The following is a 131,888-nucleotide window of genomic DNA, read 5'->3' as shown; positions in this document are numbered from 1 at the left end:
AGGAGCGTAGCCAGCCCTGCCCTGCACTGCACCTCAGCTGCCCCGTCTGCGAGATGGAGCGGAGGGGGCTGCCTCATGGGGCTGCTGGACAGGCTGAGTCCACCTGACTTGGGCAGCCTTGGCCCGGAGCCTGACCGTGTGGGCCAGGGGCTGCCGGGACCAGCCACCTAGAGCCCGTAGGCCCCCGCAGCTGCAGCACACCAATTCTACAGCAGGGGTCTCAGCTAGTGGGGACACAGGGGCCAGCGCCCATGTGGGAGGCACCCCTGGGCTCCCCCCATCTGGCGGAGGCCAGGGCCCCAGGCTGTGACGACCAGAGATGCCCCAGGTATGGCCTCCTGTCTCCAGAGCGGCACCGTGGGCCCGGTGGGATCGCGTTCTGGACACTTGGATGGCAACGTCCCAACCTTACGCTGCGTCCTGCCGGCCCAGGAGCAGGTGCGCGGCCTGTGCCAGCCGCCATAGGCCCCGCAGATGCAGGGGGAAGCCTGTGGCCGCTCCTCGGAGACAGTCAAGGCTACTTCTCCCGCGTCCCCCCTGCCTGGCACCCTGGGGGCCTGACCCTCAGGGCCCAGCTACTCTCCTCGGTGCATTCACAAATGAGGAAACTGAGGCACGTAGCTGCATGAGCTCGCCCAGGCCCGAAGGCTCCTTGGCCCTGGCGGTACAGTCCACCCAGCTCTTCGGCCATCACTGCCCACACGCGGTGGTCAGGGGTGACCCAGAGGCAATTCTACGGCCTCTCCAAAGCCAGGCAGGATCCTCGCAGGGGGCTTTCTGGAAGACCCCCTTCCTACCCGACCATCTGGAGACCCACGCAGTGAGCAGGCCAAGCTCCCCACGCCCCCTCCCCCCAACCCCTATCCCTGGCCCTCAGCGGTGTCATCTCGAGAAGCCAAGCAGCCCCACGCAGCCAGCATCCTCAGGGACTAGAGGCTGCCCGCCTGGCCCTCAGACCCGAGGCCAGGGAGGGGCCTTGCTTTCCTGCCGTGTCCCTGCACAGCACCCTGCAAGCAGCCAGCTCCCTGCTCTGCCGGAGCCCCCGGGGGCCTGCTACCGTGCAGGCCTGTGCTGCCAGGAGGCGCCCCCCTGCCTCACGCGGGGGCGGCCTGGCCCGAGCGCCCTGTGCGACCCCTCCACACCCAGGCCCTCGGAAGGTGACTGCGGGTCAGGCTGGGCCGGGGAAGCCGAGGGCTGGTCTCTAACATGTGTGGGGGGCTGGTGCTGCTGCCCGGGGCGACCCAGCACCCGCTAGCAGGGTGGGTGTGGTGCGAAGGCGGGGGCCAGGCCCGCGAAGTCTCCAGTCCTTGGGAGGGGCAGGCCGAGGGCTCCCTCTGAAAGACTCTGGGCCCTGGCTGGTCTGGGGCCCCCAGAAGTGGGCCTGGCCCACGGTCTGGGCCCGGGAAATGCTGGACCCCGGCAGGCTGAGGACCGAGGTACGGGACCCTCAGGTGGGCCCAGGGAGCTCGCCCCACATCAGGGCCTCCAGGCTGGCCAGGGAGGGGCCCCGCGCTGCCTCAGCTCCTCTCCGGGGTCGTGGAGTCCGTCTTTTCTATGAAGAAAACTGGGGGAGCTTGGGAGACCTCGGGGGCGGGGAGGGGCGACCCACAGAGCATCTCTGGGAGGACAGCTCTCAGCAGGGGGCCAGCGAAGGAGGCCCGGGGTGTGATGGGGACAGGAGGACACCCCGATGGGGACAAGACAAAGGCTCAGGGTCCCTCTTGTGTTCTGTGGCTTCCGTGACTGGGGGAGAAATGGGGGGCGGGGTCCCCCGCCCCGTGGCTGGGGTGCACGGCCGGCCTTCCCATGGCTGTGACCCTGGCAAACACCAGAACCCGTGAGGCCGACCCTCTGGCCAGACCCCCAGCGTCCTGCCCGTTTCTCGCGTGGCGCTGGCACCTCTGAGCCCAGGAGCCCAGCCGCTCGCGGGGTGGCACCGCCCCTCCGCCGCTCCAGCCTGCGGATCCCGCCCGGGTTTTGCTGCCGCCGCGCCCTCCCCTCCCTCCGCCTCCCTCTCGTGGTTGGATCCCTCTTCTGGCATTTCCTGCAGCCGCGGCGCCGCCAGCTGAGCCCCCAGCTCCCGCACGGTAGGAGTGAGGAGCGGGCAGGGAGGGGGCCGGCGGGCGGGGAGGGGTGTGGAGGGGCCCGGGAGGGGGCTAGAGGGCCTGCGACCAGGCCCCCCAGCGTCCTGCCATCCACTGGCGGCCGGCTGCGGGGGTGGGGGAGCCCGGCACCGCAGCCGACCCAGAGGAGGGGCACAGCCGCAGCCCGACGTGCCGGTGCTGGGGGCCCCCAGGTGGCGGGGACAGTCCAGGGCCTGGAAGGTCAGGGCCGGTGGGGCGGGGTGCAGGGAGCGGCCCCCACAGCCAGTCTCCCCACCCGTGGGGCTGGAAGAGCAGGGCCGGAGGCCGCATCCCCGCGCCCCTGCCCGCCGGCCGCCCAGTCCCCCCGGGGTCTGCGGGGCGGGCAGGCCGGCGCTGCTGCCTCTGGATTTAGATTCTGAGTCTGTCCCACCGGGGCTGGGTTCTGAGGCCACCCTGTCTGGGTGCAAAAGTGAGGAGCTGCCTGGGCCAGGGAGGGACCCGCCCTCACCCACCACCCACGGCCTCGTCCCCAGGCCGCTGCCCCCAACGAGCTGAGTCTCAGGAACTGCCCTTGGACAGGAGCCCGCAGCGGGGTCCCGGGCCCTGGGAGGTCCCAGGCTTGCGGGCGGGGAGAAGGCGTGAGGGGCCCCCACCCGCCTGAGCTCCCAGGCCTCGGCTGGACTGTCTGCTGTCAGAGCCGCCGGGGTCCGAGGCCGGGGCGTGGGGGTGGGCTGGGCCGCAGGGTCGCGCTGCTCCCCCATCCGGCTGGGCCGGGCCTGGCGTCGCCAGCACTGATTGGGCCTCTGCTCTTTGCTGTCCTGGGGTTTTACCGGCTCCGGGTCTGCCTCCCAGGACATCCTTCCCGCGTGTGTCTGTCGGCCGAGCCCGCCGGGTGCCTCGGTCCAGCCACGGTGCCCCTGGGGACAGCCCCTGGGCAGGGCGGCAGCGAGGCCCCCAGGACGGATGTGGCGGCCTCTCCGGGCGGGACGTGCGGCTGGGGTGGGCCTGCCCTCCGAGCTTGGGCCTGTGGCGGGGGCTGCCTCCTCCTTGAACTTGACAGGCTGCGCAGGCGGACTTTGGGGCATCTGGCCGCTCCCCCGGGGCTGCGAGGCCCAGACCCTATTGTCTGCAGCACGTGCGGGGGCAGGCGGTGCAGGAGGCCCGCTCGCTGTCTGGTCTGGGCGCCAGGCTGTGTTTAGTGGAGGTGACAAAGCAGAGGGGCTGGGCAGGGCCTGCACCGCAGTCCCAGGCTGTGGGGAGGCTGCAGTGCCACGGCGGGCCCTGGGCAGGGCGCCGGACGCCAGCGGGAGGCTCCTCCTTCCTGGGCCGGGCAGCCCTGCTGAGCACAGCTGGCTCAGTCGCCAAAGGCCTGCCCTGGAGCGCCAAGTCCCACACACAGCCCCTGTGCTGCGTGGCTGTGCGGGAAGGTCCAGACAGTTTGGCTCCTGGAGTCTCATCCTAGAAGCGGGGAGAAGGATCCCAGGGGCAGCCAGTGGGGGGCTGGGTGTGTCTTGGGCAGCTGAGTTTGAGGCACTTGTGCTTCCTGCTGGTTCTGTGATCGTGCCACATGCACACACGCACGCACACAGTTGTGCAGGTGGAGTGCCACCCAGGTGAGGTGCATGCCCACCCCCTGTGCCGAGGGCCAGGCAGGCGTGTGCAGCCGCTGAGGAGCATGCACCCGCTCGGGTCTAGGGAGCCGGTGCCCAGGCTGGGGTGCTGCCCAGAGGCGGCAGCTCGGCGTACAGTGTGGGCCAGAGGCTCCCGGTGCTTGACGAGGGGTCTGCGGTCGGAGGGTGAAGGCACCCGCTGCCTATGGGAGCCAGGGCCCAGGTCACGTGCTGCAGCCAGGCGCTGGGGTACAGGACGTGACTGGACAGTGACGGCCCTGCAGTCACCAGGCGTGCCGCCCTGGGAGGGGGCGGGGACAGAGGACAGAGGGCTGCCGTTGGTGCCAGATCCGCCCTTGCCCCACGCACCTGTGGGTCCAGGATGCAGCTCTGAGGCTGGAGGCTGAGCTCCCGGGGGGCAGCGGCTCCCGTGCCCTTGGCCTGCTGGTGGCTCTGAGGGCCCTGTCTCTGGGGTTGGTGGCATCTTGTCCTGGACCTAGGCTGGTGCTGTTCTCCACGCCTTGGCACTGCCCAGCCTGGGCCAGGCGGCAGCAGTGTGAGGCGGCACATCCTGGGTCCGCCCAGGGAAATGGGCGCCCGCTGTGTTCTGGACAGCGTGACAGAAAGCCAGGGGTGGCCTGGGGGCACCAGGACACAATGACTCGGGCTCAGGTCCAGCAAGGGAGCTGGGGGAAAAGCCCTCCAAGGTCAGAAGTTGCAGGACCAACTGCCACTTCTACGGGCCCCCTGGAAGTGCTTCAGGGGTCCCCACGGGGGGATCCCCACGACAGGGTCACAGAGCCGGCTGTGGGATGTGGGGGGTGGGGCGCTCCCTGACGGTGGGGAAGGGCCTTGGGACCCAACCAGGGCCGTCAGAGAACTACCAAGCCCTCCAGGTGCTGGGGCTGGCGAGAGGCAGCCCCGGAGGTCAGGCCGGCGCCGGGCAGGCCAGCTCCCGGACCTGGGCACCCTCGGGGTCTCCGCCGGGAAGGTCAGAACAGCTGGGCGGAAGCAGAGGCTTTGCTCAGCCCCCAGGCCTGCCCCACCCCACGCCGCTCCCCTAGCTCTGGCCCCGAGGGCCACAGACACCCAACTCTGCAAGGAGACTCCCCTTTTCTCCCCACCACCCCCCCCCAGCCCCAGGCATCTGGACCGTAGCATCCTGGCAACTCACCCGCCCTCGGAACAGGCCCAGGCCCCTTCCTGTGCCCACGAGGCCCGACGCCCAGTCCCCGCCGCCTCCGCCAGCCCCCCGACACCCGGCTCCCGCTGCCAGGGCCCCGAGCCGGCTCCCTCGCCGGGTCCCCGCGTGCCCTCCCAGAGCCGCCTCAGCGCAGTCTCGTCAGAGACGCCCTCTGCTCCGACCTGGCCTTGGAGGCCCAGCGCGAGCAGCTGTGTCCCGCAGCACCGCTGTCTGGGGTGTTCCGTGCTGGCCGCCAGGCCGGAAGAGCTCCTGGATGTGGAGAGGCCTCGCCAGCACCGGGCTCTGGGGGTCAGGCTCTGAGGCCGCTTCTGCTGGGCATCCGCTCCCGGGTCAGCACCTGGCAGGCGGGGAATTGTCCCAGCCCGGGGAGGTGAGTGGCTGAGGCCCGCTGCCGTCACCCCCTGGGCCTCCCGCAGTGTCGCCCCGCATGGGAGCCCACCCCGCTCCAGGACACCAGGCCCAGCCCGCCGCCCTTGCCCGCGCCCTGCTGGTCCTAAATTAGAAACGGGGTGTGCGGCGTGCCTTCCCCGGGCGCAAGGCCTGGCCCGCCGTCTGGAGAGTGGGGTGGCCCGTACTGCCTCGTGTCCTCCGAGCCGGCTGCGCTGCGGAGCCGGGGAAGTTGTCCTGCCTGGCAGTGCAAGCGTTCATGAGGCCTGGCGGGCCATGGAGAGAAGAGTTTGGGGTCCCCTCCCAGCAGCTGCAGGCCAGGCTGCCCCTGATGACCAGCCAGGAGGCACTTTCTCTTTGAGCAAGGCCAGGGGACTTTGGACACCAGGCGGGGCTCTGCCAGAGGCAGGCATGGGCCCAGGACGGGGGGAGATGGCCCTGCAGGACAGAGAGGCCCCATCCAGTGGGTCGTGGCTGTGCCTTTGACCCTCCCTGGCTGGCTGAGCCACCAGCCGCTGCCCAAGCAACAGGCCGCTCTCCCCGGAGGAGGAGCTGCGGGCATGGTGCCCTGCCCATTAGGGTGACGAGGGCAGGCGGTGTGGTGGGAGAGAGGGGAGGGGCTGGTGGGGCGATGGGGGATCCTCCTCGGCGCCATGTCCCATTTACTGGGCACCTCTTGGGAGAATCCAACAAGGACACAACTCACAGCCCGCGGCTGGGCCTGCCCGTCAGGTGGCAGGGCCCCTCCCATGCTGGGGGGTGCGTGCAGCAGGGAACTTACAGGCCGGCCGCATGAGCGGGCCCATGAGGCTGCAGGTGGCTGCGGCCCCACCTCCCCTCACTGAGGCCCAGGAGCTCCCCGGGAGGCTGGCACGAGAGGCCACGGGGTGGCCAGTGGACACCCTAGCCGAACAGGGCACCGAAAGGCCTGAGCCCAACAGACAGGGGAGCCCTTGACCCCGCCCAGGCCCTGGGGGAGCCGGCGGCAAGCCAGAAGTTATGGGGGGCTGCAGGTGGACGGCGTGGGGAGCGGTGGACAGGATGACGGTGAGGGCTGCAGGCTGAGGGCGCATTTAGCAGGAGCCAACCCAATCCACGGGGGAGAGGCCGGGCAGGGCCTCGTCCGTATCTGTGGACGTGTCCACGGGGTGGGCAGTTTTGTGCGTTTGCTGCATTCAGAGAAGTGAGGGGAGCCGGCGGGGCTCACAGGGGGGTCCCGGCTCTTGGCTCTTCTCATTTGCCACCAGTTCTGTCACCCTCGGGTGGGGAGTCCTCGGGATGCCCAGGACGCTGGGACCCCGGCCAGCTGGTCCTCGCACGGGTCACCCTCTTGGCCCTGGGAGACGCACAGGCAGAGCCCACACCCCCCGCTTGGAACCTACAGGCCGGCGTGGCCCCCAGGTGCCGAGCACGAGAACTGTGGGCAGAGGCTGGGCCGAGCCTGGTGGAGCAAGCTGTCAGGTCAGCTGGGCTGGCCCAGGCATTGGACAGGCCTCCTGCAGGGTCCTGTCGCGGGTGGCCCCACCAGCCCCTGCTCGGTGGCCAGAGCTGGGCTATGCTGGGACGGGGAGGCACCAGCCTGAGCTGGCTCCCGGGGGCACCCGCACCCACAGGGGAGAGGCTGGGCCATGCACGGGGGTAGAGGCGGGGATCCTGGTGGCTTTGGGGTATGGCAGAGGAAGACGGCTCAGGGCTCAACCCCGGGGCAGAGCCAGCAGGGTTCTTTGCCCGCATCTCCCCGTCTAAATCTGAGCCCAGCACCGAGGCAGGGCAGCCGGCTGCTTGGGGTGAGGGCCGCACCCTTGGTTAGCCCAAGGCCAGGGCACGCAGGCGGAAGGAGGTGCTGGGCGGGGAAGGGAGCTGAGCTTAGCAGTAAAGACCGGGTGCCTGGGGTGCAGTGAGGACTCCGAGACCGAGCTCCACCCCGGGAGGTATCCTGGGTGAAAGCTGAGCCCGCAAAGGCGCCGAGCCCACCTTCTCTGATTCAGAGCGGGAGCAAACGCTCACCTGAGCCCTGCCCCAGGCGCCCCGCTACATGGACTGAGGGTGGTCAGCCCGAGGGGCTCACTGGCCATTCGGCTCCCCCTGGAGAGAGGAGGGACACGACCCCCCAAGAATGACCAGATCCTTGGGCTGGCCCTCCCTGGCCCTCGGTGTCCCTCTCCCTCAGCCTCCCTCACCCCAACACGTGTGTTCCGCATTCCCGCCTCGCAGCTGGTGGGCTCGGGCACCGGGGGCAGTGCGTGGAGGGTAATGAAGCCCAGAGCCCCCCTGTTGCCAGAGGTGGGGTCCCAGAGGCCCGGCCCTCCTGCCCTTCCAGGCGCTTGGAAGCGTCCCGGGGAGGAGCTCCTGCTGAGTCAGACGTGGTGGGTGCAGGAGACCGAGGGACCACGTCTCTCTCCCCCGTGCCCCTCCCAGGCACTGTGCAGCGTGTTTGCACACACACCCCCGAGCGTCGCTGCTCACCCCATCTGCTCGCCTGCGTCCTTATGGTGGGGCGGCCCCTCCCCCAGAGCAGGGCCGCTCCGCCTGCCCCGCCCCTTGTGGGCCTGGAGCAAAGTAGGAAGGGGCTTTCCAGAACCCCACGGCAGACGCCTGCCCACGTGGCCTGCCCACGTGGCCGCGTGAACTCTGCAGCTCCTGGCGCCCTCCGACCCCTCCTCCCCTCCCCAGCCCCTCGGAGGGGCCGGCCCTGCTCCCAGCCTCTATTCTGCCCCAGAACTGCGGCAGCCAGTTTTGGGTGTGGGCCCCAAAGACAGGCCCCCAGGGCAGGCCAGGGTGGGAGGAAGGGGCCCCACGGGCTGGGGGGTGGGGGGGGTGGCAGGAAAACGGCTCCTTGACCCAGAAGCCCAAGAAGAACCCAGCCCCAGCGTGTGGTCCACCCTGGCTGGTCCATCCGAGCGGCCACTCTGGGCTACCCGCCAGCGAGCTCTTGGAGGCTTCCAGGGAGGGGGCACAGAGGTGTGCCCCAAGGGCTGCCTCCACAAGCAAGCTGGTGCTGAGGCAGCCCGAGCCTCGCCCGAGCCCCTCCCGCACACCTGGCCAGCTCCCTGGCCGTGTCAGCAGCACAGCCCACGCTGCGCTCCGCCCTTGCTCCTGGAAGAAGCTTCCAGCGTCCTCCCAGGAGCTGGACAGGCTGAGCTGGTTTTTCCCTCATGAGATGGGAAGGGAGTGAGTCCCCATCCTGGGCAGGCGGAAGCCCCGCCTCTGCTCTGCTGGCCCTGGGCACTGCACACTGCAGCCACTCCCCCTGCCTTAGCACACTCTGTTCCTGCCTGGAAAGCCCCGCCCCTCCCAGCCGCCTGCCACCAGGCTCAGGGGGGCAGCTTAGCAGGCCGCAGGCTTCCGGGGAGTCCCCCAACCCCGCCCAGCACCACCGTGCCTTCAGGGTGCCACGCGGGTCCCCCCAGCCCTGCCCTTCCTGTTCCGCTGCTCCTGGCCCCTTCGCGCTGCCTTCCTACGTGCTGGGAAGGCCCCTCGCTTTCCCCTGTGCCAGGGAGCTGCGCCTGTGTTTGCTTCGGGTGATCTGGCCACGCAGCCAGCGGACCCCTGGATCTTGTCGGGGGGGTGCCCTGCTGTGTTACACTGTCCTTGTGAAAGCTGCCCGTGTGCCCACGGGGATGCGCAGCAGGCTGGCGGGAGGGCCCAGGCTCAGGGGCCTGCACACCGGCAGCGTTCCCTTCTGCATACCTCATGGCTGCAGGGCCCTGCGGGGTCCCTGGCTCCAGGCCCCAGCACCAGCCTCGAGGCAAGAGGCCTGTCTGAGGCCAGACCTGGCCGGGGGTCGGCGCCAGGCCCACGGGGCTCTGCCTGGCTGGGGTCTGCGAGCGCCAGGGGTCTCGCCCGTCCACGCCAACTACAACTGACTGGTGGTTAGAGACGGTCAGAGCCTCAAGCCAGGGAAGAGCAGAGCGGGCCCTCTCTGCCCACCGGCCTCCTCTCAGCCCCAGCGCGCAGGCCCAGCTCTGCCCCCACCACGGCCCTGTGGTGTGGGGGCCTCTGGCTCTGGGCCCGGCAGCCGAGACCTGGGGCCCACGTGGCCCCGTCCCCTGCCCGGGCCCGAGGCGCAGGCCCCGGGCAGCTATGCTCTGACTGCGTGTGGCCAGACCCACCGGGGCGCCTCCCCCACGTTGCCCAGGACGGGGGGTCCTCGTGTACGGCGTGTCCAGGGACTCCAGGGGCAGCTGCTTCCCCGCGGCGCGGCAGCGCGGCCCTCCGCCATCTTCCTGCTTCCCATCAGTAAACCACGACTCGGTTTCCGTTCTCCTGTGGAGGGATGTTGGGCTGCGTCCGTGTGGCCCCTGGAGTGTCTCGGGGGGAGAGGTATAGCCTGGGGGCCGGGGTGTCCACCGGGGGCCCACTGGATGCGGCCAGACGGCTGCCCTCGGACCCCGGCACCGGGCGGGCGGCCCTCGTCCTCAGGAGACGGGAGAGGATGCCCAGGTGTCCCGAGGGGCCAGGCGTCTGCCAGGGCCCCGGGGTCTCTCATAAACTAAAAACAGCCATGACACGTGTCACACGCGTGCAGGGGGAGCCACACGCTGACACGTGTCCGCAGAGCGGGTCCCGCTTGGTGGGAGTGAGCCACGCGAGTGGACCCGAGCCCCGTGGCGCCAGCGCACGGCGCACAGTGGTGGGTGCTCAGCATGCCCGCTCGGCCCATCCGACCACCGTGTGGGCCTGCACGTCCCCGGGCCCGTGGGTTTCTCTGGTCTCCTCCAGCCCCAGAGGCGCCCGCGAGGTCTCAGTCGCCGCGGTGGGACCGAGTGTGGGTGGGGGACGGCCTGCAGGGCCCAGGTGACCTGCCCAGGGCAGTCCCGCCTGGACCCCAAGCTGCCGGAGGAGGGGGTCTCCCGCCACGCTCCCCCAAGTAAGGAGCCGCGAGACGAGTGCGCGGCCACAAGTGATGTCCAGTGCTGGGTCAAAGTTCAGTGCTGGTCTGTGAGCAGAACCTGCCCAGGGTTCCTTGTTTTGGTCAGCGGCCCTATGGTCAGGCAGTCAGCAGGCCTGTGGTAGGACGGTCAGCGGCTCTATGGTCCAGCAGTCAGCGGCCCTATTGTCCGGCGGTCAGGTCAGTGGCCTGTGGTCCAACTGGTTCTGGCCCACGTGTTTTCACGCAAAGTCGCAGACCCCAAGAACCTGTTGACAGTGCTGGTGAGACGTGCCTGAGGCCGGGACTGGGTGGAGCTGCCCACCCTGCCCAGTGGGGACTGGGGTGGCGGCTCCGGGCCCCCCAGCTCAGCGGCTCCACAGGGAGTCCGGGCTTGATGTGGGCCGAGCATTTGACCCCACGGAGGCTGGGCATGTTTCCAGATCTCACTGCCTGGGTCGGGACGGTTTGGGGCCTGCTGGAACCCAGGCTTAGCCCACATCTGACGCCCAGGCCTGGGCCGGAGCCCACAACCCACGTGGCACACACACCCAGAGCCACAGTCACCCCCAGGCCACCTTTAGGGGACCTGCCCCGTACCGCGTCCAGGCTGGCGGGTCTGCATCCAGCCTCGGTCTGGCTACAGCTTTGCGTCTCGTCCTGCTGCCCACCGACCTCCTCTCAGCCCCAGCACGCAGGCCCAGATCCACCCCGCACAGCCCTGTGGCCAGGCCACAAACACCCGCCAGCGCCGGGCCTGGCAGACCAGGCTGGCCTCTCCCGGCACTGGACGCTGCCCTGGGGCCTGCGTGCTCACAGACTGGCAGCCCCAGTGTGGTGGAGAGGGGGAGGCGCTTCTTCCACGTAGCCTGCTGGGCCTCTGCCCCCCACTCCCAGCATGGCCAGTGGGTCCCCTGGGAGCTTCCCCGCTCTGGCTCCACCGACCCTGGGGGTCAGGGGTGGCCGCACGGGCCCTCGCCGTCCTTGGAAGCCGCAGCCCAGGCGCATGGTCAGACTTTGGATTGCGGACCTGATGGAGGGGCTCACGGCGAATGGCTGCCGTCCGCCCCATCCATTATTTTTAAACCGTGTCTGCGTTGCAGTTTATTTTTAAATCTCGAAGGCAGAGGGAACTTGCTGTTTATGTCTCGTGCGCCTGCGCCCTCCCCCGACGTGGCCGCTGTCACCCCCACGGCCCAGCCTGGAGCACGTGCCCCGGCCAGCTCGGGCGGCACCCGCCTCGGGGTTACGGGCTGCCCGCACCGCTGTCTACCCCGCGGGCGCCAGACCTCCCCAGGCAGGACCGTGCTCGGAGAAAACCTTTCCAAAATGCACAATTCTTTGCAACCTCGAGGCATAAATGAGAAGGAATTTCTTCCTGTTCCTGGCGACGCGGGTCCCGAGGCGACGAGTTTTGACGCTGCTGTCACTTTATGAAGACTTCAATATCCCGCCCCCTTCAAATGCAGCCCTGCACCCCAAACTCTGTGCGGCAGATGGGGACACTGCGGCTCAGAGAGGTGAAGCCACATGGCCAGCTACACCCCTGACAAGTGGCAGGACCGGGAGGGGCCGGCCCGCCCAGTCCTACCCCCCGCTGGGGTGCTGGCCTGGCCCTGGATGGGGGCCTCAGTGTCCAGCCCCGGAGTCCTCTTCCTGCCCTTCTCGTGGCGGGTTGCCAGGTATTTCTATTCTCGTGTCTGCTTCTAGTCCCCTCCGGCCCGGAAAACAAATACAACGGGTAGAAACGTGTGCGAAGCAGGAGTGTGAGGGGCCGGGGCAGGCGGGGCGTCCGGGCTGACGAGCGGCCCCTGGTGTGTGCTCGCGTGTGTCGCCGCGCTGACCGGCGCCTGGAAGCTCCAGGTTCTTGTTCATGTTCAAGACCAGTCAGGGTCTTCCCTCGACCGACCCCTCGACCGGCCTGGCGTGAACAGGCCTCTGTTCGGCTCAGGACGACTCTGGACCCGTCGTGTGGTGTGGTCGGGGCTCGAGGCATCAGGCCCTGCCCGTGCGGCCGGCAGAGAGTCCCAGCCTGAGACCCGCGGCCGGCAGGGAAGGGCGCTGGATGGACGCGTGTGTGTGGCTTTGGGTCAGGATCCCAAACCGGCCTCCAGCCAGGGCCTGTGCTTCGAACAACTCCAGCCCTCCTCCGCCCAGCAGGGCCTGCTTCCCGGCGGGGCAGGCTGTGCCCACAGGAAGGCCAGCCACAGAGCACGAGGGAGCAGCCTGAAGGCAGGCACGTCCCCCGGACCCACAGACACGGTCTTGTCCCCTGGGCTGGCCTGAGTCTGTGTCCAGGCAGCTTGAGGTCAAGCCAGGCTGACCAGCCCCACGTGACCCTTTGGGGTACCTAGCATAAGGCACCTCCAGCCCTGAGTGCTGCCGCCAAGCACCCCCACCACTCCTGGCTCCTCCCAGGGTGCCTGAGCCCCAAGACTTCTATTTGGCCCCAGCCCCCTACCCGGCCACACTGGAGGGGCCTCGTTGCTGGGCTCACGGGCCCAGGCCCCCGGGAACCTCCGCACGCAAGGCCGGGCTGCCTGAGGCCCAGGAGCCAGGACAACACCTGCCCGGTGCCCTTGGGCGGTGAGTCTCAGCTGTCCAGCGTGCCGGGCGCCCCAAAGGCACCTTGCCGGAAGCACGTTCCCTGTTCCCTCCAGAGCCAGGAGGAGGAGCAGGGCCTCAAGTCCAGCTCCCGCTTTTGCCTCCAGGGAAACCGAAGCCTGGGAGTGGGGGGTGACTGAGCAGGACCCGCAGGGGCAGAGGGGGACCTGGCCCTCCCGGCCACACCTCAGCCCCCACAGGCTCCGCCCGGCGCCCACACCCCCTCCTCCAGAGGACGACGCCTGTGCCTTTGTCCTGGACCAGGCTCAGCCCCGAGACCCTCTGGCCTGCGCTGCCCGGGGCCGGACGGAGCCAGCTGGGTGTGGCAGGAGGAGGCTGAGGGCACAAGGGTAAATGGAGGCGCCCAGCCCAGCCTCTCTCAGTGCCGTGCTGCCCTGTGCCAGGCTCTGCTGTAGAACAAGGTCCCGGCAGCTAACAAAGTCCTCCCGCAGCCCTGGAGCTGCGCCAGGAGCGACCTTCCTGAAGAGAAAGCCCCCGCCCCATCACCACCTGCTCCCCAAGGCCCGGGCTTGTGGTCGGGCCACCCCCACCTTAGTGACTGCCGGAGCCGCAGAACTCAGAGTGTGGCGAAACCCAGGGCTGAGGGCGGCCGGACCCACGCAGACGTCCTGGGCCCTGCAGCCAGGCCGGGGTTCCCAGCAGCCTGTCACCCCACCCGGCCTCCCCCGCTCTCGGGGAGGATCCCCACTTGCACCCCCACTCCCAAGATCCTTAGAGGAACCCACTGAAAAGATCCTCCTCCACTCTCCTGGGAGACACCCCTGCTTGGCCTGCGCCCCGAGTCCCAGGTGACCTGGAGGGGTGTCCCTCCATGACGCTCACCGGGGCCTGGAGCACGGCCGCCTCGGGGACACCCCGTCCTAGGCAGCTCTGTCCCTGCCCCTTGCTACGGCAACTGGAACCCCCATGTCTTGGGGGAGCTCCTTGGTTCTCTTTCCAAAGCCTCAGGACCCAGAAGCCCCCAGAAGCCCCCAGCAGCCCGGCCGCCCTCGCCAGGCAGGAGGGAGGAGCGGGGCCTCTCCTGAGCTCGGGGTGGCCCGTCCAGCACCGCCTGCCAGGCCTCCCCAACCTCCAGCTGCCTTTGCTGGCACTGGGGGTGTCAAACCATCTGCCCCCTTGAAAGGGGGCAGCCCTGGGGTCTCAGGACGGGGCCTCTCCCCCATACCTGGTAATCCGGGCATCTGACCCCCACTTGGGCCGGCGCCTCTGGGAAGTTTCCCTGAGAGCCCCCCACGGTGCTGCAGCGGGCCCCCACAAAGGCGGTCCCGCCAGGGGAACAGCCCAGCCTCTGCTGCCGGCTCGCTCTGAGCGACACCCACGCCCACGCGGCCCACGGCGGCTTCACGCCTCGGAGCTGTCACTTCGCGGTGTGACCAGTTTGTCTGGGAACGACCCAAATTTAGGTCTCAGGAGGCTGAGGACAAGCCCCGCCCCTCCCCTCTCCGGGCGGCCCCCGGCCGCGGCCCGGCCTCCTCGTGTCCCTGCTGCCCGGGCGGCGCTGGGGCTGCGGGGCCTTCGGGGTCTGCACAGTGGGGTCCAGCGGGGTGGCCACCCTCCCGCCCGGAGGTCAGGCGGGCGTCGTGGGGCTGGGCGTCAGCCTGGGGGGCGGGGGGCTGCCGAGACCCCCGTGGGGGTGAGAAAGGAGCCACCCCGCGGGCTCTGCCTGCGCCTGCAGCTAGCGGCCCGGCTCCCCCGTGGCGGGGTGGGGCGGGGGGGCACCCCTGGGGCCGAGCACCTGTGACCCTGCTCTGGCGTGTGAACATCTGTGCGCGGGGCTGTGGGGACACGCTTTCACTTCCTTCTGGCGTCTCCCCCAAGGCCGGCCCCGCTCTCCACGCGCCCGGGAGCAGCAGGACCTGGTTGCCCACAGCAGGGACCGCCTTCTCCGCGCCCAAGGAGGGAGCCGGGCCAGCAGCGTCCCCCAGCTCCGTGGTGTCCTGTCCAGCCGGCTTCACCCTCCCCATGTGAGGAGTGGACAGGCATCAGGGCCTCCCAGGCTGTGGGTTGGGGGCTTGAGGGATCCGGGGAGATGGGGAGACCCTGATGCTCTCCAGCCCCACCGGACCCCTTGCCTGACCCTGGGGAGACCGAGGCAGGAGACAGGCCCTTGCCCTGGAGTTTGTCTCCCCAACACTTCCGTGAGCCTGCACCCCGATGCTGTGTGAGGAAGAGCGTTGTGGGAGCCCATCTTGGGGGGCAGGCAGGGCTGGCCCGCGTGCTGGGGCGTCCCGAGAGAAGGAGCGGGGCGCCGGCCAACGGGAAGCAGCAGGAAGCGGGGCGCCGGCCTCCTGCCTTTGGGTGGGAGACGCGTCCTCCACGCCAGGCGCGGGCCCTTAGGCCCCTTCTGGAGCCTTGTTCCCTGCAGAGGAGACCTCTGGGGCGGGTCAGGCCAGGGGGTGTCACACGATGCAAGGAGGAGGCGGGCGCCGTCCCAGAGTCGGCGGGCTGGAAGGGGCAGCCGGCGTCCCGGGGTGAGCGGCCGGCCCTGTGTCGCCACTGCTGGCCCTTGGCTGCGTCCTGCCCTGTGGCCAGGCCTGGGCTCGCTTCTCTCACAGGGGCCAGGCAGCTCGGCCGCGGGGCGGAGAGCTGGTCCACGGGACTGGGCCAGACGCTGGTTCTGGGACTCAACGTGGCTCATGAGAGCCCGGCGCCAGACAGTGGCGCCTCCCAGCACCCCCGCCCAGGCGTGGGCCAGGCCCACAGCGCACGGGCCAGACAGTTCTCGGTCTGCGGCCCTGAAGGGCGCACGGCCACTGCGGTCTTCCTGCCCATCCGGAGCCCACCTCGGCAGGGCGGCTCCCAGTGGTTGCTGCTGGAAAAGGGGGCGCCCGCTTTCCTCCTGGCCCACACACCTTCCCTCAGGGCCAGCGCTGTGGACAGTGAGGGCTCATGGCCCTGCTCACGGTGCCCCTGCGCTGCCGCACGCCCTTCCCGGCTCCGTCTCCAGGCCCCCAGCGCCCTGGGGGGCTCATTGCAGGCGGGCGGCGTCCTTCTGACCTGGCCGCTGGCCGGAGGGTGAGCTCCTCAGGGGGTGACACTCCTGCCCACCTGTGTTCGGGCCTCCCAGGCCCATCGTGGAGACCCCCCCCCAACGAGCCAGGGCAGCCGGGGTGGGCAGTGGAGACACTGAGACTGGGCGGTGCAGGACAGTGTGGCCCTGCTGGACCCTGGGGCCCCTCGTGAGCAGCAGTGACTGGTCACCCGCCTGCAGCCCTGCCTCCTGGAGTCGGGGCCCTGCTCTGCTGTGGGAGCTGCACAGACAAGAGTTCAGGCCACGGGGCTCCCCATTCCCTTTGGGGTTCCCTCCCACACTCGAGGCGCCACGCAGCCCTGTAATGAGGGTGAGTGAGCAGCCAGGGCTCCAGCTGCGCCCCAGGAGCAAGAGCCCAGGAGCCCCTATCTCTCACCCTGAGTCCACCACCAGGGTGGGCAGCGGCCTGAGGGCTGTCTCTAGGAATGCCAGGAGGAGAGCCGGGTGAGGGAGCCTGGGCAACATCAGCACCCCGGAAACGCCCCATGGGTGTGTCCAGGCTACGGGGCAGAGGTCAGCCCATGGCCCGGGTGAGCCTCTCTTAGAGGCGGCGTGAGGTCAGCTGGAGCCCCTCTAGGCAGGTGCTGGTCAGAGAGGGGGGCAGGGCCCCTGAGCCCCCGCCGGGCCCTGGGTTCCGATTCCCCCTCTCGGTCGTCCTGCCTGGCACTCGTGCTGGAGTACCCACCCCACACCCACACCCCTGCCAGGCTGCAGTCAGGTCCAAAAATCAAAGTGCCCCTCAGCTGGGTAGCAGGCAGGGGCGGAGGCAGGCCTGCAGCAGGGACCCCCGCAGCTGCGACTTCCGAGAACCATGGGTGGGGTGCTGCGGAGGAAGTGGCCCGGGGTGGTGCCCAGGCAGCTCTCTGTGGCACCAGGCAAGCAGCGGCCCGGTGGTCAGGAGCCCAGGTGCGCGTGTGCCGGGGCCGCCTGGCCACAGGCACAAGGCCTGGCTGAATCACACGAGCACTCGGGCGCCGACGCCTCCCTGAGCGCCAGTCACTGCCTGCTCCTGGCCCAGGGCTCCGCCTCCGGCTGTGTCAGGGATGTGCCTCTGGGGGAGACCTGGCTGCCCCGGGAACCTGCCCCCTGCCTTCCTGTCTGGCCCCGTCCCCAGCCCTCTCCAAAGTGCAGAGGGGACTGCGGGCTTGAAGCTGAGCCTCCGTGAAGGGACCAGGCGGGGTCTGAGCTTAGACCGGTCATCGCCCCTTTGCAAGGCTGTCTCTGCGATGTGCAGTGGGATGAGATCTGCTCTGCTCCCCCCGGAAGACCAGACGCCTCCTCTCGGCAGGGGCCTCGGGATCACTGCCCTTGAGACCTTAGCAAGTGTGTGGTGTCCACATGGTCGTTCTCTACCGGCTGCTGTCCTTTAACTGATGGCCTCTGTTCTTCCCTAGGTGTGTGGACGGAGGGTCAAGCTGGTGTCCTTAGGGTCCCTCAGCCCTGGGCTCATCTGTGATTTCAGAGCCCCCCTCCCCAACCCCTGCCCAGACCTCCCAGATTCCACCGGTTCAGGCAGAGGCGCGAGCGCAGGATGTGCTGGCCAGACTGCAGGCCCCTCCCGCTCCCGCCGACCGACAGCGCCCGAGGCCCGAGCCGCCTCTCGCCATCCAGGCCTCCTGTCCTCCAGCACAGCCGAGCTGGACATCACACTGCGGTCACCTCATACTTTGCTGTCTTGGTCTCTGGGGGCCCCTCTGGGCCCTTCTGGGCCTGGACCTCTGCCACCCTCGTTCAGTTCAAATCTCTGTTTACAAATAGGGGCTCAGAGACGCGCTGACTTGCTAGGCCACGGGGCCATGAGCATGTGGCTGGTCCCTTTCCAGGCTCAGGCACCCGAGGGGGATGGTGTGGTCAGGACCATCCCAGGGGGCATGTGAAGTGAGTTGGGCTTCAGCCACTCCGGTTCCACCAAGAGCCCAGGTTTGGCCAATTCTGTTCCCAGATAAGGCCCAAGCCCGCCCCGCAGCCCCGATAAGGGCCGGTGACCTTTTCTCACAATGACCCCATTATTCTACTGGGGCAACTTTGGAGGAGGGAGGCAGCTCCCCGAGGGGTGGGTGCAGCCCCCAGTGTCCGTGGCAGCCGCCTCCAGGGCCCACTCTCGGGGCTTCGCTGCTGGACAGCGGCCTGGGTGCAGGTCACAGAGCTGTCGCCCGCCAGGTGTCAGCGAGTGCTCCCACTCCGGGGCGTGGGCTGCCATGCAGGGCCCGTGCCCAGCTGTTCTGGGCCGGCCCCCAGCACTGATGTTGGGGCTTTCATGCCTGTTCGGCCCTGGGGTGAGGGGCCACGCCGTGTCACGACTTGCTTCCTGTGCTCTCCTCACTGTCCCCCTGGACCCCCGCGCGGCCCGTGAGCCTCAGACTCTCCAAACCCACCGCCCTCCACCTGCCTCTGCCCACACCCTGCTTTCCTAGCTGGCTGCTGACCCCAGGACACCCACAGGCCAGGCCACCCCACTGCCAACACCGCCTATTAGACACTCAGCTACAGGCCCCTCTCCTGGCACGTGACCACCCCCACACTGCTGGAAACCCAGCCCTCAGCGGGCTCCCAGCCCCTCTGGCCCGCGGCATCTCTGACCCCCGGCTGTCCCCACTCAGGCCAGGCCTGCAGCAGGCACCAGCCTCCTTGGAGCCCAGGCTCTGAGTTTCTCTGCCCAAAGGTCTGGTCTCCCTCCTGCCCGACAGGCCCTTGGGGTCCTCTGGTCCCAGAGGGCCAGCTGGGAAGGCAGCCACAGGCTGGGCCAGGGGCGATGGCCCACGCCAGGGGAAGGGTCACTAGGAGGAGGGACGGGGGAGGCCGGCCCTGCCTCTTCTGGAGCCTTCTGTGGCCAAGAAGAGGATGCAGCTGGCCGCCTGCCCTCGACTGGCTCTGACGCCCAACCCTACCCCCAGGGCAGCAGCAGGGGCTCTGGTTCTGGGGCACACGCCTCCCCCAGCAGACTGGCAGATGGTGATGGCTGCAAACCTGGGGCTCCTGCAACCCAGACGCCCGCCCACTGCCTGACACGGAGGGAAGGGAGCTCCTGAGCCCCCAGGAAGGAAGCCAGCCACACCCGGGCCCACGCCCAGCAGGCCCAGACCCTGAACCCTGTGGTCAGTTTGCAAAACACTGCTCTGTCCTCCCAAGCCCGGGAGGCTGGTTTGGCCTTGGGTTCCCAGAGGAACCTTGGGCCTTCTGGGCCCGCCCCGGACAGCTAGCCCCTCCTCAGAGGCCGGGCCTGGACAGAAAGGCCGAGGGGCACTGGGATGTCACAGCCACTCCCCAGCAGACAGGTGTGCCCGCCCAGGGTGGTCTCACCAGCTGGGGGCACCCTGGGCCTCTCCCCCCAGCATCTCCTTGGGCACGCGGACTTTGGGACAATAGGGCTGGGCCTATGAATGTGAAACAACCTCATTCCTGGCAGCAGGAGACGGAGCTGGACTGCTGCAGGCCAGGCTCCCCGGGGCCCCAGCCAAGGTCGCAGAGGCCAGTGGGGTGGCACGCTAGCCGCTGGTGGCTCAGGCCAGAGACCCAGGACCCAAAGGCCCCACAGAGCACAGCTGGACAGCTGCAGCCAGGCTCGGGGGCTGCTGGGGCTTCCAGGGGCCTCCAGCAGGCAGGGCAGGCTCAGGAGCTGCGGCCTCGCCCTGGGAGCCTGCTTTCCCGTCCACCCTGTCTGCTCTCCCTCCGCTCTCAGCCCGCCCTTCCTCTGCCACCTGGCCCTCTGTCCATCTGTCCTCCACCCGCCCACCTATCCGTCCAGCTGTCCACCCCGGGCCTGGGCGGGGGTGCACGGGCCTCTCGCCTTGTGCTGTTCTCACGGGGGCGGCTGGGGCGCCGGCAGGAGCAGGGCCGCACCTGGGGCAGGGAAGTCAACCCCCAACCCACCCTCCCTGACCAGACAGGAGGAGCGAGGCCAGGTTCCGTGCCGGGTCTGCCCACCCGGGGCCGGGGCAAGCTCGCGGGACGCTGCTGCCCGGGGAGGGGGTGCAGGCAGGGCCCCTCCCAGGCTCGCGCCCGGGGAGGCAGCCCGGAAGAAAAGGAGCCACGGAGGGCGCTGGGAGTGTCTCGTGTCACGCGGCGCGTTGGCCCTGGGCGGGCGGCAGCCTCGGGGCAGCGGCGTCGCCGCCCGCATGGACGGCGAGAGCGGCGGGCGCAGCTACGTGGGCGAGGACATTCCGCCGGGCGGGCCCTCCGGGGAACAGGCTGGGCGTTCTCCAGGCACATAAGGAGGCCGGTGTGTCTGGGACGGGGGTGAGCGTGGACACAGTGGCAGGGGGACAGGCGGGGAAGGGCCTGGGGGACAGACTGACCACAGCCGGAGACGGGACTCCATGTTGTAAATGTGGGGAGAGCACCGGGGCCCTGGCCAGAGCGCCCTGCCCTGCCTGCACCGGCAGCCGTGGCTGTGGGCATCGCGGGGGGATTCCAGAAAGCCGGGCAGTCTGGGGCTGTGGTCCGGGCCCTCCCCGCGGGCCACGTCTGAGGGTCGCCGTGGCCGCGCCTGATGGTTGGCGACGAGGAGGCGGCAAGGGAGGAGAGGAAGCCGGGCTGGTCGCCTGACCGCTTAGAAAGACCCGCGGAAGGCGGGAGGGAGAGAGGAAGAAAGGAGAGTCGAGCGGCCACATGACTGGGCGGGTGGGCGGCTGACGGGGTGTGGGGGGGCCGATCAGACGGACAGAGAGGAAAATGGGGGGTGAAGGCCAGGCGGGTCGTGAGGGAGGGACGGTGGGTGTAGAGGGACGGCGGGTGGCGGAGGGGTGGAAAGAAGGTGAGAGGATGGTGTGTCAAGCCCGGAAAGTGGGGCTCCTGGACGAACGGGCACCGCCGTGGTCAGCTCTGCTGGCAGAGGCCGAGAAGGTGACCCGTGGCCACCGTGCCAGCCGGCCTGGATGGGGCCTGGGCAGGGGGACGGATGGAGGAGCTGAGTCCTCTGGCCTCTGCCACACCCCCATGCCAGGGAAGGGCACGTCCACGCCCTTGGCAACAGCCTGGGTGCTGGGAGGACGCAGCAGGGTGAGCCAGCCCAGCCTCCGCAAGGGTGCCCGCTCCCGGGCAGCGAGGCACCTGGGCGGTGGTGCCCGCTGGACTCCGCAGGCTGGGCAGGCCGCTGCGGCTGGGCTGAGAGCCTGAGGCGTGGAAGCTGGAGGCAGCCTCTAGAGTCAGGCCGGCCTGGCGGGCACAGGCGTTGCCAGTCGTCAGCAGCGCAGCCTTGGACCGAAACCCCGGGCTCTCTGAAACCAGCTTCCGGTGCGTAGAGGGCAGAGGTGACGGCTTGGCCAGGTCCAGTCACTAAACAGTGACGGGAGGGCGGGGGCCGCTGCGGCCTCGGAGCCCCTCCCGCTGATGCCCGGGCAGGAGGACTGAGAAGGTTCTAGGGCTGCCGCCGAGCCCTGGGCCGGCGCCCACTGCCGATGCCACAGCCTCTGCTGCCCACCCAGTCCCGGCGGGAAAGGCTCCCATGTCTGGGCCCCACCCAGGAGGGCCAGAGCCCGGGGAAAGTGGGGCCTTTGTCCTGGGCTTGGCGGGAGGCCCTCCGCCCACCAGGGAGCCACAGGCGGGAGCAGGGACTGGTGCTGGGAGGCGGACACAGCGCAGGACCCCGCTCCGGCCACAGGCCCCGTCGCCACAGGCCACCATCTAACTGCAAGCGGGGCGGATCCGGGGAACCGCACCGCCCACGTGCGCCCCCCACGCCGCTCAGGTAGAGCTGTGCGGGCAGGAGCGTGGGCACGGAGTCCTGCCTTCCTGGGGGAGGCACGGCCCGGCCGTGCACGGTGGGTGAGCCCCGGGCAGCAGCCGGGGGTGGGAGCGCAGCCGGCTGTGGGTTCCCTGGCAGCACCTGGCATTTGGGGCAGAGTTGGGGTGCAGGAAGCACCCCGAGTTGAGTGTGAATTCGGGACACCTTGCTGTCAGCACTCCCAGGCTTCCTGTATGTGTTCAGGCACCCGGCTGAGGGCTGGGGCCAGGTCTGGGTGGCAGGAGCAGGGAGCGATGGTCCTGGACCCTGAGGTGGCGTGGACAGGCGGTCAGTTCCCAGGGCTGCCCGCGCGCCTCCCTCTGGGCAGCTCACAGCCGCCTGCCCCCCCCCCCAGGACCGTCTCCCTGCCGTGAGCTGCATCAGTGGGACTGAGAGTCTGGGCTGGGCCAGGGGCCACGGCCAGGGTCCTACAGAGCCCACTTAGCACTGGGCAGGGTACGGGGGTTCGGGGAGAAAGCTCGGCCACGCCTGTGAGGACGCGCCGGGGACGGGCTGGGCCAGGTCTGGCTGCTGGCACGTCTTCACAGCCTCCCCCTGGCCCCATCGCTGCCCCCACGGCTGCCCCCAGGCCCCTCAGCCTCCTCATCCCGGGCCAGGTGGCCGCTGAGTGGGGCCCGTGTAAGCCGGGGTGCTGCTGCCCGGGCCTCAGGGCTGCCCCCTCCACGCTAGGTGACCACATGTTCCCCTCCTTCCTTCCAGAAGCCCCCCAGTGCCCACACCATGAAGGAGGAGGCCTTCCTCGGGCGCCGCTTCTCCCTGTGTCCGCCTTCGTCCACCCCGCAGAAAGCCGACCCCCGGAAGCTGTCCCGGACCCTGCTGCTCGGCGGAGAGAACGACCTCTGCCCTCTCAGCCCAGGTCAGTGGGCGGCAGGTGCCCCGTCCCTCCGTGCCCCAGGATGGCCAGCGCGGGAACCGTCTCCTGGCCGGGGGAACTGCCCCAACGCGCCGCCTCTCTGGGCCTCAGTTTCCTCACGTGCACGTAGGGAGTGTTGCACTCCCAGCTGGAGGGCCCCAGGCTCGGGGGCCAAGCCCCTCGGCCTGCAGCTGTGGGCACAGCAGAAGGTCCCCCCAGAGCCTGGCCCTCTGCTCCCCCCACCTCCTCTCCTCGACCCCCCCAGGAGTCTGGGCTGTCCGCTCCACCCCCGCCACACCCCAGCTTCCCCAGACACCCAGCCCTGCCCTCCTAGAGCCCCTCCCTCCAGCCTGGCTCCTCCCACCTGCCCACACCTCCCACTACCGGCTTTGGGGTGAGGAGCCCCAGGCCTCCCCGGTCCCCGTGTCTATTCTGCCCTGGAGCAGACCTGGAGGGCGCCGGCCACACCGTCTCAGGCTTGAGGGCGCTGGCCGGCCTTCACACTGCAGTCCAGCAAGCAGCGTGGACCCCAGGCCCAGTGGGGAGGCCCTTGTCGGGGTCACACGTGGGGGAGGGCGGCTGCAGACACCGGGGAGTGGTCTGCTGTCATCCGCCGCCCTCGCCCGCCGGAGCGGGCAGGAAGGATGGCTGCAGCCAGTGCAGGGCCTGGGCGAGGGCCACGAGGGGTGGCATGGACGGGCTGCGAGGGACGCGCCCACCCCTCCCTGCCACCAACCGCCAGAGCCGCCCCCGCCCCCCTGGGCGCGGCCCCGTCCTCGAAGCCCCACAGGCTCATGGAGAGGCGCCTCCCGAGGGCCGCAGGCCCGGCCCCCGGACGGCCAGGCCCCGGGGCGAGCGAGCTCTCAGGGCAGGCAGCTGCCGTGTGCTACGTGGGTCCGAGGCCAGGGACGGGGAGCCGGTGCCCCAGGAGTGGCCGCTGCTCCGGATGCCCCTGGCCCTAGTGAGCTGCTTCCTCGGTCCCAGCCCAGCTCTGGACCCCACCCCTTCCCGAGCCTTGGGGGCTGGGCCTGCCGAGCCCAGGTGGGTCCTGAGGGGCCTGTCCCCCCCATAATGGTGCCATCCCCCAGATGTAACCACTTTCCTTCTCAGGAAATGGTGGGAGGGACCCCCCGAGGGGTGCTCGTCCTCCCTTGGGTCCACGGCCAGCCGAGCTTGGTCTCCCTCCCTCCTCTCCAGGCTGGAAAGGGAACGCCCACTGGGGGCGGGGTGCAGGGGCCAGGCCTAGTCCCCCACCCCACCCTCGGCTGCACACTGGGCACCCTGACCCACCGCAGGGCTGCGAGCCTGGGGCCACAGTCTCCCTCCGAAAGCTGGGGGCTGGGTCTTACTGAACCCCAAGGCGCTGGCCCCCCCAGAGCCCAGGTCTTACGGCCAGGGTCCTGGGATCTGCCCTCCCAGCTGTGCCCACGTATCAGTCCTCGGAAGGACCAGCCCTCTGCCCCGACTTCCCAGCCCACCGGTGCCCCCACACCTCACTCACTGGCCCCTCTTGCAGGGAAGGACGCGGAGCCCGTCAGTCCATCGCCCAGGGACGAAGCCCCCTCGACTCCCAGCTCTGCCACCAAGGTGCCGCCGGTAAGAGCCAGAGTGGGGCCTGCCAGGGCATCAGGAAGGGCTCTAGGAAGGGGACCCACCATCCCCAGCCCGGTACATGGGCACGGCCCCCAGTCGCAGCTGGGAGTCCCTGCAAGGAACGAGGGCTGGGGCGCAGACGAAGCCCCCCAATCCATCAGCGCCATTTCCTAGTACCAGGACAGCCAGACGGGGTGCAGAGGAAGGCTGCGGGGGGCTGGGTGCCCTTGTGGACGAGAAGTATTGATAAAGGAGGTGCAGGAGCCCCTCCCTCCTGGGAAACCCCTCAGAGTGAGCCATCCCTCCCCCGCGCTCCCCAGGCACAGAGAGCTGCCCAGTGGGAGGCCACGGGCACCCAAGGCGGGGACACTGACGGGGCTGATGGCCTGGGGTCCTGACACTGGGGCTGGTAGCGGTGCGGGTAGAGACTGGGTCTCCCCGCTCCCCCGGCACGTCACCCCATGTGACCTCGAGCCACGACAGCCTTGCTCCTCTGGGACCCCAGCTGCTCCCGTCAGACGCGGGGTGGGTGGGATCCCCGGCTTCTAGGTGTGCGCGTGCCAAATGGCCAGGCCCTCGGTGGGCCTGTTTCCCAGCCTCGGCCCCCAGGGCTGCAGGGGAGCGGCCAGGCCTCTGGTGTGGTGTATTTGTATGTCTGGAAGTTTTTAATTAAAAAAAATTTCATTGCAATAAAATACACATAACAGAAAATTCGCCATCGTCACCATTCCTAGGTGGGCAGTTAAAGGGCATCAAGCAATTCATGCCGCTGTGCCCACCCCCCCACCCCATCACCTCCAGAACCTTCTCATCCTGCAAAACTGAGCCGCTGTCCTGTGAGGACCTGTGCGGGCTTCCCGGCCCCCTGGGGAAGGGTCCGCACGGGCGCATGCGGTTTTGAATGGGGCGCTGCGGCCTCTGTTGTGGCTGGGGGGCGTCCTTGCTGCACCCTGGACACCGGCCTTGGACGCCGGCCCAGCAGTGCGGGAGGAGAGCGCTCACTCCCGCGGCCCAGCTTGCTCTCAGCACTTTTGAAAGTAAGCCCAAGGGGTCAGTGCTCGCCGCCGAGGGAGGCCCCGGGTGCCGCAGCCTCCACGTGCCCGGGGGCCGGTGGGCACAGCCTGCCGCACTGGGCAGGGTGCAATGACCGCACTGGGTCCTCAGGGGTCGCAGAGCAGAGCGGCTGGCACGGCTGCCCGTCCTCCACCCCGGCCCTGCCCAGCGCTCCGCTCAGCCTTTCGGACTCGCCCAGCCCCGCTCCCGGGCACCTGGTGGGGCCGGCCGCGGCCCACACGCCCGTTCCTAAGTTCCTGATGCTCGCAGAGCCCAGCTGCCGGCCGGGCGGCGCCCCCCAGAGCTCTGGCCCCACGGGGAAACGCTTGGCGGCTGCAGGCGCAACAAGGCTGGGGGCAGGAGCAGGTGCGAGCCCCGGGGTCCGCCGCCAGCAGGGCGGTCGGAGCCGACGTCCCCCTGGGGACACCTCGGTGGAGCCTGAGGAAGGCGCGGGGGCCAGGCGGTGGGGAGAGCCGCCCCCTACCTGCACAGAGCCCCGCGGCCAAGGGCAGCCGGGAGGGTCTGTCGCCCCTGGCCAGGTCCAGCGGCGTCGCTCAGGCCCGCTCCTCCTGGTCCCTCCCGCTTCAGGTCAAACGCAGCCGCCAGCGCAGCCCCCGTGCCCTGTCCTCTGGCCTGGAACGCGCCGCTGCCCAGGGGGAGCGGGCCGGGCAGCCCCAGCTGCGCATGCGCCGTGCGTGGCCGGGCCTCTGGGCCGAGCCTGTCTGCGGGCAGGACAAGAAGGAGCCGCCAGGGGCCCAAACACTGCCCACCCCAGCTCCGCCGGCCTCTTTCTAACCCGTGGAGCCACCTGGTTGGAAGGCAGACGGGCCCGGCAAAGCCGCGGCCCCCTGCCCAGAGGCTGGCCGCCCGGCGGTAGCTAAGATGGGCCGCCCTGGGCCCCACGGGAGACGCCCAGGGAAGGGGCAGCCCCACACCAGGTCTGCGTGGGCCCTGAAAGCTCCCTGCACTCGGCCACCCCGGCGCCCCCATCGCCCCTCCACCACCCCGCACCCCTGGAAGTGCGAGTAGACCCCCCGCGCGTGCCCTTCTCCGGCCGCTCAGGCCCCAGGCCTGCCACAGCCTTGCTGCCGGCACGACCCTTTGGTCCGCGAGCCCCTGGGGTGGCGAGCGGCGCGCTCAGGGACGTGTCCCGCTTCCACACCCACCACGTTCCGCGGCGACGGCCGGCCGCCCTCCTGGCCTCAGGGCCCCCCGCCCCACAGCCCCCGCCCACCACCCACGCCTCCCCACCCGCGTCTCTCCTGCAGGCCGAGTACAGGCTGTGCAACGGGTCCGACAAGGAATGCGTGTCCCCAACCGCCAAGGTCACCAAGAAGGAGACGCTCAAGGTGGGTGCGGGCCTGGGGGGGCCCTCACCCCGCAGCCGGCCCACACTTCCTCTCCCACCCCTGCCCATCCCCCAGCTCACGGGGGTCCTGGCGGGCGGGAAGAGTGGGGTGGCAGGCTGGCCTCCCGCTGACCCGCAGCTGGGCACCCCGCGGCAGGCGCAGAAGGAGAGCTACCGGCAGGAGAAGAAGCGCGCCACCAAGCAGCTGTTCAGCGCCCTGACCGACCCCAGCGTGGTCATCATGGCCGACAGCCTGAAGGTAGGCCCAGCGCAGGGGGGTGCTGGCCCCTGCAGGTGCACCCGTGTCCGGCCGGCCTGCCCAGTGACACCAGCTGAGCCGTTTAAAACATTGGAAACTCTTCTCTCCAGTGCCCGAGGCCACAGTCCCGAATCCAGGGGCCGCAGGCCACGGTCTCCGCGCGCTCAGGGGAGGGTCCCTGCTGCCTCCCCCGCCTCCGGGGCCCCGGCAGCCTTGGGCCGGGCTCCTGTGTCTCCGCGGCCCTCCCTTCTGGTCAGGGGCCGACTCTGGGGCCTGAGCGCGCCGCTTACCTGCAAAGGCTGTTTCCCACGAAGGCGGGGCTCGGCCTGCTGCTGAGCTCAGAGTCCCCTGAGACCCGTGCGGGCCGGGAGCTGCTCCCTGCACACCCTCCGCAGGACGGAGGAGGGGGCGCCAGGAGCCGGGGTCTGCAGAGCCCTGGGCCTCCGAGGGCGCCGTTTCTTCCTCACAAAACCATGCACAGAAAGTGAGGTTCAGGGTGAAAGTTCGCTTAGAACGAGACGAGAAACGAGTTTCAAACCTCACAGAGCCGACCTCTGCTGCTCCCCGGGGCCTTGGGAGGGTGCACCCTTGAACTTGAGCGGCTCACCCCTCACCCCTAAGTCTGCCCTGGCCGGGTGTATTTCTTGGGCTCCACGCCGGTGACCGGCTCCCTTCACATCTGAGAGAAGAGGACCCTGTCCTCACGGCCGCTCCCGAGCTCAGCCGCAGACCTGACCGGCCCCTCCCGCAGATCCGCGGCACCCTGAAGAGCTGGACCAAGCTGTGGTGCGTGCTGAAGCCGGGGGTGCTGCTCATCTACAAGACGCCGGCGGTGGGCCAGTGGGTGGGCACGGTGCTGCTGCACTGCTGCCAGCTCATCGAGCGGCCCTCCAAGAAGGACGGCTTCTGCTTCAAGCTCTTCCACCCGCTCGACCAGTCCGTCTGGGCCGTGAAGGTAGGGGCCTGCGGGGCCGGGGCCGGGGGCGGAGAGGGGCTGGGAAGGGGCAGGAGGCCAGCGTTCCAAGGGGCCCTTGCCGCCCCGCCGGGCCTGGTTCAGCCTGTCGGTGGCGGGGAACAGAGGCTCCGGCTGCTTGCTCAGGAGCCTCAGCAGCCCTGAGCCCTGTCCAGGGGCCAAGCAGGGCCATGGGAGCAGCTGCCCTGACCAGGGCTGCCAGCAGGACCAGAGGGCCCCCCGGGCCGGTGGCAGACAGAATATGAACCCCAAATTCGTTCGGCATCAGGGAGCTTCAAATCGCTGCTTAGGACACATGCCCCAAGGATATCCTTATTGCTTCAAACCTTTATTGTTGCTGAGATTCTCCTGGGGGGTGGGGTGTGATCGGGGAACAAAGGTGTCCTGGGTCCCTGCGTGTATCAGGGTGGACTTCCTGGAGGAGGAAGCCTGGAAACAGGCTCAGAGGATGAATAAATTCCGGGATGTCTAAGGGAGCATCCAGACGCTGACTCAGGCCACTCCCGATGGGGGAGCTCAGAGCTGGACGCCAGCCGAGGGGGGCAGAGAGCTCCAGCCCCCTCGGCTTGCACGTCTGCACACTGCGTGCCTGGCCCTGCCCGGGGGTCCCAGAAGAGCCTTGTGTGTCTGTGTGGGGGTCTGCCAGTTCACCCCGTGTTTGCACCCACCCGTCCCCCATGTCCCGCCAGTGACCCCCGTCTCTGCCTCTCCAGGGCCCCAAGGGGGAGAGTGTGGGATCCATCACGCAGCCCCTTCCCAGCAGCTACCTGATCTTCAGGGCCGCCTCCGAGTCAGACGGTGAGTTGTGCCTGTTCTGCTGCCCCCCGGGACCCCACCTGAACCCCCCCAGAAGCTGTAGACCAGGGGCCTGCTCTCTGGTTCAGACCCTCCGCCACCTCCACGGAGACCACCTGGCATCACGGGACAAGCCCAGGACCAGCAGGCCCCGCTCTGAGCCTCGGTGTCCCAGGGCAAATGCAAGTCTCTGCGTCACTTACGTCTCCCCGGTGACGCAATCCCATGGCCTTTTTATGTAGAGCAACTCATTAACAATTGCTGAGCACCAGGCACATTGGACCAATAGGCTGCACCGTTGCCATCCACACTTGACAGATGAGGAAACTGAGGCACAGACAAAGGCCAGCAAGCGCTGGGTGGGAATCTGGAGTCCCCCGGCGGCTGACACGCTGTTGGCGCTCCCTCCGGTGGCTGCTCGGAGTAAATGCAGCTGCTGCTGTCCGCATCAGGGAGGCGCCTGGGGACCCCTCGGGGAGCTGGGTGAGAGGCTCCTGCTCCCTCTGGTCCATGGTGGCACCTTAGGGCCCCGCCTAAGGCAGCCTGGCCTGACCGCGGGACTCCAGTCTCACCCTGCCCCGTCTCCTGATGGTGTTACGCCGTCCTCTGGTGCTCAGACCCAGCGTCCTCACTCCCTGGGGCTGTCCTGGGCCCAGTTCTGTCCACCTCCTTTGCCTGTCCCCGCTCCGTGCCAGGCCCCACGGGCAGTACCAGCTGTCTTGAGCTTCAGTCTTGGAGGGGGACAAGCAGTAAGCCATCACATGGCGCCAATTCGGCCGATGCATGAGCTAAATAAACCCCGATGGAGTTGGGGGGGGGTGTGATCGGGGAACAAAGATGTCCTGGGTCCCTGTGCGTATCAGGGTGGACTTCCTGGAGGAGGAAGCCTGGAAACAGGCTCAAAGGATGAATAAATTCCAGGATGTATAATGTGTTCAGGCCCTGGCCCCATTCCTAGAGTGGGTTTCCCAGATTTTGCCTGCTTGCTGCTCCCACACCCACCCCAGTTCTGCCCCCGTGAATGTCCAACTCCAGCCCAGCCTATAGTGACCCCCAACGGGAACCCAGGGGTCTCTATGAAAACCAGAGGTTGCCATCCCTGCAAACCCTCCAACTCCCCTGAGATTCCCACTTCATCCTCCTGATGCCAGGCCCGAGGGACACAGGACCCCAGGGCTTTCAAAGTTGGGGAAAGAACTCACAGAAGTGAAGTGAAGAGCCTTCAGCCCCCCAGACTCCCCAAACCTTTCTCTAAATATGCTAAATAATACATCGGTACAGATGCTCTTGTGAGTGTCAGTGACACATGCAGGCCCCAGGTCACCTGGGTGGACATGTCCCCACAGCTCTCAGCACCCCCGGGGCATGCAGGCAGTGCTGCTGTAGCCCACCGGGGTCCCCAGCTCGGGACAAGGGCTAGGGACCGGAAGTGGCTCTGCCCGTGGTCGACCTGCGCCCCCAGCCCATCTCACCCGCGCCGTCACCACCCCACAGCTGTTCTGACACCAGAAGCACCTCCGACCTTGGTCAGCCCTACCACAGGGCTCTCCTGGGGCTTGTCCCCGCGAGCCTGCCACCCACCCGCCTGCTCAGTCTTTGGGTGAGCGGGAGCCCCCCCAGGCCCACCACGACCCTGGCCAGCAGTTCCACCGGAAAGGCCGCCTCCCAGCTCCACGAGGAGAACACGCAGCTCTGGGTGGAGCGCAGGCCGAGTCCGCTAGCATGTGCCAAGGGTCACGGCCGTCCTGCTTGGCCCCGCCTAACAAGCCCCCCCTGTAACGTGCCCCGCCTGTAACACGCCCCGCCTATAACATACAGCCTGTCTGTAACACACACGCCCCACCTGTAACACGCCCCGCCTGTACCATACATGCCCCGCCTGTAACATACACGCTCCACCTGTAACATACACCACGCCCCACCTGTAACACGCCCGCCTATACCATACATGCCCCGCCTGTAACATACACGCTCCACCTGTAACATACACCATGCCCCACCTGTAACATGCCCCGCCTGTACCATACATGCCCCGCCTGTAACATGCCCCACCTGTAACATACGCAACGCCTGTAACACGCCCCACCTGTACCATACATGCCCGCCTGTAACATGCCCCACCTGTAACATATGCCACGCCTGTAACACGCCCGCCTGTACCATACATGCCCCACCTGTAACATACGCCACGCCTGTAACACGCCCCGCCTTAACATACACCACGGCCTACATGTAACATGCCCGCCTGTAACATACACGCCCCGCCGGTAACGCGCCCCAGCTGTGACACGTCCTGCCTGTGCTGTGCCGCGGGGGAACACACCGCGGCCGCGCCCCGAGCGCCCTGCACGCAGGCGGGCATCCCTGGGAAGCGGGGCTGTCGCGTGCACGCCTTGTCCTGAAGGTCCTGAAGGTCAGGACAAGGTGGAGCTTGCTGGCGCGGCAAGGGCGTCTCTAGGTGAGCACAGGCTGAGGGGAGAGGAGGAGAGGACCGCCAGGAGGAGGGAGTGGGGTGAAGCGGGGCCCCGGGACAGGGCAGGCCTCACCCCGGTGTCCCCCCAGGTCGCTGCTGGCTGGACGCTCTGGAGCTGGCCCTGCGCTGCTCCAGCCTCCTGCGCCTCAGCACCTGCAGGCAGGGCCGTGACGGGGAGCCAGGGTCCTCGCCCGACGCGTCGCCCTCCTCGCTGTGCGGGCTGCCCCCCTCGGCCACCCTCCACGCCGACCAGGACCTGTTCCCGTGAGTGGGGGCGCAGCAGGCATCGTCAGCCCCTCCGGGAAGCTGGGCTTCCCGCCAGGCGGCGGCCCCAGAGCTCAGCGCTGGCACGGGAGCCTCCCGTTGCGGGGGGCTTACACCGCCGGGGCCAGGAGCGGGCTGCCCCCCACCCGGGCCCGCACCTGTGTCATCTCTGCACTGCCAACAGTGCCCGGGGCGGCGCTGAGGGGGTCAAACCAAGGATGTGTTTGGGGTGCCCGGGTTGGGGGTGCCCGGGCTGGTGGAGAGTGCAAGGCCTGGGGTGTCCCAGAGTGAGAGCATGCCAGGGTGGGGGTGCAGGTGCAGAGGCATGTAGGTGCCCTGGGTGGGGGTCCCCTGGATGTGGTGCCCGGGCCTCCCCTTACCCAGGGACCCACGGCCACCCCTGCTGCCCAGACTGACCGGGTCCTCCATGGAGAACGACGCCTTCTCGGACAAGTCGGAGAGAGAGAACGCCGAGGAGTCGGACGCCGAGCCCCAGGAGCACGGCCGCAGGGCAGGGAGCGGCAGCGACCAGTCGGAGGCCACGGGGGGCCCGGGGCCCGGCGGGACCACGTACGTGGAGCAGGCGCACGAGGAGCTGGGGCAGGTGAGAGCCCCGTGCAGGCCCGGCCCGGCCCGGCCCGCACCTCGGCGCACCTTGGCAGCGCGGGGGTCTGCATGCCCGGCCCCTGGGGACGGGGAGGGTGAGGTGGGGGGACCTGGGGGGCAGGGAGGGGGTCGAGGGCTCAGGCCGAGCGTGTGGGGAGGCTCAGGAGGCCTTAGGTGGGGCTCGCGGAGGGCCCCGGGGGAGAGGTAGGAGCCGGGACCCCCTGGGAAGAGCCATGTTGGAAGAGCGTGGAGGGCTGCCGCAGGCCCCGGGGAGGGCCGGGTCGGAGTTCGGGACCCGTCTGGGCGGCGGCAGGTCCCAGGCGGGGAGACACCAACCTCCGGGGCTGGCGCTGCAGGGGGAAGGCCCGCTGGCAAGGAAGCCGGCCCGGGCCGGGGGCAGCCCTCTGGCGGGGGGCTGGAGTGGGGACATGAGCCGGGAGGGCAGGGGTCAGGTGGGGCGAGACCGGCTCCTGAGGCGCGGTGGGGGGGCAGCCTGTCAAGGGGGCGGGTCAAGGCGGCCCCGCCTCCCATCACGCCTGCCCCGACGGACCCGGGGCCCGGGGACCGCGCAGGCGAGGCCCTGACCGCGGCCCCTGCCGGCAGCTGGGCGAGGCGTCCCAGGTGGAGACGGTGTCCGAGGAGAACAAGAGCCTGCTGTGGGTGCTGCTGAGGCAGCTGCGGCCCGGCATGGACCTGTCCCGCGTGGTGCTGCCCACCTTCGTCCTGGAGCCCCGCTCCTTCCTGGACAAGCTCTCGGACTACTACTACCACGCCGACCTGCTCTCCAGGTGCGCGGGCGCCGGCGGGTCCCGGCGGGTCCCCCGTCCCGTGCCCCCAGGAGCCGCGCCCGAGGCCAGCCTGGGGAAGGGGGCAGAGCGGGGAGGGCCCGTGTCCCACGAGTTCGGCGCCCTCCAAGTTTAGGGTTGAGCGTGGGGTCAGCTCTGGAACCCCGAGCCCTGAGCTCTGGTGTGGGTGCCCTCACGGGGAGCCCAGCAGGACGCAGGGACTGGCAGAGGGGCTGCGGGCTGAGAATCCACGCGGCTGCACCCGCCTTCCCGGAGGAGCGGCTCCAGCCCCGGCCCCCTGACCCAGCGGGAGACTCCCTGGTCCGGGGGGCTGGAGGTTGGCGTTGCCCGGGGGGGACAGGAGGGGCCCAGCGCTTGTTCCCAGCTGAGTGGAAAGGAGCCGAGGCTGGGGCGCGGTGGCCCTGAGCCCCACCTGGAGCCGAAGCCCCGCTCCTTCCCAGGGCGGCCCGCGAGGAAGACGCCTGCCGCCGCATGCAGCTCGTGCTGCGCTGGTACCTGTCAGGCTTCTACAAGAAGCCCAAGGTGAGACGCCCTGCTCCCCGCCCCGGCCTGGCCAGCCCTGCCCACACCGCTCCACGGGGTCCTAAGGGCCCCCAAAGGTGTCCCTGGCCCTCAGGGGTGGGGGCAGCTCCAAGATCTCAGACGGGGGGAGTCCAGCCAGGTCCAGCCCTGCCCAGCCCTGGGCAGGCGGGCGCCGTGCGGGGTGCACGCCCAACCCCACCAGCAAGCCCCGTGGGGGGCGCAGAGGGGCTCTCTGGGAGGTCTTCTCAGAGGAGGAGGCTCTATGCAGAGGCTGTGGCGGCAGGGCAGTGAGGCTGCAGGGTCAGCTCCAAGACAGACCCTAACAGCCTCTCGGGCTGCTGGCCCGTGTGCAGACTCTGGGGTACGCTGCGCTCAGAGGCTGCCGTCGGGGGAGGCCCCCGCACACACACCAGCGACACAGTGAGGGCAGAGAGAGGAGGCACGAGAGGGGACCCCGCTGCCTGAGATCTCAGGGGGCGCTGAGCTGGACTGCAGGCAGGTGGGGGGCTCTCCAGCGGGGCTGGGGACGGACCTGAGCCGCGGGGCAGCAGAGAGAGGGTAAGGTGGCTGAAGCGGAGCGGGGCGCGGCTGGGAAGGCCGGAGGCCGCAGAGCTAAGGTAATGGGAAGGCTGCCTGCCCACGTCCTGGGTGTGCGTGGCCTGTCGGGGCCTCATGACCCCCACACGCCAAGAGGCGGACACAGTCCTCTCCTGCTGCCCCCGGCGCGTAAGCCCCCGGCAAGGAAAGCCCCAGCAAGCGCGGTTCTGAGAGGCTCTTGTAGAGACCCTCCCTGCGAGGGCGCTGCGGCCATCCCCCGCCGTCCTCTGTCCACCGCCCGCCCAGGGGCCTCCGCGCTCCGAGTTCCTCACACAGGCTCTCTGCTCGTCTCCTGCAGGGGATCAAGAAGCCCTACAACCCCATTCTGGGGGAGACCTTCCGCTGCTGCTGGTTCCACCCCCAGACAGACAGCCACACCTTCTACATCGCGGAGCAGGCAAGGCCGCCCGGGGGGGGGGATCTGACCCTGTGAGGCCGGGGCCCTTGCTGGTCTGGGGCCCTGGCACATTTCTTGCCGGGTCCTCCTGGGGCGATATGAGGCGCTCCCTGCCCCCAGTGCCAGGGGGGTGCTCCCAGGTGCAGACGCGGCGCAGCAGCTGTGACAGCAGAGGGGCCCCTCGGGGAGAAGATCAGTGCACCCCGATTCCCTAGGGACACTCCTAGGAGTGACACGGGGATTCCCGTCTGCTCGGGGGGCGAGGAGGGGGCTTCTCCTGGGGAGAGGGCTCCCCTCCGGCTACCCGCTCTGGGGCCATTTCGGGAGCCACCTCCGCACCCGCAGGTGTCCCACCACCCGCCGGTGTCCGCCTTCCACGTCAGCAACCGGAAGGACGGCTTCTGCATCAGCGGCAGCGTCACAGCCAAGTCCCGCTTCTACGGTGAGGGGCGCGGCCGGGCCGAGGTGCCGGGACGGGGCCTGGGCCTGCCGCCAGGCCCGGGTGCTGGTTGATGGCGCCCCTCCGCCCCTCCTGGTCGGGGACCACGTGGGTGCAAGCGCCGAACCCCGCAGCCGGGCAGGGCCGCCCAAGGCCCCTCCCACCACCCTCCCCCCAGGAGTGGGCGCTGTCTGCAGGGGGTGAGGCGCCCCAAGACACTGGAGACAGCACAGACTCAGGGCGCCGAAGGGGCGCCCCACCACAGGGCTTTAAATCAGTCACGTGAGCCAGAGGAAGGTGCCTGGGCTCTGGCCTGGGCAGGTCTGCGGCGGGAGGCGCCTCTGCTGCGCAGGGAAAGTCCCAGGGCAGCACCCCTTGGAGCTGCACCAGGGCTTCAGGGCTGTTTCCTCTTCCCGCCCTGCCCTGTTTATCCCTTCTCGGCGCGCAGGGAAGCCGCGAGCACCTCCGCGCCCCTGGTCTGCAGAGGCGCCCGCGTCAGCCGCCTTCCACGCCGTGCTCCCCGCGCCGGTCCCTGGCTGCGGCTGCGGCCCCTGCCCCGACGCGGCGGGGCCTGGGGGGCTTGAATCAGAGCCGGGCCTGGGCTGGCCTGAAATGGTCCGCAGCCTCTACTGGGGAGCCCCTGGTCTAGAAACCGAAATGGAGGCTCACCGGTGGCGCTCACGCTCGGGACCGGGCACGGGCCACCTGGACGGGCCCCTGCAGCGCCCAAGGCTCGGGGATGAGGTGGCGAGGCGGCCACCCTTGCGCCCCCCGCGGGACGGCCGAGCTCATGCCGTCCGCCTGTCCGAAGAGGGTTCGTCCCCTGTGGCTTGGGGCGTGAGCGCCCGGCCCAGGCCTGTCTGCGCTCACCGCCCGGCCGTCCCCTCCGCAGGGAACTCGCTGTCGGCGCTGCTGGACGGCAAGGCCACGCTCACCTTCCCGGGCCTCGGGGAGGAGTACTCGCTCACCATGCCCTACGCCCACTGCAAAGGTGAGCCCCCCCAGGGCGCGCGTCGGTGCGCCTTTCTCTGAAGGTCTCTGTGCCTCCCCTCACCCGCCCGCGGCACCGGCGGGGGTGCAATGCCGGCGGAGCCCCCCTCTCTGAAAGCCCGTCCACCTCCTGGCTCCTTGGCGGTTGCCCCGCTGCGTCTGCCTGTGGGTGACACAGCAGGCTCCTCCCCGAAGCTGCCTCTAGGTCTATCTCTGTGTCTCTCGAATCTCACTGTCAGGTGCCAAGCCCTGGTTTCTTTTGTGATGGTGATGGTGGTTTTAGGTTTGCCCAGACCTCGAGCAGAACTTACAACGTTCTCACCCACCCTCACCCCGCTCTCTGCAGCACCCGCTGTTACTCACGCTGGCTCTGACACAGTCCCCCCAGGAGTCCCGAGCTGGGTCGGGGCTCAGCAGGGCCAGGGCTCGGCAGGGACGGGCCCCCTGACCCCCAGCACTGTGTCCCAGGGATCCTGTACGGCACGATGACCATGGAGCTGGGCGGCACCGTGACCATCGAATGCCGGAAGAGCAGCCTCCAGGCAGAGCTGGAGTTCAAGCTCAAGGTAGCACTCACGCGACACCCCTGGCACCAAGAGGGCCTGAGAGAGGGGCCTCAGGCAGGGCAGGAGCCAGGTCTTGGGGATCCCCTCCCACCCTCCTCTGCCCCCAGATGGCTTCCCCAGCAGTCGCACTGATACAGCAGGTCCACCGAGGGTAGGGGCCGCCCGCAGGCCACGTGGCAGGACAGGGCACACCCCTTGCCCGGCGGACGCTGGAGGGGCCTCCGCGTCCTGGGCTCTGGCGGGCCGCCGGCGAGAGGGACCTCCTCCACGCGGCCGTCCCAGCCGGCTCCCACACAGAGCTGAGAGCCCACACGCCCGTGGGGGGCACCCCATGACCCACGAGGTGCACCTCCAGGACGGGCCTCCTCCCTGCTCCCTGAGGCCGTGGGGCCCCTGGAGAGCCTCTGCCCCTCACGGCCTCCTTCTCGGGTGTGTCCCCCAGCCCTTCTTTGGGGGCAGCACCAGCATCAACCAGATCTCGGGCAAGATCACGTCGGGGGAGGAGGTACTGGCGCGGCTCTCGGGACACTGGGTAAGAGGGTGCCCTCAGGCGGGGGCGGGCGGGACCCCGGGCACCTGAAGGCCTGGGGGCCGGCCCCCTGACCCCACAGGCCGTCATGCAGGACAGGGAAGTGTTTATCAGGGAGGAGGGGCAAGCCAGCAGCCAGCTCTTCTGGAACCCCGGCGGGGAGGCCCGCGGGCAGAGGCTGAAGCGGAGCACGGTGCTGTTGGAGGAGCAGACGGAGCTGGAGTCCGAGAGGTGAGCCCCGGCCGCTCGCCCGCCCCGGTGGGCAGGGCTGTGCTGTGGGCCCGTGCCCAGGGCGGTCCTGGCAGGGTGGAGGCTCGAGTGGGCTGCGCATGCAGGCCACAGGTCCGGCGGGCGCGGGAGGCCCGGGGGCCCGGGGAAGAGCAGCTGCCTCCCACGGCTCCTCAGCCAGGGCCCTGGCGGGGGTGAATGAGCAGCCCCCGGAGATAGGGCGTGCGAGGCACTGAGCCCCCCATCGCTGAGGGTGACCGGGGGGTGCTGGGGCTCCCCTCCATGCCGAGGGGCGGCTGCCCCAGGCTCCAGCTCAGGGCGGGCGCCTCCCCAGGCTCTGGCAGCACGTGACCAAGGCCATCGGCGAGGGCGACCAGGACAGGGCCACGCAGGAGAAGTTCGCTCTGGAGGAGGCGCAGCGGCTGCGGGCCCGCCAGCGCCAGCAGACCCTCACGCCCTGGGCGCCGCGGCTCTTCCGCCTGGACCCCGCGGCCCAGGAGTGGCGCTACCTGCACGAGAAGTGAGGGCGGGCGCGGGGTCCTGCTCCCCGGAGGAGCCGGCCGGGGAGGGCCGGGTGGGATCCCATCCCCTCACTGCGGGCCCTGCCTGTGGCTGTTCCGGCTGCGGCTGGGAGGTGGGGGGCCGGGTGCGATGGGGTCCCACCTCTGGGGCCACTTCCCTTGCCCACGGACGCCTGCTGGACCCTCAGCCACAGTCCCTGGGACCCCCGGAAGGACATCGCCCAGTTCGAGCAGGACGGGGTCCTGCACACCCTGCAGCGGGAGGCCGCGGGCCGGCCCCGGCGCCAGGTTAGCACTTGGGGCCCCAGGGCTCGGCTCAGGGTGGACCCCCGCCCCCACTCCCACCTGCCCGGCCTCTTCTTCTTCCCCACTCTGCCCTGCCTGCCCTGCCTTCCACCCGGGGGCCCCGGATTTGCAGGACCCGCAGTCACAGGATTCTGTGCTGGGGTCTCCCAGCACCTGCCCTTTGCTGGGCAAAGACGCCCCCATGGTGCTAGCACTCTGTCCTTCTGCGTCTAAGGAAACTGAGGCAGGGAGTGTGAGGGTGGCTGAGGTAGGCAGAGGAGGAGCCAGTGTTCGCACGGAGAGGAGGTCCTCAAAGGGCAGAGAGAGGGCCTGGGGCGGGTAGGGGAGCTGTGAGGGAGGCGGAGGGACAGCTCCAGGAGCCGGAGGCCATTGGCCTCCCAGACAGCCCCAGCCCGTAGATTTGTGGGGAGGCCTGGAGCACCCCCCGGAGCTCCACACCGAGGGTCCAGGGGGCCTGACTGCAGGTGCTGCGGGTTCCAGCTGCTGGGGCCCTGGGGACACTTTCCGTGATTTGCCAGTGAGCAGGAACTACCCCCTGCCACGGTGCAGCCCCCTGCCTGACTCAGACCCGATGGCTCTGGCCCACCTGATGGCCTCTCAGCCTCCCTCCCCCTCCTCAGCCTCTCCGGTTGGCCTGACCCGCCACCCCAAAACCTCCCCAGGCTGGCCACAGCTGGTTAGCCTACAAATTCACCTGTCTCAGCTCTGCCCCGGCCACCCCATCCCAGCAGCTCTGACCTCCGGCCCAGCTGTCACCCCCAACCCAGCGCTGACCCCCCTGCTGGCACACTTGAGTGTCACACGGGCCTGATGTGTGTCCTGGGACCCTGGGACATGGGGCGGCGCCCACAGCCCTGCTCCCCATCCCTGGCGCCTCCCCTGGTGACCTTGAGCCAGACCCCGGCTATTCGCTGGCCGGCGGCCCATGGGAAGCCAAACTCAGGGACGCTGCCACTCTCACCCCTGCCATCATGTCGGGCACCAGGGGCCTAAGTGTGGTCCTGCCACCCGCCCGCCCCTGCAGCAGCTCCGCGGTCTAGTCCCAGGGAGAAAGCTGAGCCCGGCAGGGCGGGCGACTCCAGGGCAGGCAGCCGGACAGCCCCCTCTGCGCCCAGAGCCCAGCCCCCCTCTGCATGCTGGCCCCAGCACGGCCCTGCCCACCGGCTCCTCTCCTTCCAGGGGCCTGGTCCCCGCCGGCAGCTCCGCAAGGCCAGTGACCAGCCCTCGGGCCACAGCCAGGTCACCGAGAGCAGCGGCTCCACGCCCGACTCCTGCCCAGAGCTGTCTGAGGATGAGGACGGGGACTTCCCTCCTGGTGAGCCCACAGCCCCGGAGCGGGGTCCCCGCTGGGCTCCACCCAGCGCCCCCTGCCACCCCGACCGTGCTCCAGGCTCCACCAGTGCCTTCCTGAGCCCAGAGCACACGGGGGTGGGGAGGGTCCCCACCTGCACCCACCCAGCTGGGCAGCGCTGGCCAGTGACTGTCCTCCGTGACACTCTGGCTCTGCTTGGTGTCCTCACAGCCCTGCCTGTGCCCCCCACTTTGTCCCCACCTCTGCAGAGACACGCCCCACCTGGCCATTTCTGCCCCCAGCTCCCTGAGACACCAGCACCCGGGGTCACCCCCGAGAGGCCCCTGTGTGTCCTACTGCATCCTAAGGCTCACGGGAGGGGGGCCTGGCTGAGCTGGGGGTGGTCCCGGGACCCACGTGCCAGCTCCAGGACGCCCCACTCATCCACACCCCTCCCTTCCCTCCCCCAATCTGTGCCCTGGGCCCATGCCGGGTGCCACCCCCCAGGGAGCGAGAGACGGTGCCCCCGGTGCGGGAAGGAGGAGCAGCGGCTGCGGGCACTGCACGAGGCCATCCTGTCCATCAGGGAGGCCCAGCAGGAGCTGCACAGGTAAGCCCAGGAGGGTGGGTCGGGGGCCCAGGGGTCAGGCACCTGGAGTGTCAGGGGAGCTAGAACCCCAGGGCTTGCAAAGGGTGGGGCTGCGGGTGGGACAGGAAAAGACCACCTGGGCTTTGCAGGGGCTGGGGCCACAGGGAGTGTGTTTGGGGGGACCGAGTGGCCGTGCTTGCTAGACACTGGGCTGGAGATGGCAGGAGCCCGGGGAGGAGCCAGGCGGGGAAGGAAGGAGCAGAACGGAACCCCCGTGGGTGAGCAGCGGGTGGCAGTGGAGGGGGCTGCTCAGCAGCTGCGGCCCCTGAGCCCCAAGCCCCGGGCCCAGCACCGGCAGGGTGGATTCTCAGCCCTGCCCAGGGAGCAGCCCAGGGAGCAGGTGAGTTGCCAGGAGCTGCCTCTGACCCGGCGGGCAGGGGCCCTGGGGGCAGTGTGGGCCCCACAGAGGACACGGAGGTGAGCAGGCCACTATGGGCAGCTCAAGCCATGCTCGGCTCAGTGCAGTGCAGACTCCCTGGATGCAGGGCTCACGGCGACCTCTGTCTGCCCCCCATAAATGGGGTGATGCAGAGTCAGTGGGATGAAGAGGGCACAGAGGACTGTGCTCTGCGTCACACCCAGCAAGCATTCAGAAGTGTTGGCCGCTGGCCCGTCGGGAGCCCAGGAGAGGAAAGTCCTTGCTGTGTCCCACCGTACCTGTGGCACACCAGACCCTTGGCAGGGAGTGGGGGACAGACACCTTTGAATAGTCTGCTCCAGTGCAAAGCTGTGTGGGGCCAAGAGAAAGGGAGCCTGGCTTCTTGGCAACTTGGGGGCGGTATGGTCTATGTGGTCTGGGAGGACTTCCTGGAGGAGGGTGCAATGGACAGGCAGGAGTTGGAACCGGAAAGCGGAGGAGTCACAAGAGTGGCAGACACCGGAGGGTTGCTCAGGAGAACAGGCCAGAGGGGCTGAGGGGCTGAGATGGTGGGATGGGGTTGAGGAGACCAAGGAAATGGCCGGGGGGGGGTGGTGAGGAGAGGGGGTTATAAAGCAAACCTGGCCATGGGGGCGGTTGCTGCAGGCAGGTGACCTGGAGAACAGCCAGAAACTTCTGCAGGCCAGACAAATAGGACCCGAGGGTCCAGGCCTGGGAGGATGGGGGCAGGGCAGAGGGTAGCTCTCGGGGCTGCCAGACAAAGTCCCACACAGGAGCGTCCCCGTCCTGAGGGGGGCCGGGGGTGTCCTCTTCAGGCCTCTCCTGGGCGTGCAGAGGCGTGTCCTCCCCATGTCCTCCAGGGTCATCCCTCAGGGCCCCGTGACCCTACTTCGCCTCAGGCGCCTCTGTGAAGACCCCTCTCCACGCACAGCCACGCCTGGGGCGCAGGGAGGAGGACTGAACATGTAGCTTTATGGGCAGCTCCTAGCTCTTCGCTGTGGCGAGGGAGGGTACAAGGCCACCCCCCCAGACTTCCCTCCTGGAATTGTGCCCCGAAGTCACTAAGGGCCAGCCCCCCCACCCCCTGTGAGCTCCCACCTCCACTGCGCCCAGGCCCCAAGGGGGGGGTCACCACACTGTCTGAGCAGCACCCTGGGGTCACCACCTGCACCTTGGCCAGCGGAGGGCCGCCCCTGAGCCGCCCTGTCCTTGCAGGCACCTCACGGCCATGCTGAGCTGCACGGTCAGGGCCAGGCCGGTGCCGGCCTCGGGACTCCTGCACAGCCCCCGCTCCTGGTTCCTGCTCTGCGTGTTCCTGGCATGCCAGCTGCTCACCAGCTACATCCTCAAGTAGGAGCCCTTCCGAGGGCCGTGGGACGTCGCCTGACACTCACCGGCCCAGCCCTCCCCCAGGCACCCAGCACTTTCAGCGCCCACGGAGCAGAGGCCCGCCAGGCCTCGGGGGACAGAGGGGCCCACAGTGGCAGGCAGGAGGCCAGCAGGGGGTGCCTAGGGCCCCAGGTCCTCTGGGGAGGCACCTCTTCTCCTGCTGACCCTCCCCCAGCACCGGCCTTAATGCTCAAGCCAAATGCCCTGTGTCCCGCAGCACACCCTGCCCAGCTGTGCCCGGCTGCGCCCGGCTGCTTCACTGCCCGCAGCATGGAAGGAGCAGGGGTGGGAAGCGCTGGGGGCTCCGGAGATGGGGTGCTCTGCGGACGCTGGCTTCACTCTGCCTCGTGCTGTCTGGACGGGAGCCCGGGCCACCCACCCTCTTCCCACACCCTGGAGCCGGGGTGGCCCGGCCAAGGGGTGCGCAGGGGCTCAGCGGCTGCACCCTGGCCTGGAGAGAGGCCCCAGCCCAGCACTTTGCTCAGACTGATGGCGCTCTGTCTGTTTTACACTTTTGTAATAAACACAACTACAGTAATGGGCTGGCTTGGCTCGCGGGGCCATCGGGCCTGCGGTGTGCGCCTGAGGGGTGTGCGCGTGTGGGGTGTGGTAGTTAGGGTGGTTTGTGCGCATGTGGGGTGTGCGCGTGTGGGGTGTGCACGTGAGGGGTGTGTGCATGGGGGTGTGGGGGGGTGGGTGCGTGTGGATTATGCACATGTGGGTGTGCGTGTGTGGGGTGTGGTATGTAGGGTGGTTTGTGCGCAAGTGGGGTGTGCACGTGTGGGGTGTGTGCGTGTGAGGTGTGCGCGTGTGGGATGTGTGCGAGTGGGGTGTGCGGTGGTTTGTGTGCATGTGGGGTGTGTGCGTGTGGGGTGGGGTGCACGTGGGCGTGTGTGCACGAGTGTGTGACAGCACCCCAGCCAGAGTGAGGGGCTGTCCTCATTGGCGGCGCAGGAGGCCCCTTAGGAGGGGATGCGGGACCCCACGCCGCGCAGCAGAGATGGGGCCGCCCTGAGGACGAGCGGGCGAGGGGCAGGTGGTGGGCAGCGCTGTCCGCAGGCACCCCATGCCGCCGCTCTGGCCCAGGCCCCGGCGGGTGCTTGGTTTGGAAACTGTTCTTCATCCTGTGTATATTGCACACTAATTGTAAAGGGGACGATTGAGAGGCTTTGCTGGATTCAGTGTTGTCTCCAAACACTGTCATCACCCCAGAAGACACCCCAACACCCATTAAGCAGCCACTCCCATTCCTGCAATCCTCGCCCCAGCCCCTCCCCTTACCGCCTTCCCAAAACAGAACAGTGCCAACCTGGGGGTGCCTGTTCTGGACAGTCCTGGGAATGCAGAGCCTCCAGGAGCCTTTGTGTGTGGCTGCAGATTTGTCTTCACACCTTCTCGGGTTCTCCTTGTCTGTCGGGCCCTTCCTCCCGGCGCCCTGCTGTGTGCACACCAGTGTTATGCTTTTATTGGGTGATGGGCGCTTGAGATGTGTCCATTTTTTATCTAACGTGAGTCAGGAGTCTGATGCCCTTACAAATGACCGGCCTCTCAGATGAGCACGGACAAGTTTGTCTTTCCCATATTTCTTGCAATTCCTCCTGTTGGACAGGTTTGTCTCCTTGCACTCCCAGGAAACAGCAAGCTGGGGCCCACTCCCTCCCCCTCTCCATCCCCCTCCCCTTTGCAGACCCTCACCCTCTTCCCCTTTTTCCTGCCGCAGGGGACCACCTGCTGGAGACCAGCTCCAGCTAGAAGTCCTGTCAGGGATCTCAGAAAGGAGAGGACGGGAGTGGGTGAAGTTTTTTTTTTTTCCGGAGGGCTGAGGGGAAGTGGAGCGAGGTAGAAGTGAGGTAGACACAGACACTCTCTCTGGTGCAAGTATCTCCTGCTGAGGGTCTCAACGGGTCTTTATTTATACCTTAAGGCCAGCGGTGAGATTAGGGTTTTTATTTATACCTTAAGGCGAGCGGTGGGATTACATCAGCGTAAGCACTGAGCAGAGCAAAGACAATCAATACATATTTTCTCATGAACACACAAAGACCCTCTTGATCTCATACTACAAAAAGACCCTTCTTTAATCTGATTAAGAAATTCAACAGGGGGCCTCCCTGGTGGGCAGCGGTTGAGCGCTGGGTTGTGAAGCTGCCCGCGGCCTCTGCAGCGCCGGTTCGATCCCCGGCTGCTCCCCGGCCACCGGAGGAGGGTCCCACATGGCGCGCAGACCTCTCCTGCCGCCCGCTGCTCCCCTCAGCAGTGTCCTTCGGTCCTTCTGCCTGCTCTGCTCCCCGCTCTGGCTCTGGTGAATCCTCTCACCCTCCCACGCTTCTGCCTGTACCCGGTGCTTGTATAAACAAACAAACAAACAAACAAATAAATAATATATGCCTTTAAAAAAAAAAGAAATTCAGCAGGGACAATGACTCTCCCAGGTACACGTCATATTCTAACATAACCCATTGTCTAAGACAGTACAATGCTCAGTAACAATCAATCACCCTGTCCAGCCTTCCTGATTTGGGAGTGGACGTGAAAGTCATTGTTATGCTGAGTTACTAAAATCAACCCATTCCCTAGCACCCAGTTCCTCTAGCCCATTATCAACGACTTCAAAGTGATCTAGAGTAACTCATCCATACCGTCTAGTTCTACAGAAATCTAACTTTTAACTAGAAATACCGAACCTCCGCACACCCTGCCAACTGTTGGCCTTTCGCATACACCAGGCGATGTACTGTTGCCGCAGACAGGTGCCCCCCAGGTTAGGCTGAGGTTTCCCAGCACAGCGGGTTCAGGGCGGCTTGTTCTCTGCAGTTCTCAGGGCCAAAACATTTCTATCCTAACTTTATCTTTAACGATAATTGTCACCTGGGTCCGAATTAGGTTTTCACAGGCCAATGAATAACTAACTTACTTCAGCACTAACCAAGAACAAAGAGGAGAGCTTGAGCAGGCGTTGCCATGGAGACTCCCTAGTTCAGAGCTTCTTTGGGAAGTGCAAGAACTCCCTTCTGGGAAGTACAACTTTCCCTCTTCCAGGGAACACAGGAACTCCCCGCTTCTCGGGAGTCTCCCCCAATGCCTGGACCTTGTCAAGAGACAGCGTGGGAGGCGCAGCCTGCCGCATTTTCCCTTTGTATAGAGACCCCTGCCCTCCGCCGGAGAGCAGGACGGTGGTCTGTCAGACATGAGTCCTGCAGAACTAGTGCGCTTTATGGTGACCAACACAAGAAAAATTACTTTGGGCTGGTCAACCAGGGGTGAAGCTTGGAAACCACGTTGGGCGCCAGGTGTTATAGGGCAGCCCCAATATTGAACAGGTGGCCTGGCTGGGGGTCCTCACCCGCGCGCTGACAAAGGACTTATGAATACTCCACGGCAGGCACACACTGAAGGTTCATAAAAGGTTTATTTACAAGGGAAAAGGAAAGAAGGAAAATGCACAACTCAGGGAGAAAACAGGGAAATAAAGTCTTTAATGCGTCCTACCCGATCCGCCGACCTGGAAACCCAAAGTCACTCTCCGAGCTGGCCGGACGCTGCGAGCCGGCGGGGAGCCAAAATGGGGGACCCCCCAAAGCCCACGTGTCTGGCTTTATCCCCACCTGGCTGCTGAACCCCACCCTCAGGTCCCAGCCCCCTTCCCTTGGGTGGGGATGGGATGTGTCTCTCCCAGTGTCCTGATGGCTTTGGCCTGGGGTGGGGGTGGCGTCCACGAAGCCCGTGTGGGATCAGCTTTGGGACAGCCTTTCCCCCCTGACAGTTTGTCCACAAAGTCATCCCCTTTCCTTTTCCTCAAACTGTTTCCTTCCATGGCTGAGGGAAACGGAGGCTGGCGCGGGGCGTCCATTCTGTGAATAAACGTAGGTACGAGTTTGTGCTGCATGTGCTTTCCTTTTTGATGGATGAATGGGGTTGCATGGGGAGCCCCCTGTGCCCTCGGATGGGGGGTCGGTATGTGCGCTGCTCCACCGGACCAGCTCGTGGGGAAGGGAGGAAGTTCCTCCGGCGTCTGTCTGTCCATCCACGCTGTCTTTACTGCTCAGCTCCGGGCAGCTGCGGGGGGGGGGGGGTGCGGGGGGGATGGTGTTGGGGCGCCCTCAGTGACCCGAGCGGGTCGGGAGCCCCCGCAGCGAGGAGCAGCCCTGCTCGCAGCCGTGGGGAGGCTCGGCTGTGGGGCGCGGGGAGGGGAGCTGAGGCGCGTTTGTGGGGCGCGCAGCCCGGGTGTGGGGCGCTCCTCGGGGTCCCTGCCGTGGGGCCTGGCGGGCCCCGGGGCTCCGCCGCCGACTGCGCGCGCCTCTGCGCGGAAACAGCGGGTGCGAAGCCCGCGGCGCCCTCCCCGCGCCCCCCGCGAGGACGGCCGGGCCCGGCCCGGGCCGCCCTCCCCGGCCCGCCCGCTCCCAGCCTGCCCCGCGCCGGCCCGGCGGCGTCGCGCGCGGCGGTTGCCTAGCGACCGGGCTGCGCCGGAAGCGGGGCGGGACTTCCGGGGCGCCGGTTGCATCATTCTCCGGGACGCCGGCCGGACGCGCGAGTCCGCGATGGCTGGTTCCTCCGGGGAGCAGGGTGAGCGCGCGGGGCGCGGGGGCGCGGGGGCGGGGGGCTGGGGGGGGGCCGGCCGGGCGGGCTCCTCACCGCGCGGCGCCGATCCGCGGGAGCCCGCAGCCCCGCCGCCTCTGCCGCTCCCGGGGGTGCGGCTCCTGCGCCGGGAGGGGGGCGCGTGGGGCCCCCGTGTTCCCGCGGCTCCCGGCCTCCCCCCTGCCCCGGGGTCGTGGGGTCGGCGGCGCCGGCGCGGGTTGGGGCTCCCTGGGCGGCCGAGGAATGAATACGGCTCCGCACCCGTGAAAGGGCCGGGGTTGCAGGGAGGCTTCCGAGCGCGGGTCCCCAAGTAGCACTTTGGGGCGCCCTGGGCAGACCGTCGTGGCCCCGCTTCATTGCCGCCCAGGGCCTCTGCCCAGCTGGTGGGCACCGCCACCAGCCGGCCGACCCGGGCACCCTCCGGCCAGACTGTGGCTGCGCCTGCGCTCCTGTCTGGAGCTGACCCTCTGGGCTGCCGAAGTGGAGGCCTGTTGGGATTCTGGGGGCTCCCACCCCCGGGGTGACACAGTGGCTGGGGAGGCACCAGATGACAGGCCTGCCCGCAGCAGGAGTCCCTGGAGTCCCGGCTTCCGGGCACCGCCTTCCTTGCACCAGCAGCAGGTTGCCCATCCCCGCCTGCCTGGGCGGGTGGAGCCTCCCGGAGCATTTGACAACAGGCTTGGTGGGTCCTGGGCCCGTAAATGACAGTCAGGGTGCAGGGGCCTCCGGATCCGCAGGGTCTGTCAGGGTGCGTGTGTCGCTCCACAGCACGACCTTCCAGCACAGGCTGCCGGGGCCTTTCTGTCTCTGGAGAACCCTGGGGTTGAGAGCTCTTCTTTCATGACTCGTCCAGGAGCCGGGCCAGCTTCCTCCCGCTCTCCCACAGTGGGGACGTGGCCCATGAGCCTCTGCTCTAGCAGTGCCAGGCATACCCCTCCTCAGGGTGCAGGTGCTTGGATGTGCTGCCCGCGCCAGCAGACTGTCCACGGTGCAGGCCTCAGATGTCCACTCGTCTACACTCAGGGAGGAGGTGAAGCACTCGCTGGTGTCCCCACGGCTGCAGAGGCAGGGATGCCACTTGTCACGCAGCGGGTGGGGAAGGGAACTGGGTGCTGGTCAGAACGGAAGGCCCGTGGCAAACGCGGGAAATTTGAAATCCCACGTGGAAACAACATGTCTGCTCTCAAGGGAAGTTGCCACTGAGCGGCTCGGGTGGCTCACCTAACTGGACCCGTCGTGTTCACTTGTCAGGAAGTGCCCCTGCGCGCTTGCTCTGCCAGGGGCCAGGCCAGACCAGGCCAGGAGATGCACCAGCGAGCCTCCTGGTCTCTGCCCCTCAGCGGGCGCGTTAGGAAGCGGAATCCCACTACGCAGAGACTACAGGGCCTCCGGGGGTGCCGCTGCCTGTCCCTTGCTGCTCACTTCCTGGTGAGTGTGCTGCTGGGTCGGCCCGTCCCGCCAGACGCCCCAGAACCCAGACCCCCTTCCCTCTGTGGCTCCACAGCCCGCCAGCACCTCGCTGGGTCCTCGCTGCCAGCCGCCCACAGGAGATGGAGAGCAGAGGCGGGCTCCAGGGCCAGCATGCCAAGCCCAGCCTGGGAACCCAGGGGTAGGGGGCCATCTGGTGAGCCCCTGCACTCAGTCTCCTGAGGGGTGGCCACTGGACCTGGGGAGCAGCCACTGTCCTGAGGTGGGAGGTGGAGGAGGCCCAGAGACCGCGCAGGGCCCATGCGGGCGCGCGCTTGGGTCCAGTCCCGCCTTCAGCCTGGGAAGACCACCTGCCGCCTGGCCCACGCGGAGGATGGACGGGAGAGGAGGGGACAGGCAGGGCACAGGGACAGAGGCCGGACCCTGGGGGCTAAGGAGGGCGTCGGGAGCCTGAGCCTGGGGGAGGAGGCCCTAGATTCTGGAGATGATTGGCACTGCCATGGGTGGTGCAGAGCAGGGGTGCACGCTCCTGACTGCTCCCCAGGATTCACATGGGCAGGACGTACATCGGGGAGCATAGGCGAGCCCCTGGACCTGCAGGGGGCACGGCTGGAGCAGCTGCAAGAGCGTTTCCAAAGGCGGCAATGCCCGGGTCAGGGCACGACAGGGTGAGGATGCCTGCAGGCCCACGCTCAACGGGGCCCGGCCGTGCGGGGCAGACCCCACAGAGCCCCGCTGGTCTGGGGAATAGAAGAGCCTGGCGGGGTGCACTGCCGTGAGCAGGCAGCGTGGGGGGGTCTGAGCACCCTGAGGCCCCCAGTGACGCCGGGGCTCTCCTGTTGTCCCCGCCACCAGAGGTCCTGACTCAGGAGACCTCAGGCGGGTGCTGCCGCTGCCCGGGCCCAGCGGGTGGGCCGCTGGGCTCCAGGCAGGAGGGGCAGCAGCGCCCTGAGCTTGGCTTCAGCTGCGAGCGTTGGGGCCTGGCGGCGGGACCGGCGGCTGACCCTGCTGCGAGGTCGCCGGTGCCCGCGTGGCTGTCACCCGCGAGTGGTGTAGGCCCCATGGAGGACGCGCCCCGTCTGGGGTTCTGCCTGTGCCCGAGGCACCTGCAGGCTGGCCTGGCGGTGGACACGGCCTCTGCAGGGACACATGCTGGGGCTCCAGCCTCCCGGGTGCAGACGGCTGCCTGGCCCGAGCCCACGGCCATGAAAGCCGACCTAGTTTTACCTTCCCTCCCCCGCCTGGACGCTGTCGCCTGCGGTGCGTCCCCCACGGGCTCCTTCCCGGCGGGACAGGGCACTTAGGGCGGCGACGCGGCCGCCTCCTCGGCCCAGGGTGACGCTGCCCGCATCTGGGCCGGCCGGGCGGCCCCATTAAAGCGTCTCGGGCGTGAGCCAGCGCCTGCCGGTTTACGAGGCATAAGTGGCAGGGCCGGCCTGGCTGGGAGCCCAGCTCCGCGTCGGTGGGCACCCCCGCTGCCCCACGCCGCCCCGGGGCCCTCCGCCGCGTGCCTGGCACTCCCAGGCCGCCCTGTTGGAGTGTTTTATGTGCAAGTCTCGTAAAAGCGGTGCTAAAAGCCACACAGGCCTGCAGTGGGGATGCGGGCGGTGTGGGGAAAAGGGAACGGACTCACCTGTGCCGCACCTGTGCGGGCCGGGGCGCCCACAGGGCTTCCTGGATGGGGGCCGCATCTGCTGGAGAGTGGTCTCTGTGTGCTGCTTTGGGGTGCGGGTGGGGTCCCGGAGTCAGTGGCGCCTGGTGCCGACCGCTGCTCCCTCCGCTCCCTCCATCCTCTTTGGGCACAAGGGACCTTGGAGACGGAGAGGGAGCTGGACGCGGCGGCGGCCGGTACACGGGGTGCTGCACGGCGCGCCCTCGCCCTGCGGTCAGCGGGTGGCCAGGAGGTGCCAGGCTGAGGTCCAGACCTGGGGGGGTGTGCTGGTGACTCTCGGGGGGTAAGAGAGCTCAAGCGTTCAGAAACGTGCCGTGGCGAGAGAGAAAGCAGGAAGGGGGGTGGGGTTCCGGGGGTGGGTGGCCATTTGGAGTACCATGGGGCCTCATGGCCAAGGGGAGCCCCGCAGAGTCCTGAGCAAGGGAGGGAACCTGGCTGCATCTGGGGGAGCACTCCTGGCAGGCAGGGGAGGGTGGCAAGAGACCCCAAAAGGGAGCAGGCCGGCTCTCGTGGGGTGGGGGGCCCTGTGATAGAGCGAGGCAGCAGCTGAAGTCGGGGTGGGGGGTGCCGCCCAGGTGTGAGGACGCGGTGTGTGTGTTGGGGGTGATCTTGCACCGCTCAGCCGACCACTCAGCAGGCTGCTGCCACATGGGGACTGGGGTTGCACCTGCACCCTGGCCTCCCGGTCAGTGATGGGGCGGGTGGGCCCGGCCGGCTGCGGGGGCCTGTGCTCGGGCTCCGTCTCCGCGGAGGCGCTGCCCGGCTGAGCGCGGGGCCCTGCGGGTCCTGTGGGTCTCGCCCCCTGCCCCTGGTGGGAGGTGCGCGCTGCGGGGTGGTGGGGCGGCGTCTGCTCCGCTTGACGCGAGGGCCGTGTGAGCAGGACCGAGTGCTTTAAAGGGAGCGGGGTGGGGTGTCTAGCGAGCGAGCGCGGCCTCCTCTCTCCAGTTCTAAGCGTCCTCGGCGCCCCAGACCCTCAGCAGCCCCTCCCGCCGCCCCGCCTCCCCGTCTCGCGGCAACAGCAACGGCGGCGCAGGGCGCTGTGCCCTGACTGACCCGCGCTCTGTCTTTGCAGCTCCCGGCTACAGGGCCATCCTGGCCATTAGTGACGAGGCCGCCAGGGTGCGGGCGCTGAACGAGCACCTCAGCACGCGTAGCTATGTCCAGGGGTACTCGCTGTCCCAGGCGGACGTGGACGCCTTCAGGCAGCTCTCCGCCCCGCCCGCTGACGCACGGCTCTTCCACGTGGCAAGGTGGTTCAGGCACATAGAGGCTGTCCTGGGCGCCCCCCGCGGCCAGCCCGCTGCGCCCCAAGCAAGTGAGTAGCAGGGCGGGCGCCCCAGCCCTGAGCACGCTCCGCCGGCGGCCCTCCGCGTCAGGCCACCCCGGCGCCCGCGGGTGTGTGGGCCGCGTGGGCTGACCCGCCCTGCGCTAGGAGCAGGCTCTGAGCAGGGCCTGGCGCCTGTCGCAGCGGCGCTGCCCAGGCAGGGACCGGCCTCCTGAGCGGGCCTCCTGGGGGTCCACCGAGCAGCGGCGCCCGTGCCGTGCCAGCTGCGACTTGGCTTGGCCTTTTCTTCATTCCTGCCATGAGATGGTGGTACCTTGGCCACCAGAATTGGCACGTTAAGTCCTCAGGGAGTTGACCTTGAGCTCAGCTCTGACGCGACGTTGGCCGGCGCTTGACCTCCGCACGCGGGGGGCATGTCGGTGACAGTGTGGCTCTGGTTATTTCGGGGGGTACTTCTGGAAAGCCTTGGGACTTGGTGGTGTCCCCGATGAATCCCAGGTGCGGGCCCGAGATGGGCTGGAGCCCTCCATCCCTCCTGAGACTCTGGGTTCCCCCATCCTGTGCAGGAGGGGCCTAGTGTCGGGGGCCCTGCCCATGGAAGCCTCCTGGGGGCTCACCCAGCCCTGCGTGTCAGGCACTGGGACCACCCATGAGGCCTGTCCTAGGGCGGAGAGGGCGGAGCGTTGTTCCCCACGCGGGCGTGCGCCTGGTTGCCCTGATGCCGTGCTGCAGACGCCTGTCCCAGCTTAGGGTGGGGGCACTGCTGGCATCATCGTCACCTCCCTGCCTGGCCTGCGCCGTGGCCCATGTGACGTCGGCTGCGTAGACCCTTCTCGCCCAGGGCCCAAGTCCCCCTCCCAGACACGCCCTGCAGGTGGGATCGAGGGGGACTGTGCTCAGCGAGCCATGCGCACGCCTCACCTGCAGCTCTGTAGGTGAAGGTGTGTCTGCTCCACCCGCACCTTCCGACCGGGTGGAGGCCTCGGCCAGCGCCCGCCGCCCCCTTGGCGTGACTGAGGCAGGGAGGGAGGCCCCTGTGCTCCTTCCCGCCCCTGCACCCTGGTGAGGCTTCTCCTGTGGTCAGATGCAGGCGCAGCACCCCAGGGGACGTGGGTGCTATGCTGCCTCCTGCCACCCTTGCTCCTCAGCTCCCCCAGGCCTGTGTGTGCCCCGTCACCCGAGGGGTTGCAGCCTGGGCGCCTGAGCAGAGGCGCGGTTGGGTTCAGACAGGAAGCCATGCTCGGGCCGCCACACGGGCCTGGGGACGCGTCCGCGCTGCCAGGCGGTGCTGCGCAGGCTGGGGCCCTTGCTGAAGAGTGAGCCCGTGTGCGGGGCGCCAGTGACCCTTGGCTCCCTGAGCGGAGTCTTCTGGCCGCCTCCCAGCTCCCCCTCGCAAAGGGAGTCTGCACGAGCTGCTGTCTCAGGCCGGGTCAGCTGTGTGACGGGGCCGTCCTGCCTCTGGGCTCTCGGTGTCCTGTCCCGCTGTCTCGAGGGGGAACCCCGAGCCCTTTGAGTAGCGGGGCCGGTGCTGGGGCAGGGGCAGCTCTCGCGGTGTCCCCGTCCCCCACCCCCATGGCAGCTCCTGTTGTGGCTGGAGCCCCAGTATCTGAGGGAGGGAGGAGCGAGGGCTCCTCGCGGGCCGTCTGCTGCTTTAGATCGGGCCTGGGACTCACGGGGTTTCAGTGCGCACTTGATGGCCGAGAAAGATGTAGGGTTCTGTGCACTCACATCTGGGGCTGCCTGTGAGGCTGGGGACACTGACACGGAGGCAGGAGCTCCTGTTGGGAGCCGGTGCCCCTCTGCTTCCCGGCTGCACCCCTGCACAGTCACACAGCAGGTGACTCCCCGGCCCCTAGGGGAAGTGGCACGTCGTGGCTGGAGGACCCGGTGAGGCCTGTGGGGGCAGCGGGCAGCCGAACTGCCACTCGGGGCCCATCGGGGTGAGGTCCTGGGTTGGGGCACAGAGGTGGCGAAGTGGGCACAGTGCTGCTTCTGGGGAGGGGTGGACAAGGGGCAGAGCTGGGCTCCGGGCTCCTGAGCAGAGTCCAGGGGTAGCTGAATGTGGACAGCCGCCCCTGAAGTGGGAGTGACCCTCTTTGAGGTGGTTCCTCCGCAGAGACAGAGCCGCGTCCTTAGGCTCTCAGCACAAACCGCTCGGGGTCACGAGCAAGTGGCAGGGACGGGGCGGCTGGGGGACCGCTGGGCTGGGGGAGGGAAACAGCTGGACGAGGGACGACTTTCGAGGACCCACAGGCTCTTCTCGGGGTGTCAGGACCCGGTGTGGAGTTGGAGGCCAGGAGCAACAGTGTCAGAAGCTGGGGGGTGCGGGGCAGGGGCCAGAACGGAGGGAGAGTGGCCACGTCTGGTGGGGAGGCCGAGCTCACGGACCCGCTGCCGTGGCCGGGGACGGTGGGTGCTGGCCTGGCTTCTGTGCCCCTCCCGTACATCCCAAACTCTGTTTTGGAATGTGGAGCCCTTGAAGCCCTCCGGGCAGGGCAGCGCACCCCAAGTGCTGCACACGGTGGCGGCAGCATGGGGGTCTCGGGCAGGCGGGCCTGGGGTCCCTGTGGCAGAAGGGCGCTCCCCGCCCCAGCGCGCTACTCTCGTTCCCAAAGCGCCCCTGTGACCCCGGCTCACATTCCGTGGAGCCGCCCCACCCACCCTGACGGCGCCCTCTCCGCCCTCCAGCAGGTAAAGGCCGGCGCACGCAGCCGCCCTGGGCTCCTCCGGCTGGGTCCGAGCCGTGCAAGCTCCGCCTGTACAACAGCCTGACGCGGAACAAGGTAAGGCGGCCACGCGGGCAGAGGCGACCCCTTGGCCCGTGCCCCTCACGCGTGACTGCCGGGTCTCACCACGTCGGGCTTCGCTTCCCCGAGCCCAGCCCTGGGATCCTCCGGCTGCTCCCCGTGCCGCCTGCCCGGACCAGGCCGGCCTCTGGGGCTCCCCAGAGCCGTGCCGCTGCCATGGGGTGGGCACACCCAGAGGCTCTCGGCCCCGCCCCGAGAATGCGGTCAGGCATTGGCGGCCTCTGCTGGGAGGGCATAGTGAGGCTTGCCCGTGTGCTCTGGCTGTGTGGCCGGCGCCCGCCGAGCATTGAGAAGGGCCAACTGGGCGTTCACCCGCAGAGACGGGCTCCCGGCTGGGCCTAGTAGATGCCCGTGTGCCCCTCTGGCAGGTCTGAGGCTGTTGACCCTGCGGTGGGGTGCGGCGGGGTGAGGTCTCAGTCCTGCCCTCCAGCAGTGAGGGCTCCCTGGCTGCCCCCCATCTGCGCCGCCGCCGCCCTGGGAGCAGTTGGAGGGCGCCCGTGCTCGGCAGGGCCGGGGCTGTCGCTGTGACTGGGTCAGGGGCCTTCAAAACGGACAGTGGCTTCCTCCCCGCGGACCCAGGGACACGCGGCCTGGCCGCCCAGCCCTCCTCCACCCAGGAGAGCGGCCCTGGAGTCTCGTTGCCCCACCCCCAGCCCCACCCCGCGACCCTTTCGGGGAAACTAGGCTGGCCTAGGCGAACGCAGCGCTGCCGTGCGCGCCTGACGCGTCTTCTGCTTGCCCTTCCTTCCAAACGCAGGACGTGTTCACCCCTCAGAACGGGAGGAGGGTGACGTGGTACTGCTGCGGGCCGACCGTCTACGACGCGTCTCACATGGGACACGCCAGGTAGGCGCGGGGGGGGGGGGGCTCGAGAGGAGGCTCCTCATCCCGTTCACTGGCAGAAAGTCCCACGTGGCTCAGCCCTTCTGGGGCGCGCAGGCCCATGGCCGAGGCGCGGCATCCAGGCCATCCCAGGCGTTCCGGCGGCGGGGCTGGCTATGGGGTGCCGGGGCCCCTCCGCGTCCCTGCGGTGCCAGCGCGCCTCTCGCCGCTCTAGGTCCTACATCTCCTTCGACATCCTCAGGCGCGTGCTGAGGGATTACTTCAAGTTTGACGTCTTTTATTGCATGAACATCACAGACATTGACGACAAGGTAAGGGGGTTCGCGAGGCTGAACCGCAAGCACAGTGGGGCAAGGCGTGGGGTGAGTGCATAGGAGGACGTCGGCTTTGTGGCTCAGCCAGTGAGCGCGTTCCGGCCTCCCGGACGAGCCGGTCTGGTTCCGGGGGGTGCTCCAGCGTGGCCCAGTGGCAGCTGCTGTTGGGGCCTGCACATGGGGAGCGAGGCCGGCAAGCGCTGGTGGTGCCTGGGTCTTCAGGAAGGACGTACCCCAGGGGGTTCTGAGCGCGGCGTGTGAGGAAGCTGGGTGCTGGGCTTCCCCCCACAGAAAGGCCAGGGTGGCAGCCTCGCGGGAGGGGCAGCCAAGTCAGTGTCCAGACTCCTGCCACACACTGGGGGCCACGGTTGCCCCCCCCCCCGGGTGACCCCAGCCCCCTTCTTATCGTCAGATCATCAGAAGGGCCCGGCAGAACTACCTGTTTGAGCAGTACCGGGAGCAGCAGCCCCAGGCCGCCCGGCTCCTGGAGGATGTCCACGCTGCCCTCAAGGTGGGTCTGCGCCCTCCCCGTCCAGAGCACTGCTGTCCCCTCAGTCCTGAGCCGTCCCCAAGGGGTCTCCCAGGTGGCGGCCACGTGTTCCACTGTGGGACCAAGGGGCACGGACCCCACCCTGAGCCCCGGGACCCCCGCTTTGCTGCGCTGCCTCTAATCCAGGTCTGCCTCCCCAGCCGTTTGCAGTGAAACTGAAGGAGACCACGGATCCCGACAAGAAGCAGATGCTGGAGCGGCTCCAACAGGCAGTGGAGCTCGCCGCCCGGCCCCTGGAGACGGCCCTGCAGGCCCGCCTCTCCGCAGAGGAAGTGCACAGCCGAGCCGAGGTAGGTCACCCCGCGCCCCCCACAGCCTGCCCTCAGGTCAGGAGGGCACACGTGGAGTGGGGCGGCCTTCTCAGCACAGTACCCCAGCGCCCAGTGAACGCCCTGCTGCTGCTTTATGGTCCAGCTGGAGAAAGACAGGCGAGCGGTGAAAGTTGAACTGCGGGCCTGTGGGGGGCCCTGCTGGACGCGGGCCTGCGCTCGGCAGCCCCAGCCTGTGTCTCCGTCTCAGGCAGGGGAGAGCATGGGGAGCAGGGCGCTGGCCTCCCTGCTGGGCCACCGGGACCACCCCACGCCCTGCTCGCACCCAGACAGCCTTCCTGCTCAGGCGGCACCCCTGCTGCCCCCCAGAAGCTCAGTGTAAATTCTGCGGAACCCTTGGGGCCCACGCGTCCTGATGCAGCCTGAGAACATGCCAGCCCAGACCCCACTCGGGCGAACTCTGGCCCAGGAGACCCATGTGCCTGGTCGCGGGCGGCTGCTCCACTCTGGGGTAGGCCCGTGCGGGGCACTCGCCCGACAGCGCCACTCCGGGAATGTGTGCCCAGCTCTGCTGTCCTCGTCTCACGCCGTAGAACAGGCAGGACCAGAGCTTCCCATCGCCTCGCCTCTCGGCCAGCTCAGCGCCCTCAAAGCCTGTCCGTCTCCCCCGCTGAAACCGTCCCCACTAAACACCCCCACCCCCCCATCTCTTTGTGGACTTACGACTCGGGACTCCTGTGCCCCCTGAGCCCCTCCACGTTGCGCCGGTCGACAGGCCTGGCTTCCCGAGGCTTCTGTGCAGCTGGCACCCACGGCTCGGCGCAGGCTCCTAACCCACGGCCACGGCCCTCCCCCCGCGGCGTGCAGAAGCGCATGCGGTCCCTTGGTTGGGCCTTCTCTGGCTGCTGGGTCCGAGTGGGCAGCCCCAGAAACTATTCTTTGGGTTTATTCTGCTCTTTTTTGTCTCATTTTTGGACTTCTCGTTTTCTGGTTTAAATTTTTTTTTTTTTTAATATTTAAGGGGCAGCTTTATTGGGTAAAGGGCCGGAAGAGTAAAAGACACTTGCGTGGACACCAGCGGGCAGGAAGGGCCACCCCGAAAGGGACAGGTTTGCCGAGAGAGAGGCCTGCAGGGTCGCAGGCAGGGACCTTGAGCAGAGCCGCCTCCGCTGAGGGCTCAGTGAGAAGTCCCGGCAGGTGCAGGGCCCGGGCGGGCAGAGGCCGCTGCCCTGCGGAGGGAGAGTTGGCGAAAGAAGCCCCTGCACAGGCCCAGGTGGGCAGAGGGACTGCTGCTCTGGTTTAAAATTGTAGAACCATGGATTTTTCTCTGAATTATTTTTACTATTTATGTGTATTTTGAGACTCACTTTTCAACAATTTTGATTTCCATTTTGAGTTTTCAACCCCAGGAGTCCTCTGGAAACGTGTTCTTAATTTCAGAACAGACGCCGTTTTTTGAGTGGGCCGTTTTCACTCGCACGCTAACTTCCCGGGGGTCCGTGAAGACGGCCCCCCCAGTGCGGGGAGACTGGGGCACCTTTGAGCTCGGGCACGGGCACGTTCTGTGCTGGAGGAGACCCGACCCCCAGTTGTGGCTGCAGAGTCCTGCACACTAGCCCTGCTGCGGACGCCCTGCCTGCTTGGCCGGCTCTTCCACACGGGCGCTGTCCCGCAGCGCAGGCCAGAGCCTCCCTCTGCTGGGGGATCAGCCCTTCTCCCTGCCCCGTCGCTGTTTTCCTGGCGTGTTTTGATTAGGATGCTCAGGCTTCGGTGATCTGTCTCCGCGGTGGGCTGAACCTTCTTGTGCCCGGGCCTGCTCTGTGGCCGACACCGCGAGCCCACCCCGCCCGCTCGGCAGGCCGGTGCACCTGGGGCCCTGCGCGTCTGTCTGGGCGGGTCAGGGTCTCTGCACCCCGTCTCCCTCTGTGGTCTTTGGGGCAGCAGCTCGCCCAGGCTCCTATCCCAATTTTGTGGCCTGGAATTGAGGCGGCTCCTGTTGCCCACACTCGGCGCCGCGGCCCTCGGCCCCGCCCCGCCTGTCTTTGACCGGCGCCGTCCTCTTTGCTTCTCTGCGGGTTTTCTGCTTCTGGCCGTTTGTCTCGTTCCTCGCGACCGGCATTGTGGCCGTTTGCTCTCCTTTGCTGGTTCAGAAGATCCTGTTTCTGTCCGTCTAGAGCTCAGCTCTCAGCACGCCTCTGCCGGGGGACTCCCGGGGCGCCCGCCCTCCTCGTGGCCCCTCCCGAGCCCTGGCGTCGGGCTGCCCCTCTGAGCGCGCCTGCTTAGCGCCTCCGCCTGCCCTGTCCAGCTCCCCACGCTTGCTCCACCTCCTTCCCTCCCCTGCTGCCGCCCCACGCGTGGGCTGCACCCCTGCCCATCTCCAGGTATACCCTGAAAACACTCGCGTTCTCCACGGGAGAACCTCAGGGCGCCCAGGGTGGGTGCTCAGCCGCACCCTGCACGTCACGGACCACCTTTCCCCCGCCGACGTGGGGCGTTCTCCCTGGGGGCTGGCCCAGCCTGTGGCTGCTCTTCCTCCAGGTGTTGCTGGAACAGGCAAAAGACCTGCTTTCCGACTGGCTGGACTCCACGCTTGGCAGTGAGACAATGGACAATTCCATCTTCTCCGAGCTGCCCAGGTTCTGGGAAGGGGAGTTCCACAAGGACATGGAAGCCCTGAATGTAAGTGGTGGCACCGGCCCTGCCCAGCTGGCGCCCCCTGGGCCCAGCGCCCATAGCCACGCTGCCCTTCGGTCACCCGGCAGAAACCGGGTACAGCTGGCCCACCTGCCCCTCGCGGGGTGGATCGGGTGAGCTGGGCTGGGCACAGGGCTCGCGGGCGGCCTTTGTGGTGCTGCCCTTAGGGTGCCGCCCAGTGCTGGTGTTCCCAGGAGGAACCAGCTTTCTCGCGGCACCCTCAGGTCCTGCCCCCAGATGTCTTAACCCGGGTCAGTGAGTACGTGCCGGAGATCGTGAACTTCGTCCAGAAGATTGTGGACAACGGTTACGGGTAAGGTCCAGGCCCTCCGCGGGGCTACGTACCTGTTGGGAGGCTTCTGGGGAGTGTGCGTCCCCCCAACCCATGTCAGGAAAGCCTGTGCCTTGGGTGCCACTGCCGGGGGAGATCCCTGGTACCTGTCACAGCGCTCAGGCCGGGCACTTACACCAGGGCCTGCCCACCCGAGGGCAGGGTCAGCGGCTACTGTCCTCCGAGGGCTGAAGATCAGGGCCCATCCCCGGTCCACAGCTGGCTTTGCAGCCACCTGCCCTCCCGCCTCTGCGCTCATGCCTGCCCCCGCCTCCAGGCAGCAGGACGCTCCTCAGCAGGAGTCGGGCCCCCTGAGGCCTCCTTCCCCTGAGCTCCAGCAAGGTCCTGTCCACACGGGGCTGCATTCCGGGCAGCTGGGGCGCAGGTCCACAGCAGCCGAGTCAGGGCATGTGAGGGAGCCCATGGCCTCCCCATCCCAGCACCCCCTTCCACGTTTCCTGCAGTGGCCGTGTCTGTGATCGCAGGGGCACAGGGCTGCTGGGCGCCGGCCATTCAGGGTGCCCCTTTGTGGACCCTGATCACCTGGTCGTCATGCTTGCCCGCTTCTCCTGTCTCCCAGCTACGTGTCCAATGGGTCTGTGTACTTTGACACCGCCAAGTTCGCCTCCAGCGAGAACCACTCCTACGGGAAGCTGGTGCCGGAGGCCGTGGGGGATCAGAAGGCCCTGCAGGAAGGGGAAGGTAAGCGGGGAGCTGGGCAGGCCCACGGCCGGTGCCCACGGTCACTGGATGTGTGGTGGGTCGCTCAAGAGGATTTGAAGGATTTACACCCTTAGATCGTGAACTGTAGTATTTTTTCCAGAGCATAAAATGAGTCAATGCAACAGTCCTGGAAAGCATGGGAGCGGGGGCACCCCGGGTTGGGGCACTGCATGTGGGCACTGGCGCCAGGAGCACGTGCAGGTTGGGGCGGGCTGGGGGCAGGGGTCTCTCTGGCCCCGATGCAGCGATGCGGGCACAGTCTCCCAGGGCATTGAAGTGATTGCGCACGGCCGTTTAAGGCCGAGCGCCTGTGAGCAGAGGGGAGGCCAGCCCGGGGCGGCGACAGGCCCAGGAGACCTGGAGACTGGCCCCAGCCAGGCGGGACACGGCCAGTGTGGACACGGAAGGAAATTGCATAGTTTTTGTTTTTTTCAATTAAATCTTTAATGAGATAAAACTGACATTGTGGGCCTCCCTGGTGGCACGGGGGTTAAGTCTCAGCACTGTGAAGCTCTCGGCAGCCACTGTAGTGCTAGTTCGATCCCTGGCTGGGGAGCCGATCCACATGGCGCAGCAGACCTCTCCTCTCTCCCGCTGCTCCCCTCAGCAGTGTATTTCAGTGGATCCACTGTTCTGCTCCGCACTCTGGCTCTGGGGAATCCTCTCACCCACCACACCTCTGGCCTGCACCCCAGCTCTTGTGTGCATAAATAAGTAAAATGAATCTTTTTTTTTTTTTTTTTTTAAGATTTATTTATTTATACAAGCACTGGGTATAGTCAGCAGGGCAGGAGGGTGAGAGGATTCACCAGAGCCAGAGCGAGGAACAGGCAGAAGGACTAAAATACACTGCTAAGGGGAGCAGCAGGCAGCAGGAGAGGTCTGCGCACCCTGTGGGACCCTCGGCGGCGGCCGGCGGGATCAAGCCGGCACTGCAGAGGCTGCGGGCAGCTTCGCAATCCAGCGCTCAACCGCTGCGCCACCAGGGAGGCCCCTAAAATGAATCTTTAAAAAAAAAACCTGACGTGGTAACGCACACACACCATGAGATGGTCACGCCGGATCCCAGTGTCCCCTCACGGCCCCCACGCGGTCATGGGCTCCCCTTTCTGCGTTTGGGGACTTTGAACATTTACCATCTGGGCATCTTCAAACACGTGGCGTGCTGTCCTGACATGAGTCACCTGCCAGGCGCGGATGCCCTGGCTGCCCTGCCGTGTTGCCCCGTGGCTGGGACACATCGTGCTCATTAGGGGCTGGGCCCATCAGGGGCTGGGCGCCGGGTCTGTGATGCGCCCTGTGGTGTTCACACGGTTGCCGGTCTCAGACTGCCCCTGGGTCGGGCACCCGCTGCACCTCCCGCCCCCACGGGTCGTGCCCTGGCACCTGAGGGACCGCTGTGGTGGACATGGGTACGAGAGCTCCCTGGGTCAGTCTCTTTTAAAGATTTATTTATTTATGCATACAAGAGCTGGGGTGCAGGCCAGAGGTGTGGGGGTGAGAGGGGAGACAGAGGGGAGTGGACCAGGCAGATCCACTGAGATACACTGCTGAGGGGAGCAGCGGGGAGACAGGAGAGGTCTGCTGGGCCATGTGGTCAGCTCCCTGGCTGGGGATCAAACTCAGGACACAGCGGCTGCCGAGAGCTTCATAGTGCTGCGTCTTAGCCCCTGCACCCCCAGGGAGGCTCCTGAGCACCTCTTGAGGCACCTGGGGCTCTTTGCTTCTTTAGAGAAATGTCCATTGGATCGTCTGCTCATTGTTCATCAGGCCATTGGCTGTGGTCAGCTGTGTCTGTTTCTGTGTCTGGCGATCACCCTGGCCTGAGCCCTCGCTGGCCCTGGGTGGGCCCTGAGGCCAGAGGGGTGTTGGGGTGGCCCTGGGGAACTGGGTGGGGCACGCCCAGCCCTCTGGGTGTGAGTTGCTGACCATGGAGCTTATGAAGGGGGGTGAACCAAGACCCTGGGGCCACCTGTCATGGCAAACCCTGTGCATGTGCAGTCAGTCAGCATGAGTGACCTGCTCCCCTCATGCCCACAGGCGACCTGAGCATCTCGGCCGAGCGCCTGAGTGAGAAGCGGTCCCCCAACGACTTCGCCCTGTGGAAAGCCTCCAAGCCAGGGGAGCCGTCCTGGCCCTGCCCGTGGGGGAAGGTGAGCCTGGGCCATGGGGCGCCCAGCAGGGAGGCCCTTCTGCCCAGCGACCTCAGACTCAAGTGTTGCACCCTCCACGCTGCTGCGACTGCGGCCTGCCTCCAGGGCCCCACCAGGGTGCCAGTCTCTGTCCGCTGCAGGGTCCGGGGAGCCCACAAGCTTGTTTTTCGTACCCTGGGGGGCCCCCTCCTGTCCAGCGACGCCCCAGGGCAGGGAGGGCCCCCTCCTCTCTGGCAATGCCGCCGTCATCGGGCTGTGTGACCCCCAGGGCCGCCCCGGATGGCACATCGAGTGTTCCGCCATGGCAGGCAGCCTCCTGGGAGCCTCAATGGACATCCACGGTGGGGGCTTCGACCTCCGCTTCCCCCACCACGACAACGAGCTGGCGCAGTCAGAGGTGGGTGGCAGCAGCAGGCGGCCCATGCGGCTGTGCGAGGTGGCAGCTTGCTTCTGAAGCCCAGCCCTCCTCCCGCTCGTCCTGGGGGGCCCAGGTCCTTGGTCTGCTTTCCGCAGGACAGCCTCGCTTCTGGCCGTCAGGCTGGATCCGAGCCACTTGTGCCGCCAGGCTCGCTGAGGGGGGCCCTCTGAGCCCCGAGTGCCTCTCCCAGGGAGGCCGCACCCCCGCACAGTGGGCGCTGTCCCCAGCACAGTGGGCGCTGTCCTCCCCTCCTAGGCCTACTTTGAGAACGACTGCTGGGTCCGCTACTTCCTGCACACGGGCCACCTGACCATCGCGGGCTGCAAGATGTCCAAGTCGCTCAAGAACTTCATCACCATCAAGGACGCCCTGAAGCGGCACTCAGGTAGGCGCCGCCTGGCCCCAGCCCTGAGCAGGCCACAGGAGGCGGCTGCCTGGCCTCACCGCTGTCTGTGCCCCCAGCACGGCAGCTGCGCCTGGCCTTCCTCATGCACTCCTGGAAGGACACACTGGACTACTCCAGCAACACCATGGAGTCTGCCCTGCAGTACGAGAAGTTCATGAACGTGAGTCCGCGTGAGTCCCTCCAGGGGGCGGCGGCTCGCCCCCGCCCATGGCCCCCGGTTCCCGGGGAAGGACGCCTTCCCTCCCCTCCCCTTCCGAGCTGGCCAAAGCCGGCCGGTGTCCATGGGGCTCCTGACCCCAGCCCCTCGGGAGAGCTGTGGGGGCCGCATCCTGTCCCCAGGGCACTTGGATGCTCCCTCCGCCGAGCCGCGTGCGGGCTGAGACGGCCCCCCCCAAGCAGAGCCTGTCCCGCCAGCCATGTGTGGACGCTCGAGCCTGCCTGAGGCCAGTCACAGTGGGCGCTGCTGCTCAGGTGTTTGCCGTGTGGAAGAAGCATCTAGATGCCGCTAAGCTGGTTTTTCTGACTGCAGGAGTTTTTCCTCAACGTGAAGGACGTCCTTCGCGCTCCCGTCGACATAACCGGCCAGTTCGAAAAGTGGGAAGACGAGGAGGTGGAGCTGAACCAGAGGTGAGAGGAGCTGCGTCGGCCAGGCCTGCGCTGCCGGTGGGGGGAGTCTGCGCCGCGCTCGGCTGACTGTCCCCTGCTGTCCCCTTCAGCTTTTACGACAAGAAGACAGCGGTCCACGAAGCCCTCTGTGACAACGTGGACACTCGCACAGTCCTGGAGGAAATGCGGGCCCTGGTCGGCCAGTGCAACCTCTACATGGCGGCCCGCAAGGCGGCAAAGAGGCGGCCCAACCGAGCCCTGCTGGAGAGCGTGGCCCTGTACCTCACCCACATGCTGAAGGTGGGCCGGGTGCTCCTGCTTGGGCCTCCGTCCTCCTCGTGAGGGTGGAACGCGCTGGGCCGTCCTTGTTCTCGGCCTCAGCCCCATCATGCCCTGGGGAGAGCAGGACAGGCCCACCCTGACCCTTGTGCGGAACACCAGGCTTCTGCAGGCGGCCTGTTGTCCAGTGGCCTCGGCCAGGGAGGGCAGGGCAAGCAGGCTGGTCCTGGAGCCGGTGGGTCCTCTTGGGCTGCTCCTCCGTCTGCCCTGGGAAGGCTGTCCATGCCGCCGCTCGCCCCTCCCGCCCAAGCAGCGTGGCTGTGCCCTGACCACCGCGCCTGTGTCACACACCTCTGCTTCTTTTTCTAGATCTTTGGGGCCATAGAAGAGGAGAGCCCCCTGGGGTTCCCTGTTGGCGTTGCCGGAACCCGCCTAAATGTGAGTCGTGTGTGCCCGGGCCTAGGCCCCCGGGTCAGCCTCTCATGCCCGCCACAGGGACACCCGCCTGCCCCTTGTCCCTGCTCCCTCGTTCTTCCTTCCGCTGCTGGCTGAACACCGAGGGCCTTGGGAGACAGTGGAGTCCGCCGGACTGGGCCGAGCACCATCTCAGGCGGGCCGGGGGCAGCAGGCGGCACCATCGGCCTCTGCCGCATGGGAGCCCTGTGACATCCTGGGGCAGTTTGCTGCTGTGCGTCTGTCAGCGCTTGGCACCGAGGTCACACGAGACGGGTGTCTCAGGCCGTGGCACACGCTGTCCCGGGCCCGCCGCCCCACGCTGACCCTGACTGCAGGGGGTGGCGCACGTTCACTCAGACGCCGCGTCCCCAGCCGCACAGACTGCGGGGCTCACCGGCAGGGCCAGGCGTCTCCCTGTCCTTGCACGGGGTGCAGCCCCACCTGAGTCCTCTCAGGCCCGGCCACCCTCCTCCCCGGCCAGAAAGGCCCTCGGCCGCTCGGCTAGCCCACCCTGGGAGCCCCAGCTGTCACTGAGGTGAAAATGGACCCAGAGCAAGGCAAAGGTGACCCGAGGCTGGGTCCCAGGGGTGGGGGGAGCACCCCCGCTGCAGGGTTCGTCCCGCCCTGAAGCCATGGCCTTCGGGAGGGAAGCCACGGCTCCTTTGTCTGCTTGTCAAGTGACACTCGGTGTGGCTTTTCCTCAGGAAAGGGGCCCTCCAGGCTAAAGGCGCGTGGCCTGCAGACTTAAGAAAATCTCGTTATGTTAAATGCCACCGCGGGGCGCTGGGTGCTGCGGCCGTGCGCTGCCAGTGGCCTCCGTGGCCCATGGGGGTCAGATCGTGGGGAATAAGCCACCAGCAGGCAGCACTGGGGGCCCGCGGGCTGCAGGACACAGCCACGGTCTGTGGCCATTCGAAGTTTGCCTCCGAGCCCAAACTGCTCTGGGGGGGCTGCAGGGGAGACACTCCCAGGCCTGAGCCACCCCAGCGCCCGAGCCAGCAGCCTGCGGGGGCTGCCCCTGGCCGAGGCTGGCAGAAGAAGCCCCGCCTTCAGCCCAGCAGGAACCCAGTCCTTTCCCACAGGCGTGTTCCCGCCACGGGCGCAGAACTGTTCATCCCCCTGGCTGGGTTTTGCACGGGGTGGTTATTTTGGCTGTTCCGTTGTTTGACAGTTAGATTAAGAGGTGGGGAGCCCCTTCCTCAGAGCCCAAGGCCCGGGTTTCTCGCGAGGTCCCTCCAGCCGGGGTCGGCCCCGCCGGTTTCCCGTCCAGCGGCGGACTCTGCGCCGGCTCCGTGGCCGCCTCCCCTCCCGCTGGCGTTAACCGGGAGCAGCCAGTGCGCGTGCCCCGGGTGGCCAGGGCGGAGCTGCTTGATGTGGGCCAGGCCCGGGCAGGGGGAGCTGTGGGGCCGCGGAAGGCGCCACCAAGAAGGCCGGGTGCGGCTTCAAGAGCGCTGCGCTCCCTGGTCTGAAGCGAGATGCGGCACCCGCACAACAGCGGGGCGACTTGGGGGGTGAGGAGCCCTCCTCGCTCGTCAGCCGGTCACCTGCACTGGGCGAGGTGTGACTCGGACGCCGGGGCGCTGAGGGTCAGGACAGCGTGTGTGAGCTCTGGGGTCCTCCGGCAGCCCGGCCCTGCCGCTCGCTGGGAGCCAGACGGGGTTTGGCTGGAAAGCAGGGGCGCGGGCTGCGCTCTCCGCGAACAGACCCTCCTTCCCTCTACAGCTGGAGTCCACCGTCATGCCCTACCTGCAGGTGCTGTCGGAGTTCAGAGAAGGGGTGCGGAGGATCGCCCGGGAGAAGAAAGGTGTGGCTGCGAGGCGGGGCAGCCCCGGCCTGGGGTCCCGGCGCGGGCAGCCAGAGCTTCTGGAGCTCTTGCTCTGCCCAAGGGTGTGCATTGGAGGGTGCACTCGGCTGTGGGGTCCCCTAGTACCCCTCCGCTTTCTGTGCGGCCATTCCCCCCACTCTCCACCCGCGCCCTGAGGTGGGGTCACCGCCAGCGTGGCCCGGGGCTGAAGGGCACCGCGCCCGAGCTTCCCTCTCCGGTTGGGTTTTCACCATCGCTGAAGGCGGGGCGGGGCTGGCCGGTCTGTGCTGATGGCGCCACTTACAGCTGCGGGGTCCGGCTGAATTTGGGGCACGCGGGCCCAGTGGCCGTGGCGCATGCCTAAGACGCCCTTGGGCTGGCCCCCGCGTCCACCCATTGCCGGCCGCGCTGTTGCGAGGGGGTCTCGTTGGGACCCCCCACTTCAGTCTTTGGGAGATCCCTGGACAAAGTCGTGGTTTGCTAGTTTTTTTCTCTCGGGCCCTCGGGGGGCGGGGTGGGGGGAGAGGGCATCTTGTGCCTTGGAGTCACGTTTCCTAACGGTAGTGACGTGACCCTCTGCTTTGTCTCTTTTGGACGAAAACCCATTCAAGGCCTCTGCCTGGTTTTCCGGGGGCGGCGGGGGGCAGCTCCGTCACTGGGTGGCAGGAGACAAGCTAGCTGGAAGCCACCCTTGGCCTAGAGGTGCCGCCCCCAGCTCGGACCCCAGGGCTGCATGGCCCGGGCCCGGGGAGGCTGTGAGGGTCAAGGCCGGCAGCCAGCCTGAGACCTGTGGTGGCCGACGTCACTGCTCAGCCCTGGACCAGCGTTGCCGCGGCCACCTGGGCGTCTCAGCGCCTGCCGGCCACGCCCCATAGCTCAGGGGGGCGGTGGTGCTGACCGGAAGCTGAGTCTCCTTCCCCTGAGGTCAGAGTGTCGCCTGTGAGCGGTCACTGAGAGCCGAGCCGGCCTGTTTTCTGTCCTAAATGGAATGGGACTCCCCTCCCCACCCCCTGGGGGAGGCCAGGCCCGCGCAACCAGGCCGGTGCGCTGACTCTCCTGCCCACAGTGCCCGAGGTGCTGCAGCTCAGCGACACCCTGCGGGACGACATCCTGCCTGAGCTCGGTGTGCGGCTGGAGGACCACGAAGGTGTGTCTGTGCGGCCCCTCGACAGCCCTTGCCAGGGTCCTTGGCGGTAACGGCCAGGGGGGGCCAGGGCGGGTCTGGGGGAGAGCCCATCATCGTGACATCACAGCTGGGTCCGTGCTTCACCCGGCGCTGCTGTGGCCCCAGTGCGGCCACTTCCCGTGGGCACTGCTGGCCCGTGACGCAGAGGACCGCCTGTGTCCGCCGGCCCCCACTCTCGAGGGGCTTGCTGCGGAGAGCGTCAGCTCTGCTTGCTGGGGCGTCGATGGCCTGGCCCCCGGGCTTGCCTCAGGCTGCAGGAGAGACCGGGATGCACCTGGCGGGGTGCCTGCAGGATAGGGGGCTCCGGGGTCTGGACTTCTGGTCTGTTGTCCCCAGGACTGCCGACCGTGGTCAAGCTGGTGGACAGAGACACCTTGCTGAAAGAGAGAGAAGAAAAGAAAAGGGTGAGCAGGACCAGGCAGGGTCGCTGGCATCTGGGATGTGCCTCAGCCTCGCACGTGGGTGGGGCGCGTGCGTTTGTGCCCTTGGGTGTGTGGACGTGGACATGCCCTTGGGTGTGTGGACAGCTCTGCGGGCAACTGCGTGGCAGTTGGTGACCCCAAAAACATTACCTTCTGACCAAGGTCCCGTTTCTTAAAATTTAATCTCGGGTGCCCTGGCATCCCCAGGGCCCGCAGAAGGTGCCAGCACACTCCACCCCACAGCGCCCGCCTGCCCTCCACCAGTGCCCCCACGCGGCTGGGGCCTCGGCCGGGCCGCTCTCCAGGACCTCTGCTGTCCTCTGCCAGTGCCGTGGGGCACGCTGCTCCCTGCGCTCGGGCCTCTCCCCGCCTCGGGGTCCAGCTCTTCGGAGCAGGCTGTGGGGGGCCACGGGGTGCGTTTGTTCAGCCGCCCAGCTGAGAGCCGTGTGTTGTCCAGGTGGAAGAGGAGAAGAGCAGAAAGAAGGAGGAGGCCGCCAGGAGGAGGCAGGAGCAGGAAGTAATGCAGCGGGATTGCCTGTGGGGCCTTCCAGGCGGACCCTGTGCCCTGGAGCCCAGGACGCCCTGGACTGGGGGGGCCTGCTGGGCCAAGGCCAGAGTCCGCATGTCAGGGGACTGTTCTGAGTGCCCGGCTGCTCCAGTGAGAAAATCTGGTTTGGTCCGAACGCCCTCGGCTTCCCTTTGGCCTGGCCTCACCTGCCATTGTCTAGACACTGGGGGTGCTGGGGAAGGCCCCGAGGCTCCGTCACCTGGAAGGCCCAACTTGGGTGGTCTGGGGAGGGCCCCGAGGCTCCGTCACCTGGAAGGCCCAACTTGGGGGGTCTGGGGAGGGCCTCGAGGCTCTGTCACCTGGAAGGCCCAACTTGGGTGGTCTGGGGAGGGCCCCGAGGCTCCGTCACCTGGAAGGCCCAACTTGGGGGGTCTGGGGAGGGCCCCGAGGCTCCGTCACCTGGAAGGCCCAACTTGGGTGGTCTGGGGAGGGCCCCGAGGCTCCGTCACCTGGAAGGCCCAACTTGGGGGGTCTGGGGAGGGCCCCGAGGCTCCATCACCTGGAAGGCCTGACTTAGGGGGTCTGGGGAGGGCGCTGTGACCGTGGATCTGCCTTCCAGGCAGCCAAGCTGGCCAGGATGAGGACCCCCCCCAGCGAGATGTTCCTGGCGGAGACAGACAAGTACTCCAAGTTCGACGAGAACGTAAGCACCTTTCTCTTCAGGCCACGGTGGGCCCCAGGGCGAGCCGAGCTAAGAGGCCACTACACGGGGTCCTTGGGGCGGCTTCCTTGCACTGCCCGTGGGCCTGCTCAGTGCGTCGGCCTGGTGCCTGCTGGTGAGCTGCATGGGAGAGCAGTGGGCCGGGCCTCACTGACGGCCCTGCGCTTTGTCCAGGGGATGCCCACACACGACACGGAGGGGAAGGAGCTGAGCAAAGGACAAGCCAAGAAGCTCAAGAAGCTCTTCGAAGCCCAGGAGAAGCTCCACCGGGAGTACCTGCAGATGGTCCAGAACGGGTGCTGCCAGTGACGGCGCGGTTCCGCAGGGTACCGAGGGCTGCCGCTGGCCTGGCCGTGACCGCGCCTGGGCTCTGGCACGCCGATGCTGACCCTGGGGCCTCAGCTCGGAATTGTGTTCACAGAGGCCTGTGCCCACTGGGTGCTGGCACTGCAATAAAGCCTTCCAAAGCGTGAGGCCCACGCTCTCTGCCGTCCCCTGCGCCATCAGCGCTTTGCAGGGGGTGCTGGCTCCGCAGGTCACCACCGAGGGCCAGCTGAGCGACTGCTGCTGGCCAGGAACTGTCCCCGTGCTGATGGCTGGCGCCTAATCCCTGGCATGGGGGCGCAGGTGGAAATGTGTGAGTAGGAGAAAGACAGGCTCAAGCCCGCAGAACCCGCTGACGCCTGGGCAAAGGCTGCTCAGTGGCTCTGAGCAGGGCCATGGCATTGCCCAACCATGCCCTTTGACAGCATGCAGCACCACTGCTGGCTCAGGAGGCCAGGCCTGGCCGCACCCCAGGGCCACACTCAGCATAGCAAGTCCAGGATCCACCCGGCTGCAGCGGAGGTAAGGGGCGTCCCCTGCAGCAGGCAGCCATCCTCTCCGCCCCACTTGGGCTCAGAGCCTCCCCCGCGACTGGGTGGCGGAGCGTGGCCAGAACCCGCTCTGCCCACAGAGGCTGGGCACCCATTCAGACCCCGCTGGACCAAGGACAAAGTCGGGCGCGGGCAGCTGGGGTGGGGCTGCTGTCCTGGGGTCTGTCCGTGAGGCAGCGCCTGGAGACACAGCCTGGGGTCTGCTTCTGTAGGTCGCTCTTTGTCCCCAAGGGCTCCCGCGGAGCGCGCTCACCCCCGTCCAGCACAGGCTGCAGCGCGCATGCGCTGTATCCAGAGCCGGCCTGCCTGGCCCCTGGGCCCCTGGAGCCCCCTATGCTGCTGGGGCATGGTGGCCGTGGACAGCGAGGGCTCCTCGCATCGCCGTGCGCGCCCAAGCCTGTGTCTTCCGTTCCGAAATAAAGCCAGCCAGCAGGGAAGGCCCAGAACAACGTACGCACAGTTCATCCCGTTCCCTGATACTCTGACGCGTCAGCCTGGAGCCTGGTGGCCCCTGGTGACAGTGGTCATCTTGTTAGCCCTGCTGGAGGCCCCGCCAGGTAGTCCCAGGCCAGGGCTTGGAGCCCGCTGGGCGGCTGGCACCGTCAGCGTCGTGGGTCCTGAGCGAGAGAAGCTGTTACCCCTTGTGGGCTGAGGTCAGAAGCCACTTTAGCCGCCTCCACCCCCTCGAGTAGAGCTCCGGAAGCCACCCGCCCTCGGGGACACCGACGCCTCCCTGATGGCAGCGGTGAGGGAGTAGAGGCGTCCTGCGCTGGGAGGGCACCCTCCGTCATAACCTAGAGCAGGGCCGCCGGGAGAGGCCCCGGGCTCCCCCGCGGTGCCCTCTACCCTCGGGGCCTTCCGAGGCCCGAAGCAGCGCAGTGGCAGGCGGGAGCTCAGTGTCAGAGGTGACATTTTTTATTTTCAATCGTGGGACAAAGCGCCTATGTTGGTGTCAGCTGCAGCCACGGGACGAGTGTAAGCTCCCGTTGAGGAAGGCTGGCCGGGCAGATGCCGCGGGAGTGTCAGTGGGCAGCAGGGGCTACCCTGGACCGGGGCTGAGAGGCCAGGTCGGCCAGCTCCCAGAGCTCAGAACGCCCCGCATCTCCTGGGGGAGAAGTACCAGGAGTCCCCGGGCCATCGGGGCCCAAAGGGAGGCTCTGAAGACTATGGAGTCAGGGCAAGACCGGCCGCTGGGTGGGCCTCGGGGCATTAGGCCCAGTGCAAGCGCAGCCGAGGCCACCTCGAGGTGCCCCAACCAGCTGAGAGAGACAGGCCGGTGGGGGCAGCTGCTCCACAGCCGGGGGCCCTGCCCATCTCCACGTCCCTCAGCCAACTCGGCCTCAGCATCACCTGCCTGCAGAAGGCCCTCTCCCTGGGACAAACAGGACCTGGAGGCCGTGCGTCCCCTGCGGTCTCCCGGGGTGCTGGGCCGCTGGTAGGGGCAGGGCTGTCCCCTCACTTCCTGTTACCAGGAGCACAGGAGCCCAGGAACAGGTGGGGGTGCCACAGAGCAGCAACCCAGAAGGTGGGACCCCCGCAGGGCACCTAATGCCAGGGCTTTAGGGGTCCTCTGGTGGGGGCAGAGAAGCCCACCAAAGCCCACTCGGTTGTGACCCCCTGGACAGAGCAGCATGTGGGTGGCGGGGTGCCCAGGGACTGGTGTTCTTGGCGTGGTGGTGGCCCTGGAGTCCTCACATGTCCTTAGCCACACGCGGTGGCACAAGGCCTGAAACGGTTCTGAAAACTGATGGGTGGGCCACACGGCGCTGGAGCTGGGCTATGGGCGGCACCTTCCTTAGCTGCCTCTGCCCATGTTTGAGCCTTCCCGTCCCGAAAGTTCTTTGAGATGAGCCACCGGGACATCCTCTCGCAAGATCTGCTGTGAGTGGGCGGCTGGCCCTGGCCTCTGTGCCAGCCACAGCCACGACCGCGGGGATAGAACCCCACGAGCAGCAGGGCCCTTCAGGTGAGGGCTCTGCCCTGGACACCACAAAGCCAGGGGCCTGGGGCTGGGGGCGGGTGGCTGTGGCCTCTGGCCTCGAGCCCGCACCCCCACCAGCTGCCTGGCTGTCCCGCCTGCCGTCGCCTCTGCACGCTCAAGGCCCAGGGCGATCTCTGGAGCAAGACGCGATGGAAAACTTTCTGAGCTGGTGTTATGTTAACTCTCCCATGGAAGCGAAGCAGGTTCGTGTCTTCCTGATGTTCCCCAGAGAGAGATCTGGTGTTTTGTTATAAAGAGTAACTCGGGTTGGCTATTTAGAGTGAAAGCAGGGCCTCCCTGTGGCGCAAGGGCCAAGACTCGGCACTATGAGGCTGTCCGCAGCCACTGAAGCACGAGTTCAGTCCCCGGCCAAGGAGCGACCCCCAGGGCGCAGCAGCCCCCTCTCGTCTCCCCGCTGCTCCCCTCAGCAGTGTGTTTCAGTGGACCCGCCTGTTCTGCTCCCCGCTGTGTCTCTGGGGAGTCCTCACCCCCCACCTCTGGCCTGCACCCCAGCTCTTCTAAGCAAAAATAAATTTTTTTTTTAAAAGTGAAAGCATGCAGAGAGTGTGTCTGTGGTAGGAAGCGAGAGTATAAGGTAGGGCGGGGAGCCCTGTACGTCACCGCCCACAGAGGCTGCGACTGGGGGCTGCCCCCGGCTCCCTCCTGAGAGGCGCCTGTGTTGGCAGAACACGCGGCGGGACATCGGCCCTGGCCCTGCCTCCACGGCCCGTGTCCCGTGTCCAGCTGCTCTCAGCGGCATCAGCCTGGGCTCTGCCCCTGCCCACCGCTCCCCGCACGGTGTTCTATGGCCGCTGCTCCAGGCTGGTGCCAAGGCTGGGGAGGCGGGGCCAAGAGGGGGCAGTTTTCCACCCGCTCTATGTCCCCCTCTAGGGACGGGGGTGGTGGTGTCGGCCAGGACCCCCCAGGCCAGGCGGCCTGAGATGAGCGCAGCTACCCCACCAAGCTCAGCCTGGCATGGCCGTGCGCAGGGCCCCCCGGGGACCCAAGCTGCCCGTGGCTGAGGTGGCGAGGACCGGCACAGGGGCAGGCGCGCGGGATCACAGAGCCAGGGCAGCTGAGAGGAGCCAGCAGGAGGAAACCCAGGAGGTGGCTCGGGCCTGGGGACCCGCCCGCGGGGTTCTGGCCGGTCTCTGGGCTGCCCACCCTTCACCATCGCCGGGCAGTGAAAGGCCACCCTGGGCTGCTCCCTGTTCTGGGAGCAGTGGGGCGCCACAGGCCTTTTGTGGCCAGCTGGCCGGGGTGAGCAGGCAGGGGGCAGGGGCCCCCTGAGGACTCCTTGAGCTCATGAAAGGCAGGGGTCCGCCTGGCTAAGGAGCTGGCCCAGACGAGCCCCATGTGCTCAATGTTGCCAGAGGACGGAGCCCGAGGGGAACAGGAGCCCCCAGGTAAGACCACGGTGTCCCTGAAGCTCAGGGCTTATCCAAGGGCACAGGGACAGGAGCCAGAAGTCTCCTTTGTTTGGGGCTTTTGGGGAGCTTGTCTGTGGGCTGAAGCCTTCAGGCACCACCCTGACACCGGGTGTGCCAGGCCGGGAGCCCGCCTCCCCCGGGGACACCGAGGCGCTGCCGGGCTGGGTCCCAGGGCCTGAGCAGGAGGTGGGCAGCGGGAGGCCGCCCCACGATGTGGAGGCAGAGGGGAGCAGCCCGCCCGGCCACTTCCACAGAGGCCAGGAAGACAGCGTGTCCACCTACAACCACATGACTGGGCCGGTCTTTGCAGATAGGGGGAGACTGAGATGAAGTCACACTGGAGTGGAGGCCCTAAATCTAAGGTGAAAGGACCTTGATTTCAGACTGTGCCCCCAGTCGTGAGAGGGAGCATTTCTGTGGTTAAGCTGGATGGGAGCCCTGAGGGGCCACCCCCTTCCCCTAATACCTCACTCTTTTTTTTTTTTAAAGATTTACCTGTTTATGCACACAAGAACTGGGGTACAGGCCGGAGGTGTGGGGGGCTGAGAGGATTCATGAGAGACAGAGTGGGGAGCAGAACAGGCAGACGGACAGAAACACAGTGCTGCGGGCAGCAGCGGGGGATCACAGCGGGGGATCACAGCGGTCTGCTGCGCCCTGTGGGTCGCTCTGGCCGGGACGGAACGCGTGCTGCAGAGGCTGCGGACAGCTTCATGGGCGGCGCCTTAACCCCTTGCGCCACCAGGGAGGCCCCCTTCCCCTCACACCTTAGAGCCCTTGAACCCAAGTACAATGCTGTACAATGCTGTGACCTGCTTCGTTTAGTAAGCCCAGTCGAGGCTGGAAGGGGGGCGGGCGGGCGAGGGATGCCCCCAGGTCCATAATGGGCATGAACTGGGGATTCGGCAGCTTCCTGGAAAGCAGGGCCCAGGTGGGGTGCTGAGCTTGGCGGCTGGCATCGCCGGCTGGCAGGACACCCCCTCAGAGGCAGCCACCCGGGGCGCCCCACGCCCCACATTCTGTAGGTGCTGGAGCTCCCCGTGCGCTTGCCTGTCCCATCTGCCTGCCGCCGCCCCCCCTTCTCAGGCACCCATGGGGGCGTCACTGCTTCCAAGAAGCCCTGCTGGAGGCGCTGCCGGCTGGCCCCGCTGGCGGTGGGGTGGGGACAGGGGTGAGGGGGCACCACGCAGTCCAGTGAACATGCCAAGGAAGCTGCTCGGGTGGGAATAAACGGCAGGCGGCCCGGGGGAGCCTGCAGGAGGCGGCAGGCGGCCCAGGGCAGGCGGCCCCGAGGAGCGGGGGGGTGGGGGTGGGGGTGGGGGTGGGGGTGGGGGTGGGGGTGGGGGTGGGGGTGGCCAGCGCCAGGACAGCGATTGCGCATCGGTCACCGCTGCCCCAGAGGGGGCACGTCAGGGGGACGGGCTGCAGGCGCGGCCGGGTGAGCGCCGCCCCCCGCCCCCGGGCCCGCTTCCGCCAGCTGCACCCAGGAGGAGGCCCCTCCGGCCTCTGCAAGGCGGCGCCGGGCTCCGCGGGGCGGCCCCGCGCAGGACGGGTGCGCTCCGGGCCCGGGCCCCCGGTCCTCAGCCCCCTCCGGAGCAGGGCCAGGTCACCAGAGGCCCAGACGCCAGGCCGCGACCCCCCGTCCTCGGCGGGCGCCGCCCCCGGGGCGGCCCCACCTGCGGAAGGTGAGACGGCGCCGCCTCAGCGCCCGCGCCCGGGGGCTGCGCCCCAACCCCGGCTCGGGGCTCCGCTCCAGGCCGCGGGGCCTCGCTCGGCCCAGGCCGGGCCAGCGGGCGGGCGCGCCGCGGACACCGCCCGGGAGCCGGCGGGCGGGCGGGCGGGGGCGCTGCTGCCCCGGGGAGCCCCGGGCCGACGCCCTCCGCGCGGCCTCCCGGCGCCCCGCCCCTCAGCGCCAAGGGCGGGGCGCGCGACGCAGACGTCCCGCTTAATTTGCATACGGCCCTGGGTCTGCGCGAGGGGGCGACGCGGCGCCCCTCGGAGACCTCTGATTGGTTCCTGTCGGCGGCCCCGCGGCGTAGTTGACGCGCGCCAAGCCTGCCCAATCGCAGCCGGCCTTGCTCACGGAGGGTGGGGCCAGGGGACTCGGCCCATGAGCGGCGCCGTTGTTGGCAGCCACGGCGGCGCAGACCGGGGAGCGACCGAAGGCCCCGCCGCCAGTGCCGCAGGAGGCGTGAGGTGCGGGCGGGCGGCCGCCGGGTAACGGCGCGGCGCGGGGCGGGGCCGGGCGGGGGCCGCCGGGGGCATCCGGGGCGCGGGCGCGCGGGCGGGCGCGGGCTGGGCCGCAGGAGTCCGCCCGAGGTCAGGGGGCGCGGCGCCCCGAAGGTGAAGGCCGCCCGCGGGCTCCCGCGCCGTCAGGCCCTCGGCGCGGCGGCGGGCGGGCGGGCCGGGGCCGCGGCGGGGCCGGGCGGGGGCCGGGAGTCGGGGCGCGGGGCCGGGCGGCGGGGCGGGACCGCGCGCCCCCACGTGCTCCGCTGCTGGCCGCGCCGCGCGGGCCGGGCCGGGCCGGGCGCTCCCGGAGCCGCGTGAGCGCCGTGGCGGGCGCGGGCGGCGCGTCCCTCTCGGCCGAGGGGTGGGCGGCCGCCCCCCGCCCCCGCCCCGCTTCTCCCGGCGGCCGCGGCCCCTGCCCGGGGGGGCAGCGTGTGGCCGGCGCGCGAGTCCCCGGCGCCCCAGGCCCTGCCGAGGGGCCGCGCCCGCGACCCGCGCCCTGAGCGCCGCGCGAGCCGCTCGGTTCCGCAGGAAACTTGAGCTCCGGGCGAGGGCGGGCCTTCTCCCCGCGGCGTGCGCGCTCCGGGCCGCCCCGGGGTGGGGCCCGGGCCGGGGTGTGCGCGTTACTCGGGGCCGAGAGCCTGGGCCGGCGGCTGTCTCCGGCCCGGGAGGCTGTGCCAGGCGCCCCCGCCCCGCCGCGGGGATGACCGCGCCGGGGGATGAAGCGCCCGCGGGTCGGATGCGAAGGCGGGTGTTTTCCAGAGATAAGAGCCGAGGGAGCTGCAGCAGCCTGGGGTGCCGTGACCCTGTCGGGCGGAGTCCGCGGGGGGAGACACCTGGAGAAACGAGTCTTCTCTGGGTGCTGGGGCTTGTGTTTGTTTTTGGAGGAGGAGAGTTTCTGCCTCCATGTTTTTTCCCTTAAAGGTTTATTTATTTATACGGGAGCTGGGGCCCCGGTCAGAGGCGCGGGAGGGTGAGAGGATCCGCCAGGCAGAGCGGGGAGCAGAGCAGGCAGGCGCACCCCAAGCGCTGCTGGGCGCGCGGCGGGGAGGCAGGAGGGGTCGGCCGGAATCAGCCCTCGCTGCAGAGGCTGGGCCGGGCCGCTCCCCGCGCTGCTCCCCCCGGGAGACCCTCCGCTTTCACATTTTGAAGGTAAATTATATATTCTGCGGTTTGAAAGGATCAGTAGGGCTTTTTTGATCAGTAAAAAGACTCTCAGGTTTCGTTTTTAGAGTGACGACAGGGACCCCACGTGCAAATAAGAGTCGTAATTATCCCAGCTTCGCTTAAGGACCTTTACTAGAATTTTAAGTTTTGCGCTAAGATGAGGATAATTATTGTGACGAGAACTGGAATCCCGTCGGCCAGGTAGCTCTCAGCAGGCGCTGTGCAGACACCTGGGACAGCACACCGGGCCGCCCCCGCCTGCCTCTCAGCCTCAGGTGTGCGGTCACCGGTGCCTTCGTCATGAAACGACACCTGGCCGCTTGTGTGTGGATTTTGTATTTTTTTCAAAACTTACAGACTAGCTGTTGGAGAGATGGGGTGGTTTCTGAGCGTTTTTGGTTTGATGACCTTAATAGACTGAATTTTGAAGAACGGGCCTGTGTGAGGGTGTCCTAAACGTGCAGACGCGCTGCGTTGAGTTGACAGTTCAGATAAACAGGCTCTTCCGTGCGGCTTTGAGTTGAGAGATTTTTATCTCTGCAGGCGGCGCATGTGTGCAGAAGTGGACTACGGGGCGTGTTCGCCACATCCATGAATCTGTGCTTGAGCCTTCCATTGACGTGGCTGTTGGCCTGCGGGGTGTTTGGCGCCCGCCTGACACTGGGCACCTTATTCCCTGGGCCTGCGGGGCTCCTGCCGCTGGGCGGGACTGAAGTCTTTTCGGTTTTCTGTGGCGCTGTTGCTCATCTCATATCAAACACGAGGGCTGCTGTGCTGGCCCAGGTTAGGTACTTTAAAGCTTTTCTTCTTTTTCTGCATTTTTAAAATGGCTTAAAAGAGGGTTGTTTTAAGATTTTATTTATTTTTTAAAAATTTATGCATACAAGAACTGGGGTGCAGGCCAGAGGTGCGGGGGGGGGGGTGAGAGGACTCCCCAGGGCCAGAGTGGGGAGCAGCACAGGTGGATCCACCTGCCAGTGGCTGCATAGGTTGCGTCTTAACCTAGGAAACGCCACCAGGGAGGCCCAGTTTAAAAGTTTTGGTAAACTCATGTTATACTTCCAAAAAGTTTTCTAGAAAACCTGAATTTTTTTGTTATGGAAGAATAATTCCTGTGGGCAGAAGGGTGGTTCGGTTCCTAACGGCCAGTGGCCTGGGCTGTGTGAAACAACGGCCAGAGTGAGGCTGCTGGGGCCGGGCACTTGCGTGACCGGGCTCCCCGGGGCGCTGGCTGGGAGCTGTCGCGGGCCTGCCGTCTGGGGGTGCTCCCCTGTGTTGCGGGAGAGACAGTGGTCAGGGTGAAGGGCGAGACTGCTCGGCGGCCGCGCGGTCTGCGGCGGGCTCTCTGCGCTGCGCTGCCGGGCCCTGCCACTTCCTCGCGGGGTGGATACGCGCCCCCTCCCCGGGCACAGCTGAGGGGGGCGGAGGGTTGGCCTGGGCGCTAGGGCACGACGGCAGCGTGGGCTCTGGACCTGGCCTCGGCAGAGAAGAAGCTGCTGGCCGCTGAACTTTATTTGCATTTCTCAGTCTTGTCAGGAACGACAGCTCGCTCTGTGGCTGCGCAGCGACGGCCTCAGGCCGCTCCGTGCCCACTGTCTGCCCTGTCAGGCCCAGCTGCCCTCGCAGGGGCACGGAGGTGAAATCGGGGTGGAAAGAGCGGGCTGCGCTTCGCGTGCAGCGGGGCTCGGTCGTCTCAGGGCTGCCGCCCATCGGTTCTTCTCGCGCGCCCCGACAGCAGGCAGCGGGAGAAGCCAGTCCGCTGGGCGCACGTGCTTTTGAGGAGAAAAGTCGTGGGGAGGCACAGGCGGGAGGGGACGCCTTGCTGTCCAGTGGGGACGCTCTGTGGAGAGTCCGCCTCTCGGGGCTCGGCCGGAGTGAACATGGCACTTGGCTAAGAAAGGAGGCGGTTTTTACCTTTCTCCCTGGAAACCGAGCGCTTGGTCCCTGTCAAGTTTCTAAAGAGAGCCCAGTGTTTTGTTGGGGCAGCTCGATGGCCTAAGCAGGCGCCGGCCTCCAGCGAGCCTTTGCGACTGTCCGGGGAGACATGTTGGCCTGGAGCCGCCGGCGGGTTCCTGCCTCTCCGGCTTTCCGTGCAAACACAGACGCGCGTTTGTCCTTCTTTATTGCGACAATGAAACGTTCCCCACGTGCACACAGAAGCAGCGCCCCCCGTACCTCGTCTCGAGTCAGGCGCGGGCGTGTGGCGTGAACGCGAGAGAAGGCGCGAGCTGGACGGCTGGCGGCGTCCGGCTTCAGGGCCTGCGAGCCCTTCTCTCTCTAGGGTCCGCGTGTCAGCGCGGGGTGTGGGGGGGGGGACTGAGTCATTCACGTCAGATACGAGTTCACGCAGCAGCTGGAGCTGAACCCCAGGCGGTTCGCTTGCGGCACTAAGACAGGCTGGGTCGGGGTCCCCTGGTGGGGCCCTGTGAGCCCGGACTGCTGCGCTCGCGGGCGAGGCTTGTCCAGGGTCTCCTGGGTCTGCAGTGTAGATGGGAGGTGCTTCCTCGGCCTGTGCGGAAGGAACATGACCCCGTGCGCCTGGAGGGGGGGGGCCTGCGCCCCAGGCTGCTCCGGGGCCATCTTAGGTGGATGGGTCAGCAAGAGGAGCGAGGGCCGAGCTGTCCCACTGCCGGCCTCAATGAACTCCCCCTGCCCCCCCCCCACGAGTCCCATCTCGTCGCGGGCTCCCCCGGTGGAAACCGCGATTGGCCAGAGGGCAGCTCTCGGGGGCACCTCGCAGAGACGGAGGCTCTTGGGCTGCAACCCCGTGATGCATGCACGTGGCCGAGGGCAGGGCCTCCGCGGTCTGGGGGCGCCTGCCTTGGCTCCCGCGACCAGGCCCACCTGAGTGCGGCGACGCTAGCACGAGCTAAGTGGCTCCCGTTAAAATAAATTTTAAGTTTTATTGGATAATTTGCTAGAAAAACGCTTCCCATAAAGAGTCCTTTGAGGGAAAAACAAATGATCCCAGAGGCGATGGGGAGGCTGGGAGGGCAGAGCGCTGCGTCGTGGCGGGAGGGCCCGGCGCGCTCCTGGCCCGGAGGAGCCTGCACCCCGCGTGCCTTTTATGTTCCCGGCCGCGCTGCTGCCCGCGGCCCTTGCGCCCCGTCGCTGGCTCGCGGGTGCGGCCCCAGCCTGCGTGTCCAGCGCGCCTCGGGGCCAGGCTGCGCGCTCTCCTCAGGGAGCGGCCTTCGCGGCGCCGCCTGGGCTGCCCGTCAGGTGACAGAAGGACCCGGGCGGGCGCTGCCCTTCCGTGCCGGGTGGGTGGTGGGCTTCTCCGAGGGTCCGCCCGGTTTGGGGAGGACGCGCGAGGCCCGGCCTCCACCCAGGCCCCCGGCGGCGTCTGCTGCGGTCCGGGCACCGGTTCGTCCTTTTCCTTCCCGTCGTTTATTCCGCTTCATGTTCCGCTTGTCCCGACTTAGCTTGGGTGGCCTGGAGCTGCGTTGCCGTCGTGACGGCGGGACCTGTTCGGCCTCAGGGGTGGCGTCCGGGGAGGAAGGGGAACCTCAGGTCTGCACCCTCATTCGGCAGCGGGCCCCGGGCGCAGGCTGGGGGTCACTGCACGGCGGGTGTCTCGGGCAGGCTGTGAGCCGCGGGGCCGTCACCTGTCCGAGCAGCAGCCTTGAAGTGTTCGGCTAGAGGCCGCAGCAGGGGAGTGGGGAGGAGGGTCTGGATGGGGGGGGCTCACGAGCGTCCTCAGAAGAAAGACGCGGGACTGATGCTGCGGAAATGCTTGGCGCGCAGAAGGCCGGACTCACCCTCCCACCGTGAGCGGCCGTCAGGAGCCTCTGCCCCTCTGTGCCCGTGGGCTTGTGGCACAGCCCCTGACGGATTTGCCCCTTTGCACCACGGCCCCTAGAAGAGGCCTGTGCCCCTGGGGGCTGGCCTGTGGCTCGCGGCCGTGTGCGGCCCCCACATTGCAGCTCTGCTCCTCCCCAGGAAACTCGGTTTCTGCAGACCGTCTCGCCTCAGTTTGCCTGTCTCCCTGAGTTGGCAGCCCCTGAGTCCACCTCTAGGTGGCCAGCTGACCCTAGGGCCACGGGCTCGCAGTCACACGCCGCCCTGTGAGTGCACAGGGCGGGGGGCAGCGCAGGAAGGAAGGCAGTCCCTCAGGCGCTGCCGAGGCCGCGGCCGGAGCTGGGGGCTGATGGCGGTTACTGGCCAGCGTGGCCCCGAAGACCTGCCTGCCTTGCCGTCCGTGTTTGTAGCTCGTGGAAAGCAGAGCGTGCGCGTGGGGGGCCATCGGGGAGCGGCGGGCGAGCCCGGAAGGGCGCCGGTCGTGGGTGCGGGTTTCTGGCTCCGCGCATGGCGGGCCGGGCCCGCGCGTGCTGCTGCGGTTGCTCCGGTTGGCACCTGTCCCTCACTTCGCCGAGCTCTTTGGAAAAAGACAGTGACATTCCCGTCGCGTTTTGCATTTTAAAAATAATTAGCGTGTTTTATTTTGAAACAAGATGACGCAAGAAGAATGCAGTTAAGTGCAGCACGGTGGCGTCGAGGGGGTGGGTCTGTGCTCAGGCGCCAGGAGCACCGGGGAGGGGCCGCCGTCCCTGCCCGGCTGCTCGCTCGGCGGGGGCTCTGCGGGGCCGGGCTTGCGCAGCGCGAATCACAGCGGGCTCCTGTTAGGTCCGGGGGACGGGCGCTGGCCTGGAGGGGGCGCGTGGCCTTGTCTGCGTGGCGGGCGCCTCCTGAGGCCTGGGCGCGCGCGCTGGGAAGGCGGGGAGCCCGGGGATGCTGTGAATGCTCTAAAGCCACTGGCCCAGGATCGCTCCCAGAAGCCAGGCGGGCGGAGCCAGCGGTTGTCATCCGGACGCCTGGTCGCAGTAGAGCGACAGGCCCCGGGTGTCACCGGAGGGCTTTCGACCGGGGAGGCCTGTGGACGGCCGCCGTGGGTGCGCAGGCCGTGCTTGGCGCCTGGCGGCTCCGGGAAGGGAACGGGCGACGCGGTGGCCTCCGCTGTGACCACGCACTTCTCGTTTCACTTGCAGGCGAGAAGGACACACAGATGGCCGATAACAGGTAAGCCGCGCCGGCCGCGCGGGTCCTCCTGCCTCCCGCTCACGTCCTGCGGTTGCGCTAGCCCGGTCCTGGCGTTCTGGGGGCCCCCGGGGTCCAGGGGGAGATTTCGTCAGTGTCTCATCCCAAGGCCACGTCTGGTTGTGCGCAGGGTGTTTGATGGGCTTTGGTGTTGGGGGGATGGTCCTGCCTGCTTTGAAGCCCCGTGTCCGGGACTCCCCACAGCTCCTCCGGGGGCCGCGGCCTTCCTGCACGGTGAGCGGCCCACCGGTGGGGCCTGCCTGTTGCTCGGTTAGCGGCTGGAGCTGGCGGTGGGAAGCAGACTCGCTGAGGAGAGAGGTGGCGGAGAGGAAAGCCCAGACGCCGTGCCGGGGCTGGAAATGGGGCGGCCATGTTAACTGGGGTTTTTTTTTTTTTTTTTTTTTAATTAAGGTTTGTTTTTAATTTATCCATAGACTAACTACGGTGTAGGCCATAGGTAGGGGGGCGGTGAGAGGACTCCCCAGAGACAGTGGGGAGCAGAACAGGCGGACCCATGAAACACACTGCTGAGGGGAGCGGCGGGGAGACGGGAGGGGGCTGCTGCGCCTGGGGTCGCTCCCTGGCCGGGGATGGGACTCGTGCTGCAGAGGCTGCGGACAGCTTCACAGTGCTGAGACTAACCCCTGCGCACCAAGGGGGACCCCGGGGGGATGTTTTCTTAGCCCCTCTCGCTAGCCCTGGCCGCCTCCCGGGTCACGCCCTCATGCTGTCTGCCTTGGGCACTTTCTTTACAACTTTTTTCTTTTCTTTTCTTTTTTTTTTTTTTTAAGATATATTTATTTATTTACACAAGCACTGGGTACAGGCCAGAGGCGCGGGAGGGTGAGAGAATTTGCCAGAGCGGGGAGCAGAGCAGGCAGACTGAGGAAGCACACTGCTGAGGGGAGCAGCGGGCGGCAGGAGAGGTCTGCGCGCCATGGGGGACCCTCGCTGGCAGCCGGGGATCGAGCGGGCGCTGCAGAGGCTGCGGGCAGCTTCCCAGCCCAGCGCTCAACCGCTGCGCCGCCAGGGGAGGCCCTGCAACCACAACTTTTAAACATACGGTTTCAGTTTTCCAGATGGAGCTCCTTCAGATTCCTCGGAGGCTGCTAAAAGTGCAAGTAACGCAGGTCAGTTCACTGTACGGGGAGAGGGTGGTGGAGAGTTGGGGTGTGGCGCCACCTTACTCTGGGGCTGGGCCCCCGACATAGGCGTGCGGTCACAGGCGCTGCCCTGGGGACCTGGCCAGCATCAGAGCGTCTGAGGCAGGACTCGGGCATTTACTGAGCGTTCTAGCTCGGACCCCGCAAAAGCGAGCAGCCACACACGCCCCGCGCCTGCCCTGGCCCTCGCTCCCGTCGACTGACCGCTGACCTGTGTGTCCTCCCCGGTCTGCGCGCTGTTCCCTGGCTGTTCTGGAGGAAGTCCCAGACGAGCTCATGGGTGTATTATTTTTCTCCCCACTGAAAAGAAAGCGGTCAGCCTTGGTGTCTGTGGACTCCGCACCTGCGGAATCACCCCTAGCCATCGGAGCTCCGTCCGTGCTGCCTGGTCAGGCTGAGGCGGTGGCGTCTGTCCTGAACGCACAGAGGCTTTCTGGTGTTATCCCTGGTACAGGCCACAGCCGCCTGCGTGGCCCAGAGACCACGTTGCGAGATATGTGCTGGTCGCACGCCAGCGCCGTGCCCTTTCGTATCGGTGCTCAGCCTCCTGGGACTGGAGTGTGTGCGCTGGTCCCGGGGCCACCACTGGCACCAAGGGCGGTGGCATCTGCTCTCCTGCCTCCATTTGTTGGGAAGCAAGAGGTGCCGTTCTTGCCTGTTCTCCCTTAAAGTGGTTTAATGTACATTTCCTGAAACCCGAGGTGACTTCTCGGCGCCGGCGGCCCAACCAGGGCCTGCGCATCGGTGGTCACCCGCACTGCCAGTGTCGCGCCTCGTGTCGGCGCCACTTCTGCAGCTGTGCCCACGCCTGGGGCTCGCCGAGCCCCTGTTCTGCCCCTGCCTGGCCTCCCCCGTTGCTGGCCCCGTAGGGCCTGCGCTGCGGAGTGGCCCAGGGGTCCCTCATTAGGCTCGGGGCTCCCACAGCAGTGGGACACCGCCTGGGTGGCGATGGGCAGGAGGTGCATGAGGCCATGGGGGCCAGGGCTGCCTGGAGGGTGCAGGCAGTGTCTGCACATTCTCCGCATGACGCTCCCTCCAGTCAGTGAGCCGGAGACGTGGGAGCGCCCAGCACCCTCGCTGGGGTAGGGAGGCCGTCGGCAGCCCTCTTCCTTCTGCGCTGCTCCTGCAGGAGATGACACTGACAAAGGGCCCCACCCCGCACCCTGCAGACTTTTGCTGGGGTTCCATCCCGCCTGTCGTCAGCGCTTTGTCGTGTGCTCAGTGCCCTTTTGAGCCCATGGGTCCCTTCAGTCTGGCTGGGTCCTCCTGCTGCTGTGCCTGCTGGCTTTGAGTCCGCCAGCTGCGTGGCACAGCATTCCCCTTGCCCCGCACTGGGGACGGCCTCTCCTGGCCCTATTCCTTGTGGTGGGGGGAGCCCAAAGTGCAGGCGCTGGGCTGGAGGAGATGTGTTGGGCGCTGAGGACACAGCTTTGTCATCGTGGTTGTGTCCAGTTAAAATTGAGGGCATGCCTGCTGGGTTCACATCTCACAGGAGGATGAGGAGAGCCCCCGGGTGGGGACGACTTTCTGGGTAAAGTGAGTGCCCTGAGCTTGTCTCTGCCCAGGCCAGGTGCCCAGCGTCCATGCCTGGGCCAGGTGTGGGCCGCTCTCTGCTATGCGTGGGGCGCACACACAATCTGCAAAAGCGGGGGACAGGTCTGGGCAGAGGACGGGGCAGGCAAAGGTGGGTGGCAGGTGCAGGTCTTGTGCCCCCAGGGAACCGGGCAGGGAGGCTTTGCTAGGCTGTGACCCCAAGGGCAAGTGGGTGCTGACTTACCCTGAGGAGCAGTGGCCGCATCCCAGCCTTGACTCTGTACGCCCATCGCGGAGCTTGGAGAGGGAAGGGAGGTGGCCAGAGGTAGACTTCCGGACTTGGGGTCCTTCTGGTGTCCTTGCGTTGGAGATTTGTTCTGACACCACTCGGGTGCCTGACAGGGAAGCAGGTGCCCTTAAGTACGTTCTGAATGCTTCAAGGCATGCTTTTGAAAGCCACTGGCTGCATTTAAAAACCTAAAGTAGGTGAGAAGAGCCGGTAAATCTGCTGGTGACTTTGTTTATTGGCCTTGTTTTTAACTGACTAGAAAAGCTCACAGATCAGGCGATGCAAAGCCCTCAAGTGCTGGCAGCGCTGCAGGAACGGCTTGACAACGCCTCCCACACCCCTTCCAGCTACATCGAGACGTAAGTGTGCTTGAGTAACGTGTGCTTGAGTAACGTTTGGTACAGCTTGGGGACCGCGGGGAAGAGGCCACTCATTGCCCAGCTCCTACAGTGGGGGCGCGCGAGCCGGGCTTTAGTGCCGCAGGCCTTGGCCGCGAGAGGACAGCGCCACCCCGTGGCGGTGAGAGGGCTGTCAGGTCTGCTGGGGGCGGGGGGCATGCCCGGCAGACTGCAGAGTGCGCTGGGCTCCTGGCCTGTCTTGGAGACCGGCTTGTTCAGAGCGCTGGGTGGGGAGGCACAGCGTGTGGGCAGGAGAAGGAGCCTTTCTGCAGGCTCGGGCGTGTTCTCGGCCCGTCCGCCGCTGCCCAGCTCCCACACAGGCCCTGACAAGGCTTCCCGGGCTGGTCCGGCAGCAGGGGCTCGGACTTGCAGTGTCCACTTAGCTCCTTGTCTGAGCAGCCGCGCCTGGCGGGGATGCGTGCAGGTTGGGCAGGCCGAGGGTGGGCGGTCTGGCTGGGAGGGGCAGGAGCCCAGGAGACGCCGAGAGGGGACAGGCCATGGGGTGGGGGGTGCCGCGCTGGCTGCCCTGCCCAGTGGGGCTGACGGAACGGCAGACAGCTGGCGACGGGAGAGAGGGTCCTGGAGGCTCAGGGTACGGTGTTTATTTCTTCAGGAAGATTTGAAAAGTTAAAGAATTTGAAATTGTGTAGTTAACACAGAGAAGAAGTGGCACCCGGCATTTTACGAAGGCCCTGTCCCGCTGCCTCCTTGTTTCTGCTGCCATAGCCATCCTTGAGGGGTGACTCAGTTGGTGTCTTTGGTGGACCCCGTTCCCTGAGGGGCTCTGTATGGGGCGGACTGTGACAGAGGTCCATGGGGACCGGGCCCCCACAGGCCTCTCTGGACCGTGCTGTGTACACCTGCCTCGTCCTCGCCCCTGTGCTGGCGGCGACCAGCGGGTGTGCGGAGGGTCTCGTGTGGGGCGCAGGCCAGTGGGGCGCCATTTGGGCCTGTGTGAGGCCCAGGAACCTGCTCTTTTGTTGAGATTGTGGGGCGTCAGGGAAACAGATGACTCTGTTGATTAGTAAAATTGAAAGGCGAGCTGTCGTCTGTGGTTGAGTGTCCGTGTTTTATTTTTGTTTTCTCTTCTAGCTTGCCTAAAGCTGTCAAAAGAAGAATCAACGCATTGAAGCAGCTGCAGGTGAAGTGCGCCCACATAGAAGCCAAGTTTTACGAGGAGGTTCACGACCTGGAGAGAAAGTACGCGGCCTTGTACCAGCCTCTCTTCGACAAGGTGAGCCTCCAGGTTGACCCAAGGAGTCACTGAACGTGCTCGTTTAAGCCCTAAGAACTCAGGCTGTGGATGTCCAGATGGTAGAAGCATCTAGATGATAGACAGGTGTCATTCACAAACTTGGCTCAACTCGGGGTTTCCGGCTCACTTCGCACACCCTGAGGAAGCCCCCTTTTCCTTAGAGGAGGGAGTTCATCACTGGCGACGTGGAGCCCACAGACGCGGAGGCAGAATGGCACAGCGAGGAGGAGGAGGAGGAGGAGGAGAAGCTGGCTGTAAGTTTCCTGTCAATGAGCGTGGCCTGCCGGTGGTTTCTGGTCGTTGCTGTGACGTGATGAGGGAGCGGCAGAGCTGAGTCGGGCACGCTCTGTGGCGTCTGACCCAGGGGTGTCATTTGGTGGCAAGCCAGATGCCGTCTCCCTGGTCTATCGTCTGTGGCTGCCGTACAGTCATGGGGTGGCGTTTGGGGCTGGAAGGTCAGCGGCGAGGTGTGTGTGCCCTGTGGCTGCCCGCCCACCCATCAGGACCAGCAGGGGCATAGGGCCCCTGCATGTGTCTGGGCCCCCTTAGAAACCTTTGACGTTGTGCCACCCGCCGGATCGGGGGGCACATTCAGGGAACGAGGGCTTCACAGTGCAGAGTTCCCCAGTTACGTCCTGTGCAGCCGTCGTGTTCATGGTGAGCCTGTTGCTTTGGTCATCGGCGTTCTCTTCTGCACGCCTCCTTCTTTAGGCAGATGTGAAAAATAAAGTCGTCGTAGCGGAAAAGGAAGCAGCACCAGCCGAAGAGCCCAACCCCAGAGGCATCCCTGAGTTCTGGTTCACCATCTTCAGAAACGTGGACATGCTCAGCGAGCTGGTCCAGGTGAGCCCGTCCGCCGTGGAGCGCACCCTGCCCTGTCGCCTGCGGCTGCCTGTAGGGGTGCGCTGCTGCCCGGCATCCGCCCAGGATATGTCTGTGAGTGACAGCTCAGGTGCGCTGGACCCCACCCCGGGGGTCTCAGACTGGAGCCCGAGCCTGCGCCCGTGTCAGCACCCTGGGAAGCCCGCGGACAGGACCCGCCCGTCACTGTGAACAGGCGGAGGGGGCAGTCAGGCCATGGAGGAGGAGTTGAGCTGGGTGAGGAGGCTCGTGCGGTCTGCTGGCTGCGTAAACACGTCACCGACTGCCGCAGTCTCGCCCTCGCAAAACTCTTAAAAAGGGAGGAATAGCCGATCTTTCTGGCTTCGTTTGCTTTGTTAACCTTTTTGTGATGAAATGGTGGGCAGATTAGAAGGTGGCAGGTTTGCTGCTCCCCGAACCAAATTACCATTGAAGTTCCTAGAATACAGAAGTGAGTCCTGCCTGACATCTCCCTGGCTGGCCTGAGTTTCCGTTGCCCGGACAGGCCCACACGTTGCAGGGTGGACACGCGCTTCCCCCGTCTGAGTTACGCGCACACCCGGGGGGTGTTGGAGCTCGCACGGTGCTGCCTCCTACCTTGTTTAATGCGTGTGAAGGCAGCGCTGCGCCCCCTGCAGACTGAGGGGCGGCTCGTGCCCGTGCCTCTCCTGCCCCATCGCTGCCCAGGGAAGGTGGGGGCGCACGTTCTGGAGGTTGCTGGGGAGTGTGGACAGTCTGTGTCGGAACCTGACTCACTCTGTTAGAGTAGCCTGGGCCACTTCTGAAACCCCACAGGCTGTCGGAGCCTCCTTACCCCCAGCCTGCATGAGGGGGTGCAGCTGGATGACAGCCTGGCCAACACCTGGGCGGCTGCGGCCGGGTCTCAGCTTTCCCGGGTGGCGGCAGGCAGGCTCTGGGCCTTGGGTCTGGTGGGCCTGCAGGTCTGCATTGTTCGCACTTGACTTGATTGGGGGACCAGCTGTTGGTGGGAGAGGGAGTGTTGGGCTTCGTCCTTCACATTTTCTCCGTTGGGGGCTTGTGAGTAGCGCAGTTGGACGCGTGTTAAAGGAGTGCGTCACTTTCGTTTCCCCCAAAACCTCTTCGCTGGTGTCTTGCCTCAGCAGGAAGCGTGGCTGCTCTCTGCGCAGCTCTACAGCAGCTCATCCGGTGGCTTGGAATGCTCATGCCCGGGGATGCGGGGCTCTGGGCGCCCCTGGCACGCGGAGCCCAAAACAGGCTGCATCCTGAGTTGGTCCAGATCTCTGGAACCCTGGGCCCTCCGTGCAGTGGTCAGGACGCCCACTGCAGCAGGGCTTTGAGATCGGGCAGCAGTCCCCAAGATGCTTCCATGATGGGGGCGGGCGCCCTGGTTCTGAGTCAGGGTGGAGCTGCCTTCCGGGCCTTGTGAGGGCCTCAGGGTGGTGGCTGGGTGGGGAAATTAAGAGCATGTGGCTCCTTTGCTGATTGGGGGTGATGCTGGCGGGTGCTGCTGGTTGGCAGGGGTGACCTCGGAGCTCCTGGTGTTGCTGCTGGGCGGCGCCCGCACTGGCACAACAGCCAGGTGGTGGAGGCGGGCACACGGGCAGGGTCTGCAGCTTCCCAGCCGCTTGCCTCCGGCTCTGGAACTTGGGGTTTGGCCATTCTTACAGGGTGGCCCCTTTAAAAGCAGTTGGGCTACTGCTCAGCTAGAAACCTGCTAGAGCCCATTTGGTCTCTGATTTTTGTTGTTCCTAATGTCAAAAAAAATGTCAAGTTGGGTAGTTGGTGGTTGGCAGGTGCGCTGGGGCCGGTCCCCACGGCGGGGAAGGGGAGACGCCCGTGCAGGCGCCTGAGCTGCCGTCACTGGTCCCGCCCTCCGGGTCCTTCTCTGACTTCTCACTTGGGTTTCCGAAGGCAACAGGTGGCGGTAGCTTGGCCTGAGCAGCATTGCAGCCAGCTCTAATGCGGCGCCCCCGCGAGGCCCTGTGGGTGCTCTCATGTGGTCACCGTGTGGGGTGGGCGCTGGGCATTGACAGCCACGGGCCAGTGTGGGGCGTTGAGGCCAGTGGCTGGTCCGGGTGTTCTCCCGACTCCTTGGAGCTGCGGGGCCGGTGTCTCGGCTGGCAACACTCATTCCCTGTGGGGCGGCGGCAGCTCACGCTGGGCACCTCAACTGCCACCCGAGACGGGGGGTGGGTAAGCAGCTTGGGGTCCCTTCCTGGGAGCGCACAGCCGACGCGTATGGGGTGCTGGGACAGCAGGGACTCGTGAGGGCCCAGGTGAGGTTTTTCAAAAGCCTCTAGAAATTCACCTCCTCTCTGTGTTCAGGAGTATGATGAGCCGATTTTGAAGCACCTGCAGGATATTAAAGTGAAGTTTTCAGACCCCGGACAGCCTATGGTGAGTACCGAGTGCCCGGGCTGGCCCGTGAGGCGGGGCTTGCCCGTGAGGGCAGCAGCCACTGCATTTTAGCTGTGAGGGTAACTGCCGATGAGACAGGGCAACCTGCTTCCTGAACACGACGTGCTGCCCCGCAGCGCCCCCGGGGGCCACCCCTGAGCCGGTCCTCAGGGAGCACTGTTCGTGACCCGTCAGCCTGGCCGTGGCTGGCGGGTTCCATTCCAGTGCCAGAGTAACCCCCGGGACTCATGACTGGCTGGCCGGCTGGTGGCACTCAGTCTCAGGCCCTGGAGACAGCTCCCGTGGGGGGCGCGTCGCCGGGCTGGGGTCGTCTCCCTCCCTCCTCACCCAGCCAGGCCCGTGTGAGCACAGCGGCAGGTGAGAGTGGGGCGCTCCTGTGTCTGTGCCCCCCGCTTTCCCCATTTGTTCGCCGTGGGGGTGCAGGGGAGGGCACAGGCACGGCCTGGTGGCACCCGCTCGTGGGCTGGAGGCTCCTCCTCGCCTTCACTTGGCCAGGAGCGAGCCCCTGTCCTGCAGCACCTGGCTGGGGCTCCAGTGCCGGCTTTCTTCCCCAGGCCTCGGGGTGGGGGGCGCCCACCGTGGGACCACAAATTCTCTTGGGGGACATGCCGCTTTAAGGTTGTGTTGCTCACACGTTGCTCACCCTAGGCTCACCCAGACTGTTTCCCCTTATGGCTTCGTTTCTCTGGCTTCGTTTTCTCTGATTAGACCCGTGTGGGGCTGTGGGCTGCTTTCTTTGTCTCGCTGGTGGGCGCGGGAGAGAGGCTCGCAGTGCACCGCCCAAGCCAGACTTGTCCGCCACCGCCACCTCCTCCCAGCGCCAGCATCGCTGCTTGCTGGGCAAAGCGTGGGCAGCACGGCCGTCCCCAGCTCGGCGGGTCTCCTGCGGCGGCCTTGGCTTTCCCTTTACTTACCAGGAGGCGTCTGACACGTTCAGGCTACGAGGGACGAGGAAAGCGCTGAGCTTTGAGCTTCGGGGCAAAGCATGGCCCGGGCTTGCCTGCCCCTGGGCCGCAGCGGTGCTCTCCAGGGCACCCTGTTGACACCTGGCACAGCAGGGAGGGTGGAGCAGCCGCCGCAAACAGAGACCGCTGCACCCGCTGGCAGGTGTGGCTGGGTCAGCATTGCCCATGTCCCAGGCACTTGCCACCCCACCCGCACTGCACCTCTCTGCACCACAGGGCCTCCCTCCACGTCTCAGCTGTCGCTTGTGAGCACGCGTGTCCCTGTGACCGCTGCCGCGCGCCCGCCCACCACACTTGGGCGTGCGTCCTGCCTCCTGGGGGCGGGCAGGAGAGACACTATGGGTTTTTGGGAGAGCTCCCAAGAACACCGTGGGGCTCCTTCCCCAATTAAGTCACTTGTTGGTAAGTTTGCACCGGTGTCTTTTCCGACCGAGTATCATCTCGTTACGCAGCCGTGCCCGGAGAGCTAGTCGGCGCTGGGCCTTGTGGCAAGGACGTAGTGCCCTGCGCTGGCCGTGGCCCCTGTGCCTGTGCCGTGCGCTCGGGCAGGGCGCTCACGCTTGGCCTCTGTTCTCAGTCTTTCGTGCTAGAGTTCCACTTTGAGCCCAACGACTACTTTACCAACTCGGTCCTGACGAAAACGTACAAGATGAAGTCGGAGCCCGACAAGGCCGATCCCTTTTCCTTTGAAGGCCCCGAGATTGTCGACTGTGACGGGTAAGGATGCGCCGCTCAACTCCTCTGAGGCCAGAGCCGTGACCCTGGACCTCGACGGGTAGACAGTTGGGCATCAATAAAAGGCCTCGAATCTGTTTAAAAGGCAAAGGGTTAAAGTCAAAGTAGTCTCTGCGCTTGGGGTGGGCTGCCAGGTGCTGGGAAGTGGCTTCACGGGTGCCAGGGTTTGAGGTCGGGGCCCTGTTACCTTATTTGCACGGGGGGCTGGCTTCTGGCCTCCCCGGAGAGGAAGTCGTGGGGGTCGTGCTATGAACCTGGTGCCACGGCTGGTTGCTGAGTCGGTGCCCGTGGAGCTGGTTGCTGGCTTTGGATGGGAGCAGTTTTCTCTGCTGTCTGGCTGCTCGAGCTCCTTGGGTGCCCTTGACTGGAACCCCAGGGGGAATATGGTTTGGAACGCCTCCCTCCTGGCTTGAGACCGTTTGGGAAACGGGTTTGTTCTCACATGGAAACAGTTATCCTTACTCAGTGGGCCTGCGCGCTCCCTGTGCATCTCCCTGTGATGGGCAGGGCTGGGCACCCGTCCCGCCGGGCTCGTGGCCGCGGGGTTCAGCCACGATCATCCCCCGGGCCGTGGCCTGCTCCCCTGCAGCGTGTGGGCCGGGGCGCCTTCTCCCAAGCGTCCCGGGTTCGGCCATGTCTGCCCAGTGCTGCGGCGCCTGTCCCAGTCTCCTCATGGGCCGACCTGCAGGTGTGCGATCGACTGGAAGAAGGGGAGGAACGTGACCGTCAAGACCGTCAAGAAGAAGCAGAAGCACAAGGGCCGCGGCACGGTCAGGACCATCACCAAGCAGGTGCCCAGCGACTCGTTCTTCAACTTCTTCAGCCCGCTGAAAGGTGCGCGGGCGGGGCGGGGCCTGCCGGGCATGGCTCCAGCTGGGTCTGGGTGGGGAGGGGCAGGGGAGGAAAAGAGCGGGGTTCGGGGAGGAAGCCCTGACCGGCGCTTCCGCACCCTGCACTCCTGGGCGCCCGCGAGTAGTGCTCCTGCCGGTGTGCACCCGCTGGAGGGGCTGCCCACCCCCATCCCCCCGGCCTTGCCGCGCGGCCCACACGGGGGGCTTGTGTGCTCTGGGAGCGCCAGCAGCCGGACTCCCACATGGGAGCCCTCGAGACGGTGCCTCTCAGCTAGGAAGGGCTCTTCTGACCTCCCTGGCGCTGAGGGAATGAAGGCCGGGCCCTGGCGGTGCTGACCCCGAGTGTGAGGAGGCCACGCCTCGCATCAGAATCACGGCGTGAGGTCGGGAAATGCCGACAGCTGTGGGGGCCGACGCTGACCTTCCGTGGCCCCTGGCTGCGGCAGCTCCACTCCGGGGTCTGCGCCCTCACTGACCAGGCCTCCCTCCACCAGTCCGTCGTCCTCTTCTCCTCTCGCTGTGGCTGTCTCTGAGCCGGGAGGGCGCGGGCGTGTGCCCGTTTGGGCACAGAGCAGCCACGCTCGCGCCTTCGGTCTCCCTGGGACGGCCCCTTCCGGAGCCCGGCGTCGGCTCGCAGGTTGCCTGTGTGAGCTCACCCGGACGCGCCGGCTTTGAGCTTGAAGTCAGAGGCTTTGGGAGTTTTCTCAAAGCCGGGATCTTAAACCATCAGTAGCCCTTAAAGCCAGGGCCTGAGCGTGCGCGGGCTGTAAATCACTGACGCGGCAAGAGAGCATTTGTGGGGTGCACCTGGGGCTCTGAAGCCGCGTGGCGATGGTGGCGACCTGGAACACGCCAGCGGCGGCCGCACCTCAGCGTGGCTTTTCTTAGAGGTATCAGGCGACCACGCCAAGCTCCAGAAACACACGCGAGGGTGATGGGGCCCAGGAAAAAGCCCTCGCGGTGGCGAGGTGTCCTGAGAGGGGAAACCTGGGGTGGCTAGTCTCCATGCCCTCCCCCCGCCTGGCAGACAGACCCCTGTGCGCTTCCTGACCCGGAACCGTCCTGGGGTGCTGGCTGCTGGGACCGCCCAGTGGCCACCGCTTCGTGGGGCGAGGTGGCGCGGGGGGTGCGCGAGAAGGCCGGCAGCCTCCATCAGACGGTGCCCGTCTGCCCGGGCTCGCGCCCACCTGGTCCCTCCTGTTGCTGCCGCGGCCCTGGGAGCGCTGTCCTGGAGGCTGGCACGCCCATGGGCCATGTGAGCGAGCCGGGTGGAGGTGGGCCCGGCAGTGCCAGCGTGCGGGCGAGCCCGGCCTACCTGCCCGCTGAGCGCTCTGGGCGGCTCTGGGCGTCTGTGTGACGTCGGCGTCTGCTTTTCCTTCCAGCATCCGGAGACGGAGAGTCGCTGGTAAGATCTCGTCCTTCCTAAACGTCCCGTCTGCCCGAGGGCTCCCTCTCCCTCCCATCTCGCCCCCTGAAAGCCTGGATCAGCATCGGGCGGCCGCGCCTAGGGTGAAACGCAGCGTCTGACCCAGGGTGGCCTTGGGAGGCGGGCCCTTGCATCCTGCTTGCCCGGAGGCCGGGGTCCCGCGTGGGGGTGGGGGGCGGCGCTGCTTTTCCTGCTGAAACCGACCTGTGCTGTCTCCTCCCAGGATGAGGACTCCGAGTTCACGCTGGCCTCTGACTTTGAAATTGGACACTTTTTCCGTGAGCGGATCGTCCCGCGGGCGGTGCTGTACTTCACCGGGGAGGCCATCGAGGACGACGACAATGTACGTACTGGCCCGGGGAGCCCCGTCCGTGCTGCTGTGGGGTGTGTTGCTCCCGGCACCATCGGCCTGTGCAGGGCCTCTCTCTGGTCACCTCAGGCCTGCGTGTTTGGGCGGCTCTCGGCACCAGGGAAGTCGCCGCTGTGCCGAGTGGTGACATGGAAGCCACTCCCCGGAGAAGCCAGAGGCTGAGGGGCTGCTGCTCTGCCTGAGGGGGCCGAGCCCTGGCCTGGCAGGCCTGACCCGATGCCCCAACGCTCCAGCACAGTCAGGGCCCCCCTGAATCTTGTGTGGAAGAAAAACTTGCTTTATGGCATGTCAGTGGAAGTATTTTATTTTTGATTTTTGTAATGGAAGTGGGTGAAGGCCACAGGTGTGGGCGTGAGCGCATTCACCAGGCCGTAGGGTGGCAGCACTCAGACCTAACTGGTGGGCCACTGGGGAGGCCCAACTGGGAAGTATTTTTAGATGGTTCCTAACTTTCCTCTTGCTTTTAGACCTCTTAGGAAAAAAGTGGCTCTTGCAGTCATCGGGGGTGGGGGGGGCTGCCTTAGGTTTCCTTCTGTATGAGGTCTGCGCCAGGGGCTGGGGGCTGCTGCTCGTGCGTGCCCGAGCCAGGGCCCGAGCCAGGGCCCAGGCTGAGGGGGTGGACTCCTAACCCGCAGCTGGCCCCGGGCGGGGTGCGACATGGGGGCGAGGGTTGTGTCAGGGCACAGAGACGCTGAGGTGGTGGCTGAGACGTTAAGGTTTTGGAGATGCTGGTCACAGCATCGGGGCCGACGCCAAGGCTTGGCTTCCTCTGACTAGACTGCAGCAGAGGTCGTGGCTACTTGCTGTGCACAGTGGTCTTCACCAGCGGCCTCGGGCATTTCTGACCCCGGGCCCATTGAGTACCGCTGGACAGCGTGGCTTCAGTGTACTTGCGTAGAGTGGCCCGCAGCCCGCGTGGTGGCGCGCCTCTGCCTCCCGGGCACGCGGTGAGTGCGCTGCAAGGGTGCCAGTGTGGCGGGCAGCGGGCAGCACCACAGTGGCCGGAATGGAATAGCCTGCAGGGGGCGTTCTGGTTCTGGTTGTCTTCTGCGCTTGGCCTAGTCGTTCTGCTCTGTGGGGCTCAGGTTCCCGGGAGCCTTTGCTACTGGGGCTTCGGGGCCCTGAGACAGCCCTGCGTCCCCCTCTGCTTTCTTTATTTTATTTTTTAAAGATTTATTTACGCGTACAAGAGTTGGGGTACAGGCTAGAGGTGTGGAGGGGGAGAGGATTCACCAGAGACAGAGTGAGGAGCAGAACAGGCAGATTGACTGAAGTACACTGCTGAGGGGAGCAGCGGGGAGACAGGAGAGGTCTGCTGCACCATGTGGGTAGCCCCCTGGCCAGGGGATCGAGCTCGTGCTGCAGAGGCTGCAGACAGCTTCATAGCGCTGTCTTAACCCTTGCGCCACCAGGGAGGAGCGCCCCCACCCCCCCCCGCCCCGTGCTTTCTTAACAGACGGGTCCATCCAGGTGCGGTGAGTGTCCGGAGCTTCGGGACACTGGCCTGAGCAGGCGTGCCTGCCGCGGGAGGCGAGGCTGCCGCGCTGGCTGCTTCAGCCGCTCACGGGAGGAGGGCCGGGGTGTGCTGTTTATTGTGGCGCCACCCCGCCTACCACGAGGTGCCTGGAGGGGTGCGGTGGGCCCCGGGCTGAGGGCCACTAGCTCAGTGGAGGTGTTGTGAGGCAGGGAGGCTCCCAGAGGCGCTCCTCACCGAGCCTTGGGTTTTGCCCCTCGTGCCACACAGCCGTGGCGGGGGCTGTCTCGGCTGCTGTTGCTGCTGATCTGACGTCTGGCCCTTGAGCAGAGCCAGGCCGGCGATGTCTTTGAATGTGAAAGAACCGTCCGGCCTGCCTGGGGTGGGTTTTCCCAGGCTGTAGCCCTGGCTGGAGCGGCAGCGCCAGCCTCTTGCCTGGCCGAGAGCGGGCCCAGCCCCGCGTGGCCGTATCGGGAGTCACAGTGCAGGTTGCTGAGGTTGGCGCTGCCCGGTTGGGTCTGGCCAGCCGGGTCCTCCTGCTCCCTCCGCGTCTTCAGCCCTTGGTTCACGCGGGGTCTGGGCCTGGCATCCCGGTAGAACACTGGGGTCGCAGCCGCCAGGTCAGTGCCCACATCTGCTGGCTGCCCAGCCTTGCCTTGGTCCTGGCCGGGCAGCACGGGGCAGGCGTGTGCTGGGGCAGGAAGCAGGTCCCTGTGTAGACCTCATTGTTTGGTTTTCTTTGCAGTTTGAAGAGGGCGAGGAAGGAGAAGAGGAGGTAAGGCCCGGCTCGCGAGAAATACCGTCCCTCCCGAGGTGGCAGCTCTGCGCTTCAGCTCTGCGCGCGTGGACGGGGCCGACCTCCGGGTCCCGGTCATCCCACGGCGGGGTGCCACCTTGGCCGCGGTCAGCCCTGGGAACTGAGGGGAGGCTCGAACGGTGCTATGGCCAGCTTGACCCCGAAATTCGTTTATGAAAAGACAGTCCTGGGCCCAGCTGAAGCCGCTTTGCCAGCGACCTGTGTCCGGGTTGTCTGTGGACATGGGAGTGGCGGGAAGTCGTAGGGGTGGCGGGAGGAGGCGCTTGGGCGGCGGCCAGTGACGGGGGGCTGCCTCCAGTCGGGGTGTTGCTCTGCCTTGCTGGTGGCTAGTGAAGCCGCGGAGTTTAAATTGTGCCTGTCCAGCCAGTTCTCATTCCTCTTCGTACAGGAGTTGGAAGGTGATGAGGAGGGAGAAGAGGAGGATGATGCCGAAATGAACCCCAAGGTGGGTTCCCAGGGGGGCGGGGGGTCCTAGCGGACACGTGAGTAAGCCACTCTGAGAAAGGGGCGCGGGTTGGGGGTGTTTTAAATCGCCGGGGCCATTTTCCACTGGCTCTGGCACAGAGAGCGCGCAGTGGGCGCAGGCCCGTGGAGCCGGCCCCGGAGCTTTGCCTCAAGGGAGCGGGTGCCCACGTCTCCCATCTCGTCTGCTTCCGGGACAGCTTCTCCCCAGTGGGCACAGGTCACTTGACAAGCAGAGCTGTGGGGACGGCCCGGAAGTCCGCGCGTGTGGCGGGGCCCCTGCCCTTCCCAGCAGTACCTCCATGCAGGGTGTGCAATGCACACCCACCCCCGATCGGACCCCGATGGCTCTTGGCTCCCATGCGCCGGCCCTTCCTGCCACGCTGGCCGCTCCTTTCCAGTTTTCCCCGCGGAGGCGTGAGTTCTGTCGGTTGGCCGCACGGGCGTCCTCGCATCCGACTTCCGAGCCTCTGGTCTGTGCGTCACAGGCGCGCAGCTCTGGCCAGAGGGCCTGCGCCGGGCCCACGTTCTGGCCTGGCTGTTCCTGCCGCCCTCAGCAAAGATGATGTGGTGTGGCGCTTTCTCTTGGCCTCCAGAAAGAGGGCAGAGCCGGAGGGCTGGGAGGGTCACGCCCAGGAGGACACTTCCTGTGGCCTTGGCTGTAGTGCGTCGAGTTCCTCCTTGGGGAGACGGCTGCAGGGGCGGGGTGGCCTCCCATCCTCTGGGCAGCCGTGGTGTCCTGGGCCCGGGGTACAGCAGCCCCTTACGGTTCAGTTGCTGAACTTGTGTGAGGGGCCGGGGGTAAAGATGGAGCTGCGGCTCTGCATGGGCGGGGTGCTGCGGGGCTGCCGCCAGCTCGAGGGGAGTGACAAGTGGGCCCTGCTGCCCGTGCAGGATCGCTGGTCCCTGGGGAACCCCAACATGCCCCCATTGGTGTCTTGCAGTGGCCCTGGGCAGAAAGCCTGCCCCCGGGCCTGCCAGGAGGCTGCTGCTCTCAGCATGTGTGGGGACCCATCCCCTGCGCGCGCGCACCCAGCCTCGGTTTCTCTCCGTCACTGAAGCTCTTGTTTTCTCGTTGACAGAAGGAGCCCAGCCAGCCCTCTGAGTGCAAGCAGCAGTGAGCACGCCCTGGGCGCCGGCCGCGCCGAGGCCCCTGCATGGTCTCCGCCCAGCTTCCCCCTCGTAGTCTTTTGCTTAGCCTGTACAGTGGCACCTCGAGTGCGCGTGCGCAGTAGGAGGTTTCACGCCTGCACCCTGGACGGCCTGGGCCCAGCTCCGACGACTGACCGGGCCCGGCGGCGGCTGGGGACCCAGGCAGAGATCTGGGGTGGGAGCGTCTCCCGCAGCCGGACGGCCCTGGTTCGGGGGTGGGGCGGGGGGCCACAGCCCTGCTGGGCGGGCCTGGTCTCCTCAGAGTGTTCTTTCTTTGGTTTCGTTTTCCTCGGGGTGGGGGGTGGGGGCCGTGTGCACACTGACTCCAAGCGAATGCTTTTGAGGTCCACCCCGTATTTATTTATTCCTTCATGCTTGTAGGGGCTTGGGGCGCGTGCCGCTGCCCGTCCGCGGGCGGCCCTGGAGAGCGGGCGGCTCGGCTGGCGAGAGGCGGCCCCCGCCCGCTGCGCCCTGGCAGGGGTGCCTGCTGTCCCGACAGCTGCGCGGGTGGGGCCGGGGCAGAGGTGGGGTGTGGGCTCCCGGGGAGGGGCTGGGCTGGGCGCGTCTCCCGTAGTGTGTGTTTCGGCGTCTCGGCAGCGCCGGGCCGGCTCCCACCGGGCTGGCGGGCGGGTTCCGGGCCTGCGAGCAGCCTGCGTGCTCGGCCTCACCCGTCCTTTGTACCTGAAGACGTGTTTTCAATTTGTACAGAATAGTTAGAATATTCTATTAAAGTTGTGGGACGGAAGTCCGTGCCGTGCTGCGGGCTGGCGGGGGGGGGGGGAGGTGCCCTGCGTCTGCACTGGGGTCTGCCGTGGGGCCCGGCACCCCGGTGGGCCCCTCCTGAGGGGGGCCTGTGCTGCCAGGAGGCCGGTCCTCGGGGTTGCAGGCAGCGCCTTCTGGAATGGACTCTGCACACGTGGGCCGCACTCAGGGGCCACCGCTGGCCCTGCCGTGGCAGGTCTTCCTGCCCGAGAGCCAGGGTGTCCAGGGCTCCGTCCTGCCAGCACGGCCCCGACGGAACTCCTTAGCGGGGACAGCGTGCGCGCCCCGTCCCCTGGGGCAGGCCATCCGGCCACAGAAGACCCTCTGGGAAGCCTTTGTCCCACCCCGTGGGAGCAAGCACACCCACCTCTCCCCCCGCCATCACTGGAGGGGCGGGCTGTCCGCCTCCGCAGGCCACTGTGGGCTTGAGAAAGCAGGGTGCACGCGGCCTGTGCCCGCCCACAGGCAGCCTTCAGGACGGCCAGGTCAGCGGGCGAGTCACCTGGCACAGTCTGTGGGGAGGACGGCTGAGCCGTTGCCCCTCGGGCTAGAGCAGAGGGGGGACCCCTGGGCTTGGCCTGTGGTGAGCTGGGTGAGGCAGCACCCGGACAGAAGCGACGCCGTCATGGCGGAGGGCACAACAAAGATGGGGTATCTGGCTGGGTGGCCCCTGGAGCTAGTGCAGGCCAGCACAGCAGCTGGCTACAGGGGAGGGCTGCCGCAGCGAGGAGCCAGCGCCGCGGGGGGCTCTGCTATCTGGGGGGTGCCTGCTGCTGGGGGTCTCCAGACTGCGGGCGGGCAGGGAGGGCACTTCCCGCTCCTTTGCCTGGTGCCCGGTGATCCCGGCCCGGCTGGAGGGCTGGCCCTCCCCGCGCGCCTTTCCAGGCCACTCCCCCCTCGTCGCCTCTGGGGCGCTGGTTCCCGAGGCCAAGGGGCCTGGGTCCGGACATGCCCACAGCAGCGGCCCGCTGCTCTTCTGAGCCCCGTCCCGTGCCGGCCTCAGCACCCCGACTTCAAGGAGACGCTTCCACCCCAGGGCTGGGGGAGTTGGCAGGGGGCTCTCCAGGCTGTTCGGACCCTTCCAGCGGTTGAGAGTCCACACGCCATTATTGGGGTGCTGCAGTGGCACCGTGGGGTTGGAAGCAGTTGGGAGGGCGTGGCCACTCCCGCCCCCCTCAGCGAGTGTGCCGGGTGCTTGCCTGTGAGGTCCATCTCCAACTGCCTGCCCAGAATTGGGGTGATGGCACTGAAGATTGTGCCTCTGAGGGAAGATGCCCCCCAGGTTGCCTGGCCTTGTCCGGACCTGTGCCAGGTGGGCACGTGGCAGGTGCCCTGGTCTCATCTGACCTGCCGTCTGCTCTGCTGCTGGCCTCGGCCCCTCTGGGCCCAGCGTCTCCCTGGCCCGCCTGTCGCCCAGCTGGGTCGGCTCCTGCCGCCGGCACACCTTTGCCCTGCCCGTGGGGAAGCCTGGGGGGCTGTGTCAGCGCCCCCTCTGACACCCTGATGGGTCCTCTCCCATCTCTTGGCACCACTGCCCTGGGGGTGCCGGGGGCTGCCCCAGGAGCCGTGGGCGAGGTGTCCCCCCACACCTGGCCCCCTCCAGCTGCTGCTGTGATGGAGCCGCTGGCCCCGCGGCCGCATCAGCGCCCACCCAGCCCACAGCCCAGAAGCCCTTCCCCTGGGCGTCCGCCCCTCCCACCCGGGGGCACAGCCATCCGCGGGGAGCCCAGGGGGCCGGACCCCGCGTGTGCGGCCCTGGCGGGGAGCGGGCCCCAACTGGTGGGCCTCAGGGCCCCGCTCGGCTGGCGCCTCGCGCCCTCTGAACTTGGGTTCTGTGTGCACCTTCGGTCCCTGCGGCCTGGAGACCCCGCCGGCCCCGCCCAGACGCCCCCTCCCGGGCCAGTCATCCCGGGGCCCTGGGCGGGGCCCGCCGCCCTGATGTCACCGCCCGTCACCGCCGCTGCCCTGGCTGACTCAGCCGTGGGAGCGGAAGTCACTTTCCTTGACCCGGCAGCCTGGCTTTCTCCCCGACTGGCCCCGGGGGTTCCCAGGCCCGGAAAGGGCCACACCTGCGGGCACCCTGGAGTCTAGGGTGCCGGGTGAGGCCCAGCCTTCCCGGGCCAGCGCTCCCCACTACCCCTCCTCGCCCCCCGCGCGTGCAGAGCGAGGCTGGGGCGCCTCGGCGAGAGGCCTGTGCTTCGGGGAGGCAGGGCACGTGGGGGGTGGGCCGCGGGCATGGGGCGGCCCTTGGGTCTGCGCTGCCGCTTCTGGGGCCCGGAGGAGGGTGGGAGGAGCCAGGCCGGGCCCCTGGGCCAGGTTCCCCTGTCCTGGGCCCACCCGCCGTCTGCAGGGGCCCCGCGTTGCCAGGGGAGCAGCCTGCCGGAGCTGGTCACGAGGTCCCCTGGGCCCGCCGGCCGCCTGCTCGTTCTGGGCGCCTCTGCCACCAGGCCGCTCGGGCCGGGCCGGTCCTGGGTCCCCCCACAAGTGACCGCGCCTGGCAGCCCGAAACCACAGGGTTCTCGGTGGCTTCCCTCCTCTGGGCCTTGGGGCCCCGTCGCGGCCCCCTCAGCCTCACGCCACGGCCGCCTGCCCCCCGTGCCTTCCAGGACCGTGGGGGCTCTTCGGGCTCTGCGGGCGCCTCCGACGTTTCCTTCCGCGTCAGCGCAGCTGTGACTTTGATCATTTCTTCAAGTCGGAAAAGCTTGAATAATACACACGGCGGGCCCTGCCCGCACCTGCCCACGAGAAGCCGGGGCCAGGAGTGGCCGCTGCCTGCGGGCGGCTCAGCTGACCACCCTCCAGGGGGGCGGCCCTGCTGCGCCTGGGCCATCTCCCCCCCGCGCCGCCTCCGGGCCTCACGGAGCCCGCGGGCTGGCGGGCCTGGGGAGTCAGAAGCCCCGGCAGTCAGGTTTAGGGGCCAGCAAACAAGTTCCCCACTTGCTGACCAGAGCCGGGCTGGGGCAGCGAGGTGGGGTGCTCGCCGATTTCAGCTGCGCTTACATTTTCTGAGCGCCAGGCTGGCCCCGGGCCCCCACCCCCAGACACCCCAGAACCTCTGAACAGGGCGCTGAGGGATGGGTCGGAGCTGGACAGGGTGCCGGACGGGCGGGGACGCAGGACACGGCCCGCAGTGAGCCTGAAGCCCGGCGTCCGCCTCCGCCGTCCCCTCAGCTTGCCGCCAAGAGGAAGGCAGCAGGGGGGCCGGGTCACAGGGCCAGCTGGGCTCAGGCTGCCTGGTGCAGGACTCCCCCCAGGCGCCCCTGTATTGTGGTTGGTGGGAGGCAACTTGAGGGGGCGTCCCGGCAATCCAAAAGGACTTCCTGGAGGAGGCGAGAGGACCTCCCGGCTGCCCCAGCACCTCCGCCCACAGGAAGAGGGTGTGCGGCGCCCCGGGCTGGGCCGTGACGCAGCTGCAGGGCTGGTTGGGCAGGAGCCCGGGGCTCGGCCTCTGTGCGCTGTGGAAATGACCTCACGGGAGTTTCGAAGAGGCGCCTGTCCTGCCCTGGCCACCCACCCGCCGCCGGCAAGTTCCTGGCCGGGTGTTTGAGGACGAGTCTGTGCTCTGGGCTGGGGATCCCCTCAGCCAGGCTCCCGCAAATGCTGGACGCAGCCCTGGGGGAAGCACCAGTTGGCACGGCCGACAGAACAGCCCCGCTGCCCCTTCCTGTCCTGAGGCGGGACCAGCACCCCCCGCCCAGCGCCAGCCAGCGCGGGCTGCCTCCTGCCCGGACCTCAGGGTGCCCCAGAGCAAGGCGACCGCGTGCCTGCCGGGCGTCTCCCACCCCGTTCCCTGCAGACCCAAGAAAGCAACCCCAAAGCCCCCACCTCGTGGTGGGGGACTTTGAGGGGGCCACCAGGCCAGCGGCCCCTTGCTCTCCGGCCAGCAGCCACCTGCAGGGAGCCCCCCGGGTCGCTGCTCCTGGGTGTCCGGTGGCCTGGGGAAGGGCTCCCCCAAAAGATCGCACTTGGGTTGCCAGGTTAGAGCCCTCGTCCTTGTCCCTCCCAGCTCCTGGTCCCCACGGCCAGAGGGGCACCCAGACAAATCTCAGCCTGTGGGGGTGCTGCCGGCAGGCCTGCCAGGCTCCAGGTTCCTGCTGGTTTGTGGGAGCAGCTGCTGAGGCCAGAAGTGATCCCCTCTCCGCCCCGCCCCCGGCCTCCTGTAGAGGAGCTGCCTGGTTGGGCCCGACCCTCCGAGAGGAAGGGCCAAGAGCCCGCGGGCGGCAGCCCCTGGGGAGGGCGGCGGGAGTCAGCCTCCCCGCCCCCGGCCCCCCCCTCAGAGCTGGGCCCCCACCCACCCAGCCCCGGCCGCCGGTCCCCAGCGGGGCCATGTGCTGGGTGCCCCAGCCGGCTACACCCCCTTTTCCTACTCGCAAGCCTGTCTGTTCCTGGCGGGCCGGGTCTGTGAGGGGCGCAGGGGCCCGCGCAAGCCGGGCACACACGGCCCCGGGCCTCCTGCCCTCCAGGTCCGGCTCGCCGGCCTCCTGGGGACCCTCTTCCGGAGCTGCCCGGGGCAGGCAGGGCTCCCCTGCTCCGCACGGCCGCGCAGCAGCCAGGCAGGCGCACAGTAGGTGCTCAAGCAGGGCCAGTGCTGGCCGTGTGCCCGGAGCCCGGGACCCCTGGCCACGCTGCTGGGCATCCTGGAGGGCTCAGGGTGCGCACTGGGCACCCAGTGGGCTCCTCGAGGCTCCTGGGGACAGTGGCAGCCCGTCCCCAGCCGCCTGTCCTGCTGTCCCACCGCCCCGCGGCCCGGGACCCACGGGGACAGCGCGCGCCCCCAAGGCGCGTGCTGGGGGAGGGGTCGGCGGCCTCTGCGGGGCGGCGCTTCTCCGGCCGCGGACCGGCCAGCCCTGCCGGGTGCCGGGGACGGGCCCTCGCCCCTTCCAAGGGTCCTGCCTTGTCCTCAGTGACCCGCGGCCCCGGCGCGCCCCGTCCCCCTCCCTCCCTCCCGGCGCGCCCGCCCCGCGGCGCCTCCACCCGGCGGGGGTCGCCGCGCTGCCGCCGGGCGCTGGCGCGGCCGCGGGGAGGGCCGGGGGCGCGCGAGGGTGGGAGCCGGCGCCCTCCCCGCCCCCCCGCCCCCCCCCCGGGCGCCCCGCGGCCGCGGCCGCTTCCTGCTCCTGGACACCCTTAAAGGAAAAGGGTAAATGGCGCCGCCGGCCGGGGGCGATGACTCAGCCGCCCCGCCCCGCGCCCCGCGCCGGCCCCGCGGGCGAGGCTCCGGCCCCCCAGGCCGGCGCGCCCCGCGCCCGCGGCCCCGGACCTCGCGCCCTCCGCGGGGACGCCCGGGGCGGGCGGGGCGCCGGCGGGCCCCACGGCGCGCGGCCGGAGCGGCCGCCCCGCCGCCCTCGCCCCCACCCAGCTGCGCCGGGGCGGCGCCCCCCCGCGCCTGCCGTGGGCGCCCCGGCCCGAGCCGCGGCGCTGCCCCCTCGACGGGAGAGGCCGCGAGGCCGGGCCGCGCCCGAGGAAAGGGGGGACCTTCGAAGGGGGGACCTCCGGGCGCGGGAGCCGCTCCCGCCCTGGGCCCGGGCCCGCGGCGCCTCCCGGGGCGCGCGAGTCACGGCGGGCGGGGCCCCGAGGACCCCGAGGACCCCGAGGAGCCCCGCGCAGCCGGCGGGCGGGGAGGCGCGGGCCGGGGCGGGCCGGGGCGGGCCGGGGCGGGCCGGGGCGGGCGGGCGGGGCGCGGGGCGGGCGGGGCGCTATAAGGGCGAGCCCCGCGCGCCGGGGCGCAGAGCCGCCGCTCCTCGCGCCGCCGCCCCCGCCATGAAGACGCCCGGCGAGGTGCTGCGCGAGGGCGAGCTGGAGAAGCGCAGCGACAGCCTGTTCCAGCTGTGGAAGAAGAAGCGCGGCGTGCTCACCCCCGACCGCCTGCGCCTGTTCCCCGCCGCGCCCGGCGCGCGCCCCAAGGAGCTGCGCTTCCACTCCATCCTCAAGGTGGACTGCGTGGAGCGCACCGGCAAGTACGTGTACTTCACCATCGTCACCACCGACCGCAAGGAGATCGACTTCCGCTGCGCGGGCGAGAGCTGCTGGAACGCGGCCATCACGCTGGCGCTCATCGACTTCCAGAACCGCCGCGCGCTGCAGGACTTCCGCGGCCGCCGCGAGCGCCAGGAGCCGCCCGAGGCCCGCGCGCCCTGACCGCGCGGTGAGCGCCCGGCCGACCCCCGTCCCCGCGGGCCCCGCGCCCGGCCGACCCCCCTGTCCCCGCCGGGACCCCGCGCCCGCTGACCCCCTCTCCTCGCCGGGACCCCGCGCCCGGCCGACCCCCCTGTCCCCGCCGGGGCCCGCTCCCGGCTGACCCCTCGTCCCCGCCGGGGCCCCGCGCCCGGCTGACCCCCCCTCCTCGTCGGGACCCCGCGCCCGGCTGACCCCCCTCTCCTCGCCGGGACCCCGCGCCCGGCTACCCCCCTGTCCCCCCGGGGCCCCGCGCCCGGCTGACCCCCCTGTCCCCGCCGGGGCCCCGCGCGCCCGGCTGACCCCCTCTCCCCGCCGGGGCCCCGCGCGCCCGGCTGACCCTCCTCTCCTCGCCGGGACCCCGCGCCCCCGACTGACCCGCCTCTCCCCGCAGGAGCCGCGCTGGAGCCGGACGAGTCGGGACGCGCTGGACGCGGGAGCCCGGGGCGCCCGGACGGAGGGAGCGCGGGGCCGCCACCCGCCCGCCGGCCGCCCGAGGACAGGACGGAGCCGGCGCTGGGGCCGCGCGCCCGCAGGACCTTCCGCGAGCCCGGAGCCAGCCCCGCTGCGCGGGCGCCTTAAGTTATTGAGCTATCTATCTATCTATCTATCTATGTATTTATTTCCGTGGTTGCTTTTTGGCAAATCATGCTTTAATATTCTGTTTTTACGCCAGTGTGCGCGACCCGAATAAACCAGCCTTTTCTACCCCGGCGTGGCGCGGTGGTTCCTGCGGGCCCGCCCGGGAGGCGTCCTGGGGCCACCCCACCCTCGGGCCAGGAAGCGCCCGCCCCGCCCTGGCCCACTTCCCATGCGGGATCCGGGCGGGCGTGACCTGGGGTGGCGCGGCCGGGGCTTTGCCAGCCGCCCTGCTGGGACCCGGCATGTGCCCATCTGAGCTGCCCTGTCCCGCAGCCTACGGGGAGGGCCCGCGCCTCTGGCTGCCCGCCCACCCCTGGGGACCCCGGCCCTGGCTGGCCAAGGCGGCCTCCTGCGGCCCTGCTGCCAGGCCGTGGGGCGCAGGCCCAGCGTGGGGCCTGCCCGGGGCGCGCGGTTGCTGTCAGGGCAGGGCGAGGCGTCCCGGCGGCAGGGGCAGCCCAACGCTGTGATGCCCACGCCCCCCTCACGTGGGTAAATGACCTCGGACAGGGGTGAGACCAAACGTGGGCAGAATCCGGACTGAACTTTGGGGCTGGGGGGCCGGCGGGTCTGGGTCTGGGCCCCTCCAGCTGGGCCGTGGGGTGCTGGGGTTGGGGGGCCAGGCTTTAAGTCTCTTGTCAAGGCGGCCTGGGGAGAGGCCTCGGGCATCTGAGACTCTGCACTGGCCGGGACGCGGTCAGGGTGCGAGCTGGTGCCCCCGCTCGGCCGGGCTGCCCAGGTCTGCCCGCGGGCCCCCCGCACGGAGCGAGGAGGCTCTCCTCGGCCCCTTCCCAAGTCTCGAATCCGGGATTTCGGAAACGTGTCCGTCCAGGAGCGGGACCGCTGGGGAGGGTGAATGAGCGCGTTGGGCCGCGCGCTCAGCCTGGGGCTGGGGTCAACGGGGGGCAGAGCGGGGAGCCCCTCCACGCGTCTGTGGATGGATGGCGGGTGCAGGGCCCTCACAGGGGACCGAGGTGGGTGGTTTTACCCTCCCGGGAGTCCTGGGCCCCAGCCTCGTGCCCCCTCCTCCGGGCAGACTTCCGGCCTCAGAAGCTCCATCCTCCACCCAGACCCTCCCCGGCCCGGGGCCTTGGTGGGAACCCCAGAAAGCAGGCAGGAGAGGTTCCAGCGAGTTTATTGCCAGTCTGTGCCGGAGGCCGCCGTCACCGGACTTTGTCCACCTTCTGGAACGCAGGCTGCTTCCAGAGGACCAGGAGGACCAGCAAGTTAACAGCGAACTGCACGTGGCCGAAGATGGAGACACCAAACCTTCGGTACAGGAGGCCGCCGAGCGTGGGCCCCAGGGTGCGGGTCAGTGGCTGCACGGCGGCGCAGAGCCCCAGCATGGTCCCTGCGGGGCAGGTGCCGTCAGTGGGGCAGGTCCCTGGCCTGACTGTCCCTGACCCCTCCTCTGCCCCGGCTGCCTCGCCCGTGGGGCTGCTCCCTGTAGACCGCCCAGCCGCACGGGCAGGGGCCAAAACTGGGCGCTTCCGGTCGTGGGGCTGGGCCTCCTCCTGCTCTGGAAAGTTCCCAAGCACAGCAGGCGCCTGGGAAGGAGGCCACAGGTCACGGCCAGGCCCCGCCCTCCCAGGCCTGCCAGGGAGATGGCGTGAGGGGCCCCCCGTGTCCCTCCTGAGCCCCCGCCATCCCCCGCGGGGCTGGGGAGGAGCTTTGGAGGCACAGGAGGGGCCCACCTAGCTGCCTGCACCCCCTGACCCGACCCCGCACCCACACCCTGGCAGCTGAGCCCTGTGTGGGCGAGCCCGTGTGTGTGGCTGCCGACACCGCAGGCCGGGGCTCCCCCGGGCTCCCGAGCCAGCTCTCTCGGGGCTCGGAAACCCCAACCCCCATCAGGGCAGCTGGGAGCAGCCTGACAGCTCGGGGCCGGGCCGGGGCGTTTCAGAGGGCCTCTCCCATCGCCCACACGCCCTGCAGACACCAGGGAGCAATTACCGCCCCCTCTGTGGTCTGGTTCCCAGGCCGTCCTGGGAACCAGCTCCCGGCTCCTGAGCTCAAGGGCGGTGCCTCGGGCCGGCGCTAGCGACCCGGCCGGCTCCCCTTCCTCCTTCCCCGCACCTCGCCTGCCTTGTTCTCCGGCTCCCTCTCCCGACCTCCCTGGTGCCAGTCCACACCTCCAGGAAGGCCTCCAGGACCAGCCTGGCCTCCTGGGACCAGAGCCCCGGGTCCGGCAGGCCAGGGAGGCCCCGCCGCAGCCCTGGGCCAGGCCTGGCCGGGGTGCCGCCTGCTCGCCCGCCTTGGTGCGTCCCCCAGACAGGCAGGGCGCTCAGCTGCTCTGCAGCCCCGAGATTTGGGCCCTGCCGCTGGGACCATCTGCTCGCAGCCCCTGGGCCGCACGCGCCCCCTCTGGGGCAAGAGTCTGGACCCCCAGCCTGGATGGGAAACCCATAGGCCTTCGGAAAGAGACCTGGGCAGCGTCGGGGGTGGGGGGTGGGGGGGCGTGTGGCGCTCGGCCGCGTGGCTCCTCCACTCACACCCCCGGGGGCGCACCTGAGCAGGGCAGCGTGGCGGCACGGAGGACAGCAGGCCGCATGCGCTCCCGTCCTTCTCAAGGTCAGCGGCCCCAGATCCACTCTACTCTGGTCCTGGGAGGCCAGGCTGGGCCGGGCCCACTTGGCCGGCCCACTCCCCCGCCCCTGGCCGGTGAGGTCCTGCCCTCCTTCGAGCCGGCCAGACCCGCCTGCCCTGCGCAAGCCTGGCCGGCCGGCGTGGGAGACGCGCTCACCCGTGTCGGCGGCCGAGACGGCCTTGGTCAGCATGCTGTCGGTGACCACGTGGAGGGCGCACAGGCTGAAGACCAGGCCCGGCATCAGGAGGCAGAAGTGGAAGACACTGGACATCAGCGCCTGTGGGGTGCGGCCTGGTGAAGGGGCTGCCGGGCCCACCGGGCGGGGAGGGGTCAGGGGCACCCCGGGCCGGGCAGAGGGTCGGGAGGTGAGCCCGGGGCCCTCTTTGGGGGGCGGCCGAGGGGCACTGCTCACCATGGCCAGGCCCACCAAGCAGAAGACCAGCACGCTGGCCCGCAGCAGGGCCCCCTCCGAGAAGTGTCTGCTCAGCCGCCCGATGACCAGGCCCTGGATGACCTAGGAGGGCGGGGGGGGGCACAGCTGAGACCTCCACGCTCCCTGCCCACCCCCTGACAGTGCCAGGCCCAGGGCGGGGGAGGGTGGCCCAGGTGACGGCAGGCCCCTGGGGAAGCGGGGCGGCCTGACACCCCCACACACAGGCTGCATCAGGAGGGCCGGCTCACTGCTGCCAGGCGGGCGCCCTGAGTCATTTGCAGATGCGCAGCGGGGCCCTCCGGGGGCGCGGGGTCCCTCCTCACCAACAACTCTTCCTCAGCGCCCCCTTAGGCCTGCCCATTGCACAGACTGGGGTCTGGGAGCAGAGGGGGTGGCTGGCCCGGGACCTCTGCCCGCTGGCCCCCCGCAGCCTGGCCCGGGCAGGCAGCCACTGCCACCAGGGCCACCCCGGTGTGCCCACACGCCCAGGAGCCACCACAGCAACAGCTGGCAGCCTGAGGCCAGGGGCTCCGAGCACTTTCCAAGGTCCATGGCTGGGGCAGTGGATGGTGGGGCCAGAGCACCGGTGGGTGCGGGCGAGGGCGGCAGCAGGGCCACGGTGACTCAGCAGGCTGGCCCAGCCCCGGGCGGCTCCCAGGCCGGGCGGGGTCCCTGTGCCCAGGACGGGGCTCCCCATGCCCTGGGTGGGGCCGTGCCCTGGGCGGGGCTCATGCCCTGGCCTCCTTGCCAGGCAGGCAGGAAGTGCCCTGGCCTCTGGGAGCACTCACCGCTCAGCAGGGCCCGGGCCAGAGGCCCAGCCTGGGTGCCCGCCAGACCTGCAGAACCGGACGGGCCACTCCCCTCCCACCCACCTGGCAGAACAGAGTCAACCCACAGCGCCGAGAAGGTCCTTCTTACAACCCCCCCACTTCCGGGGCCACCCTGGGGGTGCAGGGGTTCAGTCTCGGAGCTTTCAAGCTATCGCAGCCACTGGGCCAGAGTTCGGTCCCCGGCCAGGGGGCTACCCACAGGGCGCGGCAGACCCCTCCCATCTCCCCGCTGCTCCTCTCCGCAGTGGATTTCAGTGGGTGCCCCAGTTCTGCTCCCCGCTCTGTCCCTGGTGGATCCTCTCACCCCTGCATCTCTGGCCTGCACCCCAGCTCTTGTGCGCATAAAAAAAAAAAATCTTAAAAAAAAAAAAAAAAAAAAAAGGACCCTGCCTCGGGGCTCACTTCATCTTGGCTCACTTCATCGTGGTGGTGGGTCTCTCAGGGCCAGGCGGCAGGGGAGCCCGGGCCTCAGGCCAGCCGGCTCCCCCTGAGCCCTAGAAGGCCCGGACGGGCATCTCACTGGTCATTTCCCGAAACTGGAGGCGACAACACAGCAGCCACTGTCTCCCCAGCCCCCAACCAGTGGAGAGGCCCCCCAACCCCCATGGAGAGCCCCATCCTCCTGCGCCCACCCCCCCATCCTGGCCCAGGGACCCTTCAGGACCTTCCTGGAGCCCCAGCCCCCCTCGGAGGGGAGCCAAGCCCTTCCTGGCCCTCCAAACCACCCCTACCCCACCCCGGCCACTGGTGCTCCCAGCCCAGGCCCCGCCTCTTAGCCTGCAGCCCCCCCCAGGCCGGGGCCCCTCCAGGGCCATTTCAGGGGGGAGACTGCACCCCCCCTTCTAGGTACCAGTCACCTGGTAGGTAGGTGCAGAGGAGGGGTGACCCCCTCACCCCACATCACTTGGGGCCATGCCTGGGCCCCAGGTGAAGACCAAGCGGGCGGGGGGAGCACACAGGAGGGTCTGCAGGGACCAGTGTCCTCTGTCGCTAGACCAGCCGGGCTGCCACCCCTCCCTGACTCCCAGGAGCCCCCCAAACAGGGAGCAGGGGATACTGCGGGCCCCTTGGGGCCAGGCTGCAGCCACTGCCTGGGCGGAGAGGAAACGGTTGGTGGATGCTGGCCTGCAGCGAGGGGCTCCCTGACCCTGAGAGCCAACCCCATCCCCAGGGGAGGCGCCTGGGCCCCCAGGAGTCGCCTCCCTGTGTAGGAGGGTACTCCCCGTCGCCTGGGCCCCTGTGTAGGAGTCGCCTCCCTCCCGGAGGGTGCTCCCCGTCCTGGCCCCCGCCCCTCCCCCGCTGCTCCCTTCCTAGTCATGCGGGCCCTGGCCCCAGGGGAACGGTCACCCTCCAGTGCCCCAGCCCAACCACGGGGTCCCGGCATTTGTCAGAGGAGGTCCAGGAGTCCTCCTGCTTCCGCAGCGTCCAGGCCGGGCCCCCTCGTGTGTCCAGGCCAGGCCCACCCCCGCCCCTGCAGGCAGGGAGCCCTAGACCAGGCCTCAGGGGCCCAACTCTGGGGAATTGTTCTTGTTTTGCTTCGGTCTGCTTTCCCCGACCCTCCGGCCTTCCCTGGCCCCGAGCCCGGGCCCTCTGGCCACGGGTGGGGGCCAGGCCCTCCCAGGAAGGACTAACTTAGCACCAGGGTCTGGGCCAACCCCGGGCCCCCCGGTCTGAGAATAGCCCTTCCAGCCGCCACCTGTCCCTGCCCCCCACGACCACCTGTCCCCACCCCCCACGACCGGTGTAGACGCCCAGAGGGGCAGGGTTGGGCTTGACCTTGTGCTGGGTCCAGGGGGCTGGCTGACAGGACGCTGCCCCCTCAAACTGCTTCCAGGGCACCCCTGGACCCAAGTTGCCAGATGCAGGGTACCCCACAAAGACAGCAGGGTGCGGGGTGACAGCCCCTTAGGATCCTGACGTCCCTGCGAGCCTCTCCCGCCCAAGGCCAGGAGCCCTGGTGGACGCTGGCATGACCCTGAGCCTGAGGGGTGCGGAGGTGGGTAACGGGGAAGGCGGGAGTGCAGGGACCCTCGCCCCGCGTGCGGCACACTCACCATCTGGAGCACCCCGAAGAAGGACCCGAGGTAGCCAGCCTGGGCGGCCCCCAGCTGGAAGAAGTCCATGGAGATGATGGAGAACATGACCATGAAGAGCCCTGGGGGGGCAGGAGGTCAGGGGAGCAGCCCGGCGGGGGGGAGGGGCCCTGGCACAGCCCCCGCCCGGGCCGGGCTCACCTGAGGGGAAGCTGGACACCACCTTGACCAGGAACACCGGCAGCACGCCGGGCAGCAGCAGCAGGCGGGTGATGGCCTTCAGGTCAAAGACGCTGGCCCTGCCCCCCCTGGGCCGCGGGGGGCCGTCAGAGCCACGGAGGCCGCAGGCCCCGGGGCGGGCATCTGTGCCCCCGCCCTGCTGGTGGTCGGGGCCTCCGAGCTGGGCTCCTCTGTCCGGTCCCCCCGCTGCTTCTGCCGCAGCCTCCCTGGGCCTCCAGCCCCAGGGGTCAGTCCCAGGCAGAGGCCCAGGGGCCGCTCTGGCCGCACACGCGGTGGGCGCCGGTCCCTGCAGGGCGTCAGGGAGCCCAGCCCGAGGCCCGGGTGCCGGCTGGTGGCCGCGGAGGGCCCGCGCCTCGCCCTGGCGTCTGGGGGCTGGGGGCGTGCCTGGGGGCTCACCTGGTGGGGCCGCCGGGGCCTGCGCCCCTTTGGTGCTGGCGGGGATGCAGGTGACGCTGAGGACGGCGCCCAGGAGGTTGGCCACGAAGGCCAGCAAGGCAGGACACTGAACCCTGGGGCGACAGGGGGGGCGACCGGGGCTCGGTCCAGGGCCCGGGACCACCCGCCTGCGCCTCTGGTCACACGGAGGCCCCGACGGCGGGGAGCGGCTCACGCCTGTCCGCACGGGCCGGGGCCGGGGCCGCGGGGACACGTCTTGGCGGCCGCGCAAGGAGTGGATGAAACGCGCGTCCGGGCAGCGGCCCAGCGGCGCGAGAACCGGGCCGGGGACGCCCCAGGCAGTGCTGGGGGTGGGCGTGGGGTCTCCCAGGAGCAGCGTTCTGGGGGGCACGGAGGTGGGGCTGCCCTGCTGCCCCAGGGCCCCTCTGCTTTGCTGGGCCTGGGGGGACTTCGGCGCCTGAAGGCCGATCCCGCCGGCCTCCTCCTGCCGCTCCGCCCTGGCCCGGCGCTTTCTCTTCTGGGGAAGCGTTTTTCCGCCGTGAGTCACCCCAGGAACCTGGGCCCTCGAGCCCCTGAAGGGAGGCCCCGGGCGGCCGCTGTGCCCGTCACCTCCTCCCGCGGCTGTGCCCCACCGGGCCGCCCCCGAGCCGCCCAGGGGGAGACTCCCGTGCCCCGGGGCCTGGCCCGCCTCCCGCGGGCACCCTGTCCTCTGAGAAGGGCCGCTGGGCCGGGAGGGCCCCCAGGCGGTGAGCAAGGCCCTCTCAGGGACAGCCCCGGACCTCGCCTGAGCCCCAAATCCAGGAGACCCCCCTGCACTTGTAACCGGGGCCCGCCCCACGCTGTCCTGGGTCCTCCCGGGCGTTCGAGGAAGGCTCCGCGGGCCCGCGCCTCGGCAGCGGGGGGAGCCGCACGCAGAGCTCCAGGGAGACGCGGGCGGAGGCCCCGGGCGGGCCCCCCGTCGCCCTCACTGCGCAGGTGGGGACCCCTGGGCTCGCGTGGGCTCGGGGGAGCTGGCACTGCACGACCTGTGCTGCCCCCCCCCGCCCCCGTCGCTGACCCTCCCGGTCCCCGGCCCAGGGCGCTGCCTGGTCAGCTCTCTGGCCCCGGGCGTCCCTTGCCTGGCGGGCTGGAGGGTCCGGCCCAGCAGAGGGTCGGGCGCAGCCCCACAGCCCCCCGGCCGCGGGAAAGGCCTGTGACGCGAGCAGGGCAGCAGGGGCAGGACGGGCCCCCAGAGGCCGCACGTCACTGCCCCGGGCCGGGCCGGCAGAAACAAAACCTGCTTTCTTTGCCACATGCCCGGAAATGTGTGGGTGCAGAGGCGGCCACTTAGAGGCTATTTTGGGGGGCTGGTGACCAGCCAGGGTGGGTGGCAGGGAGCCAAGCCCCTTGCCTTACTCGCGCCCATCTCTTGGCTCATGCCAGGGAACAGACAGGCACAGGACCCTGGGGGGCCTGGGCGGGTGTCGGGGCCCGCATGTCCCCCAGGGGAAGTGGGGTGTCGTCCCCACTCCATGCTTTCTCTGCTGCCCCCGGGACAAGCTGCCAAAGAGGAAGGGAAATGGCGGGCAGCGCAGGGGCTTCCTCAGCCTGTGCCCCCACCCGGCCCGCCCGGCCCCCGAGCTCGGCCACGTGCGGCGCCCTTGCCAAGCTGCGCCAGGCTGTCCGGCCTCCGGTGCTGTCCCTTGCCCGACGGGTGAGTCACCGCTGCCCGGGGACTGTCCTCGCAGCCCCAGTAGCTGCTCATTAACTGGCGGGGAAGCTGGGGTGTCGCCGCCGGAAACCTGCCAGCGGGATAAGAGCTTCCTGCTCCCTCGCCCAGACCAAAGGGCCCCGATAAGGTCCGCCCGGGCCTGCAGATAAGAGGCGGCAAAGGCTCTGTCTGCTGAGTCACCGAGGCCGGGCGCGGGTGGGCCACTGGCCGGCCAGCTGATGCCCGGGCTCGCCCGGGGACACCCGGAACCAGAGGCACCCACCCTCCTCAAGGCAGGCAGCGGACGCTTCCCCAGCCCAGAACCCCAATTCTCCAGGCGCATGCGGGGGCCTGCCGAGGGCGTCTGCCCCCATCCAGACCCTCTGGGAGGGCAGAGCCCTTGGGTGCCGGCCACCCGCAGGTGCACCCAGGACGCGCAGGTGGCCGGGGCCTCGGCACTCGGGGGTGGTGGTGGGCGACAGCCCCAGCACCTGACAGCCGGCTCCCCACGCCAGCCCCGGCTGCCTGGGCTCCTGGCCCCCCGCTGCGCCGCAGCTGGCCCTCCGCTAAGTGACTCAGGGCCCGGCCGGCCTCGTGGGAGTGGCTCCCGGCCCGAGCTCAAGCGGGCCCAGGCCAGTTAGACCGGTGCCCGGCCCAGCTGCCAAGGCCACTTCCTTCCTCCACCTGCTCCAGGCAGCTGGGGCAGTGCAGGGCTGTCTCGGGGTTCGGGCATGGGGAGGCGGGTGTAGGGGGTGGCGGCTGAGGAGACCTGCTGTATGCAAGGGGAAGGGCCGCTGGGGTGCAGGGGTCCCGTCTCGCCCACCCTGTGCCTGGAGTGGCAGGAGGCCAACGAGGGGAGCGGGCGCTGGCCTCGCCGTGGGGCGCTGGGCCGGAGCCGGCTCTCCTGGGCCTGCGAGCTCCTGGGGAGCCTCACCCTCTGCAGCACCTCAGCTTCCCCATTCATCAAAGGAGAGGCGAGGTTACAAAGCACCTCAGACCTCAGTGAGAGGCAGGAAGCTGATGGAATGTTCTGGGGGGCAGGGCAGGAGTGGAGGTGATCTCGGGGTTCTGGGAGAGGGAAGTGAGCGGTGCCTTCTGGGTCAGCAGCTGGAGGAGGAAGAGGCAGGAGTGGGCATCAGCGGTGTGTGTGGTGTGTGTGTGGTGTATGGGTGGTGTGGCGTGTGGTGTGTGATGTGGTGTGTGGTGTGTGTGCGTGGTGTGTGTGTGGTGTGTGTGGTATGTGTGTGTGGTGTGTGTGGTATGTGTGTGTGGTGTGTGCATGGTGTGTGTGGTGTATGCGTGGTGTGTGCATGGTGTGTGCATGGTGTGTGCGTGGTGTGTGTGGGGTGTGTGAGGTGTGTGTATGGTGCGCATGGTGTGTGTGGTGTGTGTGATGTGTGTGAAGTGTGTGTGTGGTGTGTGTGGTATGTGTGCGGGGTGCATGTGGTGTGTGTGTGTGGTGTGTGAGGTGTGTGTGGGGTGTGAGGTATGGGGTTTGTGGGGTGTGAGGTGTGTGTCTGTGTGTGTTGTGTGTAGGACGTCTCCCCTCACCCGCAGGCCCAGAGCACTGATGGAGGCGGCTCCCTGCCGGCTGCCCTGTCAGGGTGGATGTGACTGGATGAGGCACAGGTTGTGGGCTGGGGGGTTCCCGTGTCTGGGGGCAGATATGGAATGGGGGGCGGGTGGTTCTGGGGGCTCCCTGCCTGCCTGCCTCTCTTCCCCTGCGAGTGACCCTCCTGTGGACGCCCCTCCTGTGGACGCCCCTCCCGTGGACGCCCCTCCCGTGGACGCCCCTCCTGTGGACGCCCCTCCTGTGGACGCCCCTCCCGTGGACGCCCCTCCTGTGGACGCCCCTCCTGTGGACGCCCTGCTCACAGGGCCCGAGGCCCAGCCCCCAGTCCTGCTCCCCCGCAGAGACGAGCACGGGGGCTGCAGGAGCCGCGGGGGAGCAGGACTGGCCGCTGTGCCCCGACCCCTCCCTGGGGCTTGGCCAGCACCTCCTGCCTCTGCCACCGCAGGCTGGTCGGGGGCCCTCGGGGGTCCGGGCACGGGCTGGCAGGCACGCAGGACGAGGGCTGGCCAGCCTCTCCCTGGCCCGCGGAGGGCACCCGGGCTGGCCCCGGGCGGGCAGGCGACCACCCGCGCAGGCGTCCGCCAGGCGGGGCAGGGGCCTGTGACCGCACCAAGGCCCGGCGTCCGCCAGGGCGCAAGGCGCGGGGCCCACCCCGGTGAGGAGGCCGCTGGGAGTGGGCGCTGGGCCTTTCCCCAGGGGGTGCGCGGGGGGCACTCTGGGGCGCCGGCTCCCAGTCTGGGGGGGCCAGATGGCCTGGCCAGGTGGGGTCTCAGCGCGGGGCGACGGCGCCCCCTGCCGGCCGCGCCGCCTTCGGCCCCACTGAGGGCCCGCCGCCCCGCCCACCCGGTGGCCCCGCCCAGGCCCCCCGCCCACCCAGTGGCTCCGCCCCGCCCACCAGCTGGCCCCGCCCACACGGCCCCGCCCGCCCCGTCGCCCCGCCCCGCCGCCCGCCCACCCGGTCGCCCCGCCCCCGCCGGCCAGCCCGCCCCGCCGCTGGGCACCCCCGCCGGCTCCCAGTCCCTGAAGGCCCCGACACCCCCAGCCACTGCCCACCCCGCTCGCCGCAACCGCTCCCCCGAACTCTGGCCCGACCCGGGCACCCGCTCCCCGCCCCTCTCCGTGCCGGCCCCGCCCCTCCAAACTAGGCCCCGCCCCTCCCGTCCCCGCCCACCCTCCCCGCGGGCCCCGCCCTTCAAGCCAGGCCCCGCCCCTCCCGTCCCCGCCCACCCTCCCCGCGGGCCCCGCCCACCCCAGCTGGCTCCGCGAGCAGGCGGGACGGCGAGGCGCAGAGCGGGGCTGGGGCCGGGCCGAGGCCTGAGCTGCAGCCGCGCGTGACCCACCAGCCCGACCGCGCTGACGGCGCCCGCGCCCTGCCTCGCCGGCGCTCCAGGGGCACGTGCCCCGCCCCTCACCCGCACGAGGTGCTGAGGGTCCCGCCCAGCAGGGAGCCGAGGATGACGCCCACGCCGAAGCACAGGCCGAGCCGGCCCAGGGCCGAGGGGCGCTCCTCCGGCGTCGTCAGGTCGGTGACCACCATCTGGGCGGCTGGGGGCGGAGGGGGGCTGAGGGGTGCGGCCTGCGGGGCCCCCACCACTACCTGGCCCGACCCCATAGGTCACGTCCCCTGCACGAGACTGGAAGGCCAGCAGCACGCGCCCCTCCGGCCCTGCTCCCCGAGCCCCATCACTTTTCTGACCTGCCCCCACCTGGCCAGGCCCCACACCACCCCCCGGCGCCCTGACCTAGACCAGCACCCGGAGGCCCCCTCCTGCCCCTGACTCAGGCCGGCCCGGCAGCCCCCACCCCGCTGCCCGCCCGCCCTCCGCGGGCGCCCGCCTGCCTACCTGGCAGCGTGTGCATGAACACCGAGGGCAGGCGGGAGGCGAAGAGCAAGGGCACGCCGGGGAGGGCCGGGCTGCAGGCGGCCACCAGGAGCAGGTAGAGCGCTGAGGCCGCCAGGAAGGACAGCGTGAAGGCAGCCCGCGCCCCCCGCTGGTCCGCGAACCTGGGGGCCACACCGGGAGCTCACAGTGGACCCGTGATGCCCATTCTGGCACTGCCCGGGAGCCGGGCCCACGGCCCACAGCCTGGCCAGGGAGGTGGCTGTGAGGATGGTGGGGCCCAGAATGGCTTTGCTTTTCATCGCTGGCGGGACCCCAGCTCTGGGGGGGGCGCACTGGGCTCCTCACCAGTGAAACCTCCCTCTGGATGTTGTGGGTGGGGGTGCCTGGGGCAGGGTGGCCAAAGCTTTCTCCCAGGGCCTCAGAGGGCCTGGGAGCTGCCGCCACCCCAGTGGGGCCCAGTGTGAGGCCCAGCAACCTGGCATGACCCCGCCCATGGCCCTTGAGGGGCCAGGGCCCCAGCCTGCCCCTGCACATACCTGCCAAACACAGGGCCCCCCAGCAGCTGAAGCACGCCAAAGGTGGTCTGCAGGTAGCTGAAGGCCATAGAGTCCAGGCCCAGACTCCGGGACAGGTACTGCAACACAGGGGGGCAGTGGGTAGGACCCCAGGATCCAGAACCTGGGGTTCTTGGCAGCCATGCACCGGGGACTTGGCTGCTGGAGGCCTGAGTGGGAGGTCAAGGCAGTGACCAGGGTCCCTGCAGAAAGCCCAAGGAGTCAAGGACCCCTGTCTATCTTGGGGCCCCAGTGGCCCGGCTGCTCCTTCCTGACCCTGGCCTCTGAGTTCCTCTCCCGCCTTCCAGAGACCCCACTTTTGAGGGCTTGACTGTGCCCCCAGTAAAAGATGTCACCTTCAAGACTCAGACTGAGCCCGCACAGAGGCCACGAGGGGGGCCCAAGTGTGGCCAGTGGCCTGTGTCAGTCCCTGAGGGGAGCCCATGGGGAGGGACAGAGGCAGGGGTGGGAGGGAGGTGGGCACAGCCCAGGACAGGATGTCACGGAACACCCTCAGAGGCAGGCCTGGGCACCCAGCATCCCTTGGGCTCCGCAGGGAGGCTGGCCACCCAGGACTTCGGCCTCGGCGTGCAACCGGAACTCGTGCTGTGTGTTGCTCTGTGCTGAAAGGAATTCCCCTCCGAGGCTCCCTGGTCTTTCACTTCCCTTGCTCCTCCCCAGGAGAGGGGCAGACCTCCTCCTCCAGGAAGCCAGCAGGCCCTCTCCCTGCCCACCGGGAGCCTATCCTGCTCTACCCCACCTTCTCTCCCTCAAAGGCTGCCTCCAGCCTCCTGCCAGCCCAGGCTGCCTGCTGCCGTGGCTGGTGGGCTTGGGCCGGGCCATTCTGTGGGTCCAGGCAGACCCCCAGGCCCAGGCTGCTCAGGAGATTCCTGGGGAACTTTGGAAAGTGCCCAGCCCTCCTAGACCAGACAGAGAAGGACCCGTGGGGCTCTGGGGGCTCCCAGAGGACTGGGCGCTCTTGTCTGCGGGGGGTGTGGGGGGGTGAGGCTCTGTGGGCCTGTTTTTTTAAAAAGATTTATTTATTTGGGGCCTCCCTGGTGGTGCAAGGGGTTAAACACCACATTATGAAGCAATCTGCAGCCTCTGCGGCAGGGAGATTCCCACATGGCGCAGCAGAGCTCCCGTGACTCGCCCGCTGCTCCCCTCAGCAGTGTGTTTCGTCAGTCTGCCTGTTCTGTTCCCCACTCTGTCTCTGGTGAATCCTCTCACCCCTGCACCTCTGCCCTGTACCCCAGCTTGTATGCATAAATACATAAATCTTAAAAAAAAATTCCTTAAAAAATATTGATGCACACAAGAGCTGGGGTGCAGGCCAGAGGTGTGGAGTGAGAGGACTCCCCAGAGACAGAACGGGGAGCAGAGCAGGCAGATCCACTGAAACACCCGGCTGAGGGGAGCAGCGGGGAGACAGAAGTGCCCTGTGGGTCACTCCCCGGCCGGGGATCGCACGCGTGCTGGCACACAGCCTCACAGTGCTGCGTCTTAATCCCTTGCACCGGGAGGGAGGCCCCAAGGGGTTGCTGAGTGACTAAACAAGGGCAGGAAGTGTAACAGTGGAATCTCCCAGGAGAGGGAGGTCCCAGGTTCACTGCCAAGGAAGGGAGGAGCTGGGGGGAGGGGAAGAAGCAAAAAGAAGGGGAGAAGGACCGAGAAAGGGGCAGAGCCAGACAGGAGCCCTGGAGGAGGCACGTGGGGCAGAGACGCAGGACGAGGCGCCGGTTCTCCGCCTGGGGCTCGTGCAGGGACCCCTGGGATGTGGTGAGGGACGTGGGGAGGCGAGGGGGGGCCTTTGTCTTGACTTGCACTTTGATTCTGCTCCTTCCCTCCCAGGCCTGCCTGGCCCCCGCCCTCTCCTGTGGGTCCCCACGGCAGGCGCCCTAGGCCGGGGCAGGCTCTCGGCCTCCGCTGCCCTGCTCTGGGCGGCCCCTGGGTGTTGGGGACCCTACCCCTTCTCTGCTCCCTCTCGCACGCCACCTGTATTAAAGTTATGTTCCACGGAAGGCCCATGTGCTCGGCGGGTGTCTTTCTGCAGTGGATGGCAGGGCCTATTTAGAGTTAGGGGGTCCAGGGTGCCCCACATTCTGCCTGCTAACAGAAGGATGGGGGTGGGGGCGGTGATTGGATGGTGGGCAGAGTTCCAGAGGAGGGGAGAGGGTCCCCCTTAGCCCTGGGGGGATGAGAGAAGGCGGGGTGCAGGGTGTGGGGGTGGTGCATGGGCATGACTGACGAGCAGAACTAGGGTGCAGGGAGGTGTTGCAGGTAGCAGGCGGGTGTCAGGGAGCCCCATCCAAGGAGGAGCCCTGCGGGAGGCCCACGTGCAGGGAGGAGGTGAACTGAGCAGGTGTTGGGGGCACCTCGGGCAAAGGTCCCCCCGGGGGGAGCCACAGCAGTCGAGGGGGAGAGGTATGGCCAGGGCCCTCAACGTGCTAAGCTCCAGGGTGCAAGGGACTCTGGACCGGAGGGCCCCACTCCCCTGGGCCAAAGGGAGATGTGGGCTCCGGGCCCCCGCTGGGCGGCTGCGGGGGGCACTCACCGGCAGGGTGGAGAACTGCATGAAGAGGCAGGTGAGCTCCAGGCCGGCCAGCACGTAGGTGAGCAGGACGACCCGGGGCCGGCCCAGTGCGCCCAGCCCGCCGGGGGACAGGCCCTGGCTCCTGGGGGCCCTGGCTCCCTGCATGCTGGCAGGTGGCGCCGGGACACAGGCGGGAGCCCAGCGGAGGCGGGCGGGGAGGGCGAGGGCCGGGGCTAAAGTCCCGCTGCTCCGGGGAGGGTGCTGAGTCACCCGAGGGGGCGGGGGCCCTGTCACGCTGGAGCTGGCCCGTGGGAGAGGCCAGGGTGCAGGAACCAGCCCGGTGGCTTCTCCAGCCCCTGTCGGGGCCTAGCAGGGAGCGCCAGGGGCCCAGCTCTCCCTGACCAACAGGTCCCGGGCACCCGGGCGCAGGGACGCGCCCCCCAGCCGGCCGGTGCAGGCCTGTCTCACACAGAGGCATCGGCACCCGTTAGGGGGAGACTCGGGTGCCGCGCGGCTGGTGGGTGCTGGGCAGGTAGGTGCGCTGCAGACCTGGTGGGGGGGGAGCTTCAGGAGGCGTCTGGGGGGCGCAGAGCAGCCGGCACCCCCAGCGCAGCAGCCCTGATTTCGCCCAGAGGAGCTTCCTGAGCTGTGGCCAGACTAACAAGGGACGGGAGGGCTGTGCCGAGGGCGTCCCCTAGCCCTGGGCTCCCGGGACAGTGAGGGGGCCTAGCCACGCCACTGCCCTCCTGGCGGCGTGCCGGAGGCTGGGCCGGCTGAGGTGGCGCCGCCCTCCCTGCTTGCGGGGGGAGGGTGCGGGGGGGGCGAGGGGGGAGGGGACGGAGCTCCGGGGCCTGCCCTCCAGGCCAGCTTGGGCACTGGTGTGGTGCGGGGCGCCCTCGGGGGGGCGGGTGCGGGGCCGGCCCTTCCGGGTCTGGGCTCAGCACCGCCCTCGCGCAGGCCTGAGACTCGGCTGCCCCGGGGCCTGGGGGATAGGCCTCCCCGGGGTGTCCCGAGACTTGGCTCTTCCAGCGGTGATCTGGACTCCGGCCTGGGGGGGCACGGGGACTCCTGGGGTGAGCTCCAGCGTGCCCCCCACCTACTGGACGCCCGGCAGGGCCAGCTTCCCACTGTCGCGGGGTGGAGCCCAAAACGCTCCGGCGTTCCCGCCTCCCTCCCTGCTCTGGGCCACTGGCCTCTTCAGTGGTTCCCCCTGCTGGGGGGCGCTGGCCTGGGGGGGGGGAGGAGAGGACGAGCAGGAGGGGGGTCGCCCAGCTGGGCCCCTGCCCGGGGTCTGCACAGGGCCGGGGAGGAGCCCAGAACATTTCCAAGAACAGCTCCTGGCCGCCCGCCCCAGGCCCGGAGGCTGTTGGGAGTGGCTGAGATGCCAACTTCCCCATCTCGCACTGCCCTGGGGCCACCAGACACCCGCTATCTGCAGGACCCAAGACCTCAAGCTGGCACCTGGGGAGCCCACGGACTCCCACAACTCCCCAGAGAAGCGAGCAGATGGGGGGCCAGGACTCAGCTGCCCACTCCCAGCCCAGCAGCGGAGCCACAGCCCCAAGTCAGCTGCAGTGGAGAGAAAGCAGGGAGCACCCCCGGCTTGCAGGCCGTGGGGACCCAGCGCCTCAGCAGTGCCCAGGGTGGGCAGGCCAAGGTCCAGGCAGTTAGGGAGCCCCGGAGCAGCCGTGGGGGCCTTGCAGGAGGCCCCACACGGTGGCCTGTTCTCCCGTGCGAAGGGGACTTGCGTCTGCGCCTGAGCCTGGAGGACGACCCCATCCGCTCCCTGCCAGACTCGGGAGACCCTGGGCCCGAGCGGGGACCCCGAGCCCCAGCCGGGGCCGGAGGGTGGCAGGGAGATGGGTGCGGGAGGCAGGCAGTCTCAGTCTCAGAGCCAGGACTGGGGAGAACTGGGGTCCAGGAGCTCTGATCCATTGGGGGTGCAGGGACGGGACAGTGCTCACGAGGTGCCAGGCCCTCAGGGCTCCCGGCTGCTTGGCTCCAACCTGGCCAGGGGCTTGGAGCTTCATGGCTCCTGGGAGGGTGGGAGAGTGAAAAGGCAGGAGGACTGGCCGGGGCGGCAGGGGAGGGGGAGCAGGCCCCGGAGGCCAGGGCCAGGGCGCTCTGGAGGGGCTGGCCCCCCTCCCTCCCCCCGGGGGCGCCAGGCCTGCGGCAGGGGACTGGCAGGAGCAGGAAGCGATCCACCTGGTCTGAGGGTTTGTCCCCACCTGGCTCCAGGCGGGCCGGAGCCTGCTGGTCCCAAACAGCACGGGACAGCGGAAGGCGGGGCCCCGGGCCTTGGAGTCGCCCCGTCTCCCATCAGGGCAGGCAGCTCCAGCTGGGGCCTGTGTCACCGCCTCGTGCACTGGGCCCTGGGCCAGCACCTCCTGCCCTCAGGGCCACTGCCAGCCCGGGGCTCTCCGGGAGACCCGCCTCCCAGGCCGGTGGAGGCTGGCGGCGTCTGGAGCCGGGCCGGGCGGGGGGCTTCTCAGCGGCGGGGCCGCCGCCTGTGCTGTCTTAAGGACGAGCGCAAACTGGCAGGGCAGGGAGGGCAAGCGGGCCAGAGGGCACAGCAAGGACGGAGGCCGAGCTTGGGGTCCTCGGGAAGCCCAGGAACCCTGAACGGAGGAGACAGAGCCTTGTGGTGGGTGAGGGGGCAGGGGAGGGGTGGGCGCTGATTCTGGGGTCGCAGGAAGGCCTTGCGGAGCCCGAGGGCTGGAATGAGGGTTTGGGGGGCGCGGGGTCCTCGGGTTCCTCTGGGAAAGGCCTCCCCAGCGCTCCTGTTTCGGCGGCAGGCGGCGAGGCTCCCCGGGGAGCTTCTCCAGGAGGCGAGGGCGGGTTTACCAGGGAAAGGGGCAGAGAGGGAAAGACACTTGCGCAGACACCTGCGGGCAGGAGGGGCTGCCCCAGAGGGGGGGGTTTGCGGAGAGAGGCCTGCGTGGCCGCGGCGGGGGCCTGAGGAGAGCTGCGCTGCCGAGGAGGCCCGTGAGGAGAAGCCCCGGCAGGCGCAGGGCAGGCAGGCAGGAGGCCGCTGCCCTGCGGAGGGAGAGAGCCGGTGAGAAGAGGCACCTGCACAGGCCCGGGGCGCAGAGGGGGCGCTGCCCCGAGCCTGCGCCGATGGGGTCCTCTTCTCCTTGGGAGGGGCCGCTCCTGTGAGCCTTCAGCGCGTGCTGACGTGGGATACCCTGGCCAAACCAGGAAGGGACCACGGGTTCCAGGAGGGACCCGATCTCCATGTCTTCCCCTCAGGCCTGTGCGCCGCTCCCTGGAGCATCTGACCCGGCTTGGGCCCTAAGCCCTGTGACACGCCTGGCGCCTGAGGGTCCGACCTCTGCAGCTGGGCGACTCCCCCCTGCCCCCACCTCCTTGTGAGTCGGGTCCTGTCTAGTCTTTCTATTCTTGTCCTCCATCAACTGGAAGGGGAGGGGCGGGGCGTGCCCCCGCCGAGGGTGGCACCAGCTGAAGCCTGTTGGCGGGTGAGACGGAGCTGGAGGGTCCCCACACACGCCGGCTGCCTGGGCGTCTGCTGGTGATGGGCCATGGGACGCCAGCCTCATCGAACCCATAAACTTAGCGAGCACCTACTGCCTCCCCAGGAAGAAGCCGGGACACCACGTGGGCGCCCTTGGCCCTCTGTGGGTCCGTGGGCCCCCCAAGCCTGCCCTAGACGCAGCCCCCACCCCCAACGTGTGGCCGCGCAAAGTCGTCAATAAACTCGCCTGACCGGGCCTCTGCCGAGATCTGTCTGGAGGGCAGGGACCCCGCCCGGCCCCGCGCGAGCCCGTCCTGTGCCCACCTGCGTGCGTGCGCAGGGCTGGTGCCCGCGGGCTGCGGGCCAGGGCAGCACGGCCTGCCTGGGGGCCTGGGAGGGGCCTTGGCTCCTGTGGCAGGGGGAGGCTTGGCTGGGAGGGGAGGGTGTGCGCACCTGGGGAAGCGCCCACCCCTACAGCCAGGGCCAGGGCCAGAGAGCCCGGAGGGCGCCTGAGGAGGTGTGGGGGAGGTGGGGGGACCCGGGGGGGGGCCGCCCTTGCCCTCGGTGCCTTGCCACGCAGGGGTGGGGGAGCAGCGAGGTGGGGGTGCGGGTCAGCCCTGGGGTCTGGCCTGGACAAGAGGGGCCCGGAAGTGGGTTGGTGAGGGGTTTCGTGGGAAGCCCTTGGCACCGGAGGATTCCCGGGGGGCCACCTCCCGCGTCTCTTCTCCAGGGACCCTGTGGGGGGGGAGGGAGGGAGGCGGCCTGCGGGGTCCGGCAGTCCCTGCGGGTGTGGTGTCAGGCCTCGGCCGGCAGAGGGCGCGCGGAGCCCACGGCAGCTCCAGGCCGGGCTCCTGGCCTCTCAGCAGCTGCCCCCGCATTCAGGGGCTGGGCAGCAGCCACCTCCCCTGCGCTGGCCCCGGGAACTGGCTGGCATCTCCCCTATGCCCCCCACCACACCCCGGCCAGGATCCCCATTTTCCTACTCGGCTCTGGGGCACCTGGATCTGGGCACTTGGGTGGAACTGACAGGAGACCCGAGCACCCCGGCCTCTCGCCCTACCCCTCGCGCTCTGGACGTCCCCGCGCGGGGCTCCCCGCCCGAGGCCTGGGCCTGGCTCGTTCACCTGCCCGCGCCGGACGCCACGAGGACTCGCAGCAGACGCCCCGTGACGCGGCCCGATCTGATCCTCGCAGAGCGGTCGTCAGGGCAGTTCACGCCGCCACGGGGGCCACGCGACGTCCAGCGGGCAGGGCGGCTTCACCGCCCTCCTTCAGTCGGGGCGCCTGGAGGGGTGCTCAGCAGGGAGGCCTCAGTGGAAAACTCTGAGGAGCTGGGCACACGGGGGCCGCTCACCCTGGGATCTCCAGGACTCCCCAAGGGACAGCCAGGAGGGGAGGGAGAACCCCACGGCAAGCGTGGACACGGCGACCGGCCGGGCCGGACAGTGCAGGCGTGGAGGCCGGGGCCCAGGCACCCGCGGAGGCTTGGGAGGGGCCGCATGGAGGAGACTGCTGTGCTGGGCGCAGCCTCACCCGGAGCTTCACCCAGGCCGGCACGGAGGCCCGGCACCTCCCCCGGGGCCACACAGCCAGGAGTGAGCAGGCTGACGGGCCTCGAGGCGCAGGACAGCAGGGAGTGGCTGGAGGCCACGCAGGGTCTGCCCTCAGGGAGTGGGCCTCTGGCTCCCGGGGGGCGCCGAGCGCTGTGGCCAGCGAGAGCCTGCTGCCGCCCGCCCCGTCCACGCTGCAGCGCTGTGGAGGCCCCAGGCGCCTCCTGCCCTTCACCCACCTGCGTGGGAGCGTCCGGAGCCCTCCCGGGCCAGCCCCTGCCCAGCTGGCACTAGCATCCTGCCTGCCTGAGTCAGCCGCGGCCTCAGCTCCTGCCCCCTCACGCCATCACGGGACCCCGCGCCCCGGCTGGCGCCCCTGGTCTCCCTGGCGCCTTCAAGAGGTGGTCGGTTCTGGGGCCGGCCTCAGCGCTCACGCAGGCCCTGACCTCCGGCGCCCCGTCTTCCTCAGCTCTCCTCTGGGTTCCTGCCCTTCCTGCGAAGCTGGGGAGCCCGGGTGGGGCTGCTGTGTCCCCTCTGCCATCAGTCCACCATGGCTGGCCCCCGGCTGTGGCCGCTGGAAGGTGGACTCCCGCCCCCAGGGCTCCCTTAGGTGCAGGTTTATTTTGGGGGTGCAGGACACTGAAGGGGGCTTGTGGGGTGCCTACATCCTTCCCCCTGCTTTCTCATCTGTGCTCCTGCCCGGAAGGGCTGGTGCCTGCTCTGGCCACTGCCGGGGCCCAGAAGCGGGGGTTGGGGTGACCGTCTGGCCCTGCTGCTGGAAGCGGAGGGTGTGCGCGTCCCCGCCGGAGCCCAGGCCGGCCGCGGCAGGCAGGGGCGCCAGGGGCGGCCCCACGGAGAGGCCCAGGCGGGCCTCGACCCGCAGCCCGGGGCCTCTGGACGGCGCACGGCGGGCGGGGGCGGAGGCCGCGGGGGGCGAGGACAGGAAGGGGAAGGGGCGGGGCCGCCGCGGAGGAAGGGGCGGGGGAGGGGCAGCCGAGGGGGGAGGGGAGGGGAGGGGGGCAGGGAGGGGGCGGCCCCCACCTGGGGCCTGTGGGCTCTGGGGCCCCCGCCCCTCTCTGCGCCTGCCCCCCGCCCCCCAGCGGGCAGCGACCAGTCGCTATTTCCCACTTAGGTGTGAGTGACGGTCCCGCCAGGGGTGCTGGGGTTCTGGGGTTCTGGAAATGGGGCGCCCCCTTGGCGGCCACAGCGGCAGGGCCCCTCCCCCATCTGAGACTTGAGACCAGGAGGCCGGGCCGGGCCGGGCGCGGGGCGCGGGGCGCGGGAGGGGGTGCGGGGGGGGTGCGGGCGGGGCGCGGGCCTGGCCAGCGGGGGGCAGCAGACGCCCGGCTGGGGCTGCGGGGCCGCGGCTGGCGGGGCGGTGCCTGGGCCGCGGCGGCTGCTGCCACCTCAGCCCCCTCCGGCCCGTGGGGGGGTCGGGCGCCCCTTTGCTGAGCCCCGGTTCTGGGCACCTGGGAGGACTGGCCGCCCGGCTGCGCCCCGGGGAGGGTCGGGGGGCGGCGGGAGGGGACCCCGCGCTGGCGCGGGCGGGGGGCCAGCGGCCGCTTGTCCCGCGCCCCCCGCGCCCTGGGAGCCGGCCGGGGTGCCTCCCCGGGCTCCGCGGGGCCCCTCGGGGCGTGGACGGGGACGGGGCCCGCGAGCCCACGCGGCCTCCCCGGAGCGCGAAGCCGGGCCGGCCCCGTGGGGAGGGGCTCCGCGCCCCCGCACCTCCGGCCCTCCGTGGGGGTGTCGGCAGCGGCGTGGGTGGCGGGTCCCCGTGCACCCCGCGGCAGAGGGCGCTGGCTCGCGGGGTCCCGGGCGGGGGCCGGGCGGGGCGCGCCGCCCCGAGCCTTTTCCTCGCGGCTTCTCGGGGCTGGAGGCGCGGGAGGGGGAGGCCCCGCGGGAGGGGGAGGCCCCGCGGGAGGGGGAGACCCCGCGGGAGGGGGAGACCCCGCGCGCCCGCTCCCCGCCCCCGCCCCGGCCCTGGGAGGGGCGCTGCGCGGCCTTCACTGCGCGCTCCACGCGGCGGGGTTGGGGGGCGCCCCGCCGCCCCCCAGGCAGCAGCCCCCCGCGGTGGGCCGGCGCCCTCGCGGCCGGCTCCCGGCGCCCCTCCCCGGGCCGGCGGGCGGGCGGGGGTCCCGCGGGCACAAGGCAGCCCCTGTAATCGGAGCTTCCCGCCCGCTGCGGCCGGGGCGCGCGTCACGGAGGGGCCGGCACCTGCGGAGGACGTGCCTGGCAGCCCCCAAGAACAGCCCGTCCTGGGGGGCCCGGTGGGGGCGCCCGGGGACGCGGCGAGGGGGGCGCTGGCGGCGGGGTGCTGGGCCCGCCAGGGCGCGGGAAACTCCTGCCCGCGGGTTAATCGGTAACCCCGGCGGGGCCCGGCCGCCCCACGGGGCGAAGCTCAGGCGCCGGCGCCCGCCGGGTCCTCGGGCCGCGCCCGCCCCACGGGCCCCACGGGCGGCGGAGAGTCGAGGGGCGCCCCCAGGCCCGCCCCGCACGCCGGGGGAGCCGCGATCCGTGCGGGCCTGACCCCGGGGGCGCGGGCGGGCGGACGGGGGTGCCGGGGCTCACGCCGCGGCCGGGCCCCGCGCTGGCCACTCCCGGGCAGGCCCCGCAGCCCCCCCCTCTCGGCGCAGGGCCGGGGGAGGCTCGCGGCCCTTCCACGTCCCCTCTCGCCCACTCGAGGCCTCGGCCCCGACAAGAGTGGGGCTCAGGGCCAGGGCTGCGAGAGCCACCCCGCTGCCGGGGCGCCCGCAGCAGATGCTCGGCCTCTCGGAGCCGCGGGCGCCGGCCGCGCCCTTTGTGGCTTCTTGGAAAGACGAGCCCTGGCCGGGAGCCGGCGCGGAGCCGCGCGGGGCCTGGGCGCGCGTCGCGTCCTGGAGGGCGGCGGCCCGGCGGGCGGGGGCTGCGGGCGCCCACACCCAGGCCCCCTCGCGGGCTGCCCCGCGCGCGGCCAGGGCCAGGGCCAGGGCCGGGCACCCGCGCCCCGGGAGGGCCAGGTGAGGCGCGCGCCGGGCGGCCGCCAGGGGGCAGCATGTGTCCGTGGGCCGAGCCGGCGGCCTTCTGGGCGCAGCCCCGGGCTCCGCGCTGTCTCCACAGCCAGCCGGGGTCCTCACTCGAGACCTGCAAACTGGCTCGGAGCCGGGGGGTGCACCCTGGAGGGGCCGTTATGGGGCCACCCGCCCTTTCCTCTTCTGCAAAATGTCAACCACACCTGCCCCGGCCAGATGTGCCACAAGTGGACCCCAGGTTTTCGTGGCCGGACGGGGAGGCAGTTTCTCACCCCCAGCACTGCCGGGGGGTGCACAGAGGAGGCTGCTGTCCTCAGGGGCCTTCCCTGCACCCCTGTCTGGCCAGAGATGGGGCGAAGGCCGGCGAGCTGGCCCGGAGCAAGGGTCGGCACGTCTCACATTTCAGGTCCCAACGTGCCTCCCGCTGGGCACGCTCTTTCTGTGCTGGCTCCGAGGGGCCTTTGCAGCTTCCCGGCGGAGGGTGGACACACGGAGGTGTGGTTGTGGGGCGCCCTCCCGCCGCCCTCGTGGGCTCCTGGATCCCATCCAGGCTGGAGCTGGGGCCCTCGGCCTGGCCGCTGGCTGCTGCAGAGCTCAGCGGCTCCTTTCCTCCCCCTCCCTGAGCCGGGCCGAGGCCGCAGCCAGGAAAGCGGCTGGTGTGGGGGCAGGGAGCAGGGGCTTGAGGGTCGGGGCCAGGGAGGGCCGAGCAGGGCCCCTCTGGTCATTTGCTGATCCAGAACTAGGCCCCTGGCCTTCAGGGGCTTAGAGCAGACGGGGGCTCACACCGCCACTCTGCCCCAGTCAGGGGGGGCCAGGCGGTATCACCCCACCTGCGGGCCCACGGCCGGAGCCTTTGTCAGCCCCTCTGCGTTTCCGGAAGACAAAACGTGGGGCACTGGAGCCGGGTGCACAGGGAGCCGCAGCCCCCCAGGACACATCTGCAGCGCAGCGCTGGCCGGGGCGGCTCCACCCACCAGAGGGAGGCCTGCTCCACAGAGCTGGGGGCTGGGGGCTTATCCGCCAGGCCTGGGCACTCAGGGCCTGGCCACCCGCTCCGGCTTTCCCTGGTGTGGACGGGGCTGGGGCACCTCCCAGCTCCCCATGTCCGGAGGGGCCGGGCCCAGGGGCCGCGCCTCAAGCGCTGGTCTCTCCACCTGGCTGGGCTGAGGCCTCAGGGCGGAGGGGCCTGCTCCAGGGAGCTGAGTCAGAAGGGGCTCGGGCCTGGTCTGACCAGCCCATGACCCCTGGCCAGGTCCCTGCTTTCCGCGCTGGCCTCCCTGGCCGAGACACAGACACGGTGGCAGGACCCCCAGCGGGCACGCCGAGTCGCTCCTGCGGTGTCCTTCCCCGCCCACCGTGTTTCTGGGGCTCACTGAGGGGTCCCCGCGGGGGGGGGTACGACAAGAGGTTCAGGTCCGCACAGCGGCGCAGGGCCTGTGGGTGGGGCTGGGGGCTGCTCACCACCCCCACCCGGGGTTCCCTGTGTGACAAGGGGAGGCCAGGTGAGCCCAGAAGCTTCTGGTGCCCGTCCAGGGCTCCGCAGCAGCACAGGGCCCAGCCCCCGCTCCGTCAGACGTGGACCGCGGCTGCGGCCAAGGGGCGCTGGCCCCCGTCGGGGACGCCACGGGCACAGGCGGCCCCCGCGACCGCGCGGGGCTTGGGCGGGGCTCTGGGGGCCGCGGGCCGGTGTCCTGGGGTCCCTCTCGCCCTCCGCCCCCCGCCCGAGGGTCTCTGGGTCGGCAGGTGTGTTGGGGCTCCAGGTGCGCCCGGCCCGGCGGGGTCCCGGCCCCGGGCGCCCGGGGCCGCGCAGGGCAGCCGGAGACCCCGCGTCGCGGCCGGGCACGAGCTGGCGCCGCGCGGAGCCCCGCGAGCTGGCGCGGGAGGCCCCGCGGCGGGGCGAGCTGGGGGGGGCGCGGGGGGGCGGCCGGGCCGGACGCCGGGCCCCTCGAGGGCCTTCGCGCGGGGGAGGGCGCGCCGGGCGGAGGGGGGCGCCCGCGCCCCCGCGGGCAGACAAAGGAGGTGGCGGGGGGCGGGGGCGGGGGGATGGGGCGAGGGGGCGGGGCGCCGCGGTGTCACGTTACCGCCCGCAGCGCCCTCAACGGCGGCCCCGCCCCGCCCGCCCCCCGGGCCCGCCGCCCCCCCGCCCGCCGCCCCGCGCCCCGCGCCGCCCCGCCAATCAGCGCGCCCCGGCCGCGCGCCCCGCCCCGCCCGGTGGGTGTGTGCGCGGGGCCCGGGGGCGGCGCGCGGGGGCCGGCGGCCGGCGGGGCGGGGGGGCGCGGCGCGGGCCAATGGACGCCGTGTTGTCGGAACCGAAAATACTACATTATGCTAATCGCGGGGCCCGCGCGGGGGGGCGGCGGGACCCTCGCCTATAAAGGGGCGCGCGCGGACGGGCGTTCCACAGGCCAAGTGCCCTGCGCTCGGAGTGCCAGTCCGGGCAGAGCCAGCCGGCCAGCGAGGACCCGCACGCAGGGCGCGGCCCGACCCGACCAGACGAGCGAGCGAGCAGCAGTCGCAGCCCGCGCCAGACAGCCAGGTAGCCGGGCGGAGGCGCGCCCCGAGCGCGGGGTCCCCTCGCGCCCCCGACCCTCCCCGCCCGCTCTCCTCTCCCCGCGCCCCGCCCGCCCGCCCTCCCCGCGGCCCCGGCCACGTCCGACGTGTCTCCCCGCAGCGCATTGGCCATGGAGCGCCTGGTCTCCCGCCGCACCGTCCCGCTGCTGGTGCGCAGCAGCGCCTGCCGCAGCCTCTTCGGGCCGGTGGACCACGAGGAGCTGAGCCGCGAGCTGCGCACCCGCCTGGCCGAGCTGAGCGCCGAGGACCAGCGCCGCTGGGACTACAACTTCCAGCAGGACGTGCCGCTGCGGGGCCCCGGGCGCCTGCAGTGGACCGAGGTGGACAGCGACTCCGTGCCCGCCTTCTACCGCGAGACGGTGCAGGTGGGGCGCTGCCGCCTGCTGCTGGCGCCGCGGCCCCGCCCGGCCGGCGCGGGGGAGAACCCGCCCCCCGCGCCGCCGGCCGCCGAGCCCCTCGACGGCCTCGGGGAGGCGCCGGCGCCGCCGTCCAGCGACCCGGCCGGGGAGGCCGGCGCGGACGGGGCCGCGGCGCCGCCCGAGAGCGACGAGGAGGACGCGGCCCCGCCGCCGCCGCGCGGCCAGGAGACCCTCGCGGAGCAGCCGCCCTCCGGGGCCTCGGGGCGCCCCGCGCCCGGCGCGGCCGCCGGCGCCGCGGCCAAGAAGCTGCCCGGGCCGCTCATCTCGGGTGAGTCCCGCGCGGCCCCGCCCCGGCCCGGCCCGGCCCCGCTTTGTCCGGCCGGCCGGGCTCCCTGGCCCTCGGGGGGGCCCCCCTCGGTCCCCGCCTCCTCCGTGGCGTTGAAGGGCCCGCCGAGCCCGGCGCGGGGGCGCCCGCACCCCGTCCCGCCCCGCCGTTGCGCTCCCGCCGCGGGGGGAGGGGGGTGGCGCGCGCGGGCCCCCTCGGAGCGCGCGCCTGGCCCGGCCGCGGCGCCGAGGGGTTAAGGGGGGGGCCGGCCGCGGGACGGGGAGATGCTTACACAGCACATCGCGCAGCGACGTAAACAAAGCTGACCCCCGCGGACCTCGGCGCCCGCGCCCGCGCGCCCTGACCGCGCCGCTGTCGCCCGCAGACTTCTTCGCCAAGCGCAAGAGACCTGCGCCCGAGAACAAGGCGTCTGGCGAGGTGCCCTCGGGCTGCGCGGCCTCGGGCGGCGCCCCCAACGTGGGCTCCGCCGAGCAGACCCCGCGCAAGCGGCTGCGATGAGGAGGTGAGCGCCCCGGCGGCGGGCGGCGCGCCCCAGCGCCCGGCCCCGCGCCCCGCTCACACCGCGCTCTCTCTCCACAGCCTCGCGCCCGCAGAGCCCGGAGGGAGCCCGCTGGGCAGCGGACGGGGGAGCAGCGCGGGGCCTCGGCTGGGACCGTCTATGTAGCAGCGACCGGCAGCAGCTGCCTGCCAAGCAGCGTTCGGTTTTGTGTTTAAAGTTTGAAAACTGTGCAATGTATTAACGACGTCCTCTATATCTAACTGTATTCTGCACGAGGAGCACACTGGTCCAAGGTGTAAAGCTTTAAGAGTCATTTATATAAAATGTTTAATCTCTGCTGAATCTCAGTGCAAAAAAAATGAAAAAAGCAAAAAAAAAGCAAAAAAGAGAAAAACCTGTATATTTGTACAAAAAATTTAAAAAGTTATACTAACTTATATTTCCTATTTATGTCGAGGCGTGGGCCGCCCCGCCATGCCACCTGGGGCACTGGCCATGCCAAAGGCCCCCCCCGCCACCTGCATCTGACTCTCGACAGCTGTAAACGGATCTGCGGCGGCCCCGCCCGGCCCCCCGCCAGCCCCTTAGCTTGCAGCCCGCGCTAGTCTGTCCTCTTGCTCTCTCGCTCTCGCTCTCCCGCTCGCTCTCTCTTGCTCTCTCTCTCGCTCGCACGCTCACTGTGTCTTAAACTTGAAGGCAAATCTGTTCGAAGGTTCCTGAGCCGACTGTAACACGGCCCCGGCCCTGCCGGGTTCAAATAAAGAGGCCGAAAAATGCTGCAACCCAGGCCCTTCTGTGCTCGTACGCCCCCAGTTCTCTCCCCTGGCACCCCCAGCAGCTAGGGAGATAGGGCCCAGGACTCGGGGCTGCCAGCCCGGCCCTTTCTAGTCCGGTCAGAGGGAGGCCTCTCTCCTGGCAGCGCCCAGCTCACCCCACCTGCCACAGGCCCCTGGCTTAGGGATGAGCGCCCCGCCCTTCGTCCACCTCGGAGGAGCCCCCACTTGCACCCCTGCCTCCTCACTCCAGGCCTCACTGACCCCTGAGCCCGGTGGGCGAAGACACACACACACACACACACACACACACACGCCCTCCTCTGAGGTG

General features: G+C 68.7%; 6 protein-coding genes and 1 non-coding gene across 15 annotated transcripts in view; 6 read left to right on the top strand and 1 right to left on the bottom strand.

The window, feature by feature from the left end:
* The window catches only part of OSBPL5 (oxysterol binding protein like 5), a 46,848-nt gene extending 4,938 nt beyond the window's left edge, over positions 1-41,910 (top strand). Inside the window, exons 1-22 of one of the 2 annotated variants that reach the window (XM_037517396.2) lie at positions 2,041-2,087; positions 22,254-22,410; positions 23,924-24,003; positions 26,322-26,402; positions 26,559-26,660; positions 27,412-27,615; positions 28,347-28,431; positions 30,991-31,165; positions 31,577-31,769; positions 32,375-32,559; positions 33,018-33,099; positions 33,995-34,093; positions 34,439-34,535; positions 35,425-35,523; positions 35,991-36,088; positions 36,531-36,620; positions 36,712-36,848; positions 37,180-37,365; positions 37,555-37,654; positions 38,852-38,987; positions 39,471-39,573; positions 41,207-41,910. In XM_037517396.2, the coding sequence (XP_037373293.1) occupies positions 22,275-22,410; positions 23,924-24,003; positions 26,322-26,402; positions 26,559-26,660; positions 27,412-27,615; positions 28,347-28,431; positions 30,991-31,165; positions 31,577-31,769; positions 32,375-32,559; positions 33,018-33,099; positions 33,995-34,093; positions 34,439-34,535; positions 35,425-35,523; positions 35,991-36,088; positions 36,531-36,620; positions 36,712-36,848; positions 37,180-37,365; positions 37,555-37,654; positions 38,852-38,987; positions 39,471-39,573; positions 41,207-41,345 (2,607 nt within the window). In that variant the 5' untranslated portion in view covers positions 2,041-2,087; positions 22,254-22,274 and the 3' untranslated portion in view covers positions 41,346-41,910. Of the gene's footprint in view, positions 1-2,040; positions 2,088-22,253; positions 22,411-23,923; positions 24,004-26,321; positions 26,403-26,558; positions 26,661-27,411; positions 27,616-28,346; positions 28,432-30,990; positions 31,166-31,576; positions 31,770-32,374; positions 32,560-33,017; positions 33,100-33,994; positions 34,094-34,438; positions 34,536-35,424; positions 35,524-35,990; positions 36,089-36,530; positions 36,621-36,711; positions 36,849-37,179; positions 37,366-37,554; positions 37,655-38,851; positions 38,988-39,470; positions 39,574-41,206 lie in introns of those variants that run through there. The other variant, XM_037517395.2, reaches the window with a different exon arrangement.
* Positions 41,911-45,885: 3,975 nt separating this feature from the next.
* CARS1 (cysteinyl-tRNA synthetase 1) lies at positions 45,886-70,731 on the top strand. 2 transcript variants are annotated; one of them, XM_037517393.2, is made up of 23 exons: positions 45,886-45,943; positions 50,128-50,370; positions 53,029-53,123; positions 53,905-53,993; positions 54,205-54,301; positions 54,717-54,815; positions 54,995-55,144; positions 57,662-57,802; positions 58,042-58,130; positions 58,729-58,850; positions 60,912-61,024; positions 61,293-61,421; positions 61,698-61,827; positions 61,905-62,008; positions 62,378-62,475; positions 62,565-62,754; positions 63,103-63,171; positions 64,912-64,993; positions 66,060-66,140; positions 66,516-66,583; positions 67,059-67,118; positions 67,729-67,812; positions 68,005-70,731. In XM_037517393.2, the coding sequence occupies exons 1-23, from the start codon at positions 45,919-45,921 to the stop codon at positions 68,137-68,139; spliced, it is 2,493 nt and encodes an 830-aa protein (XP_037373290.1). In that variant the 5' UTR covers positions 45,886-45,918; the 3' UTR covers positions 68,140-70,731. The 2 variants fall into 2 exon arrangements, with proteins under 2 accessions (XP_037373290.1, XP_037373291.1); XM_037517394.2 differs by lacking the exon at positions 50,128-50,370 and having other exon boundaries at positions 68,005-70,729.
* Positions 70,732-73,780: 3,049 nt separating this feature from the next.
* Positions 73,781-96,906, top strand: NAP1L4 (nucleosome assembly protein 1 like 4). Of its 4 annotated transcripts, none has more exons than XM_037517360.2 (15): positions 73,781-73,801; positions 80,495-80,525; positions 81,615-81,673; positions 83,788-83,887; positions 85,019-85,160; positions 85,343-85,435; positions 85,893-86,024; positions 88,350-88,421; positions 89,985-90,124; positions 90,831-90,976; positions 92,376-92,398; positions 92,643-92,762; positions 95,009-95,038; positions 95,469-95,525; positions 96,625-96,906. In XM_037517360.2, the coding sequence occupies exons 2-15, from the start codon at positions 80,512-80,514 to the stop codon at positions 96,661-96,663; spliced, it is 1,167 nt and encodes a 388-aa protein (XP_037373257.2). In that variant the 5' UTR covers positions 73,781-73,801; positions 80,495-80,511; the 3' UTR covers positions 96,664-96,906. The 4 variants fall into 4 exon arrangements, with proteins under 4 accessions (XP_037373257.2, XP_037373258.1, XP_037373255.2 ...); XM_037517361.1 differs by lacking the exon at positions 73,781-73,801 and adding an exon at positions 74,237-74,312; XM_037517358.2 differs by lacking the exon at positions 73,781-73,801 and adding an exon at positions 74,308-74,333.
* Positions 88,594-88,720, top strand: LOC119250554 (small nucleolar RNA SNORA54). The gene has a single exon (XR_005126302.1). It is a non-coding gene; the product is annotated as a small nucleolar RNA SNORA54 (small nucleolar RNA).
* A 6,292-nt stretch (positions 96,907-103,198) lies between the features above and the next one.
* PHLDA2 (pleckstrin homology like domain family A member 2) lies at positions 103,199-103,591 on the top strand. Its single transcript, XM_037515667.1, has one exon. It carries the CDS (start codon positions 103,214-103,216, stop codon positions 103,589-103,591), a length of 378 nt encoding a protein of 125 aa, XP_037371564.1. The 5' UTR covers positions 103,199-103,213.
* A 1,800-nt stretch (positions 103,592-105,391) lies between these two features.
* SLC22A18 (solute carrier family 22 member 18) lies at positions 105,392-119,144 on the bottom strand. Of its 4 annotated transcripts, XM_037517366.1 has the most exons (11): positions 119,001-119,144; positions 116,429-116,526; positions 115,893-116,053; positions 115,461-115,593; positions 110,809-110,898; positions 110,499-110,528; positions 110,351-110,457; positions 110,171-110,271; positions 107,266-107,367; positions 107,010-107,130; positions 105,392-105,617 (listed from the first exon to the last, which is right to left on the bottom strand). In XM_037517366.1, the coding sequence occupies exons 1-11, from the start codon at positions 119,142-119,144 to the stop codon at positions 105,430-105,432; spliced, it is 1,275 nt and encodes a 424-aa protein (XP_037373263.1). In that variant the 3' UTR covers positions 105,392-105,429. The 4 variants fall into 4 exon arrangements, with proteins under 4 accessions (XP_037373263.1, XP_037373261.1, XP_037373260.1 ...); XM_037517364.1 differs by lacking the exon at positions 110,499-110,528 and having other exon boundaries at positions 110,351-110,442; positions 110,770-110,898; XM_037517363.1 differs by lacking the exon at positions 110,499-110,528 and having other exon boundaries at positions 110,782-110,898.
* A 10,365-nt stretch (positions 119,145-129,509) lies between these two features.
* Positions 129,510-131,602, top strand: CDKN1C (cyclin dependent kinase inhibitor 1C). The gene is given in 5 exon segments (XM_037517392.2): positions 129,510-129,545; positions 129,681-129,945; positions 130,650-130,787; positions 130,865-130,972; positions 130,974-131,602. Coding segments are annotated over 4 exon segments (534 nt in total). The 5' UTR covers positions 129,510-129,545; positions 129,681-129,690; the 3' UTR covers positions 131,007-131,602.
* Positions 131,603-131,888: the final 286 nt, after the last annotated feature.

Source organism: Talpa occidentalis, unplaced genomic scaffold (assembly GCF_014898055.3).
Source record: "Talpa occidentalis isolate TD23 unplaced genomic scaffold, MPIMG_talOcc4v2.1 talOcc4.17, whole genome shotgun sequence".
Lineage (NCBI taxonomy): Eukaryota > Metazoa > Chordata > Mammalia > Eulipotyphla > Talpidae > Talpa > Talpa occidentalis.
The sequence above is the reverse complement of the archived record's forward strand: the minus strand, read 5'-3'. Positions and strand labels throughout refer to the sequence as shown.

Bases quoted from the DNA above. Each gene is read 5' to 3' on its own strand.
- CARS1 (XM_037517393.2), top strand. From the start codon at position 45,919: ATGGCTGGTTCCTCCGGGGAGCAGG. The intron at 50,371-53,028 runs GTGAGTAGCAGG...TCCGCCCTCCAG, and splicing joins GCCCGCTGCGCCCCAAGCAA to CAGGTAAAGGCCGGCGCACG. The intron at 67,119-67,728 runs GTAATGCAGCGG...TCTGCCTTCCAG, and splicing joins GGAGGAGGCAGGAGCAGGAA to GCAGCCAAGCTGGCCAGGAT.
- NAP1L4 (XM_037517360.2), top strand. The intron at 90,125-90,830 runs GTAAGGATGCGC...GCCGACCTGCAG, and splicing joins GAGATTGTCGACTGTGACGG to GTGTGCGATCGACTGGAAGA. The intron at 90,977-92,375 runs GTGCGCGGGCGG...TTTTCCTTCCAG, and splicing joins CTTCTTCAGCCCGCTGAAAG to CATCCGGAGACGGAGAGTCG.
- PHLDA2 (XM_037515667.1), top strand. From the start codon at position 103,214: ATGAAGACGCCCGGCGAGGTGCTGCGCGAGGGCGAGCTGGAGAAGCGC.
- SLC22A18 (XM_037517366.1), bottom strand. From the start codon at position 119,144: ATGCAGGGAGCCAGGGCCCCCAGGAGCCAGGGCCTGTCCCCCGGCGGG. The intron at 110,899-115,460 runs GTGAGGGGCGGG...CTGTCGCCCCAG, and splicing joins ACCCTCAGCACCTCGTGCGG to GGTTCAGTGTCCTGCCTTGC. The intron at 110,458-110,498 runs GCCTGCGGCCTC...CCCGCGGCCCAG, and splicing joins GCACAGATGCCCGCCCCGGG to GGGGGGCAGGGCCAGCGTCT.